Genomic DNA, 133,501 nt, shown 5'->3' with positions numbered 1-133,501 from the left:
AAAGGGGGAAAGGGGAAAGAGGGAAGCAGCACATTGTGGAATCCGTGAACTCAATCATTTCAGTCAGACATAAACAAGTATTTCCTGCAGACAGCTTACACCACAGGGAGATCAGCAATTTATCGGAACGACGTACTAGTTTTTTTCTCGGTTGATTTGTAGTTTTTCTAATTTCGTCCCAAAGCAGGCAGGGCTGAGCTCAGGAAAAAAAAAACCTACACACGGTACATCCCAAGGTTTTTTTTTCTTCTTCTTCTCCTTTACGGAGATAGTCGGTCGAGGACAGCGTTCACTCTGCAATAGGTTTGCCAAACTGCTAATGAAATCGCTTGGCAATTAAATGGTCATTATTCCCTCGTTTTTCCCCCCCCCCCCCCACCACCATAAGAGTGCATGCATCATTCAACGGTTTAAACGAACCGTGTTCCTAATCGCAGACATTTGGTGCTAAAACGATCTGCCAAAATTAACAGTTGCATGATCCTACTCACCCCACTCACCCCATGATCGATGTCAATCTACTTACTATCTGCAACTATTTGTAATTCTTCCAAGATATATACCAGAGAATTAAGCTAATTTTTTTTTATTTCCAACATTGATCTGGTTAAGCTATAGACCCTCATAACTTTAGATTCTGGGTTGCACTGTCAAGTACGGTCGTAAGAAAATGAGACGTTTAACAGAATCCGTAAGGTATAATCCAGCATTAATAGATTGCAAAAAAAAAGGAAATCACTGTGAAATCCAAGCTGCTCACTTATAATGTTTAATTCTTTATTTTATTGTCTCGAATTATGTCTGGCGTTGTTATATATTTATGGGATCTTAAAAAAAAAACGAAGCTTTACTTCCAATTGATTTCAGTTATAGGGTCTGGAAGGGCTAGGTGGTAGCATCTGAGACTATAAGAAGTGTCCAGAAATATAATGCACGCTGTCATAGAAACCACTTTGCAACTGACCAGCTATAGTATTAATGAAATCTCCTTTTTGGTTCCCGTCAGCAATTGTGAATTTCCGAAATTTCCTTTTCACTCTCCACCACCCTCCTCCCCTATTGAATTCCCCTGGACCCCTCTTCATCTCACCTTCCCTATCTCGCTTTCCATATCCCTGTTGCCCCACAGAAATACACAGTCACTCCACTTTACAGTATATCCTGTGAAGCGCTTTGAGACGTTTCACCACGTGACAAGGGCCTATATCAAATGCAAGGATTATTATCATTATTGTTATAATAATATTATTATCTAATAATAATAATACTTGCATTTGACATAGCACTTTTCACGTCTTCTAGACGTCTTATTATTATTACTCTCGCTCAGATCTTTTTATCCTGCCACCTACTTTTATCTCTCCTACATAGCCCCACAGCTCCCTTCCGCCCCCCCACCCCCCAGGCACCCTCTGCAGTGTCAGCTGCTGAGTGGTTTGATGCTGTGATGGGAGGACGTTAGGATGGTGATCTGGGAGAATGAGACTCCTTGACCTCACCATCTCCTATGCTGCTGAAACCCTTATCCAAGTCTTGGTCACCACGAGGAAAGATTTCTCCAGCGCTCTCCTCACCCACCTCCCGAATGTCACTCTCCACAGTCTCCAACTGGGCTAACATTCTTCAGCCCAATTTCCTTTTTCTGCCTAAGGCTCTATATTCACCCCCATCCACAGCAACCTTTAGTGACTCCAGAACCTCAGCAAATGGATCAGTTTAAGATCCTTCAACCAGTATTCAAATCCTTCCACAGTCTCGCTCTCACTGTCCCTGTGCAATCATTTCCAGTTGTATCCCCTGACTCTTCCACCTCCAGGCAATCGCTCGCTCACCTTTACTTGCTGCCGCCTACCTTCAAAGTCTTTCCAAAAACGTCTCTCTCCAACCTTGCCTTTGTGGTCGATCTCTTTAAATCACCATTACTGTCAAGCGCTTTGAGGAGTTCCTCTACATGAAAGGTGCTAGATAAATAGAAGTTGTTGTTGTTGTTGTCACCACTAAAATTTACAGGGGTGACTGTTAGTGCTGTCTGTTTGTGTCTATATCGCACCTCAAAGGATCATTCTTTATAGGTGTTTTGGTGCCTAACATTTTAATGTAGATGGTTTGGTAGCACAAGTTCCCAATTTAGGTGCTGTATTCATGTGGATTTTTATGCAGAGAGCTTTTACAAGAGTCTTATTTTCTTTCATGGTGGTCATAAGCAAGGTGCGGCCAAAATAGTCATTGGGACGAAATTCAAGCTTAGACCTCCAGAGGGGAAGAGCAACAGTGGAGCCTATCTTACTCTGTTCTCTAAAAATAGCGTTGAGCAATCCATTCTAAATACACAGCGAAATGTTCACTGTTTTTGGGATCAGTGTAAAAGTCTTCAGACCATTGCTACCTTATCCACATGATACAAATACCTCAACTAGCCTCAACAAGATGGATCTTACAAACATCGACACGCAAGTCAAACCAAGCCATGTCTCTGATGTGAATCAAGCACATCATTGGAAAAAACTGTTGCTATTTTTCTTACATAGTACATCATAACTGTGGTGTAGTCTATAAGGTCTGGTGCTTAGCCATGCTGGCAAAAGTGTACCATTGCAGTACAGCATTGAACTGAACTGGTGCAGAAACTAAATGTGCTATATTCTTTCCTTGACGATTTCACACACGGCGAACGGCGTTCTGATCTGAAACCTTTGGTATTCCGAATGATGGAAAGCTCCCCAAAAAATTACTGTCACTTTTAAGTGCTGCTTTATTGTCTTTGTGTTACCCAATCCTGTTATGTTTGGCCAGTGATAACACTTCATCTCCTGTTGCTCACAGAACACTTTGGCCTTAAGTGGGTAGTGGCAGAAACACCCAAGTCAGTCCAACAGGAGTCGCTAGTTCAATGGAACAGTTTTATTATTAAGAACGTGCCGTTCTTCAGAGGAGCCTGTGGCTCATCTGCCGAACTGTTCCATAAAGAGCACACATCTCTGCCCAATTGAATGGGTCTGTTTCAAGCTGCAATATTCCCTGTGTTTGTCTGTGTTCTGTACATTTGTGCATTGCATGTTTTTGAATAGAAATAAGTGAAGATCTTAAAGGAAGAACACTGTGTAGTTTAAACGTGTAGATTCTGCAACAGAGAATATATCCGACCCGTAAGATAGATACTGGAACTTTCGATCTTAAGTGGTGTTCACTGCAGCACACCAGTTGAAAGACGGGGTTGGCATTTGTCTTACATAATATTCCTCATTCCACACAAACTCCCAATTATACAGAAAGGCAGAGTTCAGTACACACTGTGCATTAACAGTAATAAGTAAAGCACCAGAAATGGAGTTAGCTCAACGTATGTCTTTTTCTTAACTGGTAACGCATTAAAGGTTTTCATTTCCAGCACTTAAACAGTAACGTTTAGATTGCATAGAATGCTAATTTTGCTTTCCATTGAACTGTACTGTTACTTCCAATGCAGAATTTACAGAAAGGGCAATCAAGATATGTTTACATTTTACAAAATCCGCACTGTTTTTAACTCAACCACATTTCAATTGCAATTACACCACTGTTTTAAATACAAATAAGGTGCTTCATTTCCTTCCGACCATGTTGAAGAAAAATATCTTGAAAAAAAACACTTTGCCGGTAAATTTCTTCGGTCACATCATGGCAAGTAGTTACAATTATTACAATGTTTTCTGAACGCTTGCCTGACACATTGCTGGACTTGTTGAGATTAACTTCCATCCTGATTTCCCCCCCACCCCCCTTACAAATGACGATTGAATTGGTCTCCATTTAGTTTCTTGTGATCCAAGTCAACTCAACCCCTCAAGCACACAAACAAATCAAATTGTTTTTAGTGTCCCAGCTCAGTCGTACCTGTTGCCGCCATACATTTCAATGGAACATAGGAATTGCTAGACAAAAAAAAGACCAAGGTCCATTTAGTCTGCCTTCTACCATCCTGGTAGTTGCATGCTACTTTAGTGGAGACTTTGATCGAACCAATCTTTGAGAGCATCAGTCATGATAACACTGTTTGGGTTTGATCCTTGCTTGGGTTTACTTGGTGGGGAGAAAAGTGCTCCACTGAAAACCATTGAATTGGACAGATAAAAGCAGTGGAGAAGTATTAGAGAATACAGGGAAATGAGCAGGGAAGGCTTCTCAGGTGACACAAAAATGGACTAAGTGGCCTCTTTATTAGTGTCATCTGTTTCTGTGTAATCATTCCGAGTGTTTCATGTGAAATGCTGTTTCTGCGCTCCGCAACAAATTGTAAATGACGAGCATTTTCTCAGAACGTCAAGACTCAGACGTGAAGCATGGCAGCTTTGGAGATGTTTATGTGTACGTTAGGTGACTGGAATCCCTTCACAATCCCCACAGTAAAGCCTCTGACACTCTTTGTCCAGACTCGCGTATGATTATGAAGATTACTTAGCAGTGACACTGGAAGGAGCCAAGTGCTTGTGGAACTATATTCCAATGTGAGTCAGTGGGATCTATCGTAAACTACGTGTCACTGTGTTAACGGGAAACGAGAAGTGAAAATTTGGTCTAAAAGAAATGTAGTTTGACATAAAGGTTAACCAGCTCAATGGCTCAGCAAACTAGGCTCTTCCCAATTCAAGGCCCTGGATTAGGGAGGAGAAATACAGCTAAGGCTCACACTGCTGATCAGTACTCTGGAATGCTGTTGATCTCAGCCTTGGGTCAAATTGTCTTCCAACACTCAGCGGAAGAGAAAATAAATGAAAATACATTGAGGGGAGTTGGGGAGAGGAACATAATCCTTGCAGGATGTGAATTGTAGGTGCAACTCCCCGGACTGAACTGAGTCACCTAGAGGAAGCGCCTCCTCTGAGATATCAAGGGTATCAAGGGAATTGGGGCAAAGGCTGGTAACTGGAGTTGAGGTGCAGATCAGCCATGATCTAACAGAATGGCGGAACAGGCTCCAGGGGTTGAATGGCCCACATCTGTTCCTATGAGATGCAGAAGAGCAAATTAAAGGACAAGTAACTGACAGCACACTGCCTAGTGACGAGCTAGAGAATACAATCGATACACAATGTAAACGCATAGACTTGTGTAACTATTTTCTCATTACAAAGGCAGCTAGAATGGTAAACAGCAACTTGGAAAATGGATGGGCCAAAGGCAATCCAAATCATTTGCCTTTCGTTAACTCTTAACTTTATGTGACCCAAAAAGGTAGTATGGGGGGGGGAAAAGGACAGGTAAATGGGACTGAAAGGATTGTTCTTGAAAAGAGGCAACACAGACACGATGGGCTGAATGGCCTCCTCCTGCGCTGTAAATTTCTATGGTTCCAAGGTTGGTGGCCACAGTGAAAACTAACAAACTCCACACAGAAATGTCTCTTTAAGAAAATTGCGTGTTAGCTCTCACTGAAAGGGAAGCTCTCGCCCGTGTTTTGAGATGGTACAGCAATGCTTCCGAGGCCCGCAAAGCCATTTCAACCTTCCTGCATCTTTGTTCTAAAGTGTGTAAGAGAGTTCTGGACCACTGTTTTTCAGCAAGCATTGTAACAAACGAGATTAACTTGAATTACCTCACAGCAGTTTCCGATTACCTTCAAACTGTGTTTTGATTTGTCACTTTCACAATGTCTTTTAATAAAAACGATCCGAACATTCACGTACTTACTCCACGTTTGTTTATTGTGGGAAAAAATCGCATTGATAGGCTGTACAGCGCTGAACCTTTACTGGGTTTCATACAGTGCGTGCTTGGCCCAGCAAGAGCCAACCCTGTCATCAGCGCTTTGACTGGCAACTTTAAGGGCCTGTCTGCACCTCCAAGTCTCTGCTAAATTAAACTCACTTTTAACCACTCCAAGCGCTGTTGCTGATCTCTCTTGTCTCTCTTTCTCCTACAGATCCTTATGGAAAATCACATTACCTGCACAGAAGAGTTAGTTAGCAATTTAGTCCAGTTCTGACCCCCTGCGACCTGTTTTTCTATACCACCCTTATTTTTGTTAATAAGAATAATGATAGTAATCCTGGCATTTGATATAGCGCTTTTCACGTCTTCTAGACATCTCAAAGCCCTTCACAGAATAGACTGTAAAGTGAATTGACTGTATATTTTCTCACTTCCCAGCTTTCCCTCTCCCCATATCCCAAAATGTTTTTATTGCTCAGGTGCTGTGTGAACAGTTCTATCGATCCAGACTAAATAGCCATTTGTATTAAAATCCACACCCTGACAAACCCTCAATCCTGTGAAGAAATTCCTTCTAGATTCTCTCGGTGAGTTTTGTGCTGTTGATACCGAGGCTGTGCTCCCGGCTGCTTGTCAAAGGTTGACGATAAAGAACCTGTGGCTTTATTAGAGAAGAGAGTTTCTCTCTCTCTCTCCCTGTGTCCTGGCCAATAACCCCCCAAATAAAATTGGTCACTCATTTCATGGCCGTGAGAGATTTCTGTGTGCAAATCGGCTGCTGCGTTCACTTAGAAAATACCCAATGACTGCACTTCACAGTAAATCCTGTGATGCGCTTTGAGACAACCGCCTAACATACAAGACGGTTTAATCAAATGCAAGGATTATTATTACGAGAAATAAAAGTTAAATCAGAAAATATTTGCACACAAAGGACAGTGAATAGGGTTCCTATGATAAGGTTGTTAACTCAGGGTCAATTGAAATAGTTAAGTGGGCGGTAAATTAATATTTAGTGAGCAGAGGTATTGGGGGAATATGATGAAAGCGTAAGGAAATGGGATTAAGCTCTAGATCAGGTGGGTTAGAATAAAATGGTGGAGCAAGCTCGATGAATGGCCTACTTCTGTCCCTAAGTGTCATTTTCTTGTATTAAGGCACCTTTGCAGTAGGTTATGGAACCATATAGTTGCTCATAATATTGTGGCTTCAGCTAACTAATCCATAGGATTGTTTTTCGGTAACAATTCATGATAATGTTTGCATTTGACACAACGTCATATCGCATCCTCACGTGTGATATGACCCTGATATGACCGTGAGTATGTCATATCACGTACTCACGGTCGATAAAACAAGTTTTTAAGTAGGGGTTTTGCAGTGAGCTTCGAAAGTGGTATGAGACAGACGGGTAAAGGAGGGGGGAGTTCCAGAGGTTTAGGAGGGTGCTGGCTGAAGGCTCGGTCGCCAATGATGAGGCGCAGGGGCAAAAGACATGGGCGGATAATTGGAGTTCAGGTACAGATCGGCCATGATCTAACAGAACGGCGGAACTGGCTCGAGGGGCTATAATAATACAATACAAAATTACATTTGTATAGCACCTTTCACGTCAGGAGGACGTCCCAAGGCGCTGGTCTACTCCTGTTCCTGTGTTCCTTTGTTCCTATGACCCGCAATGGGCCCAAGTTAGCTGCTGGTCAGGTGGTAATACTGCAATAATAAAACTATTTCACTCGACTACATCTCGCCGTTCCATCGCTGCTCAACGTGTATTTGTCAGTCTGGTTAATTCAGACAAAGTCTGTCAGCATGCTGACAGCAACAGGCTCAGGACCCAACTATTAATAACATCATACCCAAAATTACAGCCTGTCAAGTTCCCAGTCACCGCGGCTAATGCACTCCGGGTCTTAAAAATAAACAGATTATCAAAAATTGGACAGAATGTTGAAGCCAGCTGCAAACCATAACCATTTGCCAGCGACTTGCATTCACGATGATTAATTGTTTACCAGAAGATCACAGATTGTATTCCCAGTCTGCGCCCAGTTAATTGATCCCAGCCAGGAGATCATCTGGGCTGCTACAATTGATATTTGACCTCCCCCTCCCCACCCCACCCCCCCCAACCCCAGCATGGGAGGGGAGAAATCAGCCAGGTTTTCCTGCTGCTCAGTCCTATCCAGTGACCCTTGCTGGAAAATGCTGTGGTGTGGACATTGGGGTGAGTACAAGATGAAGTTCAGCTGTAATGATCCATCATCAAAAGTCCCTTTGATTTTACCGGGCAGGGTGAAACCTTATCAAGTTTCCTTACTCGACACGCCACTGTTTACCTGTGCATGGAGTCCTGTAGCTCAGTGGTTAGACCACTCGCCTCGCAAGCGAGAGACCTGGGTTCGATTCCCGGCAGGGCGAAACGTTGGGCAAGTTTTGTTACTCCACACGCCTCGGTTTAACGAGCAGTAAGTAGGAACCTGGTTGTTAGTCGATTGGCGGATCACTTTCCAGGGGTAATAATGCCTCCAAGAATAATAAATATTAATAATTTGATCCTCAATCCACAGCTGTTTGTGGGACGCTACTGTGCGTAATTAGCTGCCACAAAATATACAGTCAATTCACTTTAGAGTATATTCTGCGAAGCGTTTTTGAGGCATCTCAATGACCTGATTGGGCGCTATATCAAATGCAAGGATTATTATTGTTATTTGGCAACACTCACTGCCTCCACTCACTCACACATCAAGAATAAGCCCTTGAGCAAGGTTCCTTTTGTGAATAATTTCAATGTTGTACCTTGTCACACCGTCGAGGTGGCTCAAAGCGCTTTATGGGATGCATTGTAAAGTGTACCTCACCCTAGCTGCAGGCGAACGAAACAGGCAATTTGCCCCCAGCAATGTCCCACAAACAGCCGTGAAGTGAATGATCAAGTTTACCTGAGGGATTGTTGGCGAGAGAACGAAGTGGCATGGGATCTTTAACACCGCCCTGGACCGGCAGATGGGATGTGCTGCGTTGAGGTAGAAAATGTGGCTGGATAAGAAAGAGTAAAGGATAGCGAATGCTCGTGTATTTGATGTCAGACTCTGGGAGGTAGTGAGTGAAAACCACATTGGTCAATGCATGACCTCGCTTTGATTTCTTTTGGTCAGCCAGGTGTCGGACACGCACTGAAACCCATCACTGTGCTTAGGAGTCTCCAAACCAGACCCGCTGTTACAGAAAAGGAGTTGGGGTGACTGATAATAATAATAATAATCCATATATTTGAGACACATCAGAAGATTGTCTCAAAGTGCTTCACAGGATGTTACTGCAAAGTTTAGTGGCTGTGTATTTTGTAGCAAATCCAAAGCAGTTGCACACCGCAATGCCCCACAAGCAGCGGTGAAGTAAATGACCATTTTTTATTTCCCAAGTAAAATGGAGGGAATTAACTCCCTTCTTGTTTCAAGTGGTTCAACGGGATCTTTAACATCAACCCGAACAGCACAGACAGGACCTTGCTTTATCGTCTCAATATTTCAAAGTTAAAAGACATGTGGAACAGACTACAACTGACTGTTTACTCCTGCCCTGAGTTGTTACTGCTGAACCGTGTGTGAGAAAGAAGAGTTCAGCCTCTGGGTTCTCTAGCCCTATCCTCAGAGTTTCACACAGTCGATGGACCTGCAGAGTGTGCGCGAATGGGGTAGGAAGTCTGGAAAACGTGGCAGGAGAAATGGAAACAAAAAATGCGATAGAAAGGAAAGTGCCAGTGTAAATATTGTTTTAATTTTCCCAGGGACTTCCACATCAATAAAGTTACCATTCCCAAATGGTCTGCAAAATACAATAACTTATTGTTCTGCTAAAAAGACTTAGCACACCAATATTTCCAAATTGCAATCCAGCAGTGGAATTTGTGGAACATGCTGTGTGGAGAGAGGGAGGGAGGGAGGGAGGGAGAGAGGGAGGGAGGGAAATGCAACTTTAAGAAACAAGCTACAGTGTAATGGCACCAAGAGACTGAGATCCACGCTCATCATTTTGCAGACTAAATTGGTGGACAATGACAATGTGGGCAAGAGAACTAGAGGAGAGGCTTTGACCCTCTGCCACACCACCAAGGTATTTGTGGTCCATTGTAGCAGAGGTGATGGGCCCACAAGGTTTAAAGGTATAGAACGTGCGGAGGTTGGCTTGGTCATAAGAAGCAATGGGTGGTTTTAGATGGAGACAATAATATTAATAATGATGATTAATAATAATCCTTGCATTTGATATAGCATCTTATCAAGTCGTTGAGACGTCTCAAAGTGCTTCACAGAATGTATTGTAAAGTGAATTGACTTATTTTGGGGGTGAAACAAGATGCTTTGGCCTGGAGAGAACCAGCAAGCTGTCTCAGGGATCAGTACTGGAGCAGGTCCTGTTTATTATACGCTGCATGAACTATTCAGTTGTTCGGAGGGAAACCAAGATATTTTAAACTTGCCGATGATACCAAACTGGGGGAAGTTGCAAATATTAATAATAATCCTTGCATTTGATATAGCGCCTTATCAAAGCACCGTCTCAAAGCGCAAATGCTTACCATCCATATAGTATATAGAAGCAAGAGAGGCCCTAGCACAAATCCCCTTAGGGTACGTCAATGATTGCATCCCTTTATCACTACAGTCTGCTCACTGTCCTTCAGCCATCTCTCTGTCACGCTACCACATTCCCAATTAATGCCGCAAAAACACAATCAGAATTGTGCTCAGGATGAATACTGCACTGAATTAGGGAAACATTTACGGGCTAGAATCCAAACTGTGTCCGTAGGACATGCCAGAGCTCATTTTATAAGGATCCATCATAATCCACCATTAATGTTAAACTGCACCACCCCAGCCCTGGATTTAATCAATCTCTGCTTTTTCAAATTGAAAAGTAGGACTCTCGAGATATCTAATTGGACAATAGTGAAAATAGCAAAGCTTTTTGTTTATTCTTTGTGTTTTACATTAAGAACCGTCGGGATTTCAGTCAAATCAAATCTTAAACTCAACTCTCTTGTGATTATAGCGTGCCATTTGCTTTCAGTTGCTATTTGACGATGGCTCCGTATAAGGCTGCCCTTTTCTTGTCTGGTGCAGTCTTATACCACTTGACATCGACTTGGGCAGGGAGGAATTGAAAGGTCAGAAGCTGAATGAAAACGTGCCCTTGTTCTGAGATTTGTGGTAATGCTCAGCGGGGCTCAAGCATTTGAAACCCTTCTCTGCAATGCAAAGCTTGCACCCACTTTTCTCATTAATTAGCCCTCAATCACTGGTGGCTGCATTTCCACTGTTCTTCCCGTCAAGATTTAATGGTCAAGATTTATCGGTGTGTTGACTTGGTTGGGTGTTTGACTTGGGCTCGAGATGCTATCAGTCATTTTTGCCCTCCCCACCCTCTTTGGCTTGGGTGCCCGGCCAGCAGTGCCAAGTGCTTTGAGACATCCTCCCGATGTGAAAGGTATTTCTTAAATGTAAACCGCGTTGCATTTGTGTGATTGTCTTTGTTGGGTATTTGTCTGCAGCTTTGTGTAATGGTCAGGATCTCCTGGCAAGGTGGTTGGTGCTTTCATGTGGTCTTCCGGACCTCTACAATAGCATTTTAACCCTAAGCCCATCATACTAGGTCATCTACTGGGCTGCATGTGACTGCAGTTTGGCCTGTGCTTCTGCTGCACAAAGTTACTGTGTGTGTGTGTGTGTGAAGGTTTTGACCCGTTGCTTCTTCTTGTGCGCCCATCTCTTTCATGCTGTTGCTCTGGCTTCACCTTCCAATAGGGAGAGCGTGTAAGATGAGAAAAAGGAGAGGATTGAGAATAGAGCGTTCCGGGAGGTTAGCCCACAGGAAGGGCGCTATATACTGCAAATGCAAGTTGTCGTCGATGTAGCTCTGAGGAACATGTCAACAGCAACAGCACAGTACACGAACCTGCGGGGCCGAGAGGAGAGGCCATTGGAGGAGACATCGGGACAACAAATAATGGAACCAGGAAAGTGCAGAGCTTCCAAAGTCTACTGTTCACATAAACTCCTTTTAACCATCCAAATCAGACGCTGCCTTCAAACATAATGCAAGTGAAGGTAACTCCACATCGCTCTAAGAGTGGACCTGAACTTTTTGATGGAACCAAGTTGCCACCTAGTGGTTTAATACCATAGTTTATTTCCTGAAAATAAACGAGTTCTAAGCGGAAAAGGACAAGAGGGATTCTACTACTGTGGTGGGAAGGATGAGAGTAGAGGATGCGGAATGGGATAATAATAATAATAATAATAATAATAATAATAATAATAATAATAATAATAATAATAATAATAATAATCCTTGCATTTGATATAGCGCCTTATCACGTCTTCGAATCGTCTCAAGACACTTCACAGAATATACTGTAAATGATAAAATAATAATAATAAGCGAATTGACTGTGTGTTTCTGTGGGCGAAACGCGGCAGCCAATTGCACCCAGCACCGTCCCACAAGCAGTCGTGGATTGAGTGACCAAATTATTATAATTTTGTGCGAAGGAATTATTACTCCCCCGAAAAGCAATCTGCCAATCGACTAACAACCGGGTTTTTACTTACCACTAGGTAAACAAATGAGACCGTAAGATTCAGCGTGAATCCCGTAGTGTAAAGGACAGCTAATGAAGTTTTGCAGATCACAGTGAGAGGAGGAAGCAACACCAGCACAGTGATTAAACAGAAGACACCAGCATAGTATAGGAAGTGATCGGCAATTGGGTCATGTTTTCTTTACTGTTGCAGAGAATCACGTGGAATGTAGCAGATGTGATGAGGCGCTATGCCAAATGCAAGGATTATTATTATTATTTTCTAGCGTGCTGCAGCTTTCTGCTGACATGTACAGAAGCACGTGTGCGCAATCACTGTGTCGTTTTGACACGGAGAACATGTGTATAAGCCCTAATGACCACATGTGACTCATTTTGTCATCGATATTGATCTTGGCAAGTAGAATTCAATGTGACTCTCTTTCAGATCAACCCTGATTTATACTGCAATTACTGTAAATTGTTGTGGAAATTGCCTACTAAAACCTCACCAAGCTGTCCACTCCCTCCGCTCAGTGGGCGCTGACTTGCACCAACCCACCATCGGCAGTCACGCCTTCAAGCCTTTCTGGAGTCCTGTAGCTCGGTGGTTAGAGCGCTCGCTTTGCAAGCGAGAGACCTGGGTTCGATTCCCGCCAGGGTGAAACCTCGGGCAAGTTTCCTTACTTCACACGCCTGATAATAATCCCTCCCCCCAAAAAAACAATAATAAATCGGTCACTTCAATCCACGGCTGTTTGCAGGGACGCTACTGTGCGCAATTGGCTGCCGCGTTTCGCCCACAAAATATGCAGTCAATTCACTTTACAGTATATTATCCTGTGAAGCGCTTTGAGATGTCTAGAAGACGTGAAAATGAACTACATCAAATGCAAGGATTATTATTATTATTTTGCCCCCACTCTCTGGAACCCCTTCTCCTCGCCCCCTCCCTTGCCTCCTTCAAGGCCTGTCTGAAGACTTTCTTCTCTGACCTTGTGTTCGATCGCCTCCCACCTCCTCCCTCATGATCCACTGGGAACTCGTGTAAGCATTGCGATGGGTTTCTGTGTGTGTCGGGCACTCGGATGGCCATAAAACAAAATAAAAGAAGTTTGCGGATCGCCTTTATTCCCGAATGATAATGGACATACTCAATCCCCGCAAACGCGTTACTTTCTGTCAGACTATTTTAGCCCAACTCAAAGGTGATATTTTGGTGTTATTGTACATATTAGTTTTTTTTATTGAAAATTTCAACCAAATATGAGAAATGGGAATCAATCAGTCATCTGTGGAGCCTTTAAGCCACAACATCTCTATGAGTAGTAGTAACATTTTGTGAAGAATGAGGTGTCCCAGTAGCAGTAACACCTAAAGATAGTTCCTCTTTCGCTGCACACATCACTAGATAATATTTAAGGGCATCAAATGGGGGTGAGAAGAGGGATTTGATGTGATACATTAAAGATTTGATAAGTCACATCTTTCTGCCATTCCACTTTTCGCCTAAAAATCGTGCAGTCACTACATCTTACACTCAGTCTTGTGAAGCGCTTTGATATGGTCACTGTGACATGAAAGGAATGATGTCAAATGCAACAATCATTAATATTATTTACGTACAAAATTCAAGAAGGGGTCATTAACATTGATGGAGCAGGGAAGATCAGGGTAAATATTCATGCACGGAGCTATTGGCTTGATTTCGCCCACAAAATACACAGTCAATCCACTTTAGAATATATTCTGTGAAGCGCTTTGAAATATCTTAACAATGTGATGAGGTGCTATGTCAAATGCAAGGTTTATTATTATCTCAGCAATGAGGTGAAACTTGTGCCACTTAGCAGAATGAAATTTACACTTATTTATTCAAAATCAAAGACTCAATAAATCTAATAATTTCACCCCTATTTTGTCTATCCGTTTTTGCCCGCAATAATAATGCACATAGTCAATCCCCACAAACGTGTTACTTTCTGTCGGAATATTTTAGCCCAACTCTGAAAGGTGATATTTTGGTGTCATTTTACATATCATTTATTTTATTGGAAATTTCAACCAAATGTAATTGTTCATATTTCTAGACAAGGAGTAGACCAGTCCTTCAGCAAGTCGTGGGTGACCTTCCTTCCTCCATGTGTTCAGACGAGGTTCCAGTAAATGTACACCCATAGATGTGTTCTACTTGGAAACTAGTCTCAGACTGTATGAAGATAAGATCATTATTCTGCTGACTAATCTATCCACAATTCTGCTCTGCTGTGCATGGTTATTTGACTCCTACTTAAATAACATACATTTTTAATACTCGTCCTGAAGAAGCGATGAGGTGCGACATTAAATACAAGTATTTCTATTACTATTATTATCATAACTTGACTCTGAATTTTTTAGACTGTTTCAGACTTGTTTCAGATCCTCTATTTCTCTTTATTGCGTTATAGCCTAATCAGTCTGTTCCTTCCTGCCCTTGTGTTTTTGGCTAGTGCCATAATCCTCACAAGATCAGACAAATTAGTAGGCATCATACCTATTTCTATGCATATTCTTGAAACCCTCCCCTTCCCTCCTCCAACTGGGCAGAGATGTGTTCAATTTCCAATAGAGGGAGTCTAATTGCATTTCTCAATCTCTCTCTCTCTCTCTCTCTGTTTGTGAACCCATTTTTATTTTATTTTTATTATTTTTGTTTGAGTGAGGAGAGAATATGGGGTGGGGGGGAGGGTATTTACATTTTGAGTTCAATTAGAAGGGAAATGGATCCGATATCAAAGCCAAAATAACATCAAAATGACGTAGAACTGCAGTGTTACTTTCCAATGCATTAACATCTGCAAATGAGACAAAGTTATAGCTGTGTGTGTGTGTAAAAAAAAATCACTTGGTGTGTTATTGCACTTAATAATTTTAACTAGCATTTCTATGCATATTCACTTAATGCATTTAACTAACCCTCCTCCCTCAAAGAAAGATTTCTGTGTAGAATCGATTGGATGAGCTGTTAATTGTGTCAATCGTAGACATACGCGGACAAAGTCAAAGAGGAAGTGCAGAGCAGGAACTAAGTCACTCAACCAAACGTTTGGCCAAAGAAACAGCCATCAAAAGCCAAATGGACATAAGTGCAACTGGACCCAACTGAGCTAAAATGCGCCTCTAGTCAAAATCAGGCGTAAAACTACAACAAACAACAAAAAAGGAGTGTTGTGCCATCTATCCACTCAACCAGCCAACCATTCATTCATTTCATTCGCTGGAAAACAGAGTTAAGTTTTAAAAAGATCACATTGCAGTGACCACAAGGGAAGTGAGTCAACTCAACAGCTGCTTTGAAACATGGTGAGTTTGTGTCCCTCTTGCCTTGGCTCCTCTCCTGATCATAATGCTACTTTCCTTTCACTAGGTGATTGCTAGTCTATAATTTTTTTTTTGCTTGGGCAGAGTCTGGCACAGGTCAGGTGGGGTGAGGGAAGTTTGCTTTGCACCCATCCCCGGCTTCATGCTGAACACAGACTGGTTTAATTTGAGTTGAAACATTGGAACAGGTCTCTTTTTTTAAAAAAGAAAGAGCAGGTTGGGTTGCAGTCATTTCCGTATCTGTTATCAGTTTTTTCCGCTTTGCACTAGACTAGATGATCTGTTAATCACCATTATGTTTTGCATTATATATATATTATATGTGTGTACAATATATGTCAATCTACCAATCTGGGGGGGGAGGGAAATCTTTACTACCTTCAATTAACTTTATTTCTCTTTCTTTCTCTCTGTCTTGTCTTTTTATCACTTAAAGTCTGTATTTTGCTGAGTGAGGTCTTGTGGTTTCCTCTGTTTGTATAGGCTTTGATGGACATTGTGATTCTGAGTGAGGCGATTGAACGTTTTCACAGGTTGAAAGAGAAATGGGTGAAAATGTGTTGTGTGTGATTCGGGAGTTTCAGTTCCAAATCAGCCAAGCGCACAAAACAGAAAGGTTTGGGTTTAATTTGGATTCATTCATTTAGAGATATTACTAACACATTAGAACAAGTCAGTTAATAGTTAAGGAGAGATACCTCATCTATGTATCGTATGACATTGCATTTAATGTAGTGATAATAGTAATAATCTTTGCATTTGATATCGCACTTTTCATTTCACTTCTTCGAGACTTCTCAAAGCGCTTCACAGAAGAGTAAAGTGAATTGACTCTATATGTTGTATGCAAAACCCAGCAGCCAATTTGCACACAGCAATGCTCCCCAAAACAGTCATGAAGTGAATGAGCAATTTTATCTGTGGGATTGTTGGCCAGGACACTGGGAGAAACTCTCTTTTCGAATAGTGCCACGAGATCTTTAATGTCCACCTGAACTTTAAAGTCTCATCTGAAGGTCGGTGCCTCTGACAATCAGCACTCTCCCAATATTATATTGGAGCATTAGCCTAGACCTGGGGGTTTATACCCACAAACCCTCTGACTCGGCTGGCGCCCCCAACACGAGGTTGGGGGAGAAATTCCATTTGGATCTAGATCTTTCTCTTAGCATTTCAGAGTGAGCAGTTTCTAGACAAGCCTTTATCTTGAAGATGTTTCTTTTGAGAACTTTGCATCCCTTGAAATGCTCTTAAGCCCTAGATCTGGGGGGAGGAAGTGTTCTCCCCCTCTAGATGGGACAAAGGCTTCAAAGAGGTTTTTGAAAAAGAATTGCTTTTAAATACAAATGAGAAACGATTCGCTATCAATTTTGCAGCATCTAAATTATGTGTTTGATGGGGTGATTACAGTGACGAAGAGAAATGAGAAAAGTAAAATCATTTTCAGTTAAAGGTGCTTTTATCAGTGAAATTTATATCAACTGTAGCAAAGCGTTTTATTGCACTGCATCAGGAAAGAACTCTTTCAAAACGGTAGGGTGAGTATTCTGCAGAGATGAGATCAGATGAGCAAAGGGTTTTGTTCATCCAAATTGATCGTGTGTGATCTTGTGAGATATTATTCGATTTAGAGATTTCCATAGACTGTGGGCAGTGGATGCGGATCAAATAAGAAGGAATTAATTCCTTATTGGTGAGATTGCTGTCACAGGAAGGAACTTGTGTGCATATCAACCGGTTTCATCTGAATCGGCAATGCTGGGCAGATTGTCGTGTTAAAGATGTCACGTTATTTGTTCAAAAAAACAAAATGCATCAGATTTACTGGATTTGCACGGTCCGTTTCTTAAAGCAAAGCAAGAAGTGAATGTGTTTTTCAAAAAAAAATCAGGAAGCAAAAAAAGCATTAAGAAAACGGGAACCAAACACTCACCCATTTACAGTATTCAGTCCATATTGTTTGGAAAGTAATTGTGTGCACACAGCCAACACTTGCGAAAGTGCTGTTTGTTATTTGACTGGTGCTCCTTTCTCTCCTCATTTCTGGCGCAGGCAGTTAAAGCAGTTAGGGTTTGGGTTAAGTAGGTCATTTGTTGTTGTGTTGTTTTTGCCTTCTTAACTTTCAACAGACAGATTGAACCCACTTTTTGCAGTTGCCACTCCCAGATCTGGCCAGATTACAAACCACTCACTACCCAATGCCTCTGCCTCTGGTGTCCTCAAGATCACAAGAGCAGTTCCAAAGAAGAAGGCTCTTTGGCCCAGTTGACTTCATCCTTCCAGAACTCCCACTTTACTGTCTTTCCATTGCAGCATCGAGCTTTTTTTCAAAATTGTATTTGAAGGATCGTTGGTCAGCAACCCGGGGCAAACTCCCTTTTCTTCTCCAATAATGCCACATGATCTTTAACATCCACCTGAATGCGGTGCTAATTTCCCCCCCCCCCCCCCCCCCATCCCGCCCCCCCAGCACTGCACTGGAACAGCAGTCTGTTCCAAGTACTACCGCAATGCTTTTGAACTTGCAACCTTCTAACTCAGAGTCAAGAGTGCTACCAATGGAGCTGGGGATTGATAATTATTAGATAATTATATAACTATAATATTAGATAATTATCTGAGAAGGAGAAATATCAACCATAAGGTCCACAGAAAATACAGTCAATTCACTTTGCGGAATATTCTGTGAAGCGCTTTGAGACGTCTCAAAGACATGATAAGGCGCTATGTCAAATATTATTATTTACTATTATTATAGAAAGGCAGGCGGCTTGCACTAAAGGGAGAGCTCTCTCAGAGCAAATCGGCCTCCTTCTGTGCTGTCAGTTTTTATATAATAATAATATAATAATAATAATCCTTGCATTTGATATAGCGCTTTTCACGTCTTCTCGAAATCTCTAAGTGCTTCACAGAATAGACTGTAAAGTGAATTGACCGTATATTTTTCTTGGTTCTTTGGTTGGAATAGAGACTGAGAAGACCCTCCTTGGGTACTTTATTGTGCTCAGAAAACAGAAAATCATAAAAGCCCAAGAAAAGGTTTAACTTCCTGCCATCTCTTGCTCTTACTCTAATCTGTAGCAGCAATTAGGTCATTTAGGCAAATTAGGCAGTTGGAAAGGTGTGAGAGAACTGTACAAAACACCTCAACGATTAACTTTTGTGGCTGTTGCTCTATTTTAATCATAGATATATTATATGCTGGATTTTTTTCTCTCTAAGCAAGGTATGACATAGGTGTTAAATGTGTTAGCAGTAGATAGATGAGTTGCTGGGAACTGCTGTCAAACCCTTATTGGTTTACCACTGTCTTTCTGTGCCCTGGGGTTGAGGGTGGAAGTAGAACCCATGCTTTCAGAAGTCTCAAAAACTGTCTGTGATATATGATGCTTCACACATTCACAGGCTGGCTTTAGACTATTTCAGGGTTACGTCAACAGGCAGAGGCCAGGAGAGAATAATTTTAGAGTTTGCTCTTTAAAGCACTTTTCACACGGGTAGAATTTCTCAGAGATGATGTGGGAGCCCGAGCTAAGAGGGAGGAGGAGAGAGTAGCCAAAGATGTAGTCAAAGAGAAGGGAAATTTTAGATGGGTTTTGAGAAGGGGGGATGAGGGTAAGATGGAAGGATATCAAAGGAGAGTTCCAGAGGGTTTCTTATCATTGTGAGGCAACAATTTACCAGATTAATCTCCGCCGTGAAAGGGATGATGAGAAGCCGATCTATATTAACGTACAAGTACACAGTCACTGAACTTCAGAGTAAAATACTATCGAGCACTTTGGGATGTTTCAACGACGTGATTGTCAAATGCAAGGATCGTTGTACTCACTGGAGCTGAAGAGGTTATAAGGGGCCAAACTGGCTGAAATGTTGAAAATAAATATATAATAATCATTGCGCGTCACAGGATATATTGTTGAGTATAGTGAATATGTGTTACGTAAGCGGCCAATTTTGGACACAAAGACATCCTACAAACACCCACAAAGTGAATAACCAACCTGGGTTAGGATTTTATAGACCCTCCCAACTTTCCTTATAATGCAGGTTTTACTACATAAAGCAAGATGCAGAAAAGCTAGAAAAATGGGCTTAAAATCTTACAGGATTTTATTGATGATCTAATGAAATGATGGAGTGGGTTTGACAGACTGCCTCTTTTGCTGCTGATTTGTTTTCCATCACCACCATTCACTGCCTCTGGTTGGTGACTGGCAGTGATTTTCTCCTGAGCGTTGGGAGCGATTATGACGCAGACTGTGTGATTTCATAATTTCACACCGTATATTTTTCGCTCTCCGATCCCCACGACCTTGGGGGAGAAATAAGGGGAGGTCGGGAGCAAAGTCATTCAGTTTCAGTTCCTTTTATTGGTGCCTCCACAACAGCATGCAGATGACTGATGTCTGAGACAGATGATAGGCAACACATTTGGTGATGAGAGTCCCACGCTTGTAGTTAAAGAAAAACTCCTAATTTCTAATATTAATGGTAGCTCTCTTGCCTCTGAGTCAGCAGGTTGTCAGTTCATATACTTTCATTTGATAGAGTTCCTTATCACGACTTTGAGACGTCTCAAAGCGCTGCAAAGAATAAACCGCAAAGTGGAATGACTCTGTATTTTGTGGGCGAAACTTGAACTCACATAGTTTAAGCTGACACTCAAATGCAGCGTTGGGGGGGGGGGGTAGGGGTATTGCATTGTCGGAGGTACTGTCCTTCGGATGAGACATTAAACTGGGGTCTCCTTCTGCTTCTTCGGGTGGATGTTAAAGATCTCATGATTCAAAAAGAGAAGAGAGTATCTCTCTCCTCGTGTCCTGGCCAGCAATCTCCCAAATAAAATCGGTCACTCGTTTCGTGGCTGTTTGCGGGACATCGCTGTGCGCAATTGCATTGCCTCGATTGCCTACAATCACGCAGTCACTCCATTTCACAGTAAATCCAGTGAAGCGCTCTGAGACATCCTTCCGACGTGAGAAGGCGCTATCTGAAATGGAAGGATTATCATTATTATCGTTGCTGGAGAGGGACCATGAGTGAGACCTGTGTGTCAACTGCACTGGTACACATAGTCCACCCCCCCACCACCCACCCTACCTCCCCCTCCCCCACCCATCCATCCCCCAAAGACCTGTACAACTTCAATGCTGAGGGCAGTCTGGCTGTTTTGCAACCATCTTGTAATCGAAATGAGTGGTTTCAAAAACAGTGAGGTCCAACAACAGCTTCGGGAAGTGACAGTTCTGCAATATTAATGAGCAGTGAGACAGTCTAGCCTGCAGTCACAGGCAATATTATATTAATGAGCAACACGCACACACATTTCGGAGGATGATCTCAACACAATCATAATTAAAATGAGTTGCAAATCATTGCAACAGTTCTCACTTGTGTTACCCTGCGATGGAAGTACATTGCAAGCAACAGTCATTGGTGGGTATTTGTCACTTTTACTAGCAATAATAAGATAATAATCCTTGCAATTGATATATCACCGTATCTGCTCATCGAGAGGTCTCAAAGTGTTTCATAGGATATTGTGTAAAGTGGTGTGACAGAATATATAAACGTAGCAGCCAATGAACGTGTGTTAAGGTTGAACCTAGGGTTGGAGGTTATAAGACAGACAGATTTGATGTGACTGTGTTGTTTTTGTTTAAATCAAAGGCTGTCAAGCTGCTATGTGTGTTGTGTGCGTGTGTGTGTGGGGGGGGGGGGGAGGAGAAATGCCTGGGACAATCTACAACATTTCAGAAGATGGTTGAAAGAGCATTGTCCTCTAAAAGTTTACGTTCTGGTGAGAATGTGCTGAGATCTAAGATGGTCATGGATATTGTCCCAAAGCAGTGGCCAAGTCTTTTCCCTCCTCGAATTGAGATAGTCCTTTGAAGCTTCAACCTGAAGGTCAATGGTAAGATCAAAGGCCTTTGTAAAGGTGTGGGCTGATGTCTGGAATAGATTAACAATGAGGCTTTCGAGTTCAGAAGGAGTTCAAGATCAAGATCAAGAGAGACGGAAGGAAAGAGAGAGACAGAGAGAGAGAGAGAGGGGGAGAGACAGTTGACCTGACTGTTTGTTTGTTTGTTTCCTGTCCCATGAAGAAAACGTCCCGTTTTGCAAAGCTGTGGGTAAAACCTTCCATTTTTCAATTGGATTGATTCTTTTACTGAGCGCTCTTAAAAGTCTGTGTGTATCTAATACTATAATATTCTTGCTGTTGGAGTTCCAGCATCAGCACGTACGAGATCTGGAGTCCTGTAGTGTAGGGGTTAGTGCGCTCACCTCACAAGCGACAAGGCCCAGGATCGATTTCCGGGAAGGACGAAACCTTAGGCCAGTTTCCTTACTCCACACACTCTGTTTACCTAGCAGCGAGCCGAATGTTAGTCGATTGGTGGATCGCTTTCTGGGGTAATAATCCATCCCAAAAAAAGTGATAATAAATTGGTCACTCAACCCACCACTGCTCGTGGGACACTGCTGTGTACAATTGGCTCCCACAGATTACACAGCCAATCCACTTCTACAATATATTTTGTGAAGCCCTTTGACTCGTCTCAACGAAGTGATAAGGCGCAATATCAAATGCAAGGATTATTATTATCTGCATGGCCTTAATAAGACAGACAGGGATAGTGCCTCAAGCAAATTGCTTGCCTTTATGTTTGAAGGTGGATTTCAGTTCAGAAAGACGAGATGACATTTCTTCAACAACTCTTTCCCAGAGGGCACTTAATGGGAGGGCACTATTAGGAACGGTGGCTGAAGCCAGGGTTTCATTTAATTCAATACATTTCATTTGATAAACTTTAGCTTAATGTTGTGATGCAAGAACAGTAAGGTGGGTATTCTGGAAGGATGAGATCAAATGGCACGAAGGGAGTTGATCAGTCAAACCAATCTTGTGATATCGTCAGTCTGGTTTATATACTTAAGTATCTAATGTTCTGGAGCTTAATGATCTCAGGTACAATGTGCCTTGGTGGGTGCACATGGGTTCAATTCACATGCAAATGGTTTCTTTCAAGAGCACTCAACTGTTCTACAGCATTTAACAATGCATAACAGCCACAAGCAAAAGGGCAATGCTTTCTTTGTACACAATGAATTACCGAGTGAAGCTCACATGTGTAATTTGCTTCAGTACATAATAAAATAAGGCTTGCATTTGACACAGATCCTGTGACATCAGAATGTCTCAGAGCAGTTTGCGTGTAATTGCTATAATTATCATGGTAAGCCCCGGTTACTCATTGATGAAACAAACAGCTGTGGGGGGTAGAAATGTTTCAGCATTGTTTTCCCAGTGCTGAATGGCCGTAACTATTGTGTACGGAGGATGCTGACAGAGGAGGAAGGACGAGAATTGAAGTGAAACAGACTTTGAGCCAAAAATGTGAATTTCTCTCAGAATTAGTTTTTCCGAAAATAAACGTTTCTCTTTTATTTTAAAAACGCGCCTGGGGGTGGTGCCTGCAGTGCTCTAATGATAACATTTGGGGCTATTTCCTCCCTTTCTGTAACTTTTAGAAAAGATCGCTGAGGCCCACATGATGATCCTAAAGTGAGATAAACAACAACAAAATTACATTTATACAGCGCCTTTCACGTCGGGAAGACGTCCCAAGGCGCTGGACAGAGTTTCGGACCCAAGCTGGGGGTCGGGGTCGGGGTCGGGGAGGGTGGAGGGCAGGTGGGGGGGGGAAGCAGTGAGATCGAAAGCACGGTCGAAGAGTAGGGTCTTGAGACGGGTCTTGAAGGAGGCAAGGGAAGGGGCGAGATGGAAGGACTGCGAGATGGAATTCCAGAGGGTGGGGGCAGAGTGGCAGAAGACCCGCCCGCCGATAGTGGGGCGAGCGAGGTGGGGGACGTGAAGCAGGCCGGAGCCCGCTGAGCGGAGGGAGTGAGCAGGATGGTAGGGTTTAGGAGGTTGCAGAGATAGGGACGAGTAAATCTCACACCACTCCCATCCGTCAAGCCCCTTGATCGATTGCTTCGCCAATTTGCTTTCCGATTCCCTTTTAACTTGTTGACATGATCTGTTACTATCGGCCACCCCCTCCCACCCCCTCCCACCCTCGATTCCACATATTCACCACTTTATCTCTTCATAAAGTAATTGTACATCAGCTGTCGATTCACCTTGCTGTAGAGTTTATGACTATATTAAAAGTGTTACAGGTGTCAAGTGCCCCATTATAAAGCACCTCAGTTTAGCCCGGGAACCCTCTTACAATGTGCCCTCGCAAAACACAGGAAGTTTGGAACAACTCCAATGCTGACTTGCCAGTTTCTTGTACATGGTGTGCATGTGCCCAACACACAGAAACTGATGTCGCTGGTGGCCTGATGACCCGGAAACACTGGCCAGCGATCATCTTTTAGCACACTTCCATATAATACAGGGTCTGTGTTGTATCAAAGCGTTCCTGTATTAGGGATGTTTCTTTAAACCTTTTGAATCTTGAATACTCCAATCAGCCTTCCCTTCTCCGGTGTAAATATCACAGCTTCTGTTGGCCCTGTTTATAATTCCAACTAATCAATTTAGTTGCCCAATAACACATCCTCTCTAGTGCCAAGATGTTCTACTGTAATGTTTTATTGATCATTATTATTAATAATAATGTAATAATCAATACTGTGATCTCCACCCAAATCTTTTTTTTTCTGTATCTTCTGCTATTCACACTTACATTAATCCTTGTACTTGATATTGTGCCTCTAAGGTAATTGCTGTCAAGTGTGTATAAACTTGCACATGGAGAAGTCTTACTGAGATCGAGGTAGAGAGTGATCATTTTATCTGGAGGATTGTTAGCCAGGACACCAAGAGAAACTCCTTTCTCTTCTTGAATAGCAGCATTGGACCATTAACCTCTATCTTAACAGGCACAGTCGGGACCTATGTTTAATCTCTCAGCCAAAGGATGGCACCTCTGACAATGCAGCATTCCCCAATACTGACCTGGAGTGACAAACATTTGAGCTCAATTCCCATTGAACCCACAACTTTGTGGCCAGGAACCATCTTAAGAAAAACAAACACTTGCGATATCACAGCAGGAACACATCACTTACAACGCATTCTATTTCGACCTCCTTGAGGTTGAGTTGTTCAAAACTTAAAATGTCACTGTACGTGCCAAGCCTAGACTGAAGATGTGCCGTGTGATTCAATAGCGTGTTTGTTGCGTGTGACCAGCATACGCATCAACCCTCATTCCGCACGCCCCCCTCCCCCCCCACCACCCCGTTACAGAGCCGAATAGGGGCTCAGAGGGAAGTGCGCTGAGCACAGGGTTAACCAGAGTCTCTTTATTTACAATATAGCCTTTGGTTCTTATTCTGCAGCTGAGAAGGAACCACCGTTGTGTATTTTAAAGGTGGGGAACCGTGATGAGAGAGCCTTGACGTTGTTAGAATGGCCACCCGCAGTTGTTTTAATACTTTTAATGCCTAGTTTTGTCAGTGCAGTAACTCATAAGGCAATTAATTACACTTGCATGGGGCTGTTCTCTTTGGAATTACGTGGTTTTTTTTCTCTTCGGAATTACGCAACGAAGCACTCCCGGATCAACCCTGAATGAGGGACCCAATATACATGCAAGTTGTTGTTATGTAGAGTGCAAGATCCACACAGGAGTAAATCTCTCCAACACACTCGACAATTTCATTCAAATCAATGTCTTTCTTCCAGCTGGGAAAATCGTAAATATAGTAGCATTATAAAAACATGACAGAGTTGGGGAAACAGAGAAAATAGAAGGGAAAGAGTCAGGACAAGTCAGATAAAGCTTATTTGAATTTCCTATTGAGCTGGGCCTTTAGTGAGTGAGTTTAATATTACTATATAAAAAAAAGCCTGATATTTGTGTAACTGTTGCATTTTTACTGTACTCATCAATCCATGAGCTGAAAGTTAGCTGAGGTATCAGCTTGGATCAGTTGGTAGCACTCTGGCCTGTGAGTCTGAAGATTGTGGGTTCAAGTCCCACATGAGGACTTTAAGCTCACAAAGGGTAACACTCGAATAAAAAGCTGGGGCCTGCTTCATTGCCAGAGGTGTCATCCTTCAGCTGAAATGTTAACCCGAGTCTGTTCAGGTGGATATTAAAGATCCCATGGCACTGTTCGAAAAGACAAGGGAGTTTCTACCTGTGTCCTAGCCAACAATCCCCCAGATAAGATTGGTTACTCACTCCATGGCTGTGTGTGGGACGTTGCTGTATGAAAATTGGCTGCTGTGTTTGCCTGGAGAAAAACCACAGTCACTGCACTTCAAAGCAAAATCCTGTGCAAGCTCCGTGAGATGCTTCAGCAAAGTGATGATGCTAAATCGAATGCAAGGCTCGGTAGAATTATTGAGGTCATGAACTATTGTGTGGGTAAGAGAAAAGAGATTGACCCGCAGTACGAAAGAACTGGCAGCAATGAGACACTGCAAATGACCATCATCATAATAATAATAATAATCCTTGCATTTGATATAGCGCTTTATCATATGCCATTGAGATGTCTCAATGTGTTTCACAAGATACGCTGTCAAGTGGATTGACCATCTGCGTAACCAATGTGAAAAAAAATCTCTTGATACAACTGTAATGACTGATCCTTCCTCCTGTGATGACACTCTTAGATCCTACTAAGGGTTTCACTCTGGTCCATTTGCCAATAGTTTTCACGACTTCTGTTGTTAGAATGTGGCTAGGATATTGCACGACAGAGCAGGAAACTGCACAACAACTATTCACGGTCTATGGATTTTTGCCCTTGACTGACGAGGTTGGAGAAGCATTAGAAAAGTCTTGGGATCGCTGGTGGTTAGTGACAAATGGCCAGGCAATGAGCAGTTAAGTCAGCAAAACAAAACAAGGCAGAAAATGGGCTACAAATACCCATTTTTTAATATGAGAAAAATCTTGGGATTTTCACTTAAAAACATAGAATAATCAGTGGAACAAAACGCATGCTCAAAGGAAGTGTTTGCAACTCAGTGAATTAAGACAAGTCCCTCATGTTGAAAATTGCAATAGTACCATAAGTACCGTTCGATATAGTATTTGTATTTGATATAGCTCCTTATCACGACGAAATATCTCGAAGCAATTCGCAGTAGTTATTGTGAAGTGTAGAGAATGTGTAATTGTAGGCAAAAGTAACAGCCAATTTGCGCATAGTAATGTCCCACAAACAGCAAGGAAACAAAGGATCAATTTAATTGGAGGATTGTTAGCCAGGACAGCAGGAGAAACTCTATTTTCTTTTTAATAGTGCCATGGGTTCTTTATGAGTCTTATTGACATCTAATAGGGTCAAATAGCATAATAATACAATAATAATCCTTGCATTTGATATAGCGCCTTATCACATCTTGAGACGTCTCAAAGCGCTTCACAGAATACACTGTAAAGTGTATCGACTGTATACTTGTGGGCGAAATGTGGAAGCCGATTGAGCACAGCAGTGTCCCACAGACAGTTGTGAGTTGAGTGACCAAAGACAAAATGGTGTCACAAACAGGGCAAGAGCAGGTGAAATTTCAGGCTGTTATATGATCAGAAAGAACTGTGGGCAAATATATGCAACAACAACTTGCATTTGTGTAGCCCCCTTCGTGCAGGCTCGCGTCTCGGAGAATGTAAAGATCCAAAATGCAGGGAAACAGAACTGTGTTGTAAAGATATTGCATAGGCAGGCGGTAACTGAAAGATTATACGCAAAGCGCGTTGATGGATGGTGGTGCAACTCTATTTCACAAGTGTGGCTTCAGCTTTGACACAGTCTCGTTCTTCTCTCACTTCTATCCTACAACTACACCATTGCAATTCTCTGCAAACCTGCAGATCAATAAGCTCCTGCTTGGCACATAGAATGAATATTTCAAATAGAATGAATATGCTGTGGCCAAATTGGCCGCCACGTTTCGTCTCCAGAGCACACAATGACTACACTTTATAGTGAATGCTGTGAAGCGCTTTGAAATGTATCTCCTGACGTGAAAGGCGTTGGCTGTGTCGGGGTATTATCACGTATTATTTGACTAGTTTGTGGGCTATCAATGCGCTATTTGAGCATTAATTGTTTGTCTCTCGTTCCGCAGGGGAGCAAGGGGCACTATCACTGGCAGAGTCACAATGTTAAACAGAGCGGAGTGGACGATATGGTTCTCCTGTCCAAAATCACAGAGGAGGCCATCGTGGAAAACCTTAAGAAACGTTACATGGATGATTATATATTTGTATCCTTTCACTGCAGCGGAACGTTTTAATCTGAACGAATAGAAAGAAGCCTCGGTGCCAGGTTTTGACGGGGAAAATTAGAGATCGTCTTAGAGCTATTTTGATCTGTGTGCAGCAGCAGCGTCGAATGTTGCAGCAACTTCCTTTGGCTTGGTGTCAAGCTGAAAGCCATCCTCCTCGCTCACTCCAAAACCCTCATACCTCTGGCCTTGATTACCTCAGCCTTCCCGGTCACTCTCGCCACCTCACTGAGCCAGTGCACAACTATGGCGTTCTCTTTGCCCACTTGGCTCTCTTCCTCACATCCAGTGTCTGACAAAGACCGCTTTGCTTTATCTCCATCATGTCATCCACCTCCGTCTCTACCTTGGGCCCAGTGGACCTAAGCCCTTATCCATGCCTTCGTCACCTCCAGACTTATGTTCTCAAAGGCTCTCCTCCACCATCCACAACCTCCAGCCCATCCAAGTGTCAGCCACGTGCTTGTGAATGTTAATCATCACATGCCCTTCACTCCCATCCTTGCCGACTCCCTGTCTCCCAGCAGATGGTCTGCAAACTCGGGCCTGCTGCATGTCCCTCACTACCTCCACTCCACCATCAGCAGGCGAGACTTCTGACAGTGTAGACCCCACCCTCTGGAACACCAACCAAATCCCCCAGCCTTGTCTCCCGCGCCCCCCACCCACCCCCCGCCACCTCACCTCCTCCCACCCACTCTGCTTTAAAAGCCTTCCGAAAACTCATCTCCTTGACTGTGCAAGATAAAGTATTGGTAGCCCCAATATTGATCACTGTATACCAATGGGAAGTATCGCGTTTTGATATTTATTGTTCCAGTCATATTGCTCAGCTGACACCTCGGTTAAGATTGGCTGATCTGTCGCACACGCAGAGGATGAAAATCAAAGCTCTTCTGTTCCAACATTGTGCCGTGATTAATTAACCTTTCACCACTGAGTAATGCATTTTAAAATACTTTTCGCGAAGTACTCCAGATGCCGGAAATCTGAAACTAAAATAGAAGTCGCCGAGAACACTGGGCAGGTCAGGCAGCATCTATGGGGAGAGGAAAGTGAGTCAATGTTTCGGGTTCTGACAAAGGGTCATGAGGCACGAAATATTGACTCACTTTCCTTTCTCTGTAATGCTGCCTGACTTGCTGAGTGTTCCCGGCGACTTCTGTTTTTGTTTAAAACACCTTTCTGTTGCCGAGGGTGAGGGGAAGGAAAGAAGGAAGGAGACAGCTACCAATGCTTTATCTTGCCACGGTAATTTGTACACAATAAGGAAACCCACCGTTTTCAAAAATAGATTATTACTGGTGTTAAAACCCCTTTTTTTTGTTACTTGGAACCCGATTTGAAAATGAACCGCCTCTCCCTGTGTTTTGATGGATTGAGATTCAAAGGTTCACGTTGACAAGGGAGAGGAATGTACACAGAATGGACTCCTAAGTTCATATACAGCAATAACATTTATAAAATTGTTCTCATGTTTAATTTTTGGATGAAGATGGCGTAATGTCCCATTGGATCTCATCCTTCTAGAGCCCCAGTCCTACCGTCTTCTCACCACAGAATCAAGATTTTTTAAAATAAGTCCAATGTTCTAGCCTCATCCACTCTTCCTAGCAATTGTTAATTACCCTTTGGGTAAAGAAATTCTTCCTGATGTCTGCCTTTTGAAACGCTAAACTGATGTCCTCTTATTCTGCTATTTTGTTGCGTGCGAAATGATCATTCTGATCATTCTGATCATATTTTCAATCGCTTTTAATAATTTACATACCTCTAAAAGGTGCCCTTTAAAACACCTTGTCCCAAGCCTGAGGAGCCCTGACTTGTCTAATTGTTGACCACAGCTCATTCCTCTGATTTTGCGAAGGACTAAACAAGATGTGTTGGTGATTTTTTTTCAATCGTAAGTTAAATCCCTCTATTTTATGTCATTCTTAACCACTTTATAGTGGGCTCTTGCAATTGCCTTTAATGTGGTTCAAATATAAATCTTTTAAGAGTCATAATCCAACTTCAATGTTTCTATCCAAACTAAACGGACATCCTTGTACAGTATGATCTTTCCAGTCATCCAGAAATCTCTACATCCACTGGATGAGGTAGATCAGACCTCCGTTTCTCAGCTTGTATCTTCTACCTACTAGAGATAGCCTTGAAGAGGAGGTGGTGTCAGTTGTCCTGCCTACCTGTAGAGGTAGACATTAATAGTTTTGTGTAGTTTCATGATACAACTCGAAAAGAGAAGGGAGTTTCTCGCTGTGTCCTGGCCAACAATCCCCCAGGTAAAAATTAGTCAAGACTATTTGTGGAATGTTGCTGTGGACTAATTGGCTCCCACGTTAAATGCAAGCAAGGATTATTATTTATGAATCGCTGGACTGCCTACCTAAAGGAAGTAGGTTATTCCAGATTCATTTTCAACCAACAGAAGCCTTCCCTTCCTTGGCTCATGCAGGAAAATCTGAAAGTTTACAAAACAGGAACATTCAGGCAGGTTGCAGGGGAGTTTCAGAACAGGCTATTTCTATATTAATTGTACTCTTTCCAAGGAATTGAGACTGGTCATTGTATTGAAGGTAAGCAGAATGATATGCAGGCTACTGGAAGGGAGATGGAGACTTTAGAAGTTCCTATTTCTTTTAAACATATACTATCCTAACCTTGAGGTTAGATAAATAACAACTCACCTATGTTTTGGAGGATAACTTACAAATTGAATTTGGGTTATCAAATCCATATTTAAGATAAATAACAATAGCTGCCTCTAATTCACACTGTGTTTTCCTCTGGTGAGTGAATCCAGAACAGTGGTCGTTGGGGTAGGGGGAGCATAATGTTAAATTAGAGCTAGGGCATGTAGGAATGAAATCAGGAAGCATTTTTTCACGCAAAGGGTGATGGAATTCTGCAACTCTCTACCCCAAAAGGTTGTGGATGCGGGATCCATTCAAGTTGTCAAGACTGAGGTGGATTGAATTTTGTTAGGAAGGTATTTGGAGTTGAGATTCAGATCAGCTGTGATCTAATAGAATGGCGGATCAGGCTCAAGGGGCTGAATGGTCTCCTCCTCTTCCTACGTTCCTAAGTGTAACTGTCGGCCAGTTATCACACAGCTGTTTGTAAAATAAGGGAATTTGAGAAAAAGCTAAAATTTGCAGGGTTGATATGCAGCGCTTGTGAACATATTTCTGTGTTAAATTCAAATAGTGAGTCGCCTTTACATTTAGAAACTCCCTCGAAGCCCGAATGTTCCTGTTTCATGTTGCTTCCAGATGTTGCGACATGAGTCAACGAAACATAGTTCTGCAAATTACAGACTAAAATGGGAAGTATCATTTGGAAAAAAAAAGATCACATTACTTAAGTAGAGTAGTGAGCGCTGATGTATAAATGCAGTGCTGGGGGAGGGTGGGGGGGAGGGTGGTGGGGGAGGGGGCGCGGTGTTTTGTTGTCAGAGATGTTATCCTTTGGACGACACGTGAAACCAAGGTCCTATCTGTGCCTGTGCAGGTGGATGTTAAAGAATTCGTGGCACTATTTGAAGAGCGGAGGGAGTTTTTTCCGAAGCCTTAACCAGCAATCTCCCTAGGTAAAATTTGTTAGTTCACTTTACGGCTGGTTGCACAACTAGTTGGCCATGGTTTGATTCCAAACCATAAATCCTGCAAAGCGCTTTAAAACCAATGTGAGCGGCCTGTATCAAATACAAGGAGAAGCGTGAGGTCAAATAGGCTTCTTCATCCCAAATGCTCTCATGATCTCTTGTGACTTTATCACCCCCTCCCACCCCATCCCATCCCATCCCACCCCCTCAATCTAATGCACTGACTGTCAGCTTCCAGGCGCAAAGATGAAGAGAGGCCACTAGGGTGAGTGCTGCAGTGAGAAGATGGAAATGTACCTGGATTCATATGTTACCTGGATTCATAGGGCATTCATATGTTAATAGACTAAATCTAGACCCAGGTGGAATGTTTTGATACTGGCAAACTCAGGTTGCAATTACAATTGTTTCTTTTGTTGTGGTTTTTATTCAGAACCACAATGGCTGTGGTTTGATGGAAGGATTGTTTCAACTTTGAGCAGCTCCTTTTGCAAGCAGTTTAGCAGAAAGTGCAACTGGGGACAAACAAAGTATATTTGAAGTCTTCAACAGGAACAAATTACATCCTTTTTTTCCATGGGGTCTATCCATACGGTAGTTTTTCGTGTGTGTGTGTGTGTATTTATATAATGTTCTATATCTGATGTAAATTCCACCCAGATCTAAATTTACTGTATGTATGTCACATTTTGGAGTGTCCAGAATTTGCCACGTTCTTAAATTCAGCTTTGATTTTGAAGCTGTATTTTCACAAGTTTCCTTTAAGAACTACAGAAAACGGGTTTCAGAGTTAAGAATGAATTCGCGGATGCCCTAAAATGCTAGGTAAATAGGGTAAATATAGACCTGGATGGAATAATCCATAACATTCTTATAAGAAAATGGTAAATTGCAGAAGACTTGTATTACAGATATAGCTGGATTATTTAGTTCAATTTCTAACAATAAAATAGTCTTGGTTGGAAGTGTTACTGGATTCCTTAAAAAACAACAATTAAGTCTTGCTTGCATTTCTGTAGCTCAGTCTCTGTGGTTTGTATAACAAACACACCACAGGGTTCATTATTATTATTATTATTTAACACAATTGTTAAATAATAATAATAATCCTTGCATTTGATATAACGACTTATCACTTCTTCAAGACGTCTCAAACCACTTCACAGAATATACTGTGAGGTGAATTAACTGTATATTTTGTGGGTGAAATGCCTTTAGTGTCCTGTATTGCAGTTAAGAAGAGCATCTTGACAGGTCTTTGCGCTTCCAGAGTAACAGTACCAGGAGTAACATTGCGATCGCTGCCTCCATCAGCATTGCTCTCTGTCTCTGGCTCTCCTCTCAGCCCATCCATCTAGAGGTACGTTGTGGGTTTCACAAGAGTGACCTGCGAGAGCTTTCCTTGTGACCAAAAACAAAAGTCACGCGAGCTCTGGGGAGGTGACAGTAATGGTGGTGGTCATGGTGGTCAGTAATGGGGGAGGGGTGCGGGGCGGGTCGGGGATGGGGAAACTATCGTGAGCTGAGGGTAGCCAGGGTCCGAGAGTGTTGGTGGTGGGATGGGATGAGGAGAAAAAGGATTGCTTCAAGTTTAGCTGAAAAGGACAATGACTATAGCGTCCACAAGTGGCTGTTCTGCTATTGCGATGTGCTTTGTGGGGAGGTTTTATTTTGAGAACTGATGAAACTCATTTCCCAACTGCAGCCACAAGCGAGTGGGTGGCCATTTTGTCACTTTATTCTGCACGAAAGTGGGCCTGAGGAGGAGCAGGAGGGTCCCAGGTGATAGAGGTGGGGAAATGGGCTCTTACTTGCCATGGGCTCAGATTTACGTCTCTCCTGTTTCACCTTTCTCTACCCCCTCCCTCCCCCAATCCCCCCCCCACTACCACCTCCACCCTCCACCCTCTTCCACATCCCTTCCAGTTCCAAAACTGCAAGTCGCAATTTGCAACACAGCTTCAAAGAAAAAAACACAGTGGTGTACCAGAGTCTGTTATCGCCAAAAAAAGTTGTTGCAAAATTCAAAGATGGCTCGAAACCTTTTCAAAACCCTCTCGAGGAGACCAAACTTAGCCTCTTCCTTTGGTTTTGGTGTAAACTACATCATGACTAATACACAGAATATAGCAACCAGTTAGTCAGTCAGCTGACTACTGAGTGACACAAAATGGCCTCTGTTTTTTTTATTTTGAGAAGGGGAAGGGGAAGGGGTAGGTTTCCTGGTCCAAATCTCCAAATCTCTGACTGTCCCAACGCCTTGGGATCTCCTCCCAACGTGAAAGGTGCCAAACAAATATAATTTGTTGTGGTTGCATGCTTATCAGTGTCCAAATCATCCTGAGAGTTCCACAGATACGTATGCCACCTATGCATGGAAAATGTCCCTGTCTCTTCTTGGAGGAGGAGGAAGGGGGGGGGGCATCCTGTTTACGGAATTCCGGAGAGTGTTAGGCGCAGGTTGGTGAGAGTCAAGGTTTGGGTACCCCAGAGTGTGTGTTGGAGGTAGTTGCTGGAGTTTAACCAGGCAAAGGCACATTGCTTGCCTTTGAGCCCACTATCTGACATGTTTGTTCAACTTGGACCATCCTTTGCTTTGACTTGTATGGAGCTGAATGGGAGGGAATTCCTGTACTCAGTGAATGGTCTGTGCCTCCGAGTTTGCCAATGACACAGGCTGGCCGGTGTTGTCACCGGCGGTGCCTTGGAGCACTGCAGACACACCTGGCTCAGGAACTGAAGTACCGAGACCATCAGAGAGGGTGGAGTCCATTCCGATATTCCATTGCCAAGCACGTCAGCGTGACGTCAGCTCAGCAACAAGAAGATTTCGCTTATCTCCCCCCATCCCACCACACACACACACACAGGCAAGAGAATATAGTCATCAGTAGGCCATTTAGCTCAGTGGTTAGAGCGCTCGTCTCGCAAGCAAGAGACCCAGGTTCGATCCCCGGCAGAGAGAAATATTGGGCAAGTTTCCTTACTCCACGCACCTCTGTTTACCTAGCAGTAAATAGGAACCTGGTTGTTAGTCGATTGGTGGGTAATAATTCCTTCAAAAAAACCTAATGATAAATTGGTCACTTCAGTCAACGACTGTTTGTGTGGACGCTGCTGTGCGCAATTGGCTGCCAAGTTTCGCCCACAAAATACACAGTCAATTCACTTTACATTATATTCTGTGAAGCGCTTTGAGACGTCTCGAAGACGTGATAAGGTGCTGTATCAAATGCAAGGATTATTATTATTTAATGGCTGACAAGTGTAGGTTTAAGCCCTCACTAGATATGCTGCAGACACCAGGAACTTCTTGCGAGCTTCCTGGCGAGCAACACAGCTCAGCTCAGCTCAGCGTGAATCATGTGAGAGCATTACCACCATCCTCCAACCTGTGGCCTATAAATGTACAATCTCATACCGATAGCACGTAGGTAGTTTCCAGTACATAAATAAGACCCTTAATACAGGACAGTGATATTTACCACTTGTGCAATCGAGTCACACAATATTTTACCAAACGTAGGATTTCTAAAAAGTGTTCGAATAATAAGATTTTTGCTAATTATTTTGCGGGAAAATTATGCTCCAATTTAAAGTCCAGCAGGGCTGGGCTATCCCTACAATCCCATACGTGTCTTCAGTGAGACGTCAAGCAGAGATCAGAAAGCGTATTTATAGGATATACTGTAAAGTGAATTGACTGTATATTTTGTAGGCGAAAATGTTGTTGCAAAAACATATGAAGAATGAATAAATGCCTTAGCGTGTCCCTCAGACATACATTGGTACCGTGCTGATCTCCGTGAACCCGTTTAAACAGATGCCTTACTTCACGGACAGAGAAGTCGAACTTTACCAAGGAGCTGTGAGTAAAGCTTTCTGATTTTAATACAGTATCTCTCTCTCTCTCTGTCTTTCCTGTTTTCTCATGAACTTGTATCAAAACCAATATCACCTGCAGTGGATAATAATAATAATAATAATAATAATAATAATAATAATAATAATAATAATAATAATAATAATAATAATAATAATGCTTGCATTTGATATAGCACCTTATCACATCTTCGAGACATTTCAAAGCCATTCAAAGAATAATTATTTGGGAAGGACAAAGTTTGCAGGGAATCGGATTGATTTGGATAGCTCTTTTCAAAGAGCCAGCACAGTCATGATGGACCAAATGGCCTCCTTCTGGCTGTATAATTCTATGAATATCCTGTAAAGTGAATTGACTGTATGTTTGAGTGTTTCTGTGCAACTGGTATTTTGTTTCTAAATGTGTGTGTGTGTGTGAGAGAGAGACAGAGAAAGAAGAGGAGGGTGTAATAGCCATACTTCTGAGAATCGACTTCTATTGTGGTAAATTCAGACTGAACAAGGCCGCTTTAATGTTCTCAGTTGTCAATGACTTTGGGCGCTCTCCTGAGATCAAGTGATTTGGCCGGGCTGTGTTTTGAGGTTTCTAATTCTATGTTTAGTTAAGTAAAAAAGCACAGTTGTACCCTTGTTTTTTCCTGTGTATGTGCTAAGCTATTCATACGATGCTTCTTTATATCCCCATCTTACTTCGCCAGCTTTAAATCGTCATTGTTTCCATGATAAAAAGCAACCAGAAATGAAATGGAGTGTGTTGTATTGTACAGAGCAGCTGGCGCTGTTCATTACAGAACAGTGGGTACCATATTACAGACCAGTACACACTGCGTTACTAATTACTAATAACATGGAAGAGACTCTGAAGGCTGAATATTTTCAGTTTTTTTTATTCTTCCTTTCTGTCCACAGGCTCAGTTTGAAAATCCACCTCATATCTATGCTCTGGCAGACAACATGTACAGGAACATGTTGATTGATGCAGAGAACCAGTGCGTTATAATCAGGTGCGAGTCACAAAAAATTCACAGATTAGCATAAATCAGGATCGCTTTATATTTCACATGGAAAATTAATCGCTCTCATTCCTACATACACTCATAACATACACACCATACACACGCAAGACCACATACACTCACACCGCACACCACACACATATGTACACACTGCGCCATTCGCAGACACTCGCGAACACATCACACAAAAATAGTTTACATTTGATACAGCATCTATCAAAGAGCCGACTGGGAAACCAAGCTGGGGCTGGCGGTGAGGTTAGGTGTGGGGAGGAGATAGCTGAAAGCACGTTGAAAAGATAGGTCTTAAAAGGCAGGGAAAATCGACTTGGGTTCCAAAACCTTGGCTGGGTGAATGTAGCTGTCAGCGTAAATGAGAGATTGAGAGAGAGAGAGTAGCAGACTGATCAATGGCCCCAGTCAGGGATTTCACATCAATCCTGTCATTTACTCTCTATTTCAGTGGCGAAAGTGGAGCCGGAAAAACAGTGGCAGCAAAATACATCATGAGTTACGTATCCAAAGTGTCAGGGGGTGGAGGAAAAGTCCAGGTAAATCCAACTGATCTGAGTGTGTCCATCCAGTGCCAGCTTTATTAACCTTCAGCACTTCAACCAAGCCTGAGTCTCAGGGGAGAAACATCTTCAAATCAAATCTTCAAATCAACTATTCTACTTTTTTTCCCCAAATCTGGCCCTTTGGTTAGCTTGAACCAGTGAGCCAGATTTGGCTGTGGGACTGGGATGAAGGCATCTTCGTAACATGTTTGTTTATTTATCCATCGTATTTTAGCATGTGAAAGACATCATCCTGCAATCAAACCCACTGCTGGAGGCTTTTGGAAATGCCAAGACGATGAGGAACAACAATTCCAGTAGATTTGTAAGTCGATGGAGCCAATTTGTGCTAAACCTGTCTCAAGGTCCTCGCTCTCACCTACGAATCCCTACATGGCTCCGCCTGTGACGTTGTCCATCTCGCTCCTCTGTCCAGCCCCTCCTGTTCCTTATCCCCACCACCCCACTACTACCAGCGGCCAAACTTTTAGCTACTGTGACCCTCTCTCACACACACACACACATTGGGACTTCCTCCCTAAATCCCGCTTTAAAAAGCCTCCTGAAAACCCACCACTTTAAACGTGCAATATTTCTCTTTCGTTCTTTCCTTGAGATAAATGGATTTCTTTTCTGATCTCACTCCAGGATTTTATGTTCACGTTGATTGCATCAACCACCACACACTGGCTCGCTCCGGCTACTTGGGTTTGAGGGAATTCATTGCAGTTCCAAACCTCATAGTTCACTTGGCCATAATAATCCCCAACACGATCATCCTAACCTTCTACTGTCCTCAAGAAATCAGGATTGCTCCCAGACACAGATGGCAATATTCTGACCAGCTCTGCCGAAGGGGGAGGTTTATATCTGATAGTTTTATGCCCTTAAACTCAGGACTGAATAGCATCCTCACCTGACAACAAAACGTCAGCACGGACTGGGATTCGAACTGTGTCCATAACAGTCGGTTCAACCCACTGCACCGATGGGGCTGTCCCAAAATGCAAATGTTTTATGTGGCGTTGTGTGTGTGTGTGTGTGTGTGTTAACAACCTACTCAGATACCGGCCGTTATAACGTGTGCCATTTCTTGCTCAGGGGAAGTATTTTGAGATTCAGTTCAGTCGTGGTGGAGAACCAGACGGAGGAAAGATCTCGAATTTCCTGCTGGAGAAATCTCGAGTTGTGAGCCAGAACGAGAACGAGAGGAACTTTCACATTTATTACCAGGTCAGGTCCTGCCTCCCTGCTTTATCACTTGACTTTAATAGAAAATCAGAATAATTCAGTAAATCTAATACGCTGTAAAGTTCAAGGGAAACCCACCAACATTGCTTTCAATGAATTCCATAAGGCATTCCATAAGGCATTCAAGTGCCTTGTGAAGCCCTCATGTAGAAACTGGAAGCTGCGGGAATTTATGGCCAAGTCCTGGATTTTATCCAGGATGTGTATTCCACGTCCAAAGTCAATGCAAATGTAGTTTGGGCACTCAACAAGCTGAATGCAGTAATAACAATAATAATTATCATCCTTGCATTTGACATAGTGCTTTATCACGCCGTTGAGACGTTTCAAATCAGTTCACAGAATATATGGTAAAGTGGATTGACTGCGTATTTTGTGGGTGGAAGAATAAAATAATAAATTCATGACAGATGTAAATCCAGATAGAAATCGCACCTTGAAAAACCTTTCTAAATTTAGATTGCTTTTTTCCTTCTCTCCTCCTTGCCCCTCTCCGTCCCCCGCCCTCCCCCCCCCCCCCCCCCACAACAGCTGCTTGAAGGGGCTTCACCAGAGCAGTGTGAGAACCTGGGCATCGCTGACCCTGATTATTACTTCTACTTGAATCAGTCGGGCACAAGCAAGGTGGATGGGACAGACGACAAGAAGGAATTCCATGAAACAGTGGTAACTAGCTGCCTTCAAAACCCTCAGAAATGCACATCCTTTGGGACAGTCAGTCAGGATCACCCTGTGGATCAACCATAACTTGAAATAAACCCTTGAATGAAAAGGACAAATACTAATAATGCATTTTCCCAGTTAATTACTGAGGTTTTATTTTAAAAAGCCAGACAAGTGCTTTAATATAATGCAAGGAGTATTAATACTATAGCACGCAGTGAGACAGCAAAATAACAGGTTCGAAGCTGTGAAGCATAATTTCAGGACAGACACCAGGAAGTTTATCTTTACCCAGAGGGTAATTAATGACTGGGACAGGTTGCTGGAAGGGTGGTTGAGGCCAGGACACTGGACTCATTTAAGAAATAGCTTGGCACTGTGATGGGAAGACAGTGAGATGGGTGCTCTGGAGGGATGAGATCAGATGGGCTGATGAATTTTTTTCTTTCCCCTTAGAATGCAATGCAAGTCATAGGCATTTCCTCAGATATTCAGATGATGGTGCTGCAAATTGTTGCTGGGATTCTACATCTTGGGAACATTAGCTTCTCTGAAGCTGGGAACTACGCGCAGGTGGAGAATGAGGGTCGTGAGTGATGTTTTCTATGCATTTGTTTTGGAAGTGGAGTGAATTTGCGCTTGAAGACAGCCTTAAAGGCGTTTAAAGACTCAGTCGTAAAGGTGCAGATTGTTATTGTTGTTGTTATCATCGTCGCCCAAACACCGGCCACACGATTGATTGTGCTTCTGTTCTGTTCTCCGCAAGACCTGGCCTTTCCTGCGTACTTGTTGGGAATCGACCAGTTGAAGTTGCAAGAGAAAGTGACAAGTCGGAAAATGGACAGCAAGTGGGGAGGCAAGACTGAGTCCATCAACATGACCCTGAACGTGCAGCAGGCAGGATACACTCGGGACGCTCTGGCGAAGGCCCTCCACACACGAGTGTTTGACTTCCTAGTGGATGTAAGTACTTGCACCTCTGCGATCTGAACATGGGGTTTATCAAAGAGGTCGTTCATCTCAGGCACTCTCACCTCCGTGTCAGAACTTTGTAGGTTCCATCGGGAGTTTGAGCTCACCTAGTCTAGGCTGACACTCCAATACAGTGCTGGGGGTGGGTGGGCACTGCTTTATCAGAGGTGCCGTCCTTCAGGTGAGACATAGACCTAAGGTCCCATCTGCCTGTTCAGGTCGACAATAACGATCCCGTAGCATTATTTGAAAAGAGACGGGACTTTCTGTGTCCTGATCAACAACCCCCTAGATAAAATTGGTCACTCACTCAGTGGCTGCTTATGGGCCATTGCTGTGCACAAATTACCTATTGCATTTGCCTACAAAATACACAGTTACTTCAATTCACAGAAAATCCTGTGAAGCGTTTTGAGGTGTCCTCCCGACATGAAAGGCGCTATACCAAGTGTAAGGATTATGGTATTATCATCATCCTTATGCCATGGCTCACCATACAGTTCCACTTTCTGCCCTTTCCCTAAATCCTTTAAGGTTTTTATTTGCAATTATTTGTCTCATGTGGGGTTGCTCTGCTGAAAGCTTTGCCATATTTACCTTGGATGGAGAGGAGAAGAAAATCAACGAGTGAAGAATTATTTCTTCCCAAACCGTAATTCAATAGATTCTTAATTTCATGTCCTGAAACCCCATTGATTTTATATCATTTCTTCCCTGAGTTTAGTCAATCAACAGAGCAGTGCAGAAACCACATGAAGAATATAGCATCGGTGTGCTGGATATTTATGGTTTCGAAATCTTTCAGGTAACATACATTGTCCACTTGACTGCGTAATATAAAGCTACGTCTGAGAAGGGAATTGAGGGGGTATGGGAGAGGGGTTTGAGATGAGGGTCAATTTGTGATACGTGGATGTGAACTGAAGAAGATGGATGTTCTTTTACATTTAATCTGTTCAGAAGACTTCTCATGCCCAGCTGACGTTTCTGTGCTGTTACTAACACATCATCCACAGCCCTGACTTCCCCCAGCTTCCTGCCTCAGTCACAACCTTCATGTGAAGAACACACACCACATTTACAGAGAGCAGTCCGTACTCCGAAACTAAGCTCTCTTTTCCGCTTACCCTTATCTTCCCCTCTTACAGCATATTCTGTGAAGCACTTTGAGATGTCTCGATGGCGTGATAAGGCGCTGTATCAAATGCAAGGATGATTATTATGAGACTTGCCCTTAATGGCAAGCCATGTAGTTTCAGCTGGTTAAACTCCAGTCATACCCAACTCACTCACTGAGGTTCCCAAGCCTTGGTTTGTGCCAACCTGTGTCTAATGCTCTCCGGAATTAAGTAAGCTGGGTGCATACCTCCAGGGAGAGAGTGCGTATTCCATTTCAGACACAATGACGCTTCCACGTGTAGGAGACATACAGAGGTGGAATTCTCTCTAGTTTCAAAACTGTTAAACCTGATGTTGGGTTTCCCCACCTGTCAGACAGCCGTCTGACCAAAAATTAATTTCCCTCACCTCTTCCTGTAGCTGCAAAACTGCAACTGGAGGCAGGGGCTTGCAGCTGGAGGTAACAATATTTATTACCACGGAACAGCTAAGACCATAATACAGTACTTCCTACTATTCACTTTCAGTCGGTTGCTTAACACCAAGAATCAACCGTTCAATAAGTGCTGGCCGCTTAGTAAATCTGACAGAGAATTTCGTTGGTCATGGTTAACTTGTTGTTTTTCACCTCTTTTATTTCCCGCAGAAAAATGGCTTTGAACAGTTCTGTATTAACTTTGTAAACGAAAAGCTTCAGCAGATTTTCATTGAACTGACGCTCAAAGCAGAACAGGTGAGGAAATGTTACACAACAGGAGCATGAGAGAGGCTGGGTTGAAGACAGGACAGCCCTTAAACCCATTTAATCTCATTTTTCCAGAATACCAACCCACCGCAAGTGGACAGTACCTTAGCCGGCTCTCTTTCGTAAGACTCCCTCTTCTCCTCCTTTGATTCCACAATTCCCCACCCCAACTTGGTGTCACCTGCAATTTGACTTCCATCCCAAACAATAGACTGGGCTGGAGAAATGAATATCCTTGAGATTGCAAGTGAGAGGACCTGGGTTTGATTCCTGGCAGGGCGAAAACTTAGGCAAGCTTCCTTACTCCATACACACTCCTCTGTTTACCAGGCAGTAAGTAGGAACCCAGTTGTTAGTCGATTGCTGGATCGCTTTCCGGGGGTCATAATTCCTTCTAATAAATAAATAATAATTTGGTCACTTAATCCAGGACTATTTCTGGGACACTGCTGTGCGCAATTGGCTGCTATGTTTCACTCACAAAACATACAGTCAATTCATTTTACAGTATATTCCATGAAGCGTTTTGAGACGTCTCAATGATGTGATAAGGCGCTATATCAAATGCAAGGATTATAATTATTATAGCTAGTTGCTTAACCCTCAGACTGTAGTACTGGAGTACAACCAATGTAGTGTTGCGTGTATGTCGGGCGTTTCACACGGGAAAATGTCTCAAAACCCTTGACAGATCAGAGTCAAATCCTGAGCAAGGCAGAAGATGAGAGGATGGAGGTTATAAGAGGAGGATGAATGGTTTGAAGCCAGAGATGGAAGGTTTGAGAGAGTTAGGGAGAGAGTTCCACGAAGTGGGGACAAAGTGATTGAACGTTCACTCACTGATGCTGAGGTGGAAGGGACAGAGTGTAGGGAGTGAGCGGCAGGGAGTAGGACTGCAACCAATCTCAGAGGTAGGGAGAGGAATCTAAAGAGTGTGGAAGACTGAGCTGGGAACGCCGGGGCTAGAGGGCGTTGCCCTGTATAACGATCCCTGGAGTGTTTCTCACCCACTTTATTTTTCTGTCCGACAGGATGAGTATGTTCAGGAGGGGATTAAGTGGACACCCATTGAATATTTCAACAACAAAGTTGTCTGTGACCTGATAGAAAATAAAGTTGTAAGTACTTTTGAAATCAGCCTTGTGGCAGAACTCGGTGCAATTTGTCGTTGGTTGTATCTGAAGGAAGAAAAGTGAAATTACGACATGGACAACTTCAAAGTTATTCAGGTCGTTCACTACCAACGGCACTTTCTGTTTCCTGCGTTCGCACAAATGATCTTGGTTGTGACCTAGATATCAACTTTTTTTTCACAACTAAAATAGCCGATTTCTGGCTCATGGGGTCACTTCCTGGAAGTGATGTGAACAACGATCTTGTGAAGTGGAAGTCGGCCATTTTAGCACAAAAAATTGGCAGGTGTGTGTGAAGCGAGCGGGCGGGCTGGCTGAGTGCCCACGGACTGAATGAGTTCCACCGGGCACCTAAGTTATAACTTAATTCACATGATAAAGAAACGAGTTATAACAGAGTCGCGCTGGGCCCTCCTTGACAACAACAAATTACACTTGTATAGCGCCCTTCACGTCAGAAAGATGTCCCAGGGCGCTGGACAATTAGGGGTTTTGGACCCAAGCTGGGAGTTGGGGTCAGGAGAGGTGGAGGGCAGGGGGCGTTGGGGGGGGTGGTTGGCTGAAGGCACGCTCGAAGAGGAAGGTCTTTAGACGGGACTTGAAGAGGGCAAGGGAGGGGGTGAGGCAGAGGGATTGCCCTCTGTTTTTTTTACTTCAGTCCTGAGAGGAGCCAATGGAACAAAGCCAATCTCTGACCATGCGTTTCCTGTTCTCCGTTCCAGAATCCCCCCGGCATAATGAGCATTCTTGACGATGTGTGTGCCACCATGCACGCCACAGGGGAAGGAGCGGATTCTACCCTGCTTCAGAAGCTCCAGGCCGGAGTAGGGACTAACGATCACTTCAACAGCTGGAACCAAGGGTTTATAATCCACCATTATGCTGGAAAGGTACCATCCAATACTGCTGTGGCAGAAAATATCATTACGTACCACACTCACTGGAATTCAGGTCTCAATCAGAGTTTCCTCCAATTGGCAGGTGCTTCACATTGTCCCAGCCATGCTTCTTGTTCTTAGATGCTTCAGGACAGAGGAAGGTCTTGGCCTGCAACCGGCGCAGGTTTTCTTAGCTGATGACGTTGCTCTAGCCTGAGTGATACAGCAAAGTAAATGTAACAACTACCTTTTAAAGGCTTGAGGCGTTAAAAAAAGAAGTAAGGGCAGTGCGAATGGGCAGAGTATTTTGTGTTTCACTCAGCATATCACCGTAATTTCAATTGACCCGTGCGTTTCGTCCACAAAATACACAGTCAATCCGCTTTACAATATATTCTGTGAAGCGCTTTAAGTTGTCTCAACGACGTGATGAGGCGCTATATCAAATGCAAGGATTATTATCGTTATTATTATTCACCATTTGAATTATTTTGTTGCAGGTGAACTATGACATGAATGGATTTTGTGAGCGCAACAGAGATGTCCTCTTCACTGACCTGATCGAGTTAATGCAAAGCAGCGAACTGTATGTTTCTAAGATTTTCATTTTTCTCCTTTACAGCTTTCTTACCTGTGTTCGCCCTCTTTCTTCCTTGCTTACCAGTGTGTTTTTTCTAAATCTGTTGCCAGGCCCTTCATTCGATCGCTGTTCTCAGATAATATTCAAACTGAAAAGAAAGGCAGACCGACCACAGCGAGTATGAAGATCAAGGTAGAGACTGACCTCTTCCATTGTCGGCACTGCTTTATATCAGGACGGTCCAACTGGCGGCCCGCGGGCCGCATCCGGCCTCCCACCCCCCCACTTCCCTCCATTTCATCTGCCCCACCCACTCCCTCTATAACCCGTAAATGTTGTTATGGTTCTGGAAGCGAAACTTAGAAATATTGCTTATGCGGCCCGCGGGAGATCCCATTATTAAGATTTAGGGAAAAGATCATATGAACTTGGATTCTTGAGTATCCATTAGGAAACTAGAAGCCCTCTGTTACACTCTAAATTCCACCTGGGTCTCAATTTACTCCATTAACGTAGCACATTAGCTAAAGGCTACGCTGCCAATAGTGGGGCGGAGAGGGAGGAACAACAACAACAAATTACATTTGTATAGCGCCTTTCACGTTGGGAGGATGTCCCAAAGCACTGGAGAGTGAGGAATTTGCACCCGAGCTGGGGGTTGGGATCAGGGGCTGTGGAGAGCAGTGAGTGTGGGGGTAAGGGGGTGACTGAAGGTGTGATCGAAGAGGAAGGTCTTGAGCTGGTATGCTGAATGGGCGGACAACCATAAGGGAGAGGCCGGGAAAGATCAGAGGTAAGGAGGAGGTGAGAGGTTGAAGAGATTTCTAGGAGTGGGTGAAGGTCTTGCAATCAATCTGCTGGGAGATGGGGAGATAGTGGAGTTTTCACGTTTGAAGCTCTTTTGTTTTCCATTTATAGGTAATCTCTGCATTAACAATAATCAGTAATATATTCAGCTTGTATTCATTTATTTTACATTAATCAATTGTCTTTACTCTAATTTAGAAACAAGCAAATGACTTGGTCAGCACGTTAATGAAATGTACTCCACACTACATCCGCTGTGTGAAGCCCAATGAGACAAAGAAATCCAAGGACTGGGAGGAGAGCAGGTGAGTTTTTCAGCTTGTCTTAAAGTTCCCATCCTCTGTTCTGTGACCTGGGAGGTGTAGCCCTATACCAGGAATCTGTCGCCAAAAGCCTGCGATTGCTCTGCGATTATTCTGAGAAGTGGTACACTTTAACCTTCAAACCATCTCAAAGCGTCTGTGTGAAGCTTTGAGATGCTTTAGCAGTACACTAGTTCCTCGCCAACAATCTCCCAGATAAAATTGGTCATTCACTCATGTAGGACATTGCAGTGCGCAAATTGGTTACAGGGTTTGCCAGCAAAATGCCCAGTCACTGCACTTTATGTTATATCGCATGAAATGCTTTAAGAAGTCCTCCCAATGTGAAAGGCACTATTCCAAACATAAGGATTATTATTATTTATTACGTCCCTATATATTTCGCCCACAAAGCATGCGGTCAATTCACTTAACAGTAAATTCTGTGAAGCGCTTTGAGACGTCTAGAAGATGTGGTAAGGCGCTATATCAAATCCAAGGATTATTATTATTATTCATTCAATGCTAAGGGTTGTGTTCGTCCATTAATTTCCAATGGAGGTACCTGACAGCAGTGGAAACAGTAGCTTCCTCATGTTTTGTGTTGCAATGAGCAGCTCGGCACATTGGCACATGAGTGACGGTAGGCGAGAGCGGCTTTTGAGGTCTGTCTCAGCCCTTGACCAAAGCGATGAGGTGAAAGGACAGGATCTGATCCATGCTTTGGTGGGCTCCACCTTTTCAGGGTGAAACATCAGGCTGAGTACCTGGGGCTGAAGGAAAACATCCGAGTCCGGCGGGCAGGCTTCGCTTACAGAAGAGCTTTCAACAAATTCATACAGAGGTACGCTCCTGTCTGTCGCCGCCCGCTCTCGGTTCCGAGTCTCGGTTTTAAGAATCGATTCACGACAAAGAACGTTGGAGGCTTTATCTCGTTGCACTTTTGCTTCATGGAATCTTCAGTTGTGTCGATGTTGGAATAGGAACTTAGTGTTAAGAACGATACCACGTCAGAAGCCTTCCCTCAAACAGTAGGGTAACAGCATTCAAGCCTTGGGGCTTTACGAAGAGTTGAGAAGGAAATAAATGTTACAGGTTTCCTAAAAATGGTCACTCTTAACCGTTCGAAGTTCCAACCCACTGCCGCCCTTCTCCAGGTAAAATTTACTGGTGGCTTTACTCAACCTTCCCCCATCCCACATACACACACACACACCCCGCAATATTTGTTTCACTGCATTCGATCAGCAAGAGGAGCATTGGAATCTACATGATCTGATCAGGAAGGCAAACACCGTGACTTTGTTTTTGAAAAGCTAAATTAGAAACCGAATAGGGACTTCGCGCAATTAAGCCTTTGCAGGGTTTATTCCCTTCAATGTAGTTCCAATGTGAATTACCTTCAGCCTCTTTGGCAGTCCTCTGTGTTCATTAAATCACTCGTCCACGTCTGCTGCTTTGATTCAAAGGCGAAGTCAATGCTTATGGGATTTGATGCTCCCAGACAGGAGCTCTAATCAGTTTTGCTTCTCCATAAAAAAACACACATGATTGGAAAAGGATCACTGAGACAAGCTGACAGCCCGAGGAGGAAATGAATCTCGGGTGCTGTGAGCATGCTTTTCGTTAGCGGATTTCTCTGTTCGGGTGAGATGGCTATAGCTGAGGGGCCTCCTGCCTTTCCTCGCGTGGTTGTCAAGCCCTTTCTCTCTTTCTCTCTCTTTCTCTCTCTCTCCCGCTCCCTCTCTCCATCTCTCCCTGAGAGTCTACTTTTGTCTCTCTGTGTCTCTATCTCTCTGACTCTCTCCAACTATCCTTCTTTGGTCTTTCTCTCTCTCTCTGGCATTCTCTATCTCTCTGACTCTCACTCAATCTGATTTTGTGTCTGCCTCTGGCCTCTTTATCTCTTGATCATTCTGTCTCTGATTCTCTCTCTCGGACTCTCTCCCTGTCTCTAGCTCTGCACTGTACCTGTAACAGATTACTAAATAAACACTTCCCTTCACATTGCCAGGTCTGAGTTGCGCTGTGCAGCTAAATCATAAACCCTGAAACATGACTCACATGTATACACAACTGCACAGCCTTGAGCTTCGTTCTACAACGATCCATCAGATAAATTGATCAATCATCTCACGGCTGTGGGTGGAACCTTGCCGGGTGCAAAATAGCTGCCAAGTTTGCCCACAAAAACCATCACTCCACTCATCAGTAGTTATGCTGACATCACTTATTATTGGTTATGCGGGAGACCCCAAGCCTCGGTTCTCGCTCACTGCATTGTGTGACGTGTTCTTGTCTAATTAAAGGTACGCCATCCTTACACCAGAGACCTGGCCACACTGGCGCGGTGACGAGCGACAAGGAGTTCAGCATCTGCTTCGGTCTGTCAACATGGACGCTGACCAGTACCAGATGGGGAAATCCAAAATATTTGTAAAGAATCCAGAATCTGTAAGTTTCCCCTCCTTGTCTCCCAAGCTCCATTCCTCTCTCCGCCATCACGATTGGCTGCCATGTTTCGCCCATGCTATATATAGTCAATTGACTTTACAATATGTTCTGTGACGCCTTTTCAGGATGGTGGAAGGCAAGTTTGATGGGCCTTGGTTTTCTATCGCCTAGCAAATTCTTGTATACTTATGACTTTTTTTGAATTCCCAGCTTTTCCTCTTGGAAGAAATGAGAGAGCGAAAGTTTGACGCGTTTGCGCGGATCATTCAGAAAGCGTGGAGGAGGTACATTGCTCGAAGGAAGTACGAGGAGATGAGAGAAGAAGGTAAAAAAATGGCTCATTTCGGAAAGTATTCCTCATTTGAGATAGCTTGCTAAGGCGTTGGCCGTGTGTTAACACAATAACCTCGTCAATCCCAGGGCCTGCATTAACCTTCGGAAACCTACTTCCTTTTTTTTTGGTCTGATGCTCGTGGAAACCCATCGCTCTGCGTCCAATTGTTTTTCTGATTTTCTCCCTTTTGCCTCTCTGCCTGCTCCTGGTCCTCAGCCTTCTCTTGTTGAGTCCAGTTCCATGGAGATTGGTTGCCCTCCAAGCACTGGTCATCGTTCATGTCTGAGCCTCATCAGTCAATATCGACTGTAGAGGGCATCAAATGCAAACCTCACCTTTCTGTACCTGGTTGCCATATGCATTGCTGAAGAGGAACCCGATCAACAGAAAAACAAGCTGATTTACACCTCTCTAACCCTAGCAAGTTCCTAGGACCAGGTTAGCCTCTCCATCTACTCCGCCTGAGACCAGCAAACTCAGCACGGATTTGACCCAGCAAGCTCCTGATCTTGTAAACTGCAACTCTATCTATTAAACCCCTGTAGCTGCCCAACCCCATCACCATGCTGAATCAGACTTAATGCTTAATTAGCGCGGAACCAGACTGAGAGTTCTACATATGCATGCCACCCACACATGAGAATTTCCCATCTCTGTTTGGCTGCCTTAACACAAATGAGCACACTCATAGCAATAATACAACATGAACCAGTTTAATTAGCTCGTGACACCATCAGAGATGCCTACACGGTTTGTTCTCCGGCCAGCTCCTTGTGATGGGAATAACATCAGACGATTTACACCCTAAATCCTGGGCTCATCACTGACTGCAATAAATAATCATAGAGCAGGAGGAAGACACAAATACAGGAAAGAAATAATCTTATCCTGCAGAACAATGATAATAATAATCCTTGCATTAAATGCTGAGATTTAGAATACCAAACCCCAACTACTAAGTGGATGTAAAGCTTAATGTTTCCAACTTCTCTCAAATAGTCTTGGGAGCTCCACTGCCCAAATTTCAATTATATAGTGTTTTGTGGGACAGAGTCGGAGCGCTTAACAGTGGCGGAGCCTGACACTGAGCCAGAGGGAGAGAGGGAAAAGGCCCAGGGTGAGACTGAGCCATGGAAACATGACAAGAACCAAGTTCGACCCCTCCAGCTGAGGTAGCTGATCTCAATGGGGGGGGCTGCAATCAGCCTCAATATCCCCAGGGTGAAACGTTGTGCTGATACAGTGTCTTTATGTTTGTGGGCTGATAGCTTCCAGCATTCTGTACAACTTCAAAGAGAGAAGAAGAAACAGCATCAACCGGAACTTTGTTGGCGACTACCTTGGCATGGAGGACAGGCCGGAGTTACGGCAGTTCCTGGCAAAGCGGGAGAGGGTAGATTTTGCAGATTCTGTCAATAAATTTGACAGACGATTTAAGGTAACAAGTGATTTTTTAAAATACTGGTGACTATAGGATGTAGACTTATGGAGCTATCAAGGCACTTTAAGTTGTCCGCCCAATGTGAAAGGCGCTACACAGTATAAATGTAAATTGAATTGTATTTTATCTAATCAAATCCAATTTCCCTGCTCACCGACCCCTTTTGCATTTTGTTCTTCGAGAGTTTATACAATTACAATAAGTAAAATAAACGAATGAGCCTTGCTTGGCACGTCAGGAGGACATCTCAAAGCATTCAGTAAAGTGTAGTGTGTGTGTCCAGTCAATGCATGATAACACGTCACTCCAAGGGCTTAGTATCCGGAGTAGCAAGTTAGGCATATGTATAAATATATAAATAAATGTGGCAGAAAGTTGACAGCATGATGACTTACGTGGTAGTGACAAATGAACTCAGGGTCGAGTTATCAAGAGTCGAATCTATTTTGCATTCTTTTTTTAAATGTAATTGACTTACCTTTCATCATAACTAAATCCAGTCATCCATTTATACCATAGGAGCAGGAGCATAGGGAAGTACTGGGAGGATAAGGAGGGCATTGGGACAGCTAATCAGCCAACTTCCGTGCCAGAAACAGAAGCGTATAACATTTCCTGCAGCTGTCACATTTTCGCTGCAACTTCCTGTAGCCACAGGTTCACAGAAGACCCATGTTATAAGCGATCTTGTGCTCTGGGGCAGTGCTTAATAACGGGTCTTCCTTTGAGCCCAGAGATCATGACAAGATGTGCCACAGCGATCATTGGTCAGCTATTTGTATCACAGCATCACTCAATATCGCTTTCGATCATAACAAATGACTCTTCTATTTAATTATTTTTAGATTATAAAGCGCGACCTTATTCTATCTCCGAAGTATATCTATCTGATCGGGAGAGAAAAGGTTAAGAAGGGACCTGAAAAGGGGCAGATCAAGGAGGTAATAAAGAGAAAGATCGAGATACAAAGCATCGTTGCGGTGTCTATGAGGTATGGCGTTTGCATTTTTTGATGCTAAGTTGCTTGCGTTCTGTCTTCAAGGGAAATTCTAGACAATAACCTAACTAAAAAAAGTGCTCATCTGCAGCTTTCTGGCTCAGTTGCTCACTCTTGCCTCTGCCCAGCGTGGGGCAAAACTAATTTCACTTCAGAACAGCTCTGCGGAGCTTCCATTCCGTCCACTACGGTTTATAATGCTGGCACTGCCTTTCATTGACAACTACCGACACCGTGCACTGGTTGAAACCATTAACAGATACATGATGCTCTGGGACGCTATCCTGGCGTGAGGGGTGCTGTTTAAATGCAAAGCGTTGTTGTTGTTGTTGTCGTGGTCGTTGAACCAACATTATCCCTCTGCATTCCTTGCAGCTCCAGGCAGGATGATTTCTTTATCCTGCACGAACCAGAGTATGACAGCCTCTTGGAGTCTGTGTTTAAGACGGAGTTCATCAGTCTGCTATGCAAACGGATCGAAGAGCTTACGAGTCGGAAGCTGAAGCTCAACTTTTCTGACTCGTAAGTAAAGAGAACATCTTTTTATTCTTTGATCGCTCCACTGAAACGTTTCATTGCTTTCTTTGCTCGAGCTGGTTCAAGAATCCTCACATTTGATATGACGCCCTTTCACTTCTCAAAGCTTTTCGCAGGATATACTGTAAACAACAACAACAAAATTACATTTGTATAGCGCCTTTCACATGGCGGAGGATGTCCCAAGGCACTGAAGTGGGGTGACTGTGTATTTTGCAGGTGAATTTGGCAGTTTGCACACAGTAATGTCCCACAAACAGCCTCACATGGAGTGAGTGGCAAATTTTATTTGACTCAGAGTTTATAATATGAGGGTCAAAATAGCAGTGTAGTTAGCAACTGGTTACAGTTGCAAAGAGCAATTTCAGGACAGATACCAGGAAGTTTTCCTTTGCCCAGAGGGTAATTAACGACTGGAATGGGGTTAGTCAGGAAAGGGTGGTCGAGGCCAGGTCACTGGGACCCATTTAAAAAGCAACTTTATGCTGTGATGGAAGCAAGGCTGGGGATTCTGACGGGATTAGTCTGAATGGCTTTCATCATCTGAACTAATCTTTTGATCTTGTTAGCAGGCATCTGTGAATGTCACCAGAAGTGCTAGTGCCTTCAGTAGAGAAAGGGGGAAACACTAAAGAAAAAAGCATGTTCCAAATTTTTGTCTTCGTTGATAAAGTGCCTGTCTGATCAGTCACCCGAAGCAGTCACCTTAACGTTGGAATTTTATGAGGACCGATTTTGAAAGTGGCTTTGTGCTGTGTTTTACGCTGTGTACTTTAGTTGTTACTTGACCTGTGTTTAACAGATTACATTTCAAGATCAAGAAGGAAGGCTGGGGAGGTGGTGGCAGTCGGAATCTCAGCTTCATCAGAGGCGTAGGGGAGGTGGCGGTGGTTAAACCCGCAGGAAAAACTCTTCAAATCAGTATCGGTGAAGGATTGCCCAAAAGTTCAAGTGAGTCATTGATAATCACACCCAATGCTCCAATGCTCAACCTCTGATCTGTGCTGAGATGAGTTGGTCTCTGCCAGGCAGTTATTGTGTGGCACTAACATCGACCTCACTGTATACCTCATTTTAAATGGATTGAAAAACTTAAACAATACTTTTGGACGGACCAAGAAGGATAATTTCAAGACAGACACTGGGAAGGTTTTCTTCATGCAGGGGGTAATTTACACCTGGAACAGTCTGACAGAACAGCAACCACTTCCATTTATATAGAACTGGTTGTGTGGGCCCTGAAGGACACTGGAATTTGGAAGTAAAGCTTGACGTTGTAATGAGAGAACGGGAGGGGAAGGTATCCTGGAGGGATGAGATCAAATGGGCCGAATGTGAATGTGTCCCTGGACTGAAAACATCATAGTTTGCAAATCTTCCATTCCACCCGTACACAGGATTTAATGTCTAAAGTATAACTGGCCTCAGTGTTAAAATAAATTGCCTGATTATCAGCATCAGCTGTAGTAGTTAACTGTGAAATGTGCTAATGGTGAATCTCGCATTATATTGTATAACAACTTGCATTTATATACAAATATTGTATTGAATCTTGCATTGTACAAGTGCTCCGAGACACTGCCTGGTGTGAGGGGTGCCATATAGATGCAAGTTGTTGTTCTTCTTGTTGTTGTATTGGGACCCTATTAGATGATCTTCATGTAAAGCATTTTCTTTCCCTTTTGGTTTAACAGAACCAACCAGAAAAGGCATACCAGTCACCAGGGGATTTCAGAAAAAAGCACCATCGAGATCAGCCCCTCCACCGCCAGGTAAACATTTTTTACGTGTGAGTGTGGGGGGGTGGGGGTGATGTATCTGAAATGAATGAGTGAAAGACCACTGCAGACAAGTCTCTGATGTCTTTGGTTGAAATAAAGAATGAGAAGAGAGTTGCATTAATAAAAAAGGCGATGGTTCAGTTTTCATTTCCCACAATCAACGTGCAATACAAAATTACATTTGTAAAGCACTTTTCACGTCGGGAGGACATCCCCGGGCGTTGGTTCGTTAATCTTCCATTCCACCCATATGCGTGATTTGTTGAACGTCACAAGTTATTGAACTGCATGCTGAAGTATTAACTTTCTTTCTGTGCTCTCTACCTCACCATTGTATTAGCTCGCGAATAGGTCAGCAAATGTAATGGAAATATTAATGGTTGACTGGATGGTGGACAAGAATCTTAAAGAATCCCATCCTGGTGCCACTAGGATGGAAGAAGCTTTCTTACCATTAATTATTTTCTCTTTTCTGAAGACTCTCATCGGAACGGGGCGCCCAGATCATCACGGTACAATCAGGCGAGCCAGGAACATACCTATACCAAAGTCCAGAAGAGCCCGAGAAAGATCACAGGCCATTCTGAAATGCCTTCACTGCCCAAACTGGGGGCAAACACCAGGGCGAGAAAATCAGTCAACAATAATACCAATCTGGAGTTCATGAGAGTACCTGATCAAGGAGTGGCAGGGTATGTTCCCTTGAGTTCAGAAGGCTGAGGGGTGATCTGATTGAGGTTTTTAAAATAATGAAGGGATTCGATACAGTAGATCCAGAGAAGCTAATTCCTATGTTGGGGGAATCCAGAACGAGGGGTCATAATCTTTAAAATTAGAGCTAAGCCATTTAGGAGTGAAATCAAGAGGCAGTTTTTCACCCAAATGGTAGTGGAAATTTGGAATTCTTTCGCCAAAAGGCTGTAGATGCTGGATCCATTCACATTTTCAAGATGGAGTTAAAAGAAAATTTAGGTCAGGGTATTGAGGGATATGGGGCAAGGGTGGGTAACTGGACTTGAAGTATAGATCAGCCATGATCTTATAAAATGGCGGAACAGACTCAAGCGGCTGAAAAGCCTATTCCTGTTTCCATGTCTATGTATCTATGTCTACGTAAGTAAAAGAAGGTAGAGCAATGCCACAACCAACATAGAGCCAAAGGAAAGCTCTCCAGCCTTTGTTTCTCAGGTGTCAGCCTGGCTCGGTTAAGAGTTAATAGCTCTGATTCAAAAGGTTATGAGTTCAAGGCCCACTTTGAATGTTTGAGCTCGCTGTCTAGGCTTACACTGCAGTTCGCTAACTAGATCGTCCTTAATTGTGGAAGTTGGAATGGGTTTTGCTATGATTGTTCCCTCCCCTTCTCCCTCACCTATCGAGACGTCCCTTTGAAGAAGAGTAAGATATCAGAGACACAATTGGAACTTTACCCCAACCGGAGGTTCCATCATTACCTTTAGGAGATGCAAGAAGGGTGGTGGGGGGGGGGGGGGGGGGGGGTGCGGGGGAAGAATGAACAAAACTAAATTTAGTCCCATTATAGGCATATCTGTGCAGTAACATTCATTACCTAGTTTCACAATGTAATGAAGGACTAGGAGTACAATGCATTATTCTTCCAAAATGTTGCACCTGAGCGCCGATGTCTCAGAGGGAACCTTATAGAGGTGTGTACAAAGTTTTAAAATGGGATTGCACAAGTAAAGCCAGAATAATACTTTAGGGTGAACCGAGGCAGTAGAATAAGAGGAAATAGATTGCAAAAGGGCAATTTCAGGACCTTTTTCTTTACCCAGAGAGTAACTGGAAGAACCGGTTGCCAGAAAGCCTGGTTGAGGCCAGCTCACTAGACTCATTTAACAAACAGCTTGAGGCTGTGATGGGAAAATGTTAGTGTATGGTGTTCTGAAAGGTTGAAATCAAATGGGCCCAAAGCGATTTCTTCGTCTGAATGGATCTTGTGATTGATCTTGTGATCTTGTGAAATCTGTGTTCCGTAGGATGCAAAGAAGGAAAAGCGTCTCTCAAAAACCTCCCCCCGCAGTAGGTCATCCGAAACCACAGTCTAGACGCGAGGGTCCCAAGTGCCGGGCACTTTATCAGTACTCGGGCCAGGATGTAGATGAAATCAGCTTCAACACCAACGACATCATAGAACTCCTTGTAGAAGGTAAGATGATGTTCCTGTTATGTGCAGTAACAATTAATAATAATAATCCTTGCATTCGATTTAACGCCTTATATCTTCGAGACCTCTCAAAGCGCTTCACAGTATATATCGTAAAGTCTAGTGACTGTCTATTTTGTGGGCGAAACGCAGCAGCCAATTGCTCACAGCAGCGTCCCACAGTCGCGGATTGAGTGACCAATTTATTTATTTTTTAATTTGGGGGCGGAAAAATACCACACGTGATGTGCTAATCATCACATGGGCAAAAAGTGCAGTCAAAAGCCATCTATACTGACTGTCAGTGGGGAGGGGGGACAACCTTTAAGTGATTGTGAGCCACCATTGTTGACATTTGTTACCGGCTTAATTTATTGCCAGTGATAATTATCACATCACGTCTCAAGTTTTTCACCCCACGAAATGTGACCCTGATGGGAGTCGTGGTTCAGGGGCATCTGTGAAGATCGCTCGTCAGTTGATATTTATTGAGACATATTCGAAATCACTGGAAAATAATAAATTGCGGGCGGAAAAATATTGACCTCTAAAATGCCTTTCTTTTACAGTGAAATGATTATTATTTGATCCTCATTGACACAATCACCTTTTTCAGATTCATCGGGATGGTGGAAGGGACGTATAAATGGGAAAGATGGACTTTTTCCGGGGAACTATGTGGAGAAGATCTGAACTATTGCAAAGTGATGCCAAATTTCACTGCACTGAGAAACCTCTACAAATGAGCATTGAACGGGGGGAAACTTGTCCAAGACCCTGTTTATTTATAGGAAACCTTTGATTCAGGGTTTGAGACAGTCTGCATATTGCATTCTAATGGGGGGAAAAATAACTGCTAGTTTCTAGGAACTAGAAGTCACTGTGCGCCGGATGCAAGTTTCAGTAAATAATCTATAAACAGATTATAAAAACATGTTTTTTTTAAAAGATAAAGATTAATTTGCACTAGTAAACCAATATTTTTTTATTAAGAAACCAATAGTGATCTCTTGGTTGAGTCAATTTCACCTAACTCTGCTGTTACAGGGAGCATGTTCTAAAGAGCTTAGTTGGACCACATCAGGCTGGTCCACCTAATTAAATGATCTCGGATCCTGTGAAATCTGTGTTAGTATATTGTTTGAGATGGGTCAGTCAAATGTGTATTGGGTACCTTACAGGATAGGGTATGTTAATGTCATTCAGGATCTCATTATGCGCTTTGAATGATGTTTGCTTGCTGTTACCGTATCTGTTTTCATATAGAATGGGTTGTCCATGGCTCTCGTTTCGTGCAGTAGGAAAATGAACCGTTAAAGGCTCGAAAACTCTTAGATTCAATCCCTAGTTAACTAATCTCAGCCGGGGCACACGTAAGGGAACTACAAATGCCCCTGGGCTAGGGAAGGAATATTTCAGACAGGCTCCCTCCACCCTCCCACACACACACAAACACACGCACACATCCTCCTTCCTAATCACTATCCAGTGACTCCTATTTGTGTTCCTGTGTGGACATTGGATGAGGAATGGATTGGATTAGACTGCGATGCTTCTCTTGAAGAAAGATGATCCATTGAACATCACTTGTTTTATCATAAATCATTAAGATCAGACCTTTCTGTCTTAACATTTAAGAAGGCGCAGAATTGTGGAAAAATTCTTCCATTTATTCTTGCTTTGGAAACCTACTGACTACAAGTTTTAACAAAAATCCTTACATTTGTTACAGCGCCTTTCATGTCAGGTGGACTTCTCAAAGCGCTTCACAGGATGCACTGTAAAGTGCAGTGACTGTATTTTGTAACGGCAATGGCAAAATACGAGCACAGCAACATCCTGACTTGAAAAGTAATCGGCTTCCAAAGTTAATTAAGGCTTTCCCACAATTTTGCGCAACCTTAGAATTTAAGCCGAACTAGTCCTGGCAGATTTGGACCAAGTGGAATCTGAGGTCACTGGTATTAAGAGGGATGGGTAAGAGCACTGATGTATCCCGGCAGATTTGCGGGTGCTTTGTAGCTCTGGATCACACAGACAGTTTAATATGAGCAATTGAGGAGGCCACTTTATAACTGGGATTTCAGCAATTGCAATATTTCATACTAGTGCAATAGGAACAGATGAGGATGTCGTAAACGTTTAAGTATTGAATTTATTTGCACTTAACGGAGTTCACCATGTAATTGATAGTCTCTAAACGATAATGTTTGATGTTGGAAGAGGCCCTTGGGTTTATCACAAAGGCTATTTCCTCTAATATTGAACAAAAAACAGTAACTTTTGCTGTATGGAGCACAGGTCTGCAGCACTTTGCCTGGTGATTATGTTCAGCGGGTTTCTCAGCGGGAAAGGTTTTACTGTCACACATTATGGATCTAAATCATCTTTCCGATTCTAAAAACAATTTACTTTTCCATACTGTAGCACCTTTCACTTTGGAAGGACACTGCGAAGCATTTTACACAGCAGAGCATTAAGGAAATAAAATCCGGGAAATATTTAGATAGTTTATCAAGCAAGATATTCTCAAAATAAATAATAATAATGCTTGTATTTGATATAGCGCCTTACGAAGTCATTGAGACATCTCAAACGCTTCACAGGATATACTGTAAAGTGGCGTGACTGTGTTTATTTTTGAGGGTGAACTGAGTAACCGATTTTGCGTGCAGCAAAAACAACCGTAAAATGAGTGACCAATTTTATGTAGGGGATTTTTGGCCAGCGCTCCGGGAGAAACTCCCTTCTCTGGTCAAATAGTGCCACGGGAACTCGGTTTAACCTCTCACCTGAAGCACCCCCACTGCACTGGAGAGTCAGCATCATCTATATGTATAAATAAAACAAATGGCATGAAATCAGCAAACAATCTTAGCGGCAAATCTCTTTGCAAGCAGTCGGACTATTTGGCAGCGCACGATAGCAAATATTGAATTATTGATCTCTTAAAAACCTGGCGTGCTTCAAAAAAATCTGCTCATTAATTCAGCAAATATTTCCAGAGCCTATTAACATGCTATAAACACAAGTGGATTGTATCTGCCAACAAATCTGGAACTGTTGTTCTGTCCAATAATTTTTCAACACGTAGCAGCAAATTCCTTGAGATCTCCTCTTACTATTTGAGGAATAAAACTCTCCAGTGCCATCCGCGTTCCAGTACATTCACAATTAAAAGTCAGGGAAAATGATCAACGGTAATTTTTACAAAACGAGAGTGTGAAAGGCTCATTGCTCGGTGTTACATGTAAGCGTTGATTGTCAAATACTGTCTTTGGAATCCTTGATGGGTTCTTTTTAAACAAAGTTCATTTAAATTTGAAAGTGTAAGTTATACGATGCTGATCACCAAATGTACTATTATCTTTTTTTTCATGTTTACGGTTGAGAACGTACACTGTTGTCTCCCAAGTTACCAGTTCTGCGTATTTCTATCTGTGAGTGAATGCAAGGATAGTCCACTAATGTCATGGCTATGGGGCAAAGGCAGGTAATTGGAAGTGAGGTACAGATCAGCCACGATCTGATTGAACGGAGGAATAGCTTGATGAGCTGGATGGCCTACTCCTGTTCCTATGAACAGTTTGCAAAGTGAGCCACTGACTCAGTAATTTATTACAGTAATTTTTTATTGACCGCTGAAAATTTTTTCCTTCTGTATCACGGATTGGTTGAGCTACATGCAGGACCACAGGTTCCATTGGGGATTTGGTTATGTGCTGTACTTTTACAGAATGATTCACAATACAGAATGCAGCTTGGATCCCCGTACCATTTAAATGCATGCGATTTTTTTTTTAGCGTTACAAAGAAGGAACAATTATCTCTTTTGTAACTTGAATTAGGCTGGAGTTAACAAATAAAGAATAACTTTCAACTTGTCTGACTCAATCCAAGACTATCACTTCTGCACAGTCTTTCTGTTAGTAAATATTCTGTTATAAGTCTGTTAGATGACTATTTTGCAGAACCCTTCTTATTTTAATGGGGAGGGAAGAGAGCGAGAGATTCAAAGTTAATTTGCTTTAGCATCTTGAATTTTTAAATAGCAAACTTTGGGGAAACTTCTTTTGAGAAGTGCGTTGACCAAAGTCGAATTTCAGATATGATATGATGAAAAGGATACTGTCTTTCTTTGTTTGAGGAGAATTTATTACGCTTATAGAGACGTTTATGTGTATATGTTTGCTTTCGAGACTCACGAGTCATAAGATGTAAAAGAATGTTATTACAAGAATCCGATGTAACTAACTTTTGTAATACAGATTATGAATAAACAGGACTTTTTTGTGTCGTGTTGCTCCGTGTGCAACGTGTGTAAACAAAATCAAGACCATTTGTGTTCTTCACCCAATATCCCTGTAGACCTGTGTGTTCTAATGTTTAAAGACGAGGCTGGTCTCTCGGGCCATTCTTCAGCTAAGTAACACACCTTTGGTCACCCTCCTTCCCCCACCCGCCCTGCCCTCCACCCCTCTTGATCCCAACCCCCACCACCCCCCCAGCTCGGGTGCAAACCCTCGACATCCATCCCGACGTGAATACAAAATACAGTAGAAAATTACATTTGTACAGCGCCTTTCACGTAGGGAGAACGTCCCGAGGTGCTGGCCATTGTGCAAATGGAATTTGTTATTGTTATAAGTGGTGGGAGCAACGTCTCGAAGACACCCATCTGCTCCAGATTTAGGGAGAGCGAAGGGTTAACGCCCGCCATCTGCTCTAACAGAACGGCTGACAACAGAAGCTCTTTCCCCCCTGTGGGACTGAGAAGCCGGATGAGTTACTTTCATATTTAATGTATGCAGTAATCTGCTCTTTTTCTCCTTATTGCTAACCTCCTCTACATTTTTTTCTTCTCTCGACAGATTAGTACGTGGAATTTCTCTCTGGTTTCTGCCGCGTTTCGCCCACAAAGTATATGCACTTTACGTATGTTCTGTGAAGCGCTTTGAGACACCACAAAGACCTGATAAGGTGCTGTATCAAATGCAAGGATTATTATTATTAATGTTATTTCAGAATTAGTTATAATAATAACAATAGTTGTTAATTCTTTGTTCAAAACCGGCCTATTGATAATGTGGGGCAGGGGGAGCGAATGAGTGGGAACAACCAACAACAACTTGCACTTAAATAGCACACTCCACACAGGGTAGCGTCTCAGAGCGCTTGACAGTGGCGGAGCCTGACCCCGAGCCGGAGGTGGCCATAAGCGCGGTTGAAGAGGAAAGTTTTCAGGCGGGGCTTGAAAGAGGGGCGAGAGGGGGCAAGGCGGAGGGATTGAGGGAGAGTGTTCCAGAGTTTCGGGGCGCAGTGGTTGAAGGCACGACCTCCGATGGTGGGGCAGAGGGTGCGAGGGACAAGAGGAGGTGCCGGATTGGAGAGTGAGGAGGTCGGGGAGGTAAGGAGGGGCCAGGGGGTGAGAAAGGGTTTGAACACGAGAGTGAGGGTCTTTTCGAATGGATGGTGGTGGGTCGGGGTGGGAGGGGGGGGGGGGGGAGAAAGAAAACTTTTAATTCCAGCGTAGACACGCTTCGAGATCCTTCAGGCAATGAATTGCAACGCCTCTGTGCTTTTTCTCGAACAAAAGCACCAGCGGTGGAACACTTTCCAAACCTCCGAATCGTCCCGATGAGCGACGTAACAACAACAGCGACGACGACGTGACATGTACACAGCGCCTTTCACGTCGGGAGGACGTCCAAAGGCACAGGACAGACGAGAGTTTCGGAGCCGACCTGGGGGGCGGGGGGGGGGCGGGAGGTGGGGTTGGGGTCGGGGAGGGAGAGGGTGGAGAGTAGTGGGCGGGGGTGGGAGGGAGGAGGGGGGGGGGGCGCAGGGAGATCGAAAGCACGGTCGAAGAGGAAGAGGAGGACCCCGAGGTTGGTGTTGCGGGTCCGGACGGGGTGATGGCGGCAAGTCTGGAACTTCCTCAAACGGAGACCCTTTCCTCTCGTCTCTCTTTGCCCCCCAAACCCCACCCCCTCCCCCCTCCCCCCCCCCCAAACAACAACAATACATCGGTCACTTCAATGGGCGGCTGTTTGCGGGGGACGCGGCCGCGCGCCAGACGGTCTGCCGCCCTTCGCCCCCAAAACGTACGGTCAATTCACTTTACAGCCTATTCTGCGAAGCGCTTTGAGACGTCCGAGGGCCGGGATTGTTATTATTATTATTATTATTATTATTATTATCTAAACCCCCCCCAAAAAATACAGAGACAGAGAGAGAGAGAGAGAGAGAGAGAGATGGGGGGGAGAGGGGGTTATGATTTGCTCCCGGGGATGATACATCTTTAAGATGATGTCCCTGGTGTTGCGCCCCCTCCTCCCCTCCCTCGTTCGCTCCACCTCCCCCCTCCCCCCCACCGCTCCCTCCCCACCCCCACTCTCTCCCCTCCCCCCACTCTCCCCCCTCCCCCTTCACTCTCTCCCCTCCCCCTTCACTCTCTCCCCTCCTCCCACTCTCCCCCCACTCTCCCCCCACTCTCCCCCTCCCCCCCCCTCTCCCCCCTCCCCCCCTCTCCCCCCTCCCCCCCCTCTCCCCCCTCCCCCCACTCTCCCCCCTCCCCCACTCTCCCCCCTCTCCCCCCTCCCCCTCTTCCCCCTCCCCCCTCTCTCCCCCCACTCTCCCCCCTCCCCCCACTCCCCCCCCTCCCCCCACTCTCTCCCCTCCTCCCACTCTCCCCTCCCCCCACTCTCTCCCCTCCTCCCACTCTCCCCCCCCCTACTCCCCCCCCCACCCCCTCCCCCCCACTCACTCTCCCCCCTCCCCTCCCCCCCCCCTCTCGCCGCCGAGTCTCGCGATGTTTCGGGGCCCCACGTGGTGATGGGCCACAGCAGTGCCGCCGCTTTGTTGTTGTTGTTGTTGTTGTTGCGAAACGTACTCTGAGGATTTTGTATCCGTTTCTCCTTCCGGAGAGTCTCAGCGGCTCCGACACCGGACACCGGAACTCCCGAACCCCGGACACCGGAACCCCCGAACCCCGGAACCCCGAACCCAGGACACCGGACACCGGAACCCCCGAACCCCCGAACCCCGGACACCGGAACCCCCGAACCCAGGACACCGGACACCGGAACCCCCGAACCCCCGAACCCCGGACACCGGAACCCCCGAACCCCGAACCCCGGACACCGGAACCCCCGAACCCCCGAACCCGGACACCGGAACCCCCGAACCCCGGACACCGGAACCCCCGAACCCCGGACACCGGAACCCCCGAACCCCGGACACCGGAACCCCCGAACCCCCGAACCCAGGACACCGGAACCCCCGAACAAGGAACCGACTGGTGAGTGACGGGGAGGGAGAGAGAGAGAGGGAGAGGGAGAGGGGAGAGAGAGGGGAGAGGAGAGGGGGAGGGGAGAGAGAGAGAGGGGGAGGGAGAGAGAGAGAGGAGAGGGGAGGGGAGAGGAGAGAGGGGAGGGGAGAGAGAGAGAGGGGGAGGGGAGAGAGAGAGAGGGAGGGAGAGAGAGAGAGGGAGAGGGGGAGAGAGAGAGAGGGAGAGGGAGAGAGAGAGGGAGAGAGAGGGAGAGGGAGAGAGAGAGAGGGAGAGAGAGAGAGGGGAGAGAGGAGAGGGGGAGGGGAGAGAGAGGGAGAGAAAGGAGAGATAGGGGAGAGAGGGAGAGGGGAGAGAGAGAGAGGGGAGGGGAGAGAGAGAGGGGGAGGGAGAGAGAGAGGGAGAGGGAGAGAGAGAGAGGGAGAGGGGGAATGTGAGAGGGACAGAGGGAGAGAGAGAGGGAGGAGAGGGAGAGGGGAGAGAGAGGGAGAGGGGAGAGAGAGAGAGGGGAGAGAGAGGGAGAGAGGGAGAGGGAGAGGGGAGAGAGAGAGGGAGAGGGGAGAGAGAGAGGGAGGGAGAGAGAGAGAGGGAGGGAGAGGGGAGGAGAGGGGAGAGAGAGAGAGGGAGAGAGAGGGAGGGGAGAGAGAGAGAGGGAGGAGAGGGAGAGAGAGGAGAGGGGAGAGAGAGAGAGAGGAGAGAGGGAGAGGGAGAGAGAGAGAGGGAGAGGGAGAGGGGAGAGAGAGAGGGGGGGGGAGAGAGAGAGAGGGAGAGGGGAGAGAGAGGGAGGGAGAGGGAGAGGGGAGAGAGAGAGAAAGAGGGAGAGAGAGATGGAGGGAGAGGGGGAGAGGATAATGTATGTCAGTGCATTTTAAAGGAGACGTATCTCTCTCTCTCTCTCTCTCTCTCCGAGGTTGGGGTAGAGAGAGAGAGACAGAGACAGAGATGGAGGGATAATATATATGTGTGTGTCAGTGCATTTTAAAGGACACACATCTCTCTCTCTCTGTCTCTCTCTCCCTCTGTCTGTCTCTGTCTCTCTTTTCTCTCACTTTACTTCAAAGGTGTGGGAGAAAGCGAGAGAGAGAGAGAGAGAGAGAGAGAGTGAAAGAAAGAAAGAGAGAGAGAGAAGGAGAGAGAGAAGGAGAGAGAGCGCGAGTCTTGTTTACGTTCCAGCGAAACCGATCAAACCTTTGGTGGAACCGAAGCGGTCGGTCTCCGTTGTCGCCTTCGTTTCACGCCGCCCACGGCCGAGAACCGTGAGGATGGGATATTTTTCGGCGAACGCAGAGGGGCTGCCCCCGGGTAGCGTGACTGCGGCTGCGTTGACGCCTCTCCCCCACCCCCCACCCCACCCACCAGCCATTTCTTCCCCCCTTTCTCCCCCCCCCCCCCCCCCCCACCACACACACACACACACACGAAATAATACATGGCTTTGAGTCAGCCCGAGTCGTAACGCCGAGGTTTCAAGACTGGACCAATGACCCCCACTCCAGCTTTCACGATGATTTGAAACGTACTGCGCTTTGTTCTTGGCTGCCGCCTTTCGCCCCCCCCCACACGCCCACACCCACACACCCCGCACACCCCCCCCCCCCCACCACCAATTTACAGTCTATTCCGCGAAGCGCGTCTGAGGCGTTCTCGGCGGCGTGATAAGGCGCCGCGTCGGATGCGGGGACTATTATTGTCGTGAGATGAAATTATCGAGAGAGAATCCCCCGCTCCAGCCTGGTGTCACGTCGCGAAGTCAGCTCCCGCGTCCGATGTACATCTGCGTCCGGAAACAAAAAGGGACTTAACGCGCAGTTAAGTTTCAGTGAACTTCGGGACTGAAAAGTGCTGCTTAGATTCCTGAGGTGGACGCGGCGAGATTCGAACTTCAGGATCGTTGGCTTCAAGCTTAAGGCGGCGCAAGCTTGCGCGGAAAAAAAATGCCAGGCTTGATCTTGAGCCCAGCCTGCAAATTAAAAGTACATTTTAAGACTTTTCGCAAAATTATTTTGGCCAATCTACGACCGCGAGAAATGTCGGGGGTCAGTGTTTGGCTTATGCATAGGATAAAGCAGTTTGAATTTGCAGCTTAGAAAACTCTGCCTCGTCTTTCGAGAGCCCGTTGTTTTAATTGTTTTGCATAAAAATTTTATCAATAAACTTGAGTTTAATGCCAGTTACAAGATAAGATACCCTGGGATTTCACCTCGTCTTAGCTCTGCAGACTATTCTGCCTAAAATTTAGGTCACGTAGATTTGGGTAAAATTCTTAATTGTGCGTCTTTGAGCTCTGCAGAGATATAATGTTGACGATAATCTTTTCATTTGACATAGCACCTTACCGTGTCGTTGCTGCGATTCACAGAGTGCATTGTAAAATTAATTGACTGTATTTTGTGGACGGTGCCATTTTTGTAGGTGTGTGAGGCTGGCGATGTGGTGCTTTTATTTAGCATGGGTCGGAGGATTACAGTAGTCGATAAATCTTAAGCAGTAAAGATTCAGTGAGGATTTTTTTGAGACGTCTCAACGAGGTAATAAGGCGCTCTATCAAGTGCAAGGAGTATTTTGATTTGTGATCTCTCCAATTTGCAGGATAAATATGTGTATTTAAGGAACATTTGTGTGTGTGCAATATATTCAATTATACGCACAATTCCCTCTCGATTTCCCCCAAATGAATAGTATGAAAGCTTTTGAGAAGTGTTGCACAGACGGTACAGCAATGAAACCATCTTATTTGGCTCAACGAGTCCATGTGTCACTGTTTATACTCTACATGAACCTCCTAATCCCCTCCACCGAACACCTTCTGTTCCCTTCTCCCTCGTGTATGCAAGTAAAGCAATGCTATGTTGTCGCCAGACTTCTTGGGGGTGGGAAAAGGGAACGCGTTAGCTGTTCGAGACAAAGTGACGTGTGTTTGCGTTGCTTCATCTGATTCTGACGCAGGTGCTCTCAACGATTCTTACAGTGGAAGTATCATTTGGTGATTTATTTCAAAACGTGTGAGAAGAACACAGTAACGCCCAAGAGGTGCCAATCTGTACCTGAGACAATGCTGTTCCTCTCTCTCTCTCTCTCTCTCTCCACCTCGCTCCCTTCCTTCCTTCCCCGTCTTCAGATCACGCCTGAAAACCTTCCTCTTCGACCGTGCCTATGGTCACCTCCTCTCTCCCCCCCCACCCTCCCCGGCATCGCTCTGGGTGAGGGGGCGAGTCGTCGTTGTTGTTGTCGTTACCGCTTTCAAACCGGGTTGGAGGAATTTCGCAAAATCCTTCAGGAAACAAATCGCTTTCATTGGAAACTAAATTCAAATCGACGTGGATCAAAACCTTGAGGGCGACGGGCTGTTTTGTATCCGCAGTTTGCTGCTGGGGGCACATTTATTGCACGCGATGGGCAGAGGTGCTCAGTCTCATGCTCGGTAAATACTGCCGGCAAGCCTGAGATGGCAAGATGGCCTGAGATAAACCTTTGCCTCCCATCTTTCTCCAGTCGAATGTCTGCAATAATGACTCGAAAACTGCTCGAAAACTGTCTTTAAAAGTCGCTCCAGCTTCTGCTGTTTCCCTGCGCTCGCCGATTACTGACTTGCCCTTATACGCAGCCAGGCTTTAAAAGTTAAAGAATGTTAACACCAATAATATTTAGAGCGACCGGCACTTCTTAACGTCGCTCAGTTTGCTGTGCGCTGAAATGAGGATCCAGACTGATGGCATTGAGGTGTTATTTGTTGTTGTTGTTGTTATTCGTGGAATAATAATAATAATTGGTATAATAATTTGCTTCGTTTCACCCACAAAACACGCACAGTATGTTCTGCGAAGCGCTTTGAGACGTCTCAACGAGGTGATGAGGCGCTGCATCAAATGCAAGGATTATTGTTGTTATTTTGTGTGGGAAAGTTCGGATGATTGATTTGAATCTTTTTGTTTTTCCCTCTCCCACCCAGATAGTATCCACCAGAGAAAGTTGTTCGCTCTGGATCGAGGTGAAGAGGGCTTTCCATCCGAGGCCTTGCCTTATGAAGAGCCTAGCGCCCACCCTCATAGCAGAATGTCTCAATGCACAGCGTCGGAAAACAGAGTGGTGGCCACCACCCAGTCAATGGAGGGTATGGAACACTGACCCATCTCAGCGTCCGCAAACCGACACCTATTTTGTCTGCTTTCTGATGTTCTGTCCGGGTTTTACCACCCCCACCCCCTGTCGTGTCTCTGCCTCTGACGCTTGCACTGACGCTTGCACCTCTTTCACAGGGAAGGTGTTCAAATGTTCCACCAACGACTGTACCGAGGCTTTCGCCAGCATGCAGCACCTGATGAACCACATGAGAGCACATTACAAGCCCAACCGATATTTCAAGTGAGCTTTTTGTTTCCTTTCCTGTCACACCCTCGGCGGATTCAGCCGTGAATCCTGTACTTTGTTCGATAAGAACGCAGGATACAGCCGCAAGTTACTTTTACTGCTGGCAGATTTTCAGACGCTGTGTTTTGGGCGAGTGTCTAAAATCGAGGGCTTGTTTCAGTGAACTTTAAGCAGAAGGGAACTTGGTGTGCGTGCGTGCTTGCATGTGTGTATGTGTGTGTGTGTGTGCATATATAAAAATAAGGCTTGTGTGCTTCTGGGCAGAATGCCCTTGCTTTCCTTAGCCGCTCCCGCGTTAATCGAATGTGCCTTCGGTCACCTACCCGTTTCTGAACCCAACTCGCGTGGAGTCCTGTAGCGTAGTAGAGCACTCACACTTCACAACATATTCTGTGAAGCTCTTTGAAGCCCCTAAAGGACATGATAAAGCACTCTATCAAACGCAAGGATTATTAATATTACTATGATAACCCACAGCTCGGGTGCAAATCCCCTCACTGTCCAGCACTTTGGGCCATCCTCCCAAATGTGAAAGGCGCTATATAAATGCAATTTGTTGTAGTTCTTGCTGCTCTCCAATCCAACGAAGAGCTGCCAACTGTGGAAGCTACAGGGCAAGAAAGACGGGGTGGTGGGGGGGAGTCAGTGTATTTATTAATAATAATGATTAATAATAATCCTGGCATTTGGTTTTTACGTGCAAACCCACCAGAAGAGCCGGGCGCTGACTTTTCCCTCGCAAAGTTTTTCTTTTAACGGCCTTTGTTCGAAACGTTTTGCTCCGCAGATGTGAGACGTGCAAATTGTCTTTCCGGTCACACCGATCCCTTTTCAAACACCTGCACGTGTGCCCCAACCTCGCGACGAACGCTCAGTCACTGAAGGCGGAAAAGCCTTGGAGTCCAGGCCGACCGGCCTCCAGCGAACCCGACCCTCTCCTGAAGACTCCGGTCCCTGTGGAACCCGTGATATTTCAAAGCGTCATCAAGCAGCTGGAGAAGGAAGGCAGCGCGGACACCGTCAGCCCGGCCGCCAGCTCCAAACCTGCGTCCGCGCTGCCCAGCCCTCTGCCGAGCCTCCACACCTCGCTCGGCTCCATGCCCCTCGTCTCGACCGGCCCGCACCCTTTCTCGCTGCTGCAGCCTTCGCTGTTCGCGGCGCCCGGCCTCGGTAGGTTTCCCGGCCAAGCGCACGCACAAGTTCCCGGGCCGTTCATCCCTTACATGCATCCCGGACCCTACAGCCTCCCCCAGGCCGGCCTGCAGCCTCGCCTGAGGCCCTACGTCCCCTCCCAAAGTCTGCCTTTCTCAAACGCCGTCTGGAGGAAGAGTGCAGGTGAGCGATGAGTTTTGATCTTTTGTCCATCCCATTGTCAGTCGGACCGAGCAGACTGGTGCAGGGGATAGAGGTTATTTCCTCTTAAGAAGAAAGCTCCAGAAACGTGGGGTCCAAACGTTTTTCTTTGTACCATTTCAAGCAATACGAACATCTTTAAACATGGCAGATCTGGGTCACAGCTGAAGTTCTTGTAACTCCAGGAGAAAGCCGTTTACCGTTGCAAGCTGCAATTAATTTTGACAGACACAGAAGGGGTGGGGGAGTGGAGGAGGAGGGGGGGGGCTCAGTTTATACGTCTCACCCGAAGGACGGCATCTTGCGCAATGCAGCGCTCCTCCAGCACAGCATCAGGAGTGTCAGCCTCGACTGTTAGGTCAAAGCCCACTTCGGTGATCAACGGAAAGTCACTTCATGGAGACGAGGTGGATTAAACACGAGGGGTGGGAGGGGAGAGCCAACGGTAATACGATACGCCTGCGAGTTGTCTGGCAGAGTTAGAGTTTATGTGACCGACGTATTTGGGAAGCATGATTGTAGTCCTGTTTCCTTTACCTTTCTGGGGTTTTTTTTCCTTTTATTCAGCTCAATCAGCCAACAGCAGGATAGTGTGGGAGCACACGCGAGGGCGATACAACTGCATGCAGTGCCCGTACTCTGGCATGTCCCGCGAGGAAATCACCTCCCACGTGCAGGAGCATGGCAAGGGGCTGCCCAGCAGACTGCCGAACGAGGTGGGGGTGTTCGTCAACTCCGGCGACAATTACAGCCCATTGTCCATGCAGTTCGGCGAGTCTCTGTTTACCTAGGTTCGTTTCGTCCCGGACTTGCGTTCCAACAGCAACAAAAGAACAGTCGACGGTCGATGGGTTTTTGCTTTACGTTTGCCGTGCGTGCCAATAACATGGCTGGCGACACCACATCGACTGGCCGACCTCATTTCCCTATTGTTTTAGCTTGCAGCATGCCCCTCCGTCAGCAACGCTTAAGTCAGTCAGCAACCAGAAGCAAAGGCTTCAACCCATGTCGCACACCGTGCTGAGGAGAGCTCCCATCCGTCTCGTTTACTGCGCAGGTGTCGTCGGGCGGGAGGAAGGAGGCAGAATTTAGGACTGTAAGTTCAAACACTCCTCGGTTGTTGGTCGATTGGCGGATTGCTTTCCGGGGGCAATAATTCCCTCCTCCCCACCCCAAGACAAAAATTTGGACGCTCAGTCCACGACTGATTGTGTGAGACTGTTGTGCGCAATTGGCTACCGCATTTTGCCCACAGAGTACACAGTCACACCACTTTGCAGTATATTCTGTGAAGTGCTCTGAGACCTCTCAACCACCCGATGAGGCACTATATCAAATCATAGAGTTATAGGAGGCCATTCAGCCCACCGTGTCTGTACCAGCTCTTTGGAAGAGCTATCAATATTAATCCCACTTCCCCGCGCTCTCCCCATAGCTTTGCAAATTTGTTCTCCCCAAATATCTGTCTAGAGTTATTATTACCATTGGATTGTTGCTGAATTTGAGTCCACCGAGATTTTGTTCATGTCTGGTGGAAATTGAAATAGTTTTCAATCCCAAAGTTTCCTTTTTTTAATTTAAAAAAAAATTCTCTTTCTCTCTCAAACGATCAGAACTGCCACATTGGAAAAGTTTTCTCTTTTTTTTTCCAATCCATTCCGTTTTCCTGCATTTACACTTTTCTGGCCCAAACGCTAATTGTTTTCCTATATATTTTTAAAAACGAACAAATAAACCAGGCTAGTGAAACAGTTAATGCAAAAAGAAAAGGAGCACAAAAAGATTCCTGTATTCAAACGATTCGTCACTGTGAATGGACAAGGTGCAAACTATGGTATGTGATCGTTCTCATACGACATGCTGCATTTTTTAAAAACTTCTTAAAGCCTCGTAAATGCCTTCCGCCATCCCCTTCCCCTCCAGTATCTGCTCAGGGCTATTCCTATTCTCCCAATGTGCATCAAACCATTGTTGTTGTTGTTGTTCTCATCGGGTGAACCTCCAATTAAGTCTCGTTTGTGAGGCTGGTGCTTCATTCGGAATCTGAACACCAGAATCCCACTCGCAATCATTTAATTTGGTCACTTCAATCCACGACAGTTTGTGGGACACTGCTGTGCGCAATTGGCAGCTGCATTTGGCCCACAAAATATAACGTCGATCCACTTCATCTTGGGACATATTCTGGGAATCGCTTTGAGACGTCTCAAAGACATGATCCAGTGCTATTTTGAATGCAAGGATCAGTATTACTATTCCAGCACCTTTCCATTTCGATGGGAATCGTTTGACCTGTTTCCTAGACTGACGTTTTGATGATGTAACCATTTGCTTCTGGGTCACAGGTCAGTGTTTAAATTGCCTGATCCAGGGTTCATCAAATGTTTTTGTTGGCAAACGGTGCCTTTCCATGTTATTTCAACGCTTCACGGGTGGTCAAAAACTCCATTCTCTTCTGTTTATTTTCTTAGGAGGTCTTATGGGGTTCTTTTTCTTTTCCTTGGTAGACTTTGTGCTGGGATGTATGAAATTGTGATGCTTTACAATAGAACGTAAGGATGAGTATTGTGTAGGTTGGCAGCTGTCTCAGAACTTGCAAAATGCCACGCAAGTTTTGAAACGCAGACCTGATTTATCAAAGTGACCTTGAGCGCATGGTAAATGTCACGAGTATTTGGCGGGGTATCTTATTTGTGCCAGGCTGGGAGACAGACAAAGTATTGAATCCAATACAGGTTAGTTTTGGAACAGGTGAGTTGATCTGGTTTACCCAATTGTCCGGGATAAAGCGAGCGCAAAGCTCGTTGCTTGATGCCACGCCACCACGACTTAGTTGTGCATTGCTCTTGTTCACCCTGAACCCCAACTCACATCTGCAGTGCCCCAATTGTGTTCTGACTCGTAATAAATAAACCTTTGTGAGCACAGCGCTTGGAATCTACTATCAGTCTGTGATGGTTGTTTGAGGATAAATAAGCCCGGTTAAAACGTAAGGACACAGAAACCTACAACCGCGAAAGACTGTTATGGTCAAATCAGTCTTGTGATCGAAAGCAATCCATTATCTTATCTTAACAGTCTATTCCCATCATCTCCCAACCCCCACCACCATTTTGCCCCCGAATTACACAATTAGATGCGAACCAAGTCAGATTTTTATCCACGTGAAATTGTTGTGTGTGGGAATAACAAATGCGTGATCTCATCGGGTTTGGAATTGTATCAAGAGAAACATTCAAAGTGTCCATACTGTACGTCAACTTGTGTGTGTGTGTATGTGTGTGTGTGTGTGTGTGCATTTATGTACTGAAAAAATGGACCGTTCTACTAGGTAGTAATGGTTGTAGTCAGGCAATGTGAACTGATCTAGATGCAGGCTCCCCAAAGTGAAGAGCCAGCTCACATTCAACAGAGCAGCTGGGGCAACCGGGTGCCTTACACATGCGGTTTGGCTGCTCTTAAGAAATGAAAACAGTAGCCAGACTTCCCAGTAAAGTCTTGCAAAATGCTTTAAGACTCCTCGGCAACGTGATAAGAGGATCTTATCAAACGCAAGAGTTTCCGCATGCGTCTAGACAACCGCCTGAGCAAACGAAAAGCAACCAGAGAGGCTTGGACTTTGAGCTGGAGTGAGCGGCATTATTTCAGCAGCTTCCCTCTCGAGGGCTGTGCCTGCGTTACGGCTTTTAGACAGAGCAGAGGTGGTTACGCTTTTGACGTGAAAATGGTGATCAGTGTTGGCTCTGAGATGAGCAGCGGCCATGTCATCTCGAAACTGGCAGCTTTCTTTATTGCTCGAGGTTCATCTATGTATTATTCTTTTTTGAAAGTTAATTTTGAAGCAAATGGCAAACCAAAAAAAAACACCCCGGGGTAGAATTTTCTACAGCAAAAGCGTAAACTCCTTTAAAGATAGCCGTCATGTTTTCGACACGCCAGTTCATTTGACGGGCGTATGTTGATGAATAAACCATTAGAGTGAACTCAAGCAACTCTTAACGATATTCAGCAGTACAGCGAAGCATTTTTAGCGACAGTGTCTCAAGATCTGTAAAAACTCTTTAACGCACAGAGGGAGGGAGAAACATTTAAACCGGTACCTCAGAACGTACGAACAGGGGTGGGCCATTCATGCCCTTCAAGCCTGTTCTGCCATTTAATTAGATCACGGCTGATCTGTACCTCAACCAATCCTTTCAATTCCAATTTCCTGCTTTCTCCCCATACCCCTTAATTCCCTGACCTACCAAAAATCCATCAACCTCACTCTTGGAAGGTGTGGATGGGTCCAACATCCACAGCCTTTTGGGGGAGAGAAAAGCAACCAGAGAAAAGTAGTCATCCACACTCCCACTAACATACACTCGTGCTCTCTTCATACCTTCAGAGGTTACAGGACCCAAAGGAGTCCGGACTTTTGGAATCTTCACTACGTTTTGAATTCTTATCTGAATCTTTGCATGTTTTTTTTTTTGCAGCTACTTTTATGTCGCTACCTGGCAAGATACTGTAAATTATGATGATAATGTTTGGTGATAGAAAATGTTTCCATTGTCGGAACGTGTCAACTATTAAATTATATTTCTTTATCCTGTATATAATTCACTTTGATATCCTCGTTGTGTAGAATTACCCAGAGGAACACAGAAGGTTTACTTTGTAATGCTTTGGTTGACGAAATACTGTTGCATTTGTGACCTCTGTAAACCTATTAGCTTAGTGCAAGTTTTGCTGGGTTCCAATCTTAAAACTTGTGTGCAGAGAGCAGTTCAGGTTGTTGGTATAAGTGTAATGTGGGCAACTTTCCTCTAATAAAAGGTTTCAAAAACAACTTTATTTCCAAGAAAGCAATCATGTACTTCCCCAACCACAGATCTCTTAACCGTGCGTTTCCGCTCCTAAAATGGCTGGAGGCATCCATATATATGCACCAACCCATCATGGCCATTGTCCAAATAGACTCCGGGTGGCGCAGCCAGGATCATTCGACTTAAATTCATCATTTTGTTTGTGATTATCCTTTCAGAACTTTCCTATGTCGCCCACTTGGTGTTTCATGATTATTCTTCTTCAGTTTGCCCTCTTAATATTTTACCTGCTCCAGGTGTCAAGACAGTTGCTTCCCGTTTTAAGAGGGAAACCCTTCTTACACACACAGAAGGGAGTTTCTCCTGGAGGGATGCACCCTGCTCACCTGCTTCCAGAAAGTATTAGGTGCAGGTTGGCCAGTGCCACGGTTTGGGGACCCCAGAGTGCGCGTTGGGGTAACTGCTGGAATCTAACCAGCTAAAACCCCATTGATATCGCCGCCCAGCAAGCGTTCCTGCTGCTTGTCCAGCTAGGACCACCCCTACCCTTTAGGGCTTTGGCTTACAGGGTTAACGGGAGCTGAAAGGGATGTCTCCCAGTGACTGGTCTGCCCCTCCTCGCAAGTCCTGCCCGTGAGTCAGGCGTTCTCATCAGCGGTGCCCTGGAATACTGCGGACCCACCTGGCTCAGGAACTGGACTGGAGAAACCGCCGCAGAGGGCGGGCTCCACTCTGACGCCGTGTCGCCAAACATGTCAGTTTGGAGCCAGTTCAGTTCCTGCGATTAGACTCGGCTTTCACAAAATAGACGGGTCGATTTACTGCACAGTATAATAATAATAATAATAATAATAATCCTTGCATTTGACGTAGTGCTTTTCACGTCTTCTCGACGTCTCAAAGCGCTTCACAGAATAGACTGTAAAGTGAACGGACCGTATAGTTGTGGGTGTATTCTGTGCCGCGCATTTGAGACGTCTCAACGGCGTGATAAGGCGCTGCGTCAAATCCCCTGTATTATTATTATCACCATCTCAAATTCTAATATTATTATCTCAAATTTGTTATATTATTATTTCAAATAATTATTATATTATCTCAAATTATGTTAACTCAAATTATTATGTTATCTCAAATTATTGTGTTATCTCAAATTATTGTGTTACTATCTCACATTATATTATCTCCAATTATTATGGTATTATCTCAAATGATTAATTATCTCATTATTATATCATCTCAAATGATTATTATAGTCTTATCTGAAATGATAGTAAGTGTTAACATAGTCAGTCGTTGTTATTCTAACTCTCAAGCGGAGGGGGGCGCTGGTGAGGGCACGAGTGGGAGTGTCGCAGTAGCGCCGGGCGGTGGCGCTAGTGAGCGCGTTGCAGCGGCGGCGGCGGCGGAGGGGAGGAGCCTGAGGGGGAGGAGCCGGGGGGGGGGGGGTGAGGGGGAGGAGCCGGAGTGGGAGTGGGGGAGGAGCCGGGGGGCTGGTGGCCTTCGCAGCGCGAGCGCGTTGCAGTGGCGCCGGGGAGCCGGGCGGTGGCGCTGGCGGTTTCCTCCCCACACCCCCCCACCCCGCAGGCCCTCCCTGCCGAGGCCGCTGCACGTTGGCGCTGAGCTGAGTTCCGCGCTGCTCGTTGTGTGGGGGGGGGGCGAGCGAGCGCGAGAGAGAGAGAGCGAGAGAGCGAGAAAGAAGCTTCTGGGTCGTCGCTGCCGCCTTGTCCCCTCTCTTTCTCTTTCACTCCCTCTCACACACTCCCTCTCTCCCGCTGCTCGGCGCCGGCCATGGACATGAAGCGGAGGATCCACCTGGAGCTGAGGAACAGGACTCCCGCCGACGTAAGGGGCCGCCCGGGGTGTGGGACAGGGGTGAGGGGAGGGGGAGAGACGGGGAGAGAGAGAGAGAGGGGGGAGAGAGAGAGCAGTTTAGGCGGGAAGTGTCGCAGGGCCGCGGTGAGCAGCCGGTGCCTCTCGAGCACATGGCGCGGCCCGCGGGCCGGAGCGGGTGAGGGAGGGCAGGGGAGAGAGGGAGGGAGGGGGGGAAGGAGAGAGAGAGAGAGGGGGGGAAGGAGAGAGAGGGAGAGGGGGGGAAGGAGAGAGATGGAGAGGGGGGGAAGGAGAGAGGGAGAGGGGGGGAAGGAGAGAGAGAGGATAGGTTGGTGGCGGGAGAGAGAGAGAGGGAAGGAAAGAAAGAGAGAGAGGGGGGGGGGCAGAGGGATGGGGTGAAGTGGGGGGGGGGAGAGGGGGGTGGAAGGGGAGAGCGAGGAGGTCGGGGGCTGAGGGGTAAATCCAGGTTGTGACTGAATAATAATAATAATATTATTATTATGATATAAGTTGTCGGGTTTGTGGTAAACAGCGGAGGCCGCCATCTCCTCTCCCCCTCCTCTCTCTCTCTCACTTTCTCATTCACTCACTCTCTCTCTCTCTCTCTTATGTGTGAGACGCGCCGCTCTCTCTCTCTCTCTGTACACGTGCTTTCCTCCCTTCCCCCTCGTATCTCCCCCCCCCATCTCTCTCTCCCCCCCCTCATCTCTCGCCCCCTCCATCTCTCTCCCTCATCTCTCTCTTCCCTCCATCTTCCCCCATCTCTCCCCCCCCATCTCTCCCCCCCCCATCTCTCCCCCCCCCCCCCCATCTCTCTCCCCCTGACCACCCCCCACACCACACACACATTAAAAGGCGTCAAACAATCCTATATAAAAGAAAGTTATATATCCGCTTCTTTTTCTCTCTCTCCACTCAAAACCTCCTCAACACATTCAGCTCCACGGTTTTTCCTGTCTTCTCCCCCCCCCCCCCCCCTCACTCCGAAAGGCTTTCAAAATGATGTGAGATACAGCCACACTTTGTCCTCTCTTCCTTTCACCCCCTCCCTCCTTCCTTCCTTCCCTCCCTCGGATTTCAATTAACCGCTTCTTTTTTTTTGTTTTCGTTGAAAATATTTTTTGGGAAATAAAACAATATTTATTTTAAAATGTAGCCTTTGGTTACGCCGATGCACAATATCTTTCCTCTCTTCCTTCCACATCCCTCATTTCAGTGACCTGCAGCGAGCGAGAGAGAGAGAGTGAGAGAGAGCGCGCGGGTCAAATTGGATCGGATATGTGTGTGTGTGTGGGGGGGGGGCCCGGGGGGCTGCATCGATTTCTTTTGTTGGTCATCCTTTGAGAAAGTCCAAGGCTGTCCCAATTGGAGGCTCGATTCCCTCCCACCGCGCGCACACACACACAGAATAAGATCGTACTTTTAGAATGAGTTTGTCTGGTCGCATGGACTGGTGATTAATTATTAAGCACATGCTCTGTAATCTACTGATCATTTTTGGTTCCAGGTAGGAGAACTTTGAGCAGAGCTGGGTTGTTGAATCTGCTTTTTTTTTTAAACCCAAACTAAATAATAACTGTTGATTTGTACTCCTAATGCTTAATTTGTACTCTTAATGCTCCCCCCCCCCACCCCTACCACCGCCCCCATCGCCTCCGGTATTTCTCCACCCTTTGGATTCCTGCCGTCGTACACTCTCGCTTCAAAAGAAACAAGACTTTTAATCAAAGGGGCAAATTAAACCATGCCTCGTTTACTCATTGCACCGTTTGAAATGCCCATCATACGCAGTGGTGTGCAGTTACAAACATGAGCACACAATGAGTCAGGAATGGAGGTTATAGAGATACTGTATATCTCTTACTTCTTTGAAGGTGCCTACGGTCATCTCTCCCTTGCTCAGTGTCCAATCCCATTCCCTCTGAAGTGGATTGTGAAGGCTTCACAAGTCGTTGGAACATAAATGGCTATTGAAGCTGGTGAGCAGTTGAATAAAGAAGTAAAGGGGAGAAGAATGGGATTAATAATACATAACCACAACCGGAAACTAGCTTGCTGATATTTTGCTTTTGAAAAAAATCCTACTTTCTAGCTCTGATGTAGATAACAGCAATGCAAGATACTAGAATATAGGCCCATGAGATATATGGACCTGGAAAAGACCATTGCAGTGCATTTATTTGTTCCATAGTATATACAGGGTGACCCCTGTTATTAAACACCTTGTGGGTTGACTTATAATATAGGTCTCTTGTGAACCTGGTGCATCAGTGCAGTACGCTTCCAGTGTGGCAATCAGTCGGCCTTGTGACATTTCAAAGCGAGCACTGGCCACAATTAGCACAGATGATAATTTTGAAGCCGCACAAACATCCCATTCCCTTCACATTGATTCTGTCCTGGCCTTTGGCTGTGGGAAACTGATCCTGGATTTAGCTTGCAATCTTGCTGACGGGCAGCCCTTGTGCTAGTATTGCTGTAAGGTGACTAAGCAGGCGTGCATAATGCTGCTTAGCTTTACCAAGGCTTTAGAGGCAGCAGGTAAGGGTGCCGTCTTTCCACTGCGACATCTATATGTGGTGACCTCCCGTCTCCGATATTGCAGGAAAGAGCAAACTAAGCTATTTGCAGTTTGACGGCACTCTAAAGTGGTTCTAAATGATTTTCAAATGTCATTGTCAGCCTTACAGTATTATCAAATTGAGAATGTTTTTTTTCATAGACTGTTTTATACCGTCTGTTTCATTGGCATGTTGCCAGAGGTAATTCCCAAGTCCTTCGGTAAGCAGTATTTATGCATAGTGACAGAAAATGAGTGACATTCAGGTAACCCTACCAGCCTGACTGTCGACAAGACTTATATGCAATGATTTGATTGTCTTGTGTCCTTCTGAGTTGCATATTTAGTAGAATTTGAGTGTGTCCTGTTTGCTTTTGAACCGGCAGGTTAAGGAGTTGGTTCTGGACAACTGCAGATCAAATGATGGCAAAATTGAGGGACTTTCTGCAGCGTTTGACGGGCTGGAGTTTCTCAGTATGATCAACGTAATGCTGACCTCGGTATCAAATCTTCCCAAGTTGAATAAGCTCAGAAAGGTAGGAATTTGATTGAATTCAGTCTGTTCAGTTAGTTAATGAAGGAGGGTAAGTGTAAAGCAATACAAATATGGGTGTTCCAGACACTCCTCAACATTTGCCTGGACCCTTGTAATTTCTCAGTCAAACAAGAAAGATTATTACGTAGCCAATAAAGTAAACGCGCATAAATGGCATAACATTTAATCTAACTTGCACGAAGTTCGAGGTACAGGCAAACTAAATCATAAATCGTATAAAATCCGATTTAATCAATAGTCTACAATGCACGTGCATGATTCAATGCGTCTTGTTAAGTGTGAATGTGGTGCTTTGACACTGCTACTCGTGGTGACGGGTCAGTACTATGTTTCCTGTGATTCGATGCATCTTGACCCGTCGCAGCATGCACAAGCGTTGAAATCGTGTGGAATCGCAGGAAGCTCTGCTGCACATGTGTCAACAGACCCAGTTTTCCTATTTTGTTCATCTGCTTTACCGCAGATCGATGCAGCTCAGTGAGCCACTCTGATCGGGTATTGCTAGGATTCTATTTTAATCTTCAGTATTCTGAACATTCAGAGCCTTCGTGGCTCTCCGTGACACTCGTCTCTGGATTCTGGAATGTTTTGACTTGATTTCCTGGTTCGGGCACGCACTCAGAAAATATACAAATTTTGAGGGCTTGTGATCAGCTCTGTGGTTTTAATGTTTAGCGCAATGTGCAAAACCTATGGGGGTCATTGTTTAATAAGTGAGCACCTCCTACCATTATCACAAAATGCAGAGGTGAAGTCCTCAAGTGAATGTGCAGCACTGAACTATCGGCATCCACTGACTTCCAAACTACATTAGCCCTGCTGAGATCATACAGAAACCTGAGTAGCAGGTTTAAACTTGTAAGTTGAATTGTGGCCTACCTCTGGGAAACCCTGCTGCCGACAGTAATGCTACTCAGTCACATTGTAGACCTGTTATTCAATAATCAGAATACAAGGTCTGATGTATTTACTGTGGCTTTATTTGAAGACTGCAAAAGACCCATAATTTGCAGGTGCCGCAAAGCAAATCCAGGTAAACATTCATGTTTGTTTGAATATTTAAAGAACGAGATAAAATGTTTTAATTATCCTAAAGTGGTTCCCTGTAGCCTAGCTGTCTTGATCTTGTCTTGGCTGCTTTTCTGAGAGTAAATAATTTAATCGTGAGATTTATTTTGCACGAGGAAAAAAAACAGCACAGAGCTAGCAAAATAATGTTTCCCTTTTGTAATAAAATAGATTGTTGTGAATGCTCCACTGATTTAATATTGTTTTTCTCACCAATACTTTCAGCTTGAGCTAAGTGATAACAGAATAACTGGAGGCCTTGAAGTTCTAGCCGAAAGAACCCCAAGTCTCACGCACTTAAATCTCAGTGGAAATAAAATCAAGGACATCAACACTTTGGAGCCTTTGGTAAGACGTTATTGATAGTTGGAACTTGAATTTGCAGGATTCAAGATCAATTATATCAAAGTCTGATAAAATTGCTAACAGATGGAAATATATGCATAGTACACCTGCATTACAATCAAATATGTGTGCTTGCCCTTTATATTATTGCTTATTTTGGCGTATGTGGGCATTCCAGTTTACCCTACCCTGATGTTGCAGTGGATACATAGCAGCGAAACTGAGCTTTGTCGATTCAAAGTTTGTTTGTTTGAGGGGGAAGAAAGAAATGTTTTGACATGAGAGGGGAAATTCAGATTCTTGGAAGCAGCATTTGTAATGCAGTTGTGGGTGTTTCGCTGAGCCCAGAAGAGAGAGGAAGGATGTTCATAGATGAGAAAAAAGAGGTAAGAGCAATTCAAAGGGAATTGGGATTAACGTTTGAGAAAAAATATTAATGGGTGTGGGAAAGAATAAAACTTTTGCAGAGAGGTCGGGGAACACTGTTGGTAGCAAATTGTTATAGTAGTGGGGTGGGACTTGCACCAGCATTGGACGCAATAGATCAAATAGCCTAAAGTGCAAATGTTATGTGTCTATGTTGGTGCCAGTGAAAGGATCTGAGCATTTAAGCCTGGGAAAAGAAAAAGAGCAAAGTTTAATGGAAGAGTAGTACAATACATGTTGGATCTTGTTGGGTGGGTGTGCATGTTGGAGAGTATTTTGGAAAACTCGGGTATAAAACTCAGGTTGGAAGAGCCCAGGAGGGTAAATAGATATTGGGTACGGGTTAGGATTAAAGGTGAGGAAAAAAGATAAGAAATCTGTTGAATTACTACGGCAGCCAGGAACATGGTTAAGACGATCAAGAAGTTCAGTGATGTTCAAGATAGTAAAGGATTTGGCAAAAGTGTTTAGTAGATCACCAGAAGAATAGTGGGGCCACTAATCGTAGAGTTTTCCTTACAGCATTACGTTATTTCTTAGGTGAGTCCAGCACCCCAGAGCGGGGGAACAGATAAACCTAATGAATTGTGAAAGGGAACGTCAGAATGAACTTAAGAAGCAGTGCTGTCTTTGGATTGGAGATTAGTAGAGGGGATATTGGAGAGAGTTGGAAAGCACTAGGATTTGGAACGGAACAGGAGGGCGAGGCATATGGAAACTGAATTTCACAGGAATATTGTGAATTTAGCAAGAGAATTGGACCTCTGTTCACTTTCTCTTTCTGTTCCCCGCCCACGCGCTATTTTGAAAGTGGGGGTGAATTTTCGTAACTAGGGGTCATTTTCTTTTCCCAACAGAAGAAACTTCCAAATTTGAGGAGCCTTGACTTATTTAATTGTGAAGTGACCAATCTGAACGACTATAGAGACAGCATGTTCAAGCTGCTGCCGCAGCTCACGTACCTGGACGGATACGATCAGGATGATCAGGAGGCACCAGATTCCGATGTGGAAGGAGATGGTGACTGTCTCGACGACGATGATGAAAACGAGGATGGTTAGCATTTCACTTGAGACATAACCTAGCAACGTGCAATTCAATGGGTGCCTTGGTCTTACTGTGCGCACAGAGACTCAACTGGCCAAATTAGTCTTCAAATGATCTAAATTAACCACATTTTAAAATGCTCTGCGCGTTTCTTGAAATAATTTGCCTAAGAAATTGCTGATTAGAAATTAAAAGAACAATCTGGCACACTGACAAAGCAAAGGGGGACATGTATACCCTAGAGAAAGCGAATAACGTTCACTTTCGTTTCTAATGATTTTAAAATGCAATATACTTTGAGATTGTTTTTAAGTGAATGGGGCTTTATAAATGCAAATTAATATTAATTGTTCTAATTATTTGTATAGCGTAATGAGTAGAAATGAGGCATCCAGTGCCTGAGGCATCTTCACCCAGCACAAGTCAACAGGAGTAGGAGACAAACAAAAATTGAGATACAGAATAAACCTTGAAACTGCTTCTCCCACGGACAAATAGGCTCGTCTTTGCCAATTTGTTAAATCTTCCAGTTCTTTCTAAATTAATCAATATGAAAAGGCTTTTCCTGGTTTTTTTTACTGGTAGTATTTGATAATAATAAAATAATAATCCTTGCATTTGATGTAGCGCCTTATCACATTGTTGAAACGTCTCAAAGCGCTTCACAGTATATACTGTAAAGTATAATGATTGTGTTATTTTGTGGGCGAAACGCGGCAGCCAATTGTGCACAGCAGTGATATTGATTATCTGCACTGTCGTTTGTCACTTTCCTAGGTGAGGAAGAGGATGAGGAGGATGAAGATGAGGAAGAGGGAGAGTTTGACGTCCTGGACGAGGAAGACGATGATGAACTTGATGAAGATGAGGATGATGATGATGATGACAGTGCAGAGGAGGATGTAAGTGGAGTTAATGCACTTAACTAAAGAACATTTAGCAAGAACTTGATGATAATAATATTCCTTGCATTTTAATACAGTGCCTTATCGCGTCTTTGAGATGTCTCAACACACTTAGAGGGTATACCGTAAAGTGAATTGACTGTATAGTTTGTGGGCAAAATGCGGCAGCCAATTGTGCACAGCAATGTCCCGCAAACAGTCATGGATTGAGTGAGAAATTATTATTAATTATTTAATGATGGGTTATTGGGTCAACCCATATAATACTAAGTCGGGAGAATGTCCCAGGTCTGATGTCTGCTCAGTATTGGGTTTGCTAATTGCACAAGAGCTGATAATGGGCACCCTGCAGTTAACTCCAGGGGTATGTGGGGGAGAAGAGAGTGAGTCAAGACATCATTGATCCAGAGAGCTCTTGTCGTCTGCTGGTGAAGTTTTAATCTGAGAGCAATCTTCGTGCCTCTCCTAAAGAAGTCAGAGAACGTCAAATGCAAAGAATGAGCGTTCTGAGAAGACCTTTCATTGCTTTTTTTAAAAAATGTGTTACTGAATTGGGTTGAAAAAAGCATTCAGCCGGAACACTGCAATCCAAACAGAGTCCTGTACCAGGAAAAGTGCCTCGACACATGAAGTACGTCTCCAAACAAATAACCCTGTCAGGCACTAGAACTCAACTCCTTCCCACGGCAGCTGTATACTTAATCCAAGCTATTGGGGATATTTGGTACCAGTTTTGTGAAATGAATAACTAAAAATGATTTGTTTTCAATTGGTCTTCACTTCCACATTATTAAACGATGAGTCCCAATAGGTAATCTAGCCTGAAAACACATCATTAAATTTCACTCCGTTGTTTTTATAGGAGGATGAGGATGAAGACGAAGAGGGCGAAGATGGTGAAGAAGATGGCAAAGGTAATGTCTGCACAGCAATCGCATAATGTAAATGAGCTTGCTGCAAATGGTTAACGCAGAACCATGGTTCCTGAAAATCGTTGTGAATTCAAAAGGCGACTTTAACTTCTGATTGATTTTTTTTCTCCACTGGATTCTGATCTCAAATGGAAGAGGCAAAGGGTGACTCGATAGGTAATTAAGAGAGAGCAATGCTGTAACTGATTTTTAAAACAAAAATGTTCTGTTCACAGAAAACGTCCAAGGCCAGAAACGGAAGCGAGCCCCAGAGGATGACGGAGAGGAGGAAGACGATAGTGACGATGATGAGTTAGGCCAGTAAAGAAATGTATAGACTGTGACTGTGGTTGACATTTGCATCAAGTGGCATATATATGATACTGTATCTGTAGCTAAGGTGATTTTAAAAAGTGTTTCGCGTATGATTCCACTTTAAAAAGGGCATTCGTTGCATCTGATGATGACATAACGACAGGTTGAAGACCCAGGATATTTATTGATTGGCACTGGAAAAGTTGCCTCACGTTAGTCAGGAGTTATACAACAGTTACACTCAGGTCTGATAAACCAAAGTTTTATCATTAAAACTTGTCATTCTCTGCCCTACTTAGGTTTTTATACCTCCCATTGGAGCTTTCCTCACCTTGAGAGAATGCGATATGTCTATCCAGGTGAAGAATATTTCTACCAGTTGCATATTCCCTTTCCCCCCAATCCAATCCATAGCAATCCAAAGAACGGCAGTTTAGGTAACTGGCAGCTTGGGACTAATGCCCTGAATGAACCATTGGTTTCGTAAAGGTGTTTATCTGGTATTCCGGTGCTGATCACAAAGCAATAGCCTCAGATGAATAGGCAAACTGAAGTCACCCAAAGTTTTCTTGAGGTAAGAATTTAACAAAAAAATCTGATCACTATTGCTGAGAGAAATAGATTTTATACTAAACTTGTGCCTTATTATGTAGTTGGTCCAGTGGAAGTACTTTTGACAAATGTAGTTGGATTATTCCATCGTCGATGTGCTCAGTCCGTATGAAGAGGTGTAGCCTAATGACAGCCTATGCAACTGCGATGTGTCAGGAATGCCACCACCTTTGTTTTAAATGATGTTCTACCTCCAGCATTGAAAACGTAAATATGTTGGCATTTCCTCGACCGTACCATACCAGGGAGAAAGTGTTTTAAGAAGCTGGCTTTTTTCAGAAACCAGAATATGCAAAAAAACCTCCTTCTGAAAATTGTAATTAAGGTGTATTTTGCAGTTAGCAGACACAGCTGTCACTCAGTTGTGCCCACAGTTATTTTGGTTCCAATGATTTTTTTAATGCGGTAATCTGAGCTGCTAATACGTAGTTTCAGAGATAGTTACTGGGAGTTCTTATCAATTCAGATAATTCTTATTGTCTGGGTAAAACATAATGTTAATGTACCTTTGAAGACTGGCTTTGTTGTCTTTGGGCAAGAAGGTCCGTAGTGATTGTAATTACTGTATTTAAAACTGACATTGCAATCGGGTGACTTGCCAATCCACAGACACTGAGCCTCGGTACAGTAATTGAACAATTTAGACAGCAGATGGTTTGGGTGTTTCTCTCCCCCCCCCTTCCCCCAGTGTCCTTGTTTTTTAAGCTGGGCCTTGTTTTGGCTGAAAGATATTATCAGCAACACGACCCTTTGCTATGCAAGATGCTGAAAATGCTTCACCAAAACACTCGGTTTTTTTAATAACTATTTGGTTCAACGTTAAGGAGGAATTGGTTGCAACAGTGTCGCCAGCTATTGGATGGGAATCTGATACATGTATACCTGATTTTCGGGAAGTGGTGTCTGACATTCAGTTTTTAATCACAAATGCAAGACATTATTTTACAAGAAGAAGTAAATGGCTATCAAATATTTGTATAAAACTCGGTCAACAGTCTTTATGTATTATAATGGTATATTGAAAAATCAGTTCTAGATACCCATTGAAAAATGGATATTTATAAACTCTGGGACTTTTTTTTAAAACAACCGTAAATGTTGAAATTAGAAACTAGTTAATTTTGTTAAGTTTTGTATTTTAGAATGGTGTGAATTTTTTAGAGGGAAATGATTTTGACTATAAATTCAGTGTAGTAATTTCACAAATGAATCCATTGCCCAAAACTTTTTGAAATGTTGCTGTTCAGGTTATTTCTGCACAAAAACTAGCTTTGGAAGACCTATTTCATGTTATTGTATCTAGTTTTGTTATGAATTTTCAAAATAAACGGGTTTTTAATAAGAAATGTCTTTAAAGCGCTTTCTTTCAGCGCCCGCTTGCTACTTCTCCTAGTTGTCATCATCAGGTGTACACCGCCAGTGGCTATTCATAACAACAACAACAAGATTCCATTTACAGAGCGCCTTTCACGTCGGGAGGACGTCCCAAAGGTGCTGTACAGTTGGGTCAGGACCCGAGCATTGGGGGAAATGGTCAGGGTGAGGGGAGGGAAGAGAGTCGAGAGGAGAGCTGAAGGCTGAAGGTCAAAGAGAAAGGTCCTGAGAGGCCTTGAAGGAGGAAAGGGAGGAAGCGGCGAAGGTACTGGGGGATGGAGTTCCAGAGCCTCGGGGCTGAGAGGCTGAAGGCCCGGCCACCGATGGTAGGGCGGTTGGGGCGGGGGACGTGGTGCAGACCGGAGCCAGAGGAACGGAGGGTACGGGCAGGTAGGTAGGCGGATAGTAGATTGGAGAGGTAGGAGGGAGCGAGGCCGTGAATGGCCTTGTAGGTGAGGATGAGGATTTTGAATTAACAACTTCTGGATAAAGCTATACCAGTTTCGGTCAGCCGGGTGTCTGGCACATGCAGAAACACATCACCGTTGCTTAAGAGCCTCCAAACCAAACTGAGAATTCCATGCATCCCACCTACACATGGAAATCCCAGAGATAGATTGTTGGAATCGAATGTGCACTTTCTCCCTGCTGACCTAATTCTGGAAAGTATTAAATTAAAAGTCCAAAACTATTAAACGCTGTTTAATTTGGAGTGAAAATGAGTTAGAAATTCTAATTCTACTCTAAAATTCTCAGCAACATCACAATGCAGCGGTTCTATTCCTCTGGAGAACTATCGGTGTGAAAGCACACATTTAATTCTGGGTTAGGTTATTGTGCATTAATCTCACAAGAACAGCTTCAAGGAGATTACTTCCTTGCTTTCGTATCTATGTGTACTGTGTGTGTCTGTGTGTATAGGGGTGTTTGCAGTTCAAAGTTCCGAGATCGACTGGTGTGAGAACAAGTTCCAATATTCGGAGAATGTTGCTGAGTTTTACGACACCGTGAGGCTGCAACTTTTAAACCATTTACAATGGAACCAAACACAGTGGCCGGGTTTCATGCTGTGTCTCAGCACAGCTCTCTCTCTCTCTCTCTCTCTCGTCCTTGGTGTTCGTGTCTCTCTCGTTCTTGCTGTATGTTTGTGAGACGCTGCTGTGCGCAATTGGCTGCCACGATCGGCCCTCATAATATGCAGTCTATCCACTTTCCAGTGTATTCCGTGAAGAGCTTCGAGACGGCTGAAAGATGTGATAAGGCACTATAATCAAGTGCAAGGATTATTATTGTGTGTGTGTGTGTCTGTGTCTACACATTGTCAAGGCTCCTGCATAAAAGCTTTGGTCCATTTGCTGAGATCTGTGCTGTTGCACTCCTTTTTTTGAGTCGACCAGAAAAAAAATGTGTCTTAACCCATCGCCATGTTTAACAGTAAAAGCACATGTAGCACTGACAATGGAAGTTAAATAATTGCATTTTTTTTTTAAAAAAACTTTAAATATCTGAAGTAGGTCACAGGAAGCAGGATGTACATTTACGACGACTCCAGAAATAATAATAATAATAATAAATCCTTGCATTTGATGTATTGGTTTTTCACCTTAGGAGGATGTCTCAAGGGATCCTTAAGATTTGCTGTGTAGTGACTGCAATTGCGCAATTGGCTGTCGCATTTCGCCCACAAAATACGCAGTGAAGCGCTTTGAGAGGTCTCGACAATGTGATAAGGCGCTGTATTAAATGCAAGCATTATTATTATTTTCAGGGCAAATGCGGCAGCAACTTTGCGTACAGCATTGTCATGCAAACAGCCTTGAAGTGAATGAACAATTTTTATCTGGGGGCCAGGACACTCCCTTCTCTTTTAATCGATCAATAGAAAAACAGCAGATAAACTGAAATCCATTTGTTATTCTCACTATTATTCCAATTTACAGATTAGCAATTCCAGTTTCTTTATATCTGCCCCTATTACGATGTATCTGGCACACCCCTACGCTCGTGAGAAGTCTGGAGCTGTTCATCTGGTCTGGATCATGTTGATGTTGATAGGTGAGTTATACAGTAACTTAATCATAAGAATGATCCAAATGCTTGGACTGAAGGCTGTGACCTATTCGGTCTAATTTACAGGGGTCAGCCTGGCTCAGTTGGTAGCACTCTCGCCTTCAAGTCCGAAGGTTGTGGGGGTCAAACCCCGTTTCGGGATTTTGAACTTGTAGTTCTGACTGACACCAGTGCATTGCGGGGGGCGGGGGAACGCTGCATTGTCAGAGGTGCCGTCCTTCCAATGAGATGTTGAAGCCCAGATCTCATCCACCTCCAACAATGCAGCACTACCCCAGCAATGCACTGGAGTGTGTAAGCCTCGACTGAGAGCTCAAGGGGGTTTAAGCGCTCGGGGACGCTACCCTGAACGCGGGGAACAATATAAATGTCCCTTCGTACGTCTTGAACCCACAACCTTCTGGCGTAGGAGACGAGAGTCCTATTCAACCACACCTTCTAATGGCTGCCAACATCGCAATAAAGCGAGGAGCTCAAAGGTTAGATCTATTAAAATTTTTATTTTAATAGGATTTTTCTCAACTTATTACCGCATGACTCTGAGTTACTTTGGCCAGCCGCCACTGGATGAAATATCAATCCTGTAGTTGCCAGCCGCTGCGTACACACGGTGGTTCCCCAACGGGCATTTCCCAATAAATTCATCGAAGACAGGTAATTATTGCGTGAACTGCCTTCACTTGGTTTCCATTTCTATTCATCTTTTTTGCTGAAATAATTGTCAACGTAGAAAACAAACGTATTGACAATTTCATGATACAGTGACCCATAAGAGTTGTCCTATAAATAATGATAATAATGATAATGAGACATCTCAAAGCTCTTTGCAGAATACATTGTAAAGTGGATTGATTGGCTGTGCATCCGGTGGGTGAAAAAAATAATGACACAAAATAATACATTCTCAAAACAAGAGCGGTTTTTTTTTTTGCTGTGACTGGAGCTGATAGCCACACAATTGCTGTAGAGGGATTGCTCCAGTATTTGATCCATGGAAGGGCTTTCCTAGCAGCAGAGTCAGAGTATAATGCCTGCGATTAGTTCACCTTTCCTTCTCACATTATGGTCAACACAAGGAAATCCTTTAAAAAAATCACAAACTTTATAATAATAATAGTAATAATAATCCTTGCATTTGATATAGCGCTTTTCACGTCGGGAGGACGTCCCAAAGCGCTTCACAGAACACACTGTAAAGTGAATTGACTGTATATCTGTGGGCGAACGCGGCAGCTAATTGCGCACAGTAATGTCCCACAAACAGTCGTAGATTGAAAACGACCAATTTATTATGGTTTTTGGTTTTTGGAGGATTATTATTAGGCTCTGTGTGGAGTAAGGAAACTTGCCCAAGGTTTCGCCCTCTGCCTGGAATTGAACTCAGGTCTCTCACTTGCAAAGCGAGTGCTCTAACCACTGAGCTACGGGACTCCACCCTGTTATCCTGAAGAGGTTTTTTTTTCCCCCCCCACCCCCCGCGAAGTAAATTTTGGATTCCGTTGCTGGCTGAGATATATAAACCCTGCCGAGGTTAATCCTTGACTTGACTTTCATGTGGCCAACGACACATCGGTTCTTTGATCGCTGTGAAGGTTTTCAACGCTTCTTATGCCTTGGTGAACGTCGATTCGTTTGGGCTCCCTGATGCGTCGCAATTTTGCAACAAGGCCAGATGTGCACCCCTTTCATTCACGGGCACCATTGTTCTTCCAGACGTGTTTATATATCTCCCCATCAGCAAGTTCCTTCCCAACATTTGGAAACAACTAAGCATCTCGACGAAAAGTGGGAGTCAGCTGAGCGGAAAATTTAACTTAGGTTCGTCTTAATTTCTTTGAATGTCCCATTAAAAAAGAGGGTCGCTCAATCCGCGACTGTTTATGGGGACGCTGCTGTGCGCAATTGGCTGCCGGGTTTCACCCACAAATATACAGTCAATTCACTTTACAGTGTATTCTGCGAAGCGCTTTGAGATGTCTAGAAGACGTAAAAAGCGCTACGTCAAATGCAAGCATTATTATTATTCTTATTATATTCTGTGAAGCGCGTTGAGTGGTCTAAACGGCACAATAAGGCGCTATATCAAATGCAAGCATTATATGATTTTAAATGTGCTTTATCTTTCTTTTCACTCCTCGTCTCTCCAACTGCACTGATGAGTAGAGTGCTGTCGGTGGTCAAACCCACAGTTAACACTTATGTTCTGAATAGTGTTGTCCTGCACGTTCTCTACCTGGTTGTGCTGGAAACAGAAAGGTAAGAACTGCGTTGAATCATTTCAAATGACATGAGTCGCAAGATCAAGTTTAGTGCTCAGTCAGACTATTGATGGCCTGGAGGCATTCTGGAATGCTGCAATCCTGCCTATGATTGCACAGTTACTACATGTGAGCGTCATGTACTATTACACGAGAAGCCCTTTCGAGACATTTCAACATTGTAGGCGCTCGCATCGAGTGCAAATGTTATTTTTTTTGTGAATATAAATCAATAATAGAATGTAAAATAAATAATGTAAATAAAATGTATAAATAAATAATGTCAATACATTTATAAATAAATAATTTTAATAAATCCTAGAAGAGGATCTCTTTACACTGGAACTAAAGCGGTCGCTGCCGGTGTAAAAGAGCTTGATTTTAAATGAGTTCTTTCAATCTGCATTGGAGGCTGGATTTCCCTAACAGAGTCTTGTCATTAATCAGCTAAACTGATCAATTGACTTCCTTCTTAAGAAAGAGGGAGATTGATAGCAGCTTCTATCCGAGTCTTCAAAATATGTCTCCTCTCAGTTAATATGGAACAACATTGACACCCAGATAAAGGTGGATAGTGCAAATAATAATAATAATAATCCTTGCATTTGATATAGCGCTTTTCACGTCGGGAGGACGTCCCAAAGCGCTTCACAGAACACACTGTAAAGTGAATTGACTGTATATTTGTGGGCGAACGCGGCAGCCGATTGCGCACAGCAATGTCCCACAAACAGTCGGAGATTGAAAATGACCAATTTATTATTGTTTTTGGTTTTGGAGGGATTATTATTTGGAGGGAGTCAACCAACGAGAAGTAAATTAGGGAGGAAGCGATTTGCAAAAAATAAGATGAGCTCATCTGATTACTATTACAGAATGATCTGAAATTGATCTGCGCGTGTATGTGTGTGCGAGTGTGCGTGTGTGTGCCTGCACATATGTGTGTGCGAATGTGTGAGTGTGCGAGTGCATGCGTGTGAGTACGTGTGTGCATGCCTGCGAGTGCGTGTGTGTACATGTAGGAGTGTGTGTGCGTGTTTGTGTGTGTGTGAGTGCGAGTGTGTGTGCGTGTGTGTGTGCGAGTGCAGTGTTACTGGGGGGGGTGGGGGGGGAAGAAAGGACCTTTCAAAAGTATTTCAAAAGATTTTGCATTTGATTACATCTACATTGTCCGAATTCTACGACCTGGATTATGCTTATCTATCAAGAACAGACAAGATCGATTTCTGTTAGGAAACAATATCTGGGGATACAGTATATAGTTTGGACACGACATGTCCAAGCGACTGCCAGGATGGTGGAAGGCGAACTCGATTGACGTTGGTCTTCTTTCGTAATTCTGCCTATTGTACTGATTGCAAGACCTTTTTCTGCTACTTTGACTTAATTCCGAACAGATACACAGATCGCAGAATAATTCACGTTGCCCTTGTGACGGTGGCTTGGCTGTGGCAACCTCCGGCTGGCTTAAGCGACCTCTTCTTTTCGGGTCTTTTGGCAACGGATCAACTTTTGCTCCCTTCGCAGCTTCTGGCGAGAATTCTCACGCTTGAACAGGTTACCGCCTCGCAGAATCGTGGAGTGTGCAGGATCCGGACGAGATCATTTGTCAGGGCTCAAAGTAGAGCAGATTGACTCTATTGACTGCTAAATTCCTGTGCGCAATTGGCTGCCGCGTTTCGCCCACAAAATATACAGTCAATTCACTCTGCAGTATATTCTGTGAAGCGCTTTGATGCGTCTCATTTACGTGATAAGGCCTTATATCAAACACAAGGATTATTGTTATTATTATCATTATTATTTCAGAGTGTCCAAAACTTAGCAAACCTTTGAATTCAGTCTTAAGTCTGAATCCACTTTGTCCCCGCTTTCGTTCTTTGAAGAACTTCAACAAAACCGGCTGCAAAATTAAGGGCTGTATTTAAGAAATTCTGGGCGCTCTGAAATGTTACATAAATAAAATAAATCTAGTCCCAGCTGGAGTTTCGCCCTGATGTGGTGAGGTTTGTATGTGTCATTTCTATCGTGTAATATACTCAATGCTTTTTGAAACAAAATGTGTTGAGAATCCTAAGCGTGCATACACCACTTCTTGTTTGTTAAGGGCTATCAAGGGATGTGGGGCAGTTGAGGTACAGCTCAGCCATGATCCAACAGAATGGCGGAACAGGCTCGAGGGGCTGAGTGGCCTACTCCTAGTTCTTATGTCCTATAACGAATCCTGCTTCTTACCCTTACAGGCACGCACTGATGAATGTGGCTATCGTCCATGCTGCAACACTGTTTGCCTACTTTGATGCGCTCAGTGAAATCCAAGACATCAAGACGGAAGTGAAATATTGGCCCGTGAACTCAGGCTGCGTGGGAATATCGTGCCTCGCTCTGCAGAGCAAAGCCCAATTGCTTAAGTCCTGCTGACGGATTTTTAAATGATGTCAAACTCTCTCTCTCTCTCTCTCTCTTTCTCTCTATTAACCAGTGTTTGCATTGTACAACAGGGAGTTCCTAGAGGGACGTTACTGTTGGGAGGTGGGAAGATAAAGAGATTGTTCAGAACGTGATGCTTTGGTTTTTAGTTTATGCTTCACAAATGTCATATCTTTGTCTCTCATGCAAGGATTATTATTATTATTATTATTATAGGAGCCCTGAGTACGTTTTGGCCATGTTAAAATTACACAAGCTCACATGAGGTGTGTTGGTTGTGAGAGGACATGTTGTTAGACCTCCTTTGAAGAACTCACTTACTATGTTCACTGTCCCCTGTTTGTTTTCATTCTCAACACCCAGCATCAACCTGGCTCAGTTGGGGGCACTCTCACCTCTGAGTCAGAAGGTTGCGGGTGCGAGCCCCACTTTGGGGCGTTCACGCAGGCGGCGTCCTTCGGGTGGGACGTTAAACCGAGATCCCATCTGCGCCTGTTCAGGTAAGAAGGATCCTGAAGCCCTCTTCGAAAAGAGAAGGGACGGCTATCCCGGTGACCCGGGCAACAGCCCCCACAGGTAGTATCGGTCATTCACTTCATGGATGGTTGTGGGATATTGCTGCGCGCAAATCGGCTGCCGCGTTCGCCTGCGCAATGCACAGTCACGGCGCTCTGCGGTCAGTCCTGCGAAGCGCTTCGTGAAAAGCCCCGCAACTGCGTCGGGCACAAGGATCGTTGCCGCGGGGTTGGGGCCGAGGACGGGGCTGGGCGTTGACACGCTCTTCCCAGCAGGTGGCAGCCACACACCCACCATCTCAGCAGGAAACGGGTCCAGGCTCTGTGGACACCGAAGGAAGGAGAAGGAACCGCGTAGAACCTATCGATAAACAGCTCCACGTGGAGAGGCGGGCGAACAGTCCGACCATTTTTCACGGACGTTTGCCAGTCCCACTGCAGGATTAGCTGCCGCTGATGTTACAGACTGGAAAGCGTGTCTGAAACATGTTTTAACCGCACACAAACCCGCACGCCCCGAATTATTATTATTATTATTATTATTATTATAAGTAAATAAAATAAACGAAACGCCGAGCGGTTGAGAACGATTCAATTATTTTGCACGTCGCAGAGAAGCTGCTGGGTTAAATATTATGATGATCTTTGCTTTTAACAGACATGAGAAAGCACTGGATGTAGTTTCCAACTGGTTCAGTCGAGCTGGCCGGCACGTCACAAATCGTGCACAGGTCCTTCCGCCAATTAGCTGATAAGAAAACCCGAGGGCTTGAGATAACAGCCGCTTGAACGTGTTAACTGGAATCTGTTCATCAACACGCTCGTAACCAAGGCTTGGTCTACACCTTGATCGCTGTCCGGAAAGATAAGCAGTTAGTTAAAGCTCTGCGTTTTCAATGAGTGGAACCACTGTGCAAAGGGCAGGGTTAGAATAATAATAATCCTTGCATCTGATATAATGTCTTGTCACATCATTGAGACGTCTTAAAGCGCTTCACAGGATGGACTGTAAAGTGAAGTGACTGTGTAGTTTGTGGGCAAGATGGGTTGTATTTCTAGCCTGTGGGAAGCAATGCTCGTGGATTTGTCCTGGTCACCATCCAACCCATAGCCACCTCTCAAGAGGGCTCAAACTTGTCAGATGTTTGATAACCAGCTCGTGCCTACGCTCCTGGTTGGGAGTTGTAAGAAGTGCGTCTGGGACTCAGTTGATTCCAAGGTCACTCGCCTAACAAAGGATTATTCGAGTCGATCTTCAGACTTGCTAGTCCGGTTCCTGAGCTAAGCAGATCTGCCGTCCTCCCAAGATAATGTTGAAGACGAACCCGCCAGTGTGGCTCATTAGCAGGACATGGAGTAGCAGATAAGGCAATGGTGTGGAGCAGGTAAAGGTGACTGAAGTGGATTGCCTTGTAAAAGAGCCATCACAGACACAATGGGTTGCCTTCTGTGCTACAAAATGTGCTATAAATTTTTATGGTTCTATGGTTCTGACACAGTGAAATTGGAAACCACGGGATTGAGGGTGTGGGGAGGAGTGGGGAGGCTTCTAAAGAGAGTTGGAAATTGTCTGAATCATTTAGCGGATGCTGGAATCGGTGGTAAAGTACGCGGGTGGCTGTTATTTGCTCTTCAGCCTCCAAAGTTGCTATAAATTTTTACCCTGGCCATTGATCGCGACTGATTTTAAGCTCCAGCAGGAAGCAGAAAACGAACACACAAGGTGACGAGAGAAAGAGGTTTGGCAGGACCCAAATTCCTAAGGACGCACCCTTTTAACTAGCAGGTGAAATGATGTCCTTCTGAAGGACAAACAATCATAGAACGTTTTTCTCAAATGATATTCTTCCAAGATATACTCCTGCCTGTTANCCCCCCCACCCCCAACCCCGTCGTAAGAAGTACTGTATCGCGAATGGAACCCTTTAAGGAAAACACAAAGACATTGGAACCTTCCATTATCTGGAGAGCAATGTGAGCTCATTTTGAGACGTCCCAACCCACGTTGATAAGGCGCTCTATCAAATGCAAGATTAATTATTACTTTTGCTTACAAACAAAACGGTCACTGCACCTGCAATAAAATGCAGCCCGAGGAGAGAGACCCGTGGTGGGGGTGAGCGGGGCAAGAGGGGCTTCGACCAACAGTTGGGCGTCAAACCGGTCACCGAAGTTTCTCCCTGAAGCAGAGCGCACGTCGGTGGCAGGTTGGCAAGGATGGCCCCCTGAGGTGAGACAGCACCCAAGCAGGGAGAGCTCCCGTCTTGTCGACATGAGAGTAATTACGAATAAAAAGGTAATGCCTCGCCTCTTTGCATTCTGTGGCAGCCTTGAAAGGGTTAAGGGTTGGGTCTCAGGCCTCAGTGGCAACACACCCTGGGATGTCGTCTGACTTGATCTGAGCAACTATTTTGCTGCACTTCCACCTGAGCGAGTAATTCACTACACCTGCTGCTGGGTTGGCATTTCACTGCACCTTCCGACACCTGTACGACTGGTATCTTTCTGTTCGCGAAACGTGCGGAAACGCTTCATGACTAATCCTAACGTCGCAGGGCAATAACGTAGCTCTATTTGTTCTGTCGACCTGCGAGATTGCCTTCCAATGATTCATTAATTTTGTTCCTCTCGCTCTCTCGCTCTCTCTCTCTCTCACTCACTCTCTCTATCTCTCTGTAACCAAGCACAAGGTCTTCAATTCACTGCAGATCCATTTCAGGGCTTATATTTTGGAGGAGAGCCTCCTGATCTCACCTTGCAGTGAAAAGTCAGGATGAGCGGCGAGATGTTTGAGTATCAGAGCTCGGAGGTCGACTGGTGCGAAGAGAATTTTCAGTATTCGGAGAAAGTTGCAGAGTTTTACAACACGGTGAGTGCTGCTAACAGATTGTATGTGTTTCGCTGCTGCCTACTTAACGTTTGTAATGCAATAAAAGAAGCAGCAGCAGCCGTTCGAAGTAGGTGGTATTTACTTTTCTGGAAACATCACCAGCGATCCGGCCAGGTGAGGACTATTTAGCTTTGAAACATAAGATTCCGCAAATTATGGATGAGCGCATATGTTTGCGGGGACGCAGCCGTGCGCAATCGACTGCAGCGTTTCGCCCGCAAAATGCGCAGTCAATTCGCTTGACGATATACTCTGCGGTGCGCTTTGAGAAGTCCCAATGACGTGATAAGGCGCTATATCAAATGCAAGGATTATTATTGTTGTTATTATTGTTTTGGGGGCGAACGTGGCAACCAGTTTCGCACACATCAACGTTCCCCCAATCAGCCATGGAGTTAATGATCGTTGGCCGGGGCTACTATTGTAAAAAGTATTTGTCGAAATCATGGTCTTGTGTAAATCTGAGTGTTGCCCCGTACGGTTCCTCAATTTTGGGATGATTGCGGAGGAGGGTAAAAATTGGGACGGAAATCAGTTCGTTATTCTCACTTGTTATTTTAATCTGCAGATCAGCAATGTGATTTTCTTTATCACGGCTCCCATAATGATGTACTTATTGCATCCGTATGCGCAGAAGAAGAGCAGGGCTGTCCATCTCATTTGGATCATGGTGATATTTGTAGGTGAGCAACGTGACATGTCAGCAAAGCCAAGTTTCTATCAGTGACGACCTTAACCTGGGCGATAGCACTCAACCAAAGAGAATTTCATGACAGTCCCTAACGTTTCGCAATTTTAGACCTACTTCCAGCGATAACATCAAAACTCCACACAAGTGCATTTCATACAGTGCGTTAACCACAAAATACACGGTCACTGCACATGCTGTGAAGCGCTTTGAGACGCCTTCCTAATGATATCAAAGGCATTGTATCGAATGCAACAATTATTATTACTATTATAACCCCAGCCTCATGCTCTTGGTCCAGCTATCAATTCATTTAACCCAGATTTGGGGAACAGAGATCTGTGCTGTAAACCTCTATGGTTCTACGTAAAAGTGTGAAGGTCATTCAGTCCATCGTGTCAGTGTTGCTCTTTGAGAAGAACGCACCATTCAGTCTCGCTTACCTGCCTTTTCCGCAATCCCCTGCTCTTTAAGTATCTGCCCAGTTCCCGCCTGAAAGCTAAAATGGATCCTGCCTCAACCATCACACCCGAAAGGATGTTCCACACCCTAACTACTCTCTGTTCTGTTTTACTTTGCTCAGCCGGGTGTCTGACACATACTCAAACCAGACTGAGAGTTCCACGTACGCTACTTGCGCATGGTCTAAAAAAAATTCTTCTCTACCTTGTTGAGCAACTTAAATTGATGCTACCGATGGAGCATTGCCCACCACACCCCCACACACACCCCCCACCCACACGCAGAAGACTCGAACTGAGAACAAAACTATTTTAAAACTGACATTTAAACAAAACAAGATGGAAGGGAAAGTAGAGTAAAAAAAAAACATTAAAATAGTCGGGGTCACTCAATCCCCGACTGTTTGTGGGGACGCTGCTGCGCGCAATTGGCTGCCGAATTGCACCCACAAACTATACAGTCAATTCACTTTACGGTCTATTCTGTGAAGCGCTTTAAGACAACAACCTCAACAACAACAAGAACTTGCATTTCTATCGCGCCCCTCACGCAGGGTAGAGTCCCAGAGACGTCTCGAAGAGGTGATAAGGCATTCTATCAAACGCAAGGATTATTATCAGAATCCCCAGTTGATATGAATGATAATAACTTCAACCATATCGCCACAACAGGAATATTCTCAACATACTACCACATGACTCTGAGTTACGTTGGTCAATTGCTGGATGAGCTGTCCATTCTGTGGGTGTTGGCAACCGGGTACATGCTCTGGTTTCCCAGGAGACACTTCCCAGGATTTATCAAAGACAGGTAAGCAATGGTGAGGTTTCGCCATGTGTGTGTCAGCGTGGCCAGAGTTATTGAGTTTCATGCTGGAAACATTGCCATTGTCAAACACAGTGGCGTCCTGTAGCTCAGTGGTTAAAGCACTCGCACTCGCCTCGCAAGCCAGAGGACTGGGCAGGGCAAAACACTGGGCAAGTTTCCCTACTCCACACGCCTCTGTTTACCTGGCAGTAAGGAGAAACCTGATTGTTAGTCGATTGGCAGATCGTTTTTCCAGGGGTAATAATCCCTCTCAAAAAAAATACTACTAATAATTTGGTTACTCTATCCACGACTGTTTGCGGGGACGCTGCTGTGCGCAATTGGCTGCCACTTGTCACCCACAAAATATACAGTCAATTCACTTCACAGTATATTCTGTGAAGCGCTTTGAGACGTCTCGAATACGCGATAAGACGCTATATCAATTGCAAGGATTATTATTATATCTCCTTTGTATTAATCAGATCATCTGATACGAGGAACTATTGCTTGCTTGTTCCCTTACTGGGACCTAATCTACGTGTCTGAAAATTGAAATAAATATTTCGGTCCAATGGTGATTAATGTTGATTTAACGGCCAGTTTAACAACTTCAAATGGAAAGAAAACAATCACAAAAATCAACAAGATGCCCGTTTCGAGCAGCAAAGATGTATCTGCACTGATTGCAAGCAGTAAATGCTGTGGGATATTTTAGTCAAGTTCTGTGACTAAAATTAATTTAGCCACTCCAACACTGTCAAGTAAACGATGCAACCAGAGCTAACACAGGCTGTTGAGACGGCTCCATAAAAAGCCTAATGGCTTCAACCTATCTTTAACATCTTATCGATTATTGGAACCTTTGATCCACTTTCACACTTGTTTCATTCATAAACGTTGAATGGAACGCTCATCAAAACTGCACCATCTGGAATTCTTATTTATACTGAGGGTGTTTCCACTATTGTCGATGTAGGGAGTGTTATAAATAAGGGGTCAGGCAACACTGTACTCTGATAATAATTGGGCAAGAGAGGAAAGCGATTTGTGTAAACTTAGTGTCAAAACAGATCATTCATAATAATAATCCTTGCATTTGGTACAGTGCCTGTCACGTTGAGAGGACCTCCCAAAGCACTTCACAGGATCAAGTGACTGTGTATTTTCCAGGGAACACAGCGACCCAATTGCGTTCAACAGTGTCACACAAACAGCCATAGAATGTGTGACTAATTTGACTTGGCGATTTGTTGGCCAAGACACGGAGAGAAAATCCCTTCTCCTTTCGAATAGTGCCATGCGATCTTTAACATCCTCCTCAACAAGCAGAAGGGACCTCGGTGTAATGTCTCATCCGAAGGTCCACACCTCTGACAATGCAATACCCCCCCCCAGGCTCCAGCACTGCATAGGAGCGTCATCTTAGATACTATATGAGTTCAAGCCCAGACATGAGACATGAACCCACAACCTACTGACTCAGAGATGAGAGTGTTTCCTTTGAGCCTGAGGGCGTAAAGAAAGCAGACACTGGAACAAATGGTATCACGATTAATTAGTTAGTGTGAAGCCTTGGTGTTCTGCTTGTCACTTGTCCTTCGCTCTCCTCACCAGCCTCCCCGGCTCCACCCTCCACAAGCTCCAACTCATCCAAAACTCTGCAGCCCACATTCCCACCTTTAGGATGAGATGTTAAACCGAGGTCCCGTCTGCCCTTCAGGTGGATGTTAAAGATCCCATGTTCGAAAAGAGAAGGAGTTTCTCCTGGTGTCTTGGCCAACAATCCCCCAAATAAAATTGTCCGCTCGCTTCTTGTTGTTTCTGTGTGCAAATTGGCTGCTGCCTTGCCAACAAATACACAGTGAAGGCTTTGAGATGTCCTCTCACTGTGTATAAGGTATTATATCAAATGCAAGGATTTATTATTGCCTCCAGGCTGGATTCAACCAGCTCACAGGATCACAACAGATCAATTGTAAGATCCTTGTAACGACAATTCCCCTTATTACTTCTGCAAATCTCTCCCCACCTTATTCTCCTGCCCTTGCTTTCCACCGGTTCATATTTCTAGTCTGTCACCCACTAATCACTAACCTCCATCCCACCATTGATGGCCAAGTTCTCAGCCACTACACCTGGCAAACTCTATTTGCCTTGCCCCCCCACCCCCCACCCACCCCACACACACACAACTCTCTTTCTGCCTTCAACGTATGTCTTTGACCATGTTTTTCATCAACATATATTTTTGCTCCCTCCGGTGGCTCAAGTCGTCAATCCCAGGTGAAATGACACGATGTAAATGCAAGTTGTTGTGTTTCAGTTCCTAGGCCCCTAACGTCTGGAATCGTCCCACCTCACGCCCTCTCTTCCAGTCTTTAATAAGTCCAGCCTCAAGTTCCTACCTCTTCAAATGCATCCACCGCCACCTTGCGCCTCCTTTCCTTTCCACCTTGCTCAGCGTCCAACTCCGTCCCTGTAAAGCGCTCCAAGACATTAACCTACGTTGTATGAGTGCAAACTGTTGCATGTTGTAAGAGAGCAGGGTACATTTGCAATAGGTTCTCTGTGCCTTTGAATGACCATTTTTTAAAAATAAAAAAACAACTCAAGGAAGCAGCAGGTAACAGATGCGCCTGTTGTTCATGCCCAGTTTTCTGTCTCTGTTGTTTCAAACGTGAGACGTTGATTGTGGAGCGATTCGAGATGTTCTCAGCTGCTTCAGAGAGCAATTTCTTTCTTAAAAGCTAAGAGCACGCAAGGCACAAGCCCGGGGGACGTTGCAAATCAATAGATGAATGATAACTGAACTCGCTCATCCGGAAAGGCACTGTTACTCTCACGTGTTTTCAAATCACTTCATTCTCTCGCACCTCCCTGCCTATCCGACCTGCTTACCCCCCCACTCCACCACCCGCTGCCTCCCCTCGGCTGGCTCCGACCTCCTAATGGTCCCCTGGTGCTCTTCGTTCCTCCATCGGTGGCCGTGCCCTCAGCTACTCCGCCCCAAAACTCTGGAACTCTCTCCCTCGATCCCTCTGCCTTGCCCCCTCTCTCCCCACCTTCCAAATCCCGCCTGAAGACCTTCTTTTCTGATCGTGCTGACGGTCACCTCACCCCCTCCCTCTTCCCCCTTGGCTCGTTGTCAGACTCCTTCACTGTGAAGCGCTCCAGGACGCTCTTGGGCCTGAAGGGCGCCATATCAAGTTGTTGTTGTTGTTGTTGTTGAACGTCTCTGACCATTAGAACAGAAACTAACTTCCCTGAAATAGTCTTGCGATTCATTTCAATGTTTTTCTTTCTCGTCCTCCCCAGGAAACATTTCTCGCTGATTGTCTTTCCTGCCACGTTGCTGAGCACCATTCTGTCGTTCATCAAACCAACCGTCAACGCTTACGCGCTGAACAGTGTATCGGTGCACGTTCTATATGTGCTGTCGCTGGAGATGAAAAGGCAAGGCCTCAGCCGCAGCTCGTCACTCGTACGCAGAGTCGATCTGAGACGACAGTGATAACCTTCGCATTTCGCGCAGCACCTGATCACGTCGCAATGTCTCGAGACCCATCACAGTAGTTACTGCTACACGATATATGCAGTCGATTTCGCCCACAAAATATCCAGTCAATTCACTTTACAGAATGTTCTGTGAAGCGCTCTGAGAGGTCTCGAAGACGTCATAAGGCGCTATATCAAATGCAAGGGCTTTTCTTCTTATTTTCTTATTATTACTGCTCAGTGTGCTGACTGCATATGTGGATTAACCCAGGATTGCTGCTCGTACCCCACTCTCCTCATCGGTGACTGAGCTTTCAGATTCTGCACCCGGAACCCCTGGAGCTCTCTCCCTCCCTCCACCACTGTCTCACGGCATCTCTATCTGGACTTTGCGTCCTGCGTGAAAACCTACCTCTTCGACCGCGCCTATAGTCACCTCCCCAACCCCTCCCCACTCAGCGAATGAACCCCGTCATTGTGAAGCACTCTGAGACGTTATCCTACATGAAGGGTGCTATACCTCCTAACACCCTGCCAATCTTTTTACTCCCTCTGGCCTGCTTCATGTCCCCCTGCCTTGCCCGACTCACCATTGGCGGGCCGGCCTTCAGCCTCTCTGCCCCCGCCCTCTGGAACTCCATCCCACAGTCCCTCCACCTCACCCCCTTCCTTTGCCTCCTTCAAGACCCTTCTCAAGACCCACCTCTTCGACCTCCTGTCCCTACCCTCCCAGCCCTCCACCCCTCCTGATCCCAACCACCAGCTCGGGTTCGGATTCCTGACTGTCCAGCGCCCTGCGGACGTCCTCCTGACGTGAAAGGTGCTCCGCAAACAGAATTTGTTGTTGCCATATAAAAATGTCACTGAAGTGGAACCGGGTTGAGGAGTGGAGCCTAAACGGCTATTTGAAATGTCCATTGCTCTGCATCGATTTCAAAACGATCTTAACATTAGCCTCGACGTCTTTTTCGGACAGTTGCACAGATCGGAAGATAATTCACGTTGCCTTTGTGACGGTGGCTTGGTGGGCCGTGGCGATCTCCTGTTGGCTAAGTGACCGCCTCTTTTGTTCGTTTTGGAAATGGATCAACTTTTGCTACCTCCACAGCTTCTGGTAAGAATCTCACAATATAACAGTCTTGCCAATAGAATGATAATAATAATCTATACTTGCAGTTAATACAGCGCCCCACCACGCCTTCGAGATGTCTCAAAGCGCTTCACAGAATATGCTGTAAAGTGAATTGGCTGTATATTTTGTGGGCGAGACGCGGCAGCCGACTGCGCACCTCAGCGTCCCCGCAAACGGTTGTGGATTGAAGTGACCAAATTATTATTGTTATTAGAGTTGTCTTGCTGGTATGATTTCATTTCCCTCCCTTCCTATTATTCCCCCTCCTCTCCTGAGGGTATTGACTTGTCCTTCTTCATACGACACGGTGCGTGCGCAGCAAAGCCCTATTCGTTGGTCTGTGTTTCCCTCTTACAGGCACGTACTGATCAACGTGGCTGTCATCCACGCTACAACACTGTTTGCCTATTTTGATGCGCTCTACGAAATTCCAGACATCAAAATGGAAGTGAAGTATTGGCCCGTAAACTCAGGCTTGCTGGGGATACCGTACCTCGCTGTCCAGAGCAAAGACCAAATGCGAAAATCTTGCTGATGAATTAAAATGATGCTCAACTCTCTCTATTACCCAATGTCTCCTGATGAGATGTTCCTGAGAGAGTAATACCATCAGGTGGAAAGGTAACCTATGTGTTCTAGTTAACCACAGTTTTGTTTCAGGTCATGCGAAACGGCTCTGATATTTTGGGATCACGTTAAAACGTGAGGTGCTGTCTAAGGAATTTTGTTAGTCTCGAAGCTGTTTAGTGCATTCTAATGGGACGTGTTTCTACACTCTGCCCAGTGTAAGCCTGAACACAAGAGCACAGGGCTAAACTACATACACCGCAAATCAACTCGAGTGTAAAATGCGGAACGTACTACTACAACAACAATAAATTACACTTGTGCAGTGCCTTTCATGTCGGGAGAACATCCCAAGGCGCTGGACAGTCAGGGATTTGGAGCCTGTAATGCAATAATATCATATCACACACTGCATTTTTCATCCCAGTGCGACGTATCTATCAACTGTCGGGTGATGTCAAAGTTGAGTTTGTTCTCATTTTAACTGGAGAATAATTGGCCACCAGCAGTAGAGTGAGAATGTAAATCCGTGTAATCTCTCTCCAAAAGCTAACTAACCATAAAGGGATCACTTGTGGAGTATATCTTGATTGATTTCTTATCTTGAAGGTTTGCCCCGAGCTCAACCCCTTAATCCATTGCCCATTAATCCACCCTTTGTAATGGGAGTGGATTAATCCTGATACTCTCGTTCCTGCTTTGTTTACTCATCCAGGAAGGCCAAACACGGGCCCGCCTTAATCTGATCGATTCAAGGAATAGTGCAGGTAACACAGGTGATTTGTGAGAAATTTATGGTTAGTTACCTATTATCGGATAATCTTACACAAATATGATCATGTGCTTAACCATTGGTTGGTGGAACAGGTACTCTGGAATATAAAAAAAGTACTGTTTAGATCAGGAGTCCAACGATCACAACTTAGTAACCACTTCACTGTTTGTTTGCCACTGAATGAATGTGAAACTGATCTGTCCTCCAGCGCAGAACAAACCATAATATGGTGTTAATTTTATCCATAAAAGCCCCATCAGATTTGCCATTTCATATGTACAATGACTTAAGATGATTTGAAAGCTTCGCCCCTTTCAACAGATTCTTCTACCAGAGGGAGGAGTTGACCACTATCTAACCAGTCAACTCCTTTTCTTAATTTAAATACAGTAAACCTCACATGAGTCGTATCAGTTGGGATTTATTATGACTTGTTTCGCCCACAAAATATACAACACAATACAGGAAAAATATGAAATTACATTTGTGCAGCGCCTTTCACGTCAGGAGGACGTCCCAAGGTTCTGGGACAGACAATCCACTTTACAGTATATTCCTGCGAAGCGCATTGAGACGTCTCGAAGACGTGAAAAGGCGCTATATCAAATGCAAGGATTGTTATAATTATTATTATTGTTGTGTAAAGTAGGAGTTATGTCAAACGTGCATAGAATTCAAACTCTCGAAAGGGAGATGTATGACTGAGGCGATTATACGACTTATACAGATCAGACTTATTCGAGTATTCCTTATACGGTCATATCACCCCCCCCCCCCCCCAAACCTCCTCTGTCTAAGGAATATCAGTCAGAGTATTCAGACTCTCATTACACCTAAATCCCTTTCTATTAGATTTTGTAAACTTGTTTACAGGACACACTGATGTGAGTTGTTTTGTATGATCCGTTTGAAATTTGTCTGAAATGCTGTACTCTGTCCAGCGCCTTGGGACGTCCTCTCGACGTGCAAGGCGTTATACAAATGTAATCTTGTTGTTGTTGTTGTTGTTGTTGATCTGATTACATTATAACTGTATCACAGGATCAAGACTTGAATGTTATTTTACTACGAGCTAAAAGGGTGTATATATTTTTTACAAATAAAAACCGTTGAAATCACAATGAACTGAAAAACGTCATTGCAAATGTGCTGAACTTGATAGGAAATGCCTCAAACCGTCAGCTCTAAGAAGCCATCTGTTTTGCGTTAAGAAACCGATAACGGAAATGGGACACAAGACATGAACGCAGGCACATCAAGGCCAGGAAAAGACTATTGTGGTGAAAAGATTATTCCATAGACAGTGGGTGGTTAGAGGGGCTCAGACCACCCCTCCCCCCCCACCCCCTCCTCAAATCTATCTACTCTTTAAGGGGAGGTGAACTGTAGATAGATGTCACCCTCCCCCTCCACCTCCCTTCCTCCCACCTCACCGCACAGACTCTGTGCCAGCCTCTTCCTCCTCAGTGCACCTTAGACTCCAATGGACCTCGGAGTCTGTGTGGTGAAGAAGGTGGCCATCTTTGAAGCTGGCACAACGCCTGCGTGATGAAGAGGATGGAGGGAGGCATTTGGAGAAAAGGCGGGTAAAAGGCGCTGAGGTACACATCAGCCATGGCTCGAGGGGCTGAATGGACTACTCTTGTTCTTATGTTTCTATATACAGTCTGGGCACCACACCTAGTAATGGAGAGGTGTAGAGCAGGGCCACAGGGCCATCCCGCAGAGAGTGCCTCCTACAATGATGAACTGGGGCTATTCACGTTGGAGCAGAGGAGACCGAGATCTTCCCAAGATCCTGCAAGGAATCAGGGTAATGACAGGGCGCGAGATTGTTCCCATTAGCACATGTTCCAGAGCTATTTACAATGTCCCAGAGGCACACCTCGGCTCCCCGTCAAGCCACAGCACCTTCAAACCGGAGAAAAGTCACTTGTGGTTGGATGTGATGAAGCACTTCTTCACACAGAGAGTGGCGAGCATCTGGAACGGACTCTCAGGTGATACAGTCTGTGCAAATCGTGTCCGCTTGCTAAGGAGAGGTCTGGACAGATTGTTCACAGACAAGCAGAATGGTGACACTGTTAACTATGGTGTAGCAGGATATACAAAATACACAGTCACAAAACCTCACAGTAAAACCTTGTGAAGTGCTTTGAGAAGTCTCAACAAGGTGATAAGGCAAATGCAAAAAAAAAACTATTATCGAGGGTTGATTTGGGAGACTCTTATGATGGTGATGGGGGAGGGGTCACCCTGCTCGGCTGTCTGCAGGAATTATGGTGGAATTTTCCAGTGATATTTTACATAAGAACATAAGAATTCCTAGATGAAAGAAGACCAAGGTCCATCCAGTTCATCTTCTACCGACCTGGCAATCGCATCCACATGTCTGGTCCCAAACTATGTCCCTTTCTTCTGTGTTGTTGCTTCAGGGTGGGCGTGAATCATAGAACCATAGAATTATACAGCATAGAAGGAGGCCATTCGGCTCATCTCGTCTTTGAAAAGAGCTACCCAAATCAATCCCACTCCCCCGCTCTCTCCCCATAGCCCTGCAAACTTGTCCTCCCCAAATAATTATCTATTTCTCTCTTAAAAGCTGTTATCGAATCGGCTTCCGCCACCCTTTCAGGCAATGTTTCCAGATCCGAACAACTCGCTGTGTGAAAACATTTCTCCTCACCTCTCCTTCTGTTTCTTTTAACAACTATTTTAGGTCGGTGTCCTCGGGTTACCGACCCACCCGCCAGTGGAAATAGTTTCTCCTTGTTCGCCCTATCAAATCACCTCATAATTTTGAAAACTTCTATTAAGTCTCTTTTTTACCTTCTCTACTCCAAGGAGAATAATCCTGGCTTACTGACGTTAGACTGACTGGCGCTGTAGTTCCCGTGATTTTGTACAGGGGAGTAACATTTGCAACCCTCCAGTCCTCTGGCACCACCCCGGTGTCCAAGGAGGATTGAAAGATTGTGGCCAGAGCCTCCGTTATTTCCACCCTTACTTCCCTCAGTAACCTAGGATGCATCCTGCCCGGACCGGGTGACTTATTTACCTTGAGCACCGACAACCATTTTACTACCTCCTCTCGGTTTATTCTTATCTTATCCAATTTCTCTCCCCTCTCCTCCGATACCGTGACATCGGCTGCATCCTCTTCTTTTGTGGAGGCAGATGCAATGTACTCTCATTCAGTACGTCAGCCGTGCCCTCTGCCTCCACAAGAAGATTTCCTCTTTGGTCCCTAAATGGACCCACCCCTACCTTTGACTAACCTTTTATTCTTTATATGCTTATAAAATACCTTAGGGTTCCCTTACATGTTACCCGCTAATCTTTTCTCTTTGCAGTCTCTTCGCCCCTCTTATTTCCTTTTTTCAGTTCTCCTCTGTGCTTTCTATATTCTATTTGATTATCTCCTGCGTGGTGCGAAAGGGGACTGGATAGCCCACGAATCAACGAAAGGATAATTAGAATATTGGGGAGGAGGGGGGGGTGTGTGGAATGGGTTACATTGCTCTCAGGAATGTACTTGATATGTCTCTGGGTTCTTCCCCACGCTCATTCACGTATCTACGGTTTTCCCCCCAACTACTGCGTTGATCTCAACAGCACCATCTTGTGGCTTATGCCGCAGCACTGCTTGAAACGTCTCCAATAAAATTTTCAAGGATCCCTTGCGTTTGATACGGAGCGCCTTTCACCTCGGGAGGACATCTCAAAGCGCTTCATGAGATTTACTGTAAAGAGCAACAACTGTACTTTCTGTGGGTGAACTCGGCAGCCAATTTTACGCACAGCCGCGAAGAGAGGGTCTGGTTACTCTGGGGGATTGTTGGCCGGGATACCAAGAGAAACTCCCTTCTGTTTTCGAGCAATGTCATGGGATCTTTCATAGCCAACTGAACAGGAGCTCAGTCTAACATCGCATCTGAAAGTCTCCCCCAGTGACCTCTCACCGACAGGGAGTGTGACGATGATGGGTGGGAATTGAGCAGGAGAAGAGCCAAGATGTTGACTGTCTGATCCAACGCCCAATAGCGTCCACTAGAGGGCTGTAGTAACACTCCTCTCCTCATGTTGAGCAACAGGTCCTCCCCACTGGAACACCAATACAGTATAGGCTGGAGGGGGAGGAGTTATTTTGGGGAGGGGTAAAAAAAAAGCTTAACCCAGTTTGTATCGAGAGGTTGATAGAAGTGTGTGGTTGGTAGTTGTGGATCAACAAATTATGCTATTTGATTAAAAGTTGTAGTGTTTGAATAGTCCCAATGCCGAGCAATAAGTCTTTCTTCCCCGAGGCCCTAAAACTGCTACAATGGAGTGGGAGCTCTGAGTTCCACAGATTTGGGGGGGGGGGGGTAGTAGCTGAATAACACAGTCACTACACTTTGCAAAAAAATAACGCCCCCTTGGAGATGGGCGGACGTGATAACATCATTACAATTATTATTTTTACAATTGGCAATTGGAAAGAGTTGAACGGATGGAGAGCAAAGCAGCAACGACCGGGTTGTGCCAGAAATTTAAATACGGTCCTTTTTTTTTTGTAGCCCCAAAGGAAACCAAACAAAATACATCTTTATATACTTTACAGGATCTTCTGTGAAGCGCTTTGAGACGTCTCAATGGCGCGGTAAGGGGCTGCACCAAATGCAAGGATGATGATTGTTATAATTATTATTATTATTATTAACAACAGCGGTTGGTTGAGGGTCAGCGTTGCGGAAACTGGGTTTTAAAAAAAAAGGTCTTCAAAGTGGGGGAAAAAAACACAGATTTTTTTTAAATGTGTTTCAAAAAAAGATTAGGAGCCAATAGTACTGTAATGAAAAATAATCCTCGCATTTGATGCAGCGCCTTATCACGGCTTCGAGACGTCGCAAAGGGCTTCGCGGAATACACTGCGAAGTGAATTGACCGACCGGATATTCTGCGGCCGAAACGCAGACAGTCGCGGGAGGAAAGCGATTCAAGGGTTTACAATGACCACCCACTCCACCCCCCCGCACCGCACCCCCACCCCACCGGCCCCCCACCCCCCCCACCCCCACCGCCCCCCACCCCCACCGCCCCCACCGCCCCCCACCGCCCCCACCCCCCCCCACCCCCCCCCACCCCCGCACCACTGCCCCCACCCACCCCACCGCCCCCACCACCCCCACCCCACCGCCCCCACCCGCCCCCACCCCCCCACCCCACCCCCCACCCCACCCCCCCACCGCCCCCACCCCACCGCCCCCCACCACCCCCACCCCCCCCCACCGCCCCCCACACCCCCACCCCCCCCCACCCCACCGCCCCCACCCCCGCACCACGCCCCCACCCACCCCACCGCCCCCCACCCCCCCCCCACCGCCCCCCCCCACCCCCACCCCCCACCACCGCCACCCCCGCACCCCCCCCCGCACCGCCCCCCCACCCCCCCACACCGCCCCCCCACCCGCACCGCCCCCCCACTGCCACACCCGCACCGCCCCCCACCCCCACCCCCGCACTGCCCCCCCACCCCACACCCGCCCCCCCACCCGCACCGCCCCCCCCACCCCCGCACCGCCCCCCCACCCCCGCACCGCCCCCCCACCCCCGCACCGCCCCCCCCCCACCCCCGCACCGCCCCCCCCACCCCCCCCCCGCACCGCCCCCCACCCACACACCGCCCCCCCACCCCCACCCCCGCACTGCCCCCCACCCACACCGCCCCCCACCCGCACCGCCCCCCCCACCCCCGCACCGCCCCCCCCCCCACCCCCGCACCGCCCCCCCCCACCCACGCACCGCCCCCCCCCCCCCCCCACCCCCGCACCGCCCCCGCGCCCCCCCACACACTTTTCTTAGAAAAAAAAATATTTCAACTAAAGAAATTATAATTATTATTATTATTATTTATTATTATTCGGGAAATTTAAAAAAAAACGCCCAATCGCCTTGAAAAACCCGCCCAATCGCCCCAGTGAGAACCCGCCCCCTTTTGGGCGTGAAACCCGCCCCCTTTGGGCGTGAAACCCGCCCCCTTTGGGCGTGAAACCCGCCCCCTTTGGGCGCGAAAACCCGCCCAACCCGGGCCCACCTTTGGCGCCCGCCTGCCCTGAGCCTCGGGTTCCCGTCCGTCCTCCCAACCACTCGCCCTCTGATTGGTCGCGGGAGGCGGGGAGAGGGGGCGGGGCCGGGAGCCGGACGGACACCGCCGCCCCCCCCCGTCACGTGACGGGGGCGCGCCTGCGCGCGAGCGGGGGGGGGGCGGGTGTCCGACCGGAAGTCCCGCCCCTCCCGCGGCGGGCTCCCATTGGCCGAGCGCCGGCGTTCTGTTTTGGAACGCCGCCGAGTTGTCAGTGTAACAGATCGGCGGCGCTTCCGGTTGTCTGGGGCGCGCGGGGTGGGGGGGGGGGTCTCGGGGGGGGGGGAGAGAGAGAGAGAGAGAGAGACACACAGAGAGAGAGAGAGAAGGGGGGGAAGGAGGGAGGGAGGGAATAGAAGGAGAGAGAGCGACAATGCGAGCGTGAGAGAGAGAGAGAGAAGGAGGGAAGGAGAGAGAGAGAGAGGAGGAGGAGGAGGGAGGGAGGGGGGGGCACGATGCGAGCGTGAGAGAGAGAGAGAGAGAGAGAGGAGGAGGGAGGGAAGGAAGGAGAGGGGGAAGGAGGGAGGGAGGGAGGGAGGAGGGAGGGAGCCGGGGGCAGAGACACACACACACACACCGCCCGCCCGAGAGAGAGAGAGAGAGACACACACACACACAGGGGCCAGGAGCGGCCATGGACAATCAGGTACCTCTCCCTCTCCCTCTCTCTCTCTCTCTCCTCCCTCCTTCCCTCCCTCTCCTCCCTCTCTCCCCCCCCCCCCCGGGCCTCAAGCGAGAGACCCGTCTCCAGACTTCCGCGCAGCTTTCACACTCACTCACTCACTCACTCACTGCTGGAATTTCTGTCCCTCTCTCCCCCTTCTCTTCTCTTCTCTTCACTCCCCCTCACTCCTCCCTCCCTCTCTCCCTCTCTCTCCCTCTCTCTCTCTCCCTCCCATTCCTCCCTTCTCTTCCCAATCCTTTCCCCATTCCCCCCCTCTCCCTCTCCCTCTCTCTCTCTCTCTCTCCCCATTCCTCTTCCACTCACTCCCCAATCCTTCCCTCACTCCCCAATCCTCTCCCCTCCTCTCTTCCAAAGTTTATTGTTTTTTTTATATTCCCTAATTATTAGGTTATAATTATAATATATTATTTTACCTCCTCTCCCCCCCTCTCTCCCTCTCTCTCTCTCTCCCTCCCTCCCCCCCCCCCCTCTCCCTCCATCCCTCCCTCTCTCTCCCTCTCTCCCCATTCCTCCATTCTGTACGTTTACAACCTAAAAATCGCGCGTGTAAAGAGATCACCCAGAATGGGGGTTGGGGGGTGTGGGGGTGTTGGGGGGTGTGGGGGTGTGGGGGTGTTGGGGGGTTGGGGGGTGTTGGGGGTGTTGTCTGATTGCATCCTCTCCCAGTCCTCCTTTTCCTTCTCTTCTTCTTCTTATTATTATTATTGTTTTATTGTTATTGTTATTGTCCGCGTCTTCATAGCTTTCCAAACTGACAGGTAAACCCATCAGTGAGAAAAAGGAAGGGCAAGTGCCCCTGACTGCCAGCCTTGCCCGGTCCTGCCCTGCCCTGCCTTGCCCTGCCCTTCCCTTCCCTGCCTTGCCTTGCCTTGCCCTGCCCTGCCTTGCCTTGCCCTGCCCTGCCCTGCCCTGCCCTGCCTTGCCCTGCCCTGCCCTTCCCTTCCCTTCCCTGCCTTGCCCTGCCCTGCCCTGCCCTGCCTTGCCCTGCCTTGCCTTGCCCTGCCCTGCCTTGCCCTGCCCTGCCCTGCCTTGCCCTGCCCTGCCTTGCCTTGCCCTGCCTTTCCTTGCCCTGCCTTGCCCTGCCTTTCCTTGCCCTGCCTTGCCCTGCCCTGCCTTGCCTTGCCCTGCCCTGCCTTGCCCTGCCCTGCCTTGCCTTGCCTTGCCTTGCCTTGCCCTGCCTTGCCTTGCCTTGCCCTGCCCTGCCTTGCCCTGCCCTGCCTTGCCTTGCCTTGCCCTGCCTGCCTGCCTTGCCCTGCCTTGCCCTGCCCTGCCTTGCCCTGCCTTGCCTTGCCCTGCCTTTCCTTGCCCTGCCTTGCCCTGCCTTGCCTTGCCCTGCCTTGCCCTGCCCTGCCTTGCCCTGCCCTGCCTTGCCCTTGCCCTGCCTTGCCTTGCCTTGCCTTGCCCTGCCTTGCCCTGCCCTGCCTTGCCCTGCCCTGCCTTGCCCTGCCTTGCCTGCCCTGCCTTGCCCTGCCCTGCCTTGCCCTGCCTTGCCCTGCCTTGCCCTGCCTTGCCCTGCCTTGCCTTGCCTTGCCCTGCCCTGCCCTGCCTTTATTAAGGAAAGGAAGGCCAGTCCACTCCCAGGTGTCCAGGGACAGGACCAGTTGCTGGACTGAGAGCTCTGTGCCTCAGGGTTAAAGGTGTCTCTCGGGGTTTGCTGAAGCGACGGCTGCCATTTAAGGAGTTTGGCGGTTCAGAGCACGACTGGGGGCCGAGTGGTGTTACTGGGGGGGGCAGCGGGGAGGAGGGGGGGAGGAATAGGATCCCGTTGGAATATAAACGGCAGTGACTTCTTTTTCCCAAGAAAGAAGCGACGTGTGTTCTCTTCTTCGGTTGCCCCTCTGGGACCTTCTTGAAATGGGTTTCGCTGTTCCATGATCGTGCGCTGTCCGGTTGGTTTCGCGCATTACGTGAATCGGTTGAAGTCTCTGCCTGACGCACAGCGTAATACGGGGGGCAAGACACCCCGAGAGAAGGGTTTCAAGGAGGGGAGGGGGCGGGGGGTGTGTGTGGGTGGGGTGATGGGGGGGTTTTATTCGAGACGAGCCTCGGGGATCCGTTGCGATTTTTCGCTTCGAAACTCGCGAAAGGTGCGGGTCGGATTTTTACCCTTTTTTTTAACAAAAAAAATCCCCCCCCCACCCCCCCACCCCGGTGAAAAGATTGTGGCTGCGACGGGGAAACTTCGCACCGGAGTCGAGGCCGGCCTTCGGTTTGGCTGGTGGGTGTTTCCATCTAATCAACTGCGAAAGCCTTTGTTTGTTTGCCCGTCCGCCCCCTCGTCTTCTCCCAAAGTCATCCGACTGCTCTTTCTATCCTTCGATTTGGGTGCGGGTCCGACGGTTACCCCCCCCCACCCCCCCCCCACCCCGGGGGCCTCGTTCCAGGTGTGCGTGACTGTGATTGCCAGCGAGCTATTCGACAGCGAGGAAGGAGGGCGGCAGCCAAGCCTTTTGCTCCGTGGATTTCTCTGCGTGGATCCATGTAGATCAAGGAGCTGGGGTGGGGGTGGTGGGGGGGGGTCCAACCTTTTGGCTGCCGAGGGCCGGATGCCTTGTTTGAGACCCCCCCCCCCCCCCACCTCTGCGGGCCGCATAAGCAATATTTTTGCGTTTCCCTTCCAGAAACATTAACAACGTTGACAGGTTACGGAGGGAGCAGGTGCTCTGGGACAGATGAAATGGAGGGAGGTCCGGGGCGCGAATGAAATCGGCCCCTGGGCCATCACTTGGACCGCTCTGATATACATAGGCTCTCCGCCCCGGCGGGGGGGGGGGGAGGTTTGGGTGGGGGGGGGAATCGGCGCCTGAGACACGTGACGAGTGAGGAACCGGCTTTCCTCCTGAAGCTAAATGTCGTCCAAGTAGGACCGTTTGGATAAGATCAATTCACACAGCGCAGCACAGCCCATAAAGCTGTTCGCAGAGCTGAGGCACCCGGGAGGATGGATGCGATCTCTTTTGAGGTCGTCTGCGTATCCCTTGCGATATTAAACTGTCAAAAGGATCGATCAGGGTGTAATCAACACACGTGTCTTCCTCAGTTACTGCGTAGGACCCAGGAGCAGCGTAGGGGAAGGAACCAGTTTGATTCCTCCAGTTTTCAAGGGGTATGTCATGAGAGCCGAACAGATAAGATAGGCTCTTTAGCATTGATAAGGAGAGATGACGGAAGAAAGGGGAGCGCAAATCAGGTTTACAAGACGCTTAACAGGATAGAAAAAGTAAACCCAGAGCTGTGTGTCAAGGCGGCAGGACAGGAGGACACAGATAGATTCAGGACAGAGACCGAGCAATGCTACTTTACACAGTGGCTAATCAGCAGCTGGAATAGGTTACTGAGAGGGACGTCTGAGATCAGGACATTAGACTTGTTTCGACCGTAGTGTGTTGATATATATATGTTATATATAGATAACACAGCCCCTAAACTCTGGAACACTCTTGCACTATCCCTCCCTCTGCCTTGCCCCCTCTTTCCCCATCTTCAGATCGCGCCTGAAGACTTTCCTCTTCAACTGTGCCTACGGTCACCTCCCCTCCTGCCTCCCCCCCCACCCCCGGCTCGGGATCGCGCTCCCCCCAACCCCCCACCCCCCACCCCACCCCACTGTGGAGCGCTCTGGTACGCTTCCCTGTGCGAGGGCCGCGCTGTGCAAAGGCAAGTTGTTATCGTAGCTGTTGACGTTCTGGACGGTCGCACCTCGAGTGGGCTTTGGGCGAAGAAGGCCACTTGTTCTCGTTCTTCCAGAATATCCGCCCAACGGAGGGCGTACGTGCGCGCGGGGCAGCGGTGAGATGTTTTCGTTAGCGAGGATGGCCGGAGCCCGTTTGTGCTGCTGTTGCCTGAGACGCGTCAGTTTGCGACTGGAAGCCACTTATTATCGAGGGCTCTGGAAGCAATAGGGAAGGAAGAGACAAATAGATGGCGCAGCCCTGTCGAGAGAGTGAGTCGCTTAAATTAACCCTCCTTTAATGAGGTCTGATGTGGCTTCAATCCCACCCCACCCCCCCAACCCCCCCACCCAGCTCGTTGCCCTCCTCCCCACCACATGTCCCTCTCTCCCTCTCTTCTAAGTAACTTGTGGTTTATCGGGACAGCTTCGTTCTTCCCTTCGAATCCCCGCTTCAAAATGGTTTGAATCGGAACAAAAGGAAACGGTATTTATCTTCCTGTAATTTCACGAGTTTGTACTCCAAATTAAAGCCGAGGTCCCATCTGCCCGTTCGGATTGAAGATGCCACGGCATTCATAACGAAACGCGGCCGGAGTTTCTCCCGGTGTCCTGGCCAGCAATCCCCAGATAAAAATGGGTCATTCTCTTCATCGTCATCATCATCATCATAATAATAATAATAATAATAATCCTTGCATTTGGTACAGCGTGTTTCTCACAGCGGGAGGACGTCACAAAGCGCTTCACAGGATTTACTGTGAAACAAAGTGACTGTGTATTTGTAGGGAAACGTGGCAATGCAATTCCGCACAGCATTGTCCCACAAACAGCCATGAAAAGCGTGTGACGGATTTTTATTTGGGGGATTGCTGGCCAGGACACCCGGGAGAAACTCCCTCCTCTTTTCGAATAGCGTCGGGGTGGGGGTCGGGGTGGGGGGTCTTTAACATCCACCTGGACAGACAGACCGGACCTCGGTTTAATAATAATAATAATAATAATCCTTGCACTTCATTTAGCACCTTAGCAGGTCGTTGAGACGTCTCAAAAAGTGCTTCACACGATATACTGTAAAGTGCGTTGACTGTGTACTTCGCGGGTGAAATGTGGCAGCTAATTGCGCACAGCGGCGTTCCCACAGACAGCCACGGAGTGAGCGAGCGAGCGAGCGAGCGATCAATTTTATTTGGGGACTTGTTGGCCAGGACACCGGGGAGAGGGAGAGAGAGAGAGAAACTCCTTTCTCTTTTCGAATAGCGCCGCGGAATCTTTAACGTCCACCCGGACAGGCAGACGGGACCTCGGTTTAACGTCTCACCCGAAGAACGGCACCTCCCGACAGTGCAATCTCCCCCCCAACCCCCCCCCCCCACCCACTCCCCCCCCCACCCAGCACTGCCTCGGGGCGTCAGCTTAGACGATGCGATTCCAAGTCCTGACGTGGGGCTTGAAGCCGCAACCTTCTGACTCGGAGACGAGAGAGCGCTACCCACTGCGCCGGGCTGACAGGTCTGTCTCATGGGAGGAACGGCGGTTCGCCACTCCGTGCGCGCCGCTGGCTGCCCCGATCGCCAGCAAAAAAAAATACACGCCGTCGCGGTATTTTACTGTCGATTTCTGTGAAGAAGTGCTTGAGAGAGAGACATCACCGCGATGTGGATAAGGCGCCGTATCCAACGCAATTATCATTCTAAATATTATCCACAAAAAAAGGGGACCAAACGTACTCTTAGACACCCGGGAAATAAATCGCGGATGTTATTCGCCACGATGTTGGCGAGTTGCGTGTTGATGGTGTTGAACGTGGATCTTTAGGATAATACTTTCTACAATAATAATAGTAATCACAATAGCACTTCCTTTCTGAGCGCTATATTTGTGGCAGATGCTCTGGGTCCTTATTCAAAATGATCGCTGATTTGGTTGGAATAATGTTTCTTCCGTGACTTCCTGCGCTGAAGGTAGCCCTCGTACGTGAATATCCTCCAACCACCTTGTTCTTGTGCCCATTTTTCTACGCCTGGCGCAGCGGGGCATCGTTCACTGCAAACCCGCACTGCACTGTCTTCTCTACGGCAATGTCCGGACGAAGGGTTGAAGTGGCGCAATCTTTATTCCGCAACGTTAATAATAATAATAATAATAATAATACCAACGATAAGAATCCTAATGATCATTGAATCATTAATAAGTTACGGTCTGGAATGCGCTGCCTGAAAGGCCGGTGGAAACAGATTCAGCAACAGCTTTCCCAAGGGATTCGGATGAAGGAAAAATTTGCAAAGATATGGGGAAAGCGCTCTCTGGGGCACTGCCCTGCATGAGGGGCGCTGTATAATTGCAAGTTGTTGTTGTTGTTGAAAGAGCGGGCGGAGGGGGGGGGGGGGGCGGCGGGGTGGGGGGGTGGGAGTGGGACTGATGGGCCGAATGGCCTCCTCCTGAGCTGTATGATTCCATGTATGATGCCCTTCGCGTCAGGGGGACCTCCCAAAGCGCCTCACGGGAAAGCGCGGCCTCGTGTCTTTTTTTTTTCGTTTGGGAAGACGAATTTATCTTGTAACTTTTCAGAGGAAGGTGTTGCTTGAAAAGGGACCCCCCCCCACCACCCCCCACCCCACCCCGGGGCGAGTCACGGCAATCCACGACCGTCCGCGGGAGGCTGCCGCGCGCAAATCTGACCGCCGCGCTTCGCCCACGAAACACGCAGCTCCACTCATTTTTACGGCCTCTGCGTCTCCGAAGCGCTTCGAGTCGTCTCGGCGCTGGGAAACGGGGTGGGGGGGGGGGGGCGCCGTGTCGAACGGGAGCGTCGCTGTTGTTATTATGCCGTCTGATAAGTCCGTGCGAGCGGGGAATTATGAGAGCTAAATGGTGTATTAGGACCAATTACCGCAGTGCTCGTTAAAATGACGTCGCTGTTCTTCCGCTTTAGGCATCGGGAAATTCGCGCTCGAGCGGCCGGCGGCGCTGCGCGGGCGGCACGCGAGCTGTCGGTACCCTGCGAGCGAAAGGTCTGAGGTGGGGTGGGGGGGGGGGGTGGGTAGGGCGGTCCGAGCTGGGCACGCAGGGGAGAAAGCTTTGCCGGACAGCGCTCTCGAAGGCAAGCCGTGCGGTTGTAAGACTCCAGGAGTCACCCTCGTGCGCCCAGGCTCGGGCTCCCCGAACCTTGGCTCTACGCCAACCCTCAACCAAACGCTCTCCGGAATCCTCCAGGGAGTGAGAGTGAGTGAGTGAGAGAGAGAGAGAGAGGGAGGGAGAGAGAGAGAGAGAGAGAGAGAGAGAGCGCACACGTTCTGCCCCAGACATAGGGAAATTTCCATGAGTAGGCGGCGGGCGTGCGTGCGCGTGGGACTGTTCGGTTCGGGTTTGGAAACTCGTAAGCTCGCAGATGGTGTCTGCGTGTGTCAGACGCTCAGCTGACTGCGAGAGGGGAAAAAAAAATCTTGCCTTTAAACTCTCCCATTGACTCGCCTCTGCGCACGAGTGGGCAAGGAAAGGGAGCGCGACGGGTGGAAAAAGATAGCAGACCCACGGGGAGGGAGGAATGTGGCGCCGCCGGTGTGTGCCAGTCGGCAGAATTGGCGAAGGGGGTGACAGGGCGGGGGCGCGCGGGGTGGGGGGGCGGGCGGGCGGGTACGTGGGTTTGTTTCCTCGGCGTCTGGGAGCTCGGTTGCGAAGCGCAGCTGCCTCTGATCTGCGCTGTTTGATTCATGGTATTAGCGACGTGTAGTGACTGTTTCGGCGGGCGGGCGCGCGCGACGGCTCTTCGAGCGCGAGCGATAATAACCCTCGCGTTTGATATCCAGCCTTCGCCCTATGGCGCCGTCGAGACGTCTGAAAGCGCTCCACGGGATATACCGTGAAGTGGAGTGGAGTGACTGTGGGACTTGCGGGCAAAGCGCCCAACCGCGAGCGGCCCTGGTTAGAGCGAGCAACTGGTCTGGAGGCTCGGGGACCTGCGTAGGGGGGGGTTGCTGGGGTGGGGGGCAGGGGTGGTGGGGGGGGGGGGGGGGTTAGGGAAGGAAGAACTCCCCTTTGCTTTTCGGATAGCGCCGCGGGACGTTTTAACATCCACCGAGGGAAACGGACAGACGCCCCCTGGGTTTAACGTCTCGAGCCGGCGCCGCCCTCTGATCGCCCCACTCCTGTTCCGCTGCTGCTAACCGATTCAGTCGTCTGTCTCTCTCTTGTGGTTTCCTAACGCGTCCGAAGGCGCGTGTTTTTCTCGCCCCCCCCCCCCCCACAATGTGGTTAGACGTTCTTGCTTACGACCCACTGGTTTAAAAAAAAAGAAACACACGAGGGCTGCCCACCGGTTAGCGCAGACTGGAGCTTTTTTTTTGAGGCTCGCCGACGCCATCCTCGGACTCGTTGCCTGTTAGCTCCGGGGACGAGGGCTGACCGCCCCGCGGCGCAGGCGAAGGGCGCCGTGAACCACGGGCGATATTCCCCGATGAGGCGTCTGTGTGAATGCGAGTTGTTGTTGTGCTGTCGAGCGGAGCGACTGTGCCTTTCTGGGCTGTCGCTGTGCCGCGTTTCGCCCACAAAGTACACAGTCAATCCACTTGACGTCTCAACCAGGTGACAAGGCGCGCTGTCCAATGCAGGGATGATTATTAGGATTATTATTAATATTATTATTATTATTATCGTAGCAGCATATTTGCGCACAGCAATGTCCTGCAAACAGCCGCGCAGCGAGTGACCAAATTTGATCTGATCTCGTTCCTGTAGCTCCTGTAGTTCGCTCGGAGGGTGATTTAGGTGTGGACCCCTGATATGTACTTACCCTTCTCTACCCCCCACACCCACGCCCACACCCCCATCTGGGGGAAAAAAAAAGTACTCGCCAGCTCAGGTCTGAAATGCTGTACACTGTCCAGCGCCGCTGAAAGGCGCTGTACAAATGGAATCTTGTTGTTGTTGTTGTTGTTGTTTTTGAATGGCCAGTGATCAGCGGAGGCTCTGTCTCTGTGGCGGTCAGGCCCTGGTCCGTGCTGGAGACTGTGATCATATTAATAATTAATAATATTCCTTGCGTTCGGTGTAACGTCGCGTCGCGTTGTTGAGACGTCGCAAAGCACTTCCTGAGCAATTGCTGAGCCAAATCGATGGGATTTTTACAGATCCCCCCCCACACCCCCCCCCCACCCATCACTGCATTGTAACTGGGCTCGACTGGTATTACAGAACAAATACGAAACCGTTCGGAAGCGCAAATGTGGAGTCCCGTAGCGGAGTGGGTAGAGCACTCATGAGCGAGCGAGCGAGCGGGAGGACCCGCAACAACAACTTGCATTTACGCCTCCCCGCCCCTCCGGAGCCCGTCCGGCCTCGCCCCCTCCCTTTCCTCCTTCAAGGCCCGTCTCAAGACCCTTCTTCTTCGGCCGTGCCTTCAGCCCCACCGCCCTCTCCCCCCGTTGATTCCAGCCCACGGCTCAGGTGCAGACCCTTCGCTGTCCTCCCTGTCCACCTGAAAGGTGCCGCACAAATGCAACTTGTCGTGGTCGTTCATCACCGCACCCGCGCTAATGGGCATCGAGGGCAAGTCTGCCGCAGACCCACTTCTTGAGTGATTGTTTCGCTCGCTGCCACCCGACTTGTCTGAGACGCTCGGACTAAAGGCCGTCCGTCCGTTTCGCTCACAAAATATAGTCCATTCGCTTTGCGGTGTATCCCGTGAAGCGCTTTGAGCCGACCGGAAGGCACGATAACTATTATTGGGGGCGGGAATCGCACGCTGAGCATCCTTTACGCCGTGTGCAAGCTCTGATATTTCAGTCGCCATAGTTTTCGGCCCTTGATTCAAGTCTCTGGAGTCTCGACCCAGGAGCTTGGGCCTTCCAGCGCTAAAATGGTTTGGTTTGAAACCTGCAGGTACTGGAGTTTCTACAAAACCTGCCCTTTAGAGTGTCAGCTTCTTAACGCGGTGATCAGGGACAGTATCGGGGCTTTTGTTCCTCTGTTTTATTTCAATACACGGTCGCGATTTGCAGTTTCGACCGCGCCTTCGGTCACCCCCCCCCCCACCCCCACCCCAACACCTTCCCCGCCCTCCACCCCTTCCCGATCCCAGCCCCCGGCTCGGGCGCAGATCCCCGGCTGTCCAGCGCCCCGACGTGAAAGGGGCTACGCAAATGCGATTTGTTGTTGTTGCTGTTGTTTCGGTTCACCTCCAAAGTGCACAGTCACTACACGTTGCAACGTACCCAGCGTCTCTCCCCGACGATGCAAGGACTATCTTTTTTTTTTCAATTCAAGTAAAAGCTGTGCGCGTTACCAGACTTTTCTTTTTTAAGTTACAGTTGGCCCGGGTTTAATAATCCTGGTTTGATATCACGCCTTCCGTGGTGAGAGCACATCTCCAAGCTCTTCACAATCAATCAATCAATCAATCAATCAATCAATCAATCAATCAATCAATCAATCAATCAATCAATCAATCGCCAGAGTTGTGTTGTTGCTTATTTTTGAAGGGATTTCGTCTCCACAATTTTGTCCCTTGGGGAAGACTTGTAATCGTATTGCTCCTTACTCGAAGCTGGGGGTGGAACGTTAATAATCCTTGCATTTGAGATAGCGCCCCACCACGTCATCGAGACGTCTCGAGGCCCTTCACGGAATACACTGTCAAGTGAGTTGACTGTGTATCTCGTGGGCGAAACGCGGCAGCCAAGTGCACGCACGGCAGCCGTCCCCGCAAACAGTCGTGGGTTGAGTGACCAAATTCTTCTCAAATATGCTATTACCATTGGAAAGCGCATCCGCCCATCATGGAATAACAACCAGGTTCCTACTTACTGCTCTCAGTAAACAGAGGCGCGTGGAGTAAGCAAACCTGCCTCGGGTTTCGCCCTGCGCGGGGTGACGGAAACGCTCCGGTCCTCTCGCCTGCGAGGCGAGGGCGTCTCACCGTTGCGCTGCGGGGCTCCGCTTCACTCTTCTTTTGACGTCGGGTGTCTTGTCGTGCTTCGTTCGCAGTGCACTGTGCAGGTTAAACTCGAACTAGGCCACCGAGCTCAGCTTCGGAAAAAGCCGACCCCTGAAGGCTTCACCCATGACTGGATGGTGTTCGTTCGAGGCCCAGAGCAAAGCGAGATTCAGCACTTTGTGGAGAAGGTCGTTTTTCGTCTGCACGAGAGTTTCCCGAAACCCAAACGCGGTGAGTCCCAAACCTCACTCTCTGCAACGTTGAGTGTGTTCTCCGCCCATTCCCCCCCACACTCCCCCAACCTCACCCGCCCGCACACACGCTCTCACCCACACGCTCTCACGCACACGCGCTCGCACACGCTCACACTCACGTTCTCACACACACACACACACACCCGCACGCGCACTCACTCACGCTCTCACATACGCTCACCCACACTCACGCTCTCACACACACTCACCCACACTCACGCTCTCACACACACTCACATACACTCACTCACGCTCTCTCTCACACACACTCACACACACTCACGCTCTCACACGCACTCACCCACACTCACCCACACACATGCTCACACTCACCCACACACACGCTCACACTCACAGTCACGCTCTCACACACACTCACCCACACTCACGCTCTCACACACACTCACCCACACTCACGCTCTCACACACACACACTTTCACACACACACACACTCTCACACACACACACACACACTCACACACACACACTCCTACACCTTTTTTCTGGTCGTTCTTTATAATAGCGCAGTGCACAAGAGCAAAAGTTCATATAAAGTGTTTGAGCTCCCTGGTATTCAAGGGAGATTTAAAAAAACAGCGTAGAGGTGGAACACTCTTCCTCTATCCCTCCGCCTCGCCCCCTTCCTCCCCCATCTTCGGGTTGGGCCTGAAGACCTTCCTCTTCGACCGTGCCTACGGTCACCTCCCCTTCCCCCCCCCCCCACCCGGTTCGGTGTCGTGCTCCGCCACTGTCAAGCGCTCTGGGACGCTGCCCTGATCGAGGGGCGCTGTGTAAAACGCAAGTCATTGTTGGTTTGGGGTAGTCTTTCCACCACTGTCTTTTTAATGGAGTCTTAACTTCCCAGCAGTGCTCTCGGCAAGGACTGCTCTCAACGGTGGGCTTGCACCCTGACGTGCATACTTGTAAAACCTGTCTGTAAGCCCATAGTTCCTCACGCAGTAACGGCCTGATTTCAATCTTTGCACACGAGCCAACTGGTGCAGACTGTGATTGGGTCAGGGGGGCAATACTTCAGCCACGTAGGCAACTGCGGAAGGAAAGAACTTCTCTGAACTTTCTGCCTTGTGGATCACTTTCCCATCTTTTCACTGACAGGCATCTGGAGACGGCTTGCAATACATTTCATGCCTCGGTTCAACTTGGATCCGGACTAAATCCTGACACAAGATTTATTTATTGTTTTTTTTAAAAAAAAAACACGTTTCTAAACCCCATTCTTCCAGTTGTTAGTAATCACCCTTCTATCTCGCAGTTTGTCAAAGCCAGGTTTCTTTCCCACTTTTATCGGAGGCACCGATTATTAGTGTTTCGCGTAATGAGGGCTCCAGAAAATATCAGTTGAACGTCCGCCCTTAAGGTGCGTGTAAGGCAGCGTTCGGGAAGCAACTGCAGTGGGTTTAAGCCGCATCCTGATGTGTGTTTTTGTATTGAATGCAGTTTGCAAAGAACCGTCTTATAAAGTGGAGGAGTCTGGCTATGCTGGGTTCATCATGCCCATTGACGTGTACTTCAAGAACAAGGTATTGTTGCTGTTCGTGGAACATTAATTGCTCCCATCGGGAAATATCCACCTCGACCCAATGCTTGGGAGAGAAAATTCTGCTCGGGTCTAGATATATTCTGTTTCTGCTTCATCTCCGAGTGTCCAGAATATGTCAAAAGTTTGACGTGATAAGCCGCCTTATCACATGCAAGGGTTATTATTATTACCAATTTTGAATGGAGTCCTCGACCGACCGACTGTTTTTCTGTGGCTCAAAAAATAAACTTAAACGCGGATTCAAAATCATCAAATACAATACCAAATTACATTTGTGCAGCGCCCTTCACGTCGGGAGGACATCCCAAGGCGCTGCAAGGATCATTACCTGAATTCTAAACGGTTTGCTTGCTCCCTTTTCAGGAAGAACCAAAGAAAGTCTGCTTCACATACGACTTGTTTCTAAACCTGGAAGGGAATCCTCCTGTGAATCACCTGCGCTGTGAGAAGCTCACCTTCAACAACCCGACAAAGGAATTTCGGCGGAAGCTTTTGAAGGCGGGAGGGGTGAGTATCAGATAGCAAGCTTCGCGGTGATCTGACCAATGTTTGTTTATTGGGTACACAATAATGTCTGTCCAATTCACTGGGCTTTCTCTAGGATAAAGAAAAGGGTATTTGTTTCGCACTCTTTCTCTCTTCTTCTCTTTCTCTCTCTCTCTTTCTCTCTCCTGTTTCTGTCTTGTCGATTTTTTTTTTTCCCCCAGCTTTTCATTGACTAAAATGAAGACAAAACCAGACGTGAGCCGGGAGCAGAGGCTAACAGGAAAGAAAGGTCCAATATCAGGGCAAAACAGAGCTAGGAAAGTTAGTGGTGGTTAGAAGCAAGAAAACTGGGAAAGCAAGGGCCAGTCATGATTTTTATTACTATCTTCTATTTATTTTCATTACCATCTACCATTTATTTTTACACTATTTATTACCTATTTTATGGTTATGCCCTCCACTACCCCGTGTTGCCCGCGATGCCTGTGTTCTCCGACCCCAAAAGGATTAAACCGTCTCACACCTCAAAGGCCAGTTATAACTTACAAGAAGCGTAAGTTAAAAGACCTTCCTTTCGGAACGTGCTTCCGGTCACCTCCCACCCTCCCTCTTCCCCCTGGCTCAGCATCAGGCTCCGCCGCCGCCACGCGCTCCAGGACACTGAACGGCGCTGTGTAAATGCGAGCTGCTGCTGTTCTGGACTCACCAACACACGGCAACAACAACAACAAATGACATTTACGCAGCACCTTTCCCTTCAGGAGGACGTCCCAAGGCGCTGGGCAGTCAGGGATCCGCACCCGAGCGGGGGGGTTGGGGATCAGGAGGGGCGGAGGGCGGGTGGTGGAGTGTGGGGGGGTAAGGGGTAGGAAGGTGACCAAAGGCACGGTCGAAGAGGAGGCTCTTGAAGGAGACCAGGGAGGAGCCGAGGCGGAGGGACTGAATTCCAAGGGATGTTTTATCAACATCCGCCTCATCGAATCCTTTCACACTCGTGCAAACGCCTCTTATCTGTTCTTGTTCAACCCATGTTTGCAATTGATGAGCTGGTTCTTATTCCCAAATTGTCAGACCTTCCTGTCATTCTATCTTTCAGATCATGGTGATGCCCGAGGGAACAGACACCCCATCCCGACCAAGCCCCGACTACCCCATGTTGCCCACGATTCCTCTGTCCGCGTTCTCCGACCCCAAAAAGAGTAAACCCTCTCACGGCTCAAAGGTCAGTTGCGACTTAGCGGAGAACCCTGGCCCACTTTGCGGCCGCTTTTCCCCGCGATTAGCTTTCTCCGCCATTTATTTATTTGACTGTTTGTATTTGTGGGGAGCGGTGGGGGGCTGTTTAAATAGTTTCCGAGTTCACTTGCATTCGCCACGGGGAAACCCACACTCCGCCGTGTACGTAGCCTGTTAGAAACGTGCTTCACCACAGGGCCAAGGAAACGACGTGGGCCTTGTTGCTTAACGCAGGCAGTTCTCCGTCAGACCACTGGAGGGCGTAATCTACTCGGTGGTGGGGGTGGGGGGGGGGGGCAGGAGAGCGATGGGAGGACAAAAAGGGAATTTGCAGCGTCTCCTCCCGTTCTCTCCTCTTCCCGCCCTCTCAGTCGTCCTCCAGTCCGCACGTCGAATCTCTCAGTAATTATGGTGGTTAATAACGCTTGCGTTTTCACACAGCGCTTCGTCACACTGTCGAGTCCTTCAAAAGGCATCGGCATCGGAAGATCTGCTTTCAGCCCAACTACGCCCCGAAACTCTGGAACGCTCTCCCTCTGTCCCTCCGCCTTGCCCCTTCCTTCCCCAACTTCAGGTCGCGCCCGAAGACCTTCTTATTCCACACCCCCCCCCCCCGCGGCTCATTATCGTGCACGAGGGACGCTGTGGAAACCCAAGTTGTTGTCGTCATCGCTGCTGCGATCTAATAAATTGGGGGGTGGGGGGTAGGGGGGAGTCAAAGTGTGTTGAATGGCCAGCACCTGGATCTTAAGAGGTCTCGGAGGGAACCTTGTAGAGGTCTAGAAAAATTTAAGTCGGATTGAAAAGGTACACTCAGAACAACACAGTAGGTGGCACCAAAACGGTGGAACAAGAGGGTGTGGGTTTAGCGCCGCAAAGGACAACTTCGACGTCTTTGTCAAAGGGAATCGGTTATCAGAAAGAACACGACACGAACCGTCCGTTGCGAGCGCTTTGTGATGTCATTTGGCTCCGTGACCCCTTAGAAGCAGAATCTTGTCTTCCGGGTTGTTTCTCCACAACAAAAGTTGGGCAGTTGGGGGAGAGGAGAGAGCGATTTCGAGCGATTCGAGATCAAGCCAAAATGGAGAGAGAAAGGGTAATTAAAATGGTAATTAAAAGAAAAGAGATGGGGAGTGGGTGAGGGTGGGGGGTGTTGGGAGGGAGCATGAAAAAGCCAGGAGAGAAAACTGATTTCATTTTATATAATAATAATCATCCTTACGTTTGATATGGGAGATTGTATGATATTTTCACAAGAGTGCCCTGATGTGTGTTACAAAGTCTCCTTCTGGTCTCTTCGACTAATCCAGGATACGAACCGAGAGAGCAAGTCCTTGAAACTCCACAAGGTCACGAAGGAGCACAAGGAGAGGCCCGCCAAGGACCCGGAGAGCAAGACGCCGTTCAAAGAGTCCGAAAAGGAACACAGCAAATCCTCTAAGGATTCCTCCAGGAAGCCCACGGAGGCCAAGGTTCCCAAGGAGGAGAAGGCGACTGCCAAGGCCACTTCGAAAGAACCCAAACCTGCCTTCAAGGAGTCGAAACTGGACGGCACGTCCCCCAAAGGAGGGGGAGGGGCGAGCCTACAGCAGGAGACAAAACCCAGTGTTAAGAGACCCTCAAATCTGGACTCGCTGAAGCCCAGTGCCAAAAAGCAAAAGAAAAGCACTTCGGAAACGTCCAAGTTTCCCGGCACGTCTCCCAGAATCTCCTCCTCCTCCTCCTCGTACTCGGAGAAAAGGCAGGTGAAGGAGAAGGAAAAGGAAAAGGAAAAAGTGAACGTTAAGGTAGAGAAGGCCAAGGTGGAAAGCACTGTGAAAGAGGTGAAGAAAGCCGTGGATTCAGACGACTGCAATTCAGAAGATGAGGTTTTGTCCAAAACCGAGGTAAGTTTCTTAACCCCCCCCACCAACTCTCCCCCTCCACACTATCGAGTGCAATTCACTGTGGGATGGTGAGATGTGGTCTCCTGTGCATCACACAAGTCATCAGTGACTGGTTGGTTTCCACATCTCCTCCTGCTCTGGTCCTATACTCACTCCTCTGACCTTATCTTCTCTCTCTCTTTCCCACTGCCCCACTTTTCTTGCTCCCTCCTCCCTTTGCTATATTTATTCACTGAGTCCCTCGCGCACCTTTTACTTGGCACCTAATTCACCCGGGCAGGTATTTTCTGATTTCTCTTACACCCCTTCCTTCGCCTCGCTCGCTCGGTTCAATCAGGCTTTGAAACCAATTGATTAATTCACCAGTTGATCACTTTTCCGCTCCTTTTCTTTTCCCCCCACGTCAGTCGGTCCACACGAGTCCTTGCAATTCAAGCTCCAGTTCTGACTCCAGCTCCGATTCAGACTTCGCTCCGTCTCAGAACCACAGACAAGGTATGGAATCGTCTCTCCGTTAACATCCACTAAGTTATGAGTCGGTTTGTTCTGGAACCAGGAGCCAACAGTGTGTAGTTTATTCCACCCTTTTGTAATTAACAGCTCAGCGCTGACAAAAACGTCAGCCAAGCTCAGTCGGCGGTAGCACTCTGTGCCTCTTGAGTCAGAATGCCGTGGGTTCAGGCCTCACTCACGTCAGTACGTTGAGCTCCCAGTCCAGGCTGACGTTTCAATCTAATGGTGAGGGTGCGAAGTGTTGTCTAAGGTGCCATCGTTCGGACCAGAGTTTAAACTGAGGACCCGCCTGCCTGTTCAGCTGGACTTTAAAGATCCCACAGCATTGTTGGAAAAGAGGAGGGAGTTTCTCCTGGTGTTTTGATACAGATGTACAAATGAAATGAAAATCGATCTTTCATTTCATGGCTGTAGCTTTGCCCAAATTGACTGCCGCGTTTACCGACAAATACACAGTCGCTGCGCTCCACAGTAAATCCTGCGAAGCGCTTTGAGACATCCTCCTGTGACGAGGCATTCTGTTCGAATCTAGTCTTGTTTTTAAAAATAAATTCAAATGATGGATTTCTAGAGCTTTGGCAAAATGGACACTATTTCAGTACTGATGAAATACAGTTTTTCAGGTGGGCAAGTGCTGCTTTCTGAGACTTTTCTTGCCTCTGAAGCCAATGCTCCATAACGTTGACTTGTTTTGTGTAGGGCCGCTGCGATCCATGGTGGAGGAGATCCAGTCCGAGGGATCTGACGACGACAGCAGCTCAGAGGAGGAAAGGCCGGTGAAGAACAGCACGGCTGGTCGGGAGAACAGGTCAGTGGACGCAGTACAGTGCGTGGGAGTGGCGGGAAGCTCTGGCGATTCCAGACTGGTTGGGATCTCTGCACACTTTAACCAGAATTGCCTTGAACCGTGGGTTTGTAATCTCTTGAGTTGACAGATGGACGTTGTTCTGTGTTGTTCTTTAAGGCTGAGTTTAAGCGACGACAGTGAAAGTGAAAGCAGTGAGAACTCCCACATTCACACCCAGGACCAGACGTTGATTCAGAAACACATAACCTCCAGCAACAAGGTACCCAGCGACCCTCAATTCCTCCACCATCCCCCACTTCATGTTTATCCCAGGTCGGCAAATGCGATAGTGGCCATAGGAGGCTTAGGGCTCAACCACTGTGTCAGAGTGGAGTCCTGTAGCTCAGTGGTTAGAGCGCTCGCCTCGCAAGCGAGAGACCTGGGTTCGATTCCCAGGAGGGCAAAATGTTGAGCAAGTTTCCTTACTCCGCACGCCTCTGTTTACCTAGCAGTAAGTAGGAACCTGGTTGTTAGTCGATTGGCGGATCTCTTTTCCGAGGGTAATAATTCCTTTTTTAAAAAAAAAAGATATTAATAAATTGGTCACTTCAATCCACGGCTGTTTGTGGGGACGCTGATGTGCGTCAATTACAGATAATCTTTCTTATCGCTGACGTTGAACATGCAAATAAAAAGAAATCAGTGATACGTACAATAACAGCATCGACGGCTGCTTAACACTCTGGAGCTGTGGTGGTGAAGGGTGAAGAGTTAAGGGTGGTTAAGCTTCAGGGGCGAGGGAGCTTCCGGTTTTAAGACCACGAAATACAGTCAATTCACTTAATATATTCTGTGAAGCACTTTGAGACGTCTCGAAGACGTGATAAGGCGCTGTATCAAATTCAAGGGTTACTGTTATAAAGTCAAAGGGAGATCTTCGGCTGAAATGGACTGAACGGGTGGCTGTTTAAAAGAGCTGGCGCAGATACGATGGACCGAGTGGCTGCCTTCCAGTGCTGTAAATTTCTTTGTGGTTTTCAACGAACGCCCACGATATAACATTGCGAAACTCCTCCGGGGTTGAGCGGAGGGAATTCCTAATAATCTGTTCCTCTCTTTGCTGCAGACATCGGGGAGGAAAAGCCCTGAAAGCTGCGATAAAACAGAAAAGTTTCTGAAAAAAGGATTGCAAGATAAGGTGAGAGCCTTCAGACCCTGTTGTACCCTAAGTGACATGTTTGTGTGCCAGGCTTCTTGCTCACAGAGTGTAGAGGGCTTCCTAGTGTCGATGTCGTTCCAAATCCACTGGCTGCCTGTCTCTCTGCGCACATGTGCCAAAACACAGACCTGAAGCCACGGAATTACTGACCGGCAGCTGCTGTATACGGCAGCCTGTTATAGCACGGGTCTGACTTCTTTATGGACCCTACGCATTATGTGTCAGCCAAAGGTAATAACACTCCATCTCAGTGTGTTGCGTTGCCAGAAGTGCCATCTTTTCGGATGAGACGTCAATCCGAGGAGGTCCCGTCTGCCTGTTCGGGTGGACGTTAAAGATCCCGCGGGGCTGTTCGAAAAGAGAAGAGTTTCTCTCTTCCCCCGGTGTCCTGGCCAACAATCCCTCGAATAAAATCAGTCACTCGCTCCACGGCTATTTGTGGGACGCAGCTGTGCGCAACTGCCTGCAGCGTTTCGCTCACGATATACACAGTCAATTCACTTTACAGTACATCTTGTGAAGCGTGTTGAGGTGTCTTGATGACCTGATAATGCGCTATATCAATTGCAAAGATTATTATTATGATGGAGTGCACCCTGTGAGTGTTACACTGAGGAGTTGTGCGTGTATTTTTTCTATATATAATATATATATAGAAATATATATTTACATAGTATTTCAGAGAGTCCAGAATTTGGCAGATTGTTACTTCAGTCTTAATTTTGAAATTGCTCGACTGTCGTTCTCAAAATAAAAAACAATCTCACAGAAAAACCGGCTTCAAAATGAAGGCCGCGTTTAAGAAGACCCCAAATCCTCGCGTAGCTCGGAAAATGCTCGTGAGTTGGAGTCGACCTAAAGCCAAGGTGATGTTTCTCCCCATTGTTCGCTCCGTATATAAAGCCTGTGATTTTTTTTTCTCTCTCTCCCTCTCTCGCTTCTGCAGTCATACACCGAGGAGCTGGTAGATCTTCATCGCAGGTTAATGGCTTTGCGAGAACGCAACGTGTTGCAACAGGTAAATTGGAACCGCCTCGCCAGATGGTAGTGGAGCGTCACCTTGTTTTACGTGCGTAGTGACCGTGTGTTTTTGTGGGTGAACCCCAATGCATTCCTCCAATACAGTACTGTGAGTGGGGGTGGGTGTGGGGGGGGGGGCGGTTGGGAGAAAAGTGCCCTCTCCTCAGCTCACCTCCATTCCTGCCCCCAAGTCAGTCAGTCAGTTACGTTAAGTGCTTCGAGACGTCCTCTCAACATGAAAGGTTTTAAGTATAAGTTGTTGGAATTGAATGTAGGACAGGGAGATTGTCACGCATAGAAATATCTCTCACACAGTTTCATGCTGTCGCTTGTCCTGCCAAAGACCCAACTCCACTGTTCTTTCCAAATGCCGCCACCCTCTCTCCGTGCAATTATCGCAACTCAAGTTCCCTTTTTTTTGTGTGCCCTTTGTCTTCCATTGCACGCGATTTTCATCAGGTGTTTCGGTTAATAAAAAGAAAGGGTCTGAAAAAGCGTGGGGTCCTCCAGCCTAAGCTGTTCTCGTCTTCCCCTTCCGCAGATTGTAAACCTTATTGAAGAAACGGGACATTTCAATGTTACAAACACAACTTTTGACTTTGACCTCTTCTCGCTCGATGAAACAACTGTCCGCAAACTACAGAGTTACCTGGAAGCCACGGCGACATGACAAGACCTGGTCCTGCAAACGCAAGCTGTAGTTTGTTGACGTGGAAAAAATAAAACCATGGACTTCAAATCCCTACACGGTGGAAGGTGCAGACATTTGACGGTTCACTAGTGTTATGAGACGAGAAACTGGAATATCACTTTGGGTGTTGAGCATGGTGTCACGCCTGTTGGGAATCGAGCTAAAAGGAATCGATGTGATGTTAAGACGTTAATCGGAAGCATAAGTTATGTCGCCTTTTTATCAGTTGCTGAAAGCATTGCCATTGTTACGGGGGGGGATTGTGGAGGGGAAGAGGGGGAGGGAGGGGAACGGGCGTTCAGAGTTCAGAACGAGTTGGGGGCGTTTAGGGGGTTGGTGGGGGTGGGGAGGGGAAAGCAAATTGAGACTGACCTTTTCCTCTGAGGAGAGGTTCACTGTTTTCACGGCGTGAAACGAGGTGCGTTTTAAACGTTTTTTTTAAGACTGCTTTTTAAAAAGAGGGAAAAAGTGAGAGCGAAACTTAAGGAGAAAAAACAATGTTTTTAAGAAATGTTTTCCAAGGATCGAGGGATGGGGCGAGCGGGGTTTGGGGGCGGGTTGGGGAGAGCGAGAGAGAGAGAGAGAGAGAGCGCGAGAGAGAGAGAGAGAGAGAGAGGTGTTGGGGTGAATGCTTTCCCTCCACACGCCCCCCCTCCCCTGCCCCCCGATTGTGTTTTAGTTTAGGAACGTATGTGAAATTTTAACTCGAGAGAGAATGTATATATTGTGAAAAGAACAAATGACATACAACCCTGATGTGAACAGAAGAATTTTTGTGACCTTTTTTTTTTGCTAATAAAACAGCCAACCAGACAATTTTACTGCGGCTACTGGAAATAAACACTCCCGTTTTGGAAGGAAAATTAAAACCGGGCAAGTGACTTGAGAGAAGCACCACCCTTTCCACGTGCAGTCTCAGAAACCCGTATCGACCGACTGCATTGTATATTATTCTAAAGAATATATATTTTTGAATACTTTGAACACCCGATTTTATCTTTTAAGCCACTTCTAAATGTGCACATCAGGTAGCCTCTGCAATAAGTAATTTTGTGTAAAAGTATTCTAAATATTCTATGACGAGGTGGGTGCTTTTGAGTACGTATGGTACGTACGTACACAGTCCCACCGCAGTGTGGATGCAGGCACTTTGGTGGCGGTTACAGACTTTTAATACTTCGCATCTCTCTGTTGTAAGTTTCTTCTCAAATCAAACCCTTTTCTTCAGAAACGGTTCTGTGAAATGTGACTTGCAATTATAAATGAACAAGATGTTGTGTCAAGTTCTGAGGTGTGTTCGTTCACTTGTCTGTGAGTCGGGGCAATTGTCTGACTTTATTGTGGGGTGTGGGGTGTTATTCCCCCGCCCCCCCCCTCCTTTGGGATCTGACGGCTCGTTGCTGTTCCTGATTTAGTTGAGCGCATGTTAATCGATTTATTGGGAGCAAGACAGGTAAAACATGTACGGGAGTGCCTGTGAGGGAGCAGGCCTACTACACTGGATGCAGATGGAAGAGAAAGGCATGAAGTGGAGTTGGTGGAACGGAAGGTGATGTCCTCAACACAGGTGAGTGAAGGTTCAGAGGAATGTCTTCATATTCTGGTCATTTTCCAGTTCGATGAGAATTGAAATGAAATTTGCAGGGGTATGGGGGAAAAGAGCGGTGGAGTGGGACTGATTGGGCAGCTCTTCCGCAGGCACGATGGGCCGAATGGCCTCCTCCTGTGCTGTAATATTCTACAATTCTACGTACTGTTAGGTAGGAGGAGGGAGTGAATTGTTAGCAGCCGTGACCTAGTTGACCTGAGGCTATTTCGGGCAGAATGACTGACAGCAACGCTCAGCAGAAATGTGCTCACGCCACGTTTTTCCATCCTGGGTCAAACCTGGAGGAATTCAGAGCCACGGTGTTCTAAAACTTGCCCGTTGACGCGCGTTTCGATTTGGCTATCAATAGGAACAGGAGTAGGCCATTCAGCCCCTCGAGCCTGTTCCGCCGTCGTATTAGACAGATGCGGTTACAACATCAGCGCTATTCATGTAAAAGTTGAGATGGCAGAATGTTTTGTTAACCCTTAAATTGGATGCTTTTTTTCCCCCCTCTTCACCTCCCCAACCTCCCTCCTCCCCCCCCCCACTCCTGCCCCCCAGTCATCCAGAGACTGAATTTGGACAGTGGAAAAGTAACATAATGATGACACAGTCAACCTTGAGCTGGATCCAGACTGACAGAAGATGCTCTGGTGGTACACAGTGTGCTTGGCAAGGAGCAGAGATCCAATTTTCCATGAAAATCAAGGAATTGAGGTAAATTACTGGCGGGTCTTTGCTGGACAATACCGTGCCGCCTGCATACTGGTGAGTTGTCACTGGATGCCATCCAGTGCTCTATCCTTCCTAGTCAAGTGGGTGGCTTGACGTCCATTGCCCACCTGGGTCTGAAATCCATCGCTGGGCTTAAGAGCATCCAAATTAAACAGAGTTCCATGAATCCCACCAATACACAGAAATTCCCGTGTATTGGAATTGAACATAGATGCTCACCCAACAGGTTTGGGTGACGAAGGTCACTTGATCTCATTCCTCCAGCCTCATCTACCTCCCTCCGAGGTCTGAAGGTAGAAAAGACTGTATGTATGCATCATAATGGATGTGCATTGAAACAGCATCTAGTTTTCCTCTTTGAGCGCCTCCTCGCCAAGAAAGTTACAAAAGAACATTTCTCGCAACTGCAATAAAATAAATGTTAGCTGAACAAAAACTGAGGGATATATTGCATCTTGTATTTATATAGTGATGGGGTTTTTAAAGACAAGAGATTTATCACATTGCGTTCAGACAAATTGATGGGAACAGCAGATTTTTTCAGACTCGTATGGCGAGTTTGTGAAGCATTTTTTTTTGCTGTATTGCACCGAGGGACAAAAATAAAACCACATTTGTTGCATGCAAGGATTCTGCTACAACTACTGCTATTAAGATGAAGTGTTTTTTTCTTCCACGTGAGTCTGTAAAAACAAAAAGAAAGTTGCCGGTACAAAAATTCATAATACATGCGCATTACTCAAACATGAATATAAACATAAATTACTCCTGAAATTTCAAACAATTTTCATTAATAAAAAATATGAGAAAATGCTGGAAATCCACAGCAGTTCAAGTCAAAGAATGCTGTCAACCGGAAGGCTACTTGACGCATCAGGACATTGATATTAAGACATTGAATGGCTTCCTCCTGTTCCTATATTCCACTCTGTCTGGTGGCGATAGCCCATCACAGGTGAAATGAAGGGAGTTTCGCCCAGGACTTCAAGCCCTCGATTCCCCCGACATAAAATTGGTCGTTCACTTAATGGCTGTTTGTGGGATTTTACTGTGTGCAAATTGGCTGCTGCATTTGTCTACAAACTGCAGTGGCTCCATTTTTACAGCAATTCTTGC

The 133,501-nt window shown here is 46.3% G+C and overlaps 5 protein-coding genes and 1 pseudogene across 7 annotated transcripts; all 6 read left to right on the top strand.

Moving 5' to 3' along the window:
* Positions 1 to 15,360: 15,360 nt before the first annotated feature.
* LOC103183479 (unconventional myosin-If) lies at positions 15,361 to 56,891 on the top strand. Its single transcript, XM_042342678.1, has 28 exons — positions 15,361 to 15,622; positions 27,753 to 27,890; positions 35,294 to 35,383; positions 36,310 to 36,404; positions 36,880 to 36,967; positions 37,209 to 37,298; positions 38,075 to 38,206; positions 38,756 to 38,890; positions 39,344 to 39,476; positions 39,654 to 39,850; positions 40,584 to 40,664; positions 41,625 to 41,711; positions 42,755 to 42,841; positions 43,579 to 43,746; positions 44,235 to 44,320; positions 44,425 to 44,506; positions 45,320 to 45,426; positions 46,169 to 46,267; positions 47,733 to 47,877; positions 48,088 to 48,202; positions 49,480 to 49,649; positions 50,498 to 50,643; positions 51,025 to 51,171; positions 51,989 to 52,137; positions 52,881 to 52,958; positions 53,446 to 53,659; positions 54,965 to 55,134; positions 55,748 to 56,891. The coding sequence occupies exons 1-28, from the start codon at positions 15,620 to 15,622 to the stop codon at positions 55,822 to 55,824; spliced, it is 3,309 nt and encodes a 1,102-aa protein (XP_042198612.1). The 5' UTR covers positions 15,361 to 15,619; the 3' UTR covers positions 55,825 to 56,891.
* Positions 56,892 to 61,046: 4,155 nt separating this feature from the next.
* znf414 (zinc finger protein 414) lies at positions 61,047 to 69,433 on the top strand. Its single transcript, XM_042342855.1, has 6 exons — positions 61,047 to 61,056; positions 62,060 to 62,431; positions 66,369 to 66,530; positions 66,676 to 66,781; positions 67,575 to 68,122; positions 68,708 to 69,433. The coding sequence occupies exons 1-6, from the start codon at positions 61,047 to 61,049 to the stop codon at positions 68,929 to 68,931; spliced, it is 1,422 nt and encodes a 473-aa protein (XP_042198789.1). The 3' UTR covers positions 68,932 to 69,433.
* A 5,161-nt stretch (positions 69,434 to 74,594) lies between these two features.
* On the top strand, positions 74,595 to 84,872 carry LOC103183482 (acidic leucine-rich nuclear phosphoprotein 32 family member B). 2 transcript variants are annotated; one of them, XM_042342631.1, is made up of 7 exons: positions 74,595 to 74,793; positions 77,728 to 77,877; positions 79,191 to 79,313; positions 80,597 to 80,792; positions 81,561 to 81,685; positions 82,551 to 82,602; positions 82,836 to 84,872. In XM_042342631.1, the coding sequence occupies exons 1-7, from the start codon at positions 74,740 to 74,742 to the stop codon at positions 82,922 to 82,924; spliced, it is 789 nt and encodes a 262-aa protein (XP_042198565.1). In that variant the 5' UTR covers positions 74,595 to 74,739; the 3' UTR covers positions 82,925 to 84,872. The 2 variants fall into 2 exon arrangements, with proteins under 2 accessions (XP_042198565.1, XP_042198564.1); XM_042342630.1 differs by having other exon boundaries at positions 74,596 to 74,793; positions 80,594 to 80,792.
* Positions 83,255 to 91,654, top strand: LOC103183568 (annotated as a pseudogene).
* Positions 91,655 to 94,623: 2,969 nt separating this feature from the next.
* On the top strand, positions 94,624 to 103,406 carry acer1 (alkaline ceramidase 1). Of its 2 annotated transcripts, XM_007900991.2 has the most exons (7): positions 94,624 to 94,661; positions 94,893 to 95,042; positions 95,632 to 95,746; positions 96,885 to 97,023; positions 100,339 to 100,476; positions 101,495 to 101,632; positions 102,008 to 103,406. In XM_007900991.2, the coding sequence occupies exons 2-7, from the start codon at positions 94,947 to 94,949 to the stop codon at positions 102,183 to 102,185; spliced, it is 804 nt and encodes a 267-aa protein (XP_007899182.1). In that variant the 5' UTR covers positions 94,624 to 94,661; positions 94,893 to 94,946; the 3' UTR covers positions 102,186 to 103,406. The 2 variants fall into 2 exon arrangements, with proteins under 2 accessions (XP_007899182.1, XP_007899181.1); XM_007900990.2 differs by lacking the exon at positions 94,624 to 94,661 and having other exon boundaries at positions 94,687 to 95,042.
* Positions 103,407 to 109,694: 6,288 nt separating this feature from the next.
* LOC103183484 (MLLT1 super elongation complex subunit) lies at positions 109,695 to 131,342 on the top strand. Its single transcript, XM_042342781.1, has 12 exons — positions 109,695 to 109,759; positions 120,453 to 120,633; positions 122,116 to 122,198; positions 122,582 to 122,725; positions 123,801 to 123,926; positions 125,254 to 125,829; positions 126,237 to 126,324; positions 127,042 to 127,150; positions 127,307 to 127,409; positions 128,256 to 128,327; positions 129,295 to 129,366; positions 129,910 to 131,342. Exons 1-12 carry the CDS (start codon positions 109,748 to 109,750, stop codon positions 130,036 to 130,038), a joined length of 1,695 nt encoding a protein of 564 aa, XP_042198715.1. The 5' UTR covers positions 109,695 to 109,747; the 3' UTR covers positions 130,039 to 131,342.
* Positions 131,343 to 133,501: the final 2,159 nt, after the last annotated feature.

The sequence above is a fragment of the Callorhinchus milii genome, unplaced genomic scaffold (genome assembly GCF_018977255.1).
Source record: "Callorhinchus milii isolate IMCB2004 unplaced genomic scaffold, IMCB_Cmil_1.0 Scaffold21, whole genome shotgun sequence".
In the NCBI taxonomy this organism is placed as follows: Eukaryota; Metazoa; Chordata; class Chondrichthyes; order Chimaeriformes; family Callorhinchidae; genus Callorhinchus; species Callorhinchus milii.
Note: the sequence above shows the minus strand (reverse complement) of the source record. Positions and strands in the feature narration are given on the sequence as shown.

Excerpts from the sequence above, each read along its gene's own strand:
- LOC103183479 (XM_042342678.1), top strand. Across the intron at positions 35,384-36,309 it reads TCGAACTTTACCAAGGAGCT|GCTCAGTTTGAAAATCCACC; the intron begins GTGAGTAAAGCT and ends TTCTGTCCACAG. Across the intron at positions 39,477-39,653 it reads GCAGGTGGAGAATGAGGGTC|ACCTGGCCTTTCCTGCGTAC; the intron begins GTGAGTGATGTT and ends GTTCTCCGCAAG.
- znf414 (XM_042342855.1), top strand. Across the intron at positions 62,432-66,368 it reads CCCGAACAAGGAACCGACTG|ATAGTATCCACCAGAGAAAG; the intron begins GTGAGTGACGGG and ends TCTCCCACCCAG. Across the intron at positions 68,123-68,707 it reads CGTCTGGAGGAAGAGTGCAG|CTCAATCAGCCAACAGCAGG; the intron begins GTGAGCGATGAG and ends CCTTTTATTCAG.
- LOC103183482 (XM_042342630.1), top strand. The coding sequence starts at position 74,740 with ATGGACATGAAGCGGAGGATCCACCTGGAGCTGAGGAACAGGACTCCC. Across the intron at positions 80,793-81,560 it reads CGATGATGAAAACGAGGATG|GTGAGGAAGAGGATGAGGAG; the intron begins GTTAGCATTTCA and ends TCACTTTCCTAG. Across the intron at positions 81,686-82,550 it reads ATGACAGTGCAGAGGAGGAT|GAGGATGAGGATGAAGACGA; the intron begins GTAAGTGGAGTT and ends TTGTTTTTATAG.
- acer1 (XM_007900991.2), top strand. The coding sequence starts at position 94,947 with ATGAGCGGCGAGATGTTTGAGTATCAGAGCTCGGAGGTCGACTGGTGC. Across the intron at positions 95,747-96,884 it reads GATCATGGTGATATTTGTAG|GAATATTCTCAACATACTAC; the intron begins GTGAGCAACGTG and ends TCGCCACAACAG. Across the intron at positions 97,024-100,338 it reads CCAGGATTTATCAAAGACAG|GAAACATTTCTCGCTGATTG; the intron begins GTAAGCAATGGT and ends CGTCCTCCCCAG.
- LOC103183484 (XM_042342781.1), top strand. Across the intron at positions 126,325-127,041 it reads GTCTCAGAACCACAGACAAG|GGCCGCTGCGATCCATGGTG; the intron begins GTATGGAATCGT and ends TGTTTTGTGTAG. Across the intron at positions 129,367-129,909 it reads AACGCAACGTGTTGCAACAG|ATTGTAAACCTTATTGAAGA; the intron begins GTAAATTGGAAC and ends CCCCTTCCGCAG.